General features: G+C 37.6%; 11 protein-coding genes across 16 annotated transcripts; 5 read left to right on the forward strand and 6 right to left on the reverse strand.

The window, feature by feature from the left end:
- The first annotated feature begins 1,173 nt into the window (after nt 1-1,173).
- On the forward strand, nt 1,174-16,033 carry LOC137950424 (protein arginine N-methyltransferase PRMT10-like). Of its 2 annotated transcripts, XR_011111942.1 has the most exons (8): nt 1,174-1,391; nt 9,454-9,646; nt 9,759-9,864; nt 12,427-12,616; nt 12,794-12,979; nt 13,073-13,156; nt 14,635-15,021; nt 15,838-16,033. XR_011111942.1 is itself a non-coding variant. In XM_068796878.1 (7 exons), the coding sequence occupies exons 1-7, from the start codon at nt 1,230-1,232 to the stop codon at nt 14,809-14,811; spliced, it is 1,098 nt and encodes a 365-aa protein (XP_068652979.1). In that variant the 5' UTR covers nt 1,174-1,229; the 3' UTR covers nt 14,812-15,367. The 2 variants fall into 2 exon arrangements, 1 of the variants encoding a protein (XP_068652979.1); XM_068796878.1 differs by lacking the exon at nt 15,838-16,033 and having other exon boundaries at nt 14,635-15,367.
- Nucleotides 16,034-18,378: 2,345 nt separating this feature from the next.
- On the reverse strand, nt 18,379-20,044 carry LOC137949369 (ammonium transporter 2 member 5-like). Its single transcript, XM_068795441.1, has 3 exons — nt 19,457-20,044; nt 19,035-19,320; nt 18,379-18,932 (listed from the first exon to the last, which is right to left on the reverse strand). The coding sequence occupies exons 1-3, from the start codon at nt 20,042-20,044 to the stop codon at nt 18,379-18,381; spliced, it is 1,428 nt and encodes a 475-aa protein (XP_068651542.1).
- A 4,922-nt stretch (nt 20,045-24,966) lies between these two features.
- On the forward strand, nt 24,967-26,367 carry LOC137949370 (uncharacterized). The gene is made up of 2 exons (XM_068795443.1): nt 24,967-25,204; nt 26,273-26,367. The coding sequence occupies exons 1-2, from the start codon at nt 24,967-24,969 to the stop codon at nt 26,365-26,367; spliced, it is 333 nt and encodes a 110-aa protein (XP_068651544.1).
- A 762-nt stretch (nt 26,368-27,129) lies between these two features.
- Nucleotides 27,130-35,302, forward strand: LOC137950090 ((6-4)DNA photolyase). Of its 4 annotated transcripts, none has more exons than XM_068796461.1 (14): nt 27,130-27,544; nt 28,623-28,694; nt 30,820-30,900; nt 31,060-31,230; nt 31,313-31,384; nt 31,668-31,754; nt 31,862-31,960; nt 32,040-32,123; nt 32,854-32,940; nt 33,056-33,127; nt 34,119-34,232; nt 34,352-34,439; nt 34,509-34,611; nt 34,693-35,302. In XM_068796461.1, exons 1-11 carry the CDS (start codon nt 27,164-27,166, stop codon nt 34,197-34,199), a joined length of 1,287 nt encoding a protein of 428 aa, XP_068652562.1. In that variant the 5' UTR covers nt 27,130-27,163; the 3' UTR covers nt 34,200-34,232; nt 34,352-34,439; nt 34,509-34,611; nt 34,693-35,302. The 4 variants fall into 4 exon arrangements, with proteins under 4 accessions (XP_068652562.1, XP_068652560.1, XP_068652563.1 ...); XM_068796459.1 differs by having other exon boundaries at nt 34,516-34,611; XM_068796462.1 differs by having other exon boundaries at nt 34,119-34,191; nt 34,516-34,611.
- A 243-nt stretch (nt 35,303-35,545) lies between these two features.
- LOC137949371 (uncharacterized) lies at nt 35,546-43,200 on the forward strand. The gene is made up of 6 exons (XM_068795444.1): nt 35,546-35,788; nt 37,334-37,758; nt 37,985-38,239; nt 40,303-40,440; nt 41,308-41,550; nt 41,632-43,200. The coding sequence occupies exons 2-6, from the start codon at nt 37,369-37,371 to the stop codon at nt 42,175-42,177; spliced, it is 1,572 nt and encodes a 523-aa protein (XP_068651545.1). The 5' UTR covers nt 35,546-35,788; nt 37,334-37,368; the 3' UTR covers nt 42,178-43,200.
- Nucleotides 43,201-59,850: 16,650 nt separating this feature from the next.
- Nucleotides 59,851-60,171, forward strand: LOC137949372 (probable CCR4-associated factor 1 homolog 11). Its single transcript, XM_068795445.1, has one exon. It carries the CDS (start codon nt 59,851-59,853, stop codon nt 60,169-60,171), a length of 321 nt encoding a protein of 106 aa, XP_068651546.1.
- Nucleotides 60,172-73,271: 13,100 nt separating this feature from the next.
- On the reverse strand, nt 73,272-76,637 carry LOC137950697 (cytochrome P450 734A1-like). The gene is made up of 5 exons (XM_068797297.1): nt 76,347-76,637; nt 75,233-75,456; nt 74,734-74,975; nt 74,173-74,575; nt 73,272-73,933 (listed from the first exon to the last, which is right to left on the reverse strand). Exons 1-5 carry the CDS (start codon nt 76,624-76,626, stop codon nt 73,478-73,480), a joined length of 1,605 nt encoding a protein of 534 aa, XP_068653398.1. The 5' UTR covers nt 76,627-76,637; the 3' UTR covers nt 73,272-73,477.
- Nucleotides 76,638-110,530: 33,893 nt separating this feature from the next.
- Nucleotides 110,531-113,674, reverse strand: LOC137950016 (GTP-binding nuclear protein Ran1A). Of its 2 annotated transcripts, XM_068796351.1 has the most exons (9): nt 113,576-113,674; nt 113,228-113,297; nt 112,785-112,841; nt 112,581-112,698; nt 111,259-111,348; nt 110,999-111,178; nt 110,824-110,901; nt 110,671-110,745; nt 110,531-110,568 (listed from the first exon to the last, which is right to left on the reverse strand). In XM_068796351.1, exons 1-8 carry the CDS (start codon nt 113,576-113,578, stop codon nt 110,676-110,678), a joined length of 666 nt encoding a protein of 221 aa, XP_068652452.1. In that variant the 5' UTR covers nt 113,579-113,674; the 3' UTR covers nt 110,531-110,568; nt 110,671-110,675. The 2 variants fall into 2 exon arrangements, with proteins under 2 accessions (XP_068652452.1, XP_068652451.1); XM_068796350.1 differs by having other exon boundaries at nt 110,531-110,745.
- A 1,167-nt stretch (nt 113,675-114,841) lies between these two features.
- Nucleotides 114,842-117,684, reverse strand: LOC137950087 (BIIDXI-like protein At5g11420). Its single transcript, XM_068796456.1, has 3 exons — nt 117,529-117,684; nt 115,760-116,257; nt 114,842-115,677 (listed from the first exon to the last, which is right to left on the reverse strand). The coding sequence occupies exons 1-3, from the start codon at nt 117,608-117,610 to the stop codon at nt 115,151-115,153; spliced, it is 1,107 nt and encodes a 368-aa protein (XP_068652557.1). The 5' UTR covers nt 117,611-117,684; the 3' UTR covers nt 114,842-115,150.
- A 14,158-nt stretch (nt 117,685-131,842) lies between these two features.
- On the reverse strand, nt 131,843-132,229 carry LOC137949373 (uncharacterized). Its single transcript, XM_068795446.1, has one exon. The coding sequence runs from the start codon at nt 132,227-132,229 to the stop codon at nt 131,843-131,845; it is 387 nt and encodes a 128-aa protein (XP_068651547.1).
- A 583-nt stretch (nt 132,230-132,812) lies between these two features.
- LOC137950916 (ferric reduction oxidase 2-like) lies at nt 132,813-136,170 on the reverse strand. The gene is made up of 9 exons (XM_068797579.1): nt 136,159-136,170; nt 135,691-135,853; nt 135,397-135,496; nt 135,053-135,247; nt 134,718-134,952; nt 134,307-134,634; nt 133,976-134,219; nt 133,151-133,863; nt 132,813-133,060 (listed from the first exon to the last, which is right to left on the reverse strand). The coding sequence occupies exons 1-9, from the start codon at nt 136,168-136,170 to the stop codon at nt 132,921-132,923; spliced, it is 2,130 nt and encodes a 709-aa protein (XP_068653680.1). The 3' UTR covers nt 132,813-132,920.
- Between the last annotated feature and the right edge of the window lie 6,781 nt (nt 136,171-142,951).

The raw sequence follows: 142,951 nt of genomic DNA on the forward strand, positions 1-142,951 counted from the left end.
TTTTCTTAATTTTACTAGACCATATTAAAATAAAAGTACAAATTGTTTTAAAATAGTAAAAAATTATTTGAATTTTAAAATATAATAAACTAATAAAAGTGAGAAATATTTATTTAAAAATGATTTAAAATAATTATCAAATAATTTTATCTACAATGGCTAATTTACGATATGAAATAAGTTTAAATAATATAAGGAAGTATTTTTTTATTTTTTTTATTAATATTTTGTTTATCTAATTTTTTTCTGACAACTAGATCTCTGTGCTTTCTCTACTTGGTGCATACTCATTCTTCATAAATCAATTTATTTGTTCGGTAATTAAGTATATTTTTTCCTCGTATATTCTATTGACACATTCTTGACCTTTTTTTTTATATTTAGATTAGTCTTTAGTGTTTTTAATTAGTCATTTATGTTGATATTAATTAATTAATGGTCTTAATTTACTTATTGATTTAACTGAACAAATTTAAATATCTCATAAATATAAAATTTACTATTAATAAAAAAAATGATTACAAATATTTATCAATTTTTTTTTGTCTATTGTTTCTAATTTAGGATAAGTGCTTTATCGGTATCTAACTATATTTAATATAGTTACACCTTTATTTTTATTTATATTCAACTTTATTTTTTTATTATTCTCAAATTAAAATGAGTAAAAACATGTTTATTTTAGTTACACCTTTATTTTTATTTATATTCACACCTTTATTTTTATTTATATTCAATTTTTTTTTAACTTTGATGACTTTTTAATATAGTTAGTTTATATTTTAATTGTAATAAAAATAATTATTTCTTAACTTTTTCGTTTCTAGTCTTAAAATAAATAATAAAATAAATATTTTAAAAATAAATAAATTAAATTTGTAAATAAATTAAAATAACCCAAATATATCTATGCAAAACTAAAATTAATTAAAAGAATGTTTATTTTAGGTATAACTTAAATATTTATTTTAATAGTAATAAGTACTATCCAACCTGGAAATCTACAGTGGTTATAGTATTAAGTTTGTGTTTATTTTTAATCTGTTTGGAAACTATTCGAATCAGTTTTTTTAAATTTCTTGTACGGGAGGAGAGAACGGTCATGCGCCCGGTATATGGAGCCCTAAATTCGGAGTCCATCACGGTTTACGACTAACAAATTTCGACTTTGACTTTACTGCCCAACACTTCGCGGCCCTTTGCTTCACAGAGGAAGCTCTGAGAAAGAGATGGCGTCTGGTGGAGGTACTGTCGACGGGGGCGTGGACTTCGCCAACTATTTTTGCACTTACGCCTTTGTCTACCACCAAAAGGAAATGTTGTCGGACCGCGTTCGCATGGATGCTTACTGTAATGCCATATTCAATAACCAGGATCATTTCCGTGGGAAGGTCTGTATGCTTTGCTAGTGTTCATTGTTCTCTTGTGAGTATTGTTCGAATTCTCTTCCACATTTTGTTCGGCTCTTGTTATTTGGTGAGATAGATAGCCGTTTACTGTTGCTTCAGGAAGTTTTCCCAGGTCTAGTTTCTCCATTTTTGTCTCTGGTCTGGTTTGTCATAGGGCGAAGGTCGATTTCTCTACCCATTCTCTGTATTTTTACCTTCAAGCGAGTGTTTTCTGAATCACTGAAAACTGGTTTAGATCTTGAAGTTCTTTGAAAGAGTCAGTTTACTGGATGAGAGATTTAGGACTTGAAGTTCTTTGAAAGAGCCAGTTTCTGTCAAAATGACTACGTTTATTGGATAAGAGTACATCCTAATTTTCGTTGCTTTCATGATATAAAATCTCTCTTAAATAAAGTATGGGCGAACGACATTGCCTTCTCTGAATAGTGCTTTTAGAGAGACATCTTTTCATGGGCCTTTTCAACAATACCTCTTGGAAGTTACGGTGATGTACATCTCAAAAAGGCATCGCATGAAGGTTAAAATTAAGAATTAATGTTTCTCGGTGTTCATGTATAATTGACCAAGATCTTTCATCTGCATCAAGAGTAACAATGTGCTAGTTATGTATACTGTTAACGTGGACAACTTCAATACTTTTTTTTTTTTTTGCTTATCTACAAAATTTTGCAATGTTTTTTTGTTTTCCTTTCTTTAGTGTAAGGTCTTGCGTTCAAGTCTTACTAGTGTATGACGTTCAACATTCAAAAAAGACAAATAGGGAAAGAAACCAAGTCTTGTCACAGTAAGATTCTTTCCTTTTTTAGAAGACTTTTGCACATAAATAGTGTTCGTGCACCCACGACTCACCTGGTCGACTTGGTTTGGGAAAGAGTTGGGTAGAATTTGGGGCTGGACTCATCCTTCCTATTCTGGGCAAGTTCCCCCCACCACCCCGTGTCAGGTTTCGGTTTCGAGTTGTAGTGGTAGAATAACATAAGATGATGGTGACTGAATGAATGATGTTTTAATCCTTGCTGACATTTGTAAGTTTAACATGGGAGCTGTTATATCTGTCAAACAATTTTTAAAAGAAAAAAATCTTTTTTTATTTTTATGTATGATGTATATATTAACAAAGAAAAGCAAAAATACAAATTCAGGTGAGCAAACCCTTAACAACAAGGGATTGGAGGGTTGCTCCCTGCTTGGCAAGCACATTAGCTGCCAAATTGGATCTCGGAATGTGAGACCAAATACTAGAAAAGTGTGAGGTAATATCTAAAATCTCCAGGAAGATGTCACACCAGCTAATAACCACCTTGGAATCTCTTTCAATGTGAAGAGGGCCCCCACAATTATTCCTAAAAGTACGGAGCCCGTTGAGGAGGCCATGCAGCTTAACCGACGTTGAATCCGAAATACCTAAAGGGCCCGCATAGGATAAACACTGATTGCCCAAGGAGTCAGAGATAACTCCCCCGAAGCTTGCAATCCCTGTATTACCGAGGGAGGAACCATCGAAATTTAACTTGAGAAATATGGGCTTCGGCGATCCATGCCTTCATGATTGGGGCCTTGGTGCAAATCCGCATTCAAGCCTAGCTATTCTAGTGGCCACGGATAAAGGAGCCCACAATAGCAAAAAAAAACCTTCTTGGTAAGAAGCTAGGAGGAAATATGACCCGAGATACTGTCAACAACTCTCTCTGTAGAGTTATTTTTGGCATCGAAACGTCTGCGGTTACGCTCATTCCAAAGGCCCCACGAAATGAAAGTAGTACAGGCAGAGAGCATTAGCTTTCCCAGGCTGGGAAGGGAAATACCAATGAGCATTTTACTGAAGGCGACCAAGTCTGTCGGCATACAAAATTGCAGCCCTACCTTACACAGAATGGAGGTCCACACTATCCACGAGAAGGAGCATTGAAGGAGGATATGGCCGGTTGATTCTTCTTCCTTATTGCAAAAATAGGTAGAGGGGGGGGGGGGGGGGGGGGGGGGGGGGGTCAATAGAGGGATGGTCTCTCCGTCTAAGCGCATCTGCCATGAGGATTTTGTTAAGGCATGCACTCCATATGAAGAGTTTCACTTTGGGAGGGGCGCAAAGGCGCCACGAGAAATTCACCTCATGCTCCACTTGATTTAAGTGCCAACCTTTGATGTAACTTTAAGCGGAGGTAGCAGAAAAGATCCCGCTCTTATCGGGCCACCAGATGAGCTTATCCGACGAGGTCGATCTCAAACGAACAGATTGAATAAATTCCATCAACCGACATGCCTCCAAGGCCTCTGAATTTGACAAACCCTTCGGGGATGCATGCTCCATCACCTGCCCTCGAAAGCCTCAGCCACCGAAAAGTCACGCTGCGAAGAGAGAAGAAAAAGATTTCTGAATGAGTTCTGGAAAGGCTCCTTCCCCACCCACCAGTCTCCCCAAAATTTTATAGATCTTCCATTACCCGCATAGAATCTGATGGTTGAGGCAAAATTTGGCAAAAGCAAGTAGAGGTATCTCCAAATTGGAGATAGACATCTTCCATTACCTCCTGAAATCCACCAGGTAGAGGAACATCCAAGCTTGGCGATGACCATTTCCTTCCAAAGATTGAAAGAAATGGTATTGAACTTCCAAATCTACTTCAAAAGCAAAGCCTGGTTCATGTCCTTTGATTTCCGGAAACCCAACCCCCCCAAGTATTTTGGAAGCCAAACAGCCTCCCAGCTGACCAAGTTGTATTTGAAAGCATCACTTGAACTCCTCCACAAGAACCTTCTTTTGATTTTATCCATGGCTACATACAAATGTGGGGCAAGGTAGAAATGATAGGGCATAGTTTGGTATGCCGACAATATAAGATTTTAGGAGAGTAAACCTACCTACCTTGCTGAGAAATCGGCCCTTCCAAGTGGCAAGATGGGTTTTGAGTTTTTTGATCACCGAGGTCCAAAGGCTTTGGTTGATACGACCATTAAAAAGGGGAAGCCCAAGGTAAGTGGTCGGGATGCTTGAAGTAGTGCAGCCAAAGAGACTCGCCATATAAGAGAGCAACTCAGGGTTAACATTGAAACCCATGAGAGAGGTTTTCCCCCAGTTAACTTTCTGTTCTGGTGCTAATTCGAAAAGACCCAGAACTGCTTTTTCCATACTGCCAATCCTGAATATGATAATATCGTTCTCATATTGGAGGATAGGAACATTAAATGCCTGTAGGTGGCTAGTAGGGGGCAGCCAACCAAGCTCAATGGCCGAGTAGCACATGGAGGAGAGGAATTCCGCCACAATGTTGAAGAGGAGCGGGGAGAGCGGGTCACCCTGTCAAAGCCCTTTGGTTCATTGGAAGTATCCGCAAACCGAACCGTTGAGGATGAGAGAGTAGGTGGCCGAGCCCTCGCAACTCCGGATCCAAAATCTCCATTTCTTACCGAAGCCTATATGATTTATTAACTCGTCCAAAAATGACCGGTTTACTCGGTTAAAAGCTTTTTCCAAACCCAACTTGAGGGCAATTCTTGGATCCTTGATGCGGCTAAAATGGTTAATGAGTTCATGCGCTGCCATAGTGGAGTTGAGGATATTCCTCCCCTTGAGGAAAGCACCTTGCCTGCGGTGGGAGATGGTTGGGAGGAAAACCTTTAACTGATGGGCCAGAATTCTAACAATTATTTTGTAAGCACTTGTCATGAGGCTGATAGGCTAACAGTCTTTTGGTTTGGCCTTCTTTGGATCCAAAATGATGAAAGAAGCCCCAATGCTATGGAAGGTGGTGCCATCCTTATGGAAACCATGGATTATGGCTGCAATATCCACCTTGATTCTTGGCCAGAACTTTTTTGAAAAAATCCCCGCTTTAGCCATCTAGGCCCGGGCCCCTATCACTTTCCATCCCTAATACTGCCCGCTCGATTTCGCAGCAGAGAAAGAGGATTCCAAGAGGGAGGCAACAACTGAGATAGGCGGGAGAAAGTGAGGTGCTGAATTTTTGGCCAGTTGAAGCATTCCTTCGAATATGAGTTTGTGAAAAATTGAGTCAATACATTAGTGATTGAGGTTCGACATGACGTTACCTCATTATTGATACATAATGAGGTAATTTGATTGGATCTCCTCCTTGCCGAAGCGAGGACATGGAAAAACTTAGTATTTGCATCTCCGTCTTTCAGCCATTTAAACCAGACTCTTTGCTTACACCGGACACGTTCTTGATGCAAAATCACACTGAGCTCAGTAGTGAGAGAAATGCGAAATGAACACTCAGTAAGGGATAAATACATTTGTTCCTCCAACGAGTCCAAGTCAGCGATCCGCTACAGAAGAGAGGCTTTCTTAGCGCCCAATGAAGCCCATTCCTTAATTTTCCTTTTTAGGAAGTAGAGTTTCAAAGGAAAAACCCATTCCCATTTGCCATAGTTTGTACCCTCAGACCACCAATTGTTAATAAGAGAGTCAAAATTTTTCTCTAACAACCATAAATTTTCAAAACGAAAAGGGGAAGGCCCCCATCTCTCGAAGGAAGTGGAAAGCATAATCGGCCAGTGATCGGATCCCACCTTATTCAACACCCCCCTATTGACGTTTCCAAAAAGTTGTAGCCACGTTTGATAGGCAAGAAAGTGGTCCAGTTTAGACAGAATTGGTTGCTTTGGCCGTTAGAGCAAGTATAGCTTTTTTTCAGACATAGTGATATCATCCAGACACAGTTGCCGATGAAGTCCGCAAAACCTCGCATAGAGGAGGAGATACAGGGAGTTGGAGGCTTCTTCTCATTACAAAATTGAATAACATTGAAATCACCCGTGTAGAGCCAGGGCATATTCCAAATTTAGCTCAGCTCTGTGAGCTCGTCCCAAAAAAGTTACCTTGCTCAATATCTCGTCAACCCGTTGACTCCAGCCAAACACCAATAACTACCAATAGTGAGATCTTGAAGGTGGACCCCCAATGAAAATCGCCCCTCCCTGATATTGAGAGCATCAAAATTTGCGGAGTCCCAGGCGACGAGGATTCCACCAGATTGTACGATGGCTTTAACAACCACCCACTTGATAGAGGGACATATTCGTAGCTCACTGACAATGGCATCCATCATTTCCTGACATTTTGTCTCTTGAAACACCACAATTGAGGGTTTAGATTGAGAGAGGAAACGAGAGATCACTGCGTGCTTCTGGGTAGAACCAATCCCTCTTGCCTTCCATGATGTTAAAATCATGTGTTAACTCTTTTTTGGACTCCTGTAGTGTTGTCCCTTGTCAGCTGACCACCGCAAATAGCTCCCATAAGACGTGCCAAATTCATCATTTGTTGCCATGTCTCGTCATTGTATCTGTGATGCTTAGCTTGAAGCTCCTCCACAAGGCTGAACACCCTTTTGTTTGGAAGAGTGTTTGAAATATTCTTGAGGCTTGCCTCGGGTGGTTGAGGGGCGGATGTAATGGTGTTGCCGTTCAAAATGGTGCTATTTTGGCGGCGCCTTCTTCTTTGATAAGTAGCTAGAACAGGAGGTGAGGCAGAATGAGAGGAAGGCGCGACATATGTTGTGGACTCCGAATCAGAATGAGTAGGTTCATCTACCTCCGTTGGTGAGTGAGGTGGGGAGATAGGTGGAGTAGCCATTTCTTTCCTTAGAGGGTATGTATCAACTAGGCGGTCAATAGGTTTAGAAGGAGTGGTTTGGGTGTTAGAGGTGGTGTAGGTTTTTTTGAGTGGGTGGGCTTGCCATGAATTGAAGGAGGCGGAGCTTGAAAAATGGGGGAGGTGAGGGTCCTTCTTGGTTTCAGGAATCTCAAGTCTGGGTAGACGAGGGGGCTCAGTAGTTGAGTCCTGTGGGGGGGGAAAGCCTGTCGTGTGGCATTGGGGAATGGGCTAGGCAGGCTTACCTCGGTGGCTGGTCCAATAGCTGGAAAAGCGTCTCCAGAATTTGAATTCAATTGCATTGGGAGCCGTGTTGGGTCCCCTCGGGAAAAGACTACATGGTCTTGGGAGACAGTCTGGCAGATAGGGCAATCTCGAAATTTGGTCCGTTATCTGGAAGGTTCTTTGTCAAGAGAGGAAGAGATCTTTTCCCCTCTCGGGGACCGCGCCTTGTGCAAGGGCTAGCTTGGCTCCGAATCGGCAGTAGGTAGCATCGGGACCTGCACAGAGGTTTATTGAGATGAGGAAGGGTAGGTGTAGGTGTTGCGTGGGGATATGGGTTGGAAAAGCTGGTTTGACAGCAAGTTGGTAATGGGTCTGCCTGCATTTTCTGACAAGGTTTGGGAATCGAAGTTCGCTCTAGTAGAGGGAACGTCCTCAGTGACCGGGAAAGTTGTAGTGAAGGTAGACCTTGCAGAACTTGTCAAAAAATTCAAATTTGAATCCAAGTTAGGGAAGGAGGTTGACTCGTTTGAGGCAATACCAAGAGTACTGAGTTGGCCGAGCTGGCTTGGCAGCCGAATGACTTGGTCCTAGTACTCGCCAGTAGACTCGGAGGATGAGCATCTTTTCCAGCGACGAGAACTCTCCAACGAGCTCAACGTACACAACTCACCGAAAGAGACTTCGATCCAAACGAAAGCCTGTCCAAAGACAATCTTCAAGAAGCAAGGCTCGTTCCATCGTGAGGATGGGGAGATGAAAACTATCGCTACATCCATCCTTCTTCTCTCTTCTGTGTCTTGGGCCCATTGGACTGGTGTTCCGAAAGAGTGCACGATCCTATTTAGGACCTCGTCTAACCATTGCTCCGCCGACAAACCCCTTATCGAAATCCATTGCCCAAGGGGGCAGTAGAGTGGGGTCTCCGGCCATTTCGAGATTGAGAGGGTCTGGTCCTGTTGTAGAGTCTTGTTTGCGAGAGCAGTCTCCCTCTCTACCTCCTACTTGAGAGGTATTAGTCTGGAGTCTATCATGGAAATACGATGCCACATCCTCTCCCGTCCATCTTTCAGTTTGAGTCTCCACAACTAATGTTGAACACAGTGAAATTTTGCTGGGGAGAGGGATTTTTGCCAGAGGAGGGGGGAAATATTTAGGTTTGGGTTGATGTCGGAAGGAGGGGAGGGGGGGAATGCTCCTCGCAGTTTCCAAGGGGGGGTGATTCTTTGCCGGCTACAGAGAATTGCAACATTCTTGTGTGAGCGCGAGGACTCTTTCCCACAACACATCCCAGTTGAAGGAGGTAACAGAGATCTCCGGGAGATAGATTCGTGCCATGATGAGACTTTCTTTGCTCTACACGATCTTGCACTCCCGGATCCCCTTCTTTCGGAACACCGAGAGGGAGATCTCCCTGACTTGTAACTCTCGTAGTCTCGGTGTAGTCGCATTTGCAACGTGATTGAGGCATCACAAAATCTGGGATCGCCGCCTTTGGGACCAAGACAAAAGACCTCTTTGTCCCGTTTCTAATCTTGATTCTCATCACAGTTCCGACCTTTTTTGTTTTCAGCTCCAGTGAGAACTCGGTGCTTTTGAAGTTTCATGTGGTCATCGAAGGCCTTCTATTTTCCTTCCTTTTCACCTTCCAATTTCTAGCCATTGTTCATTGGACATTCTCCTTTGTCGCCGATGAAGCTCCTATGTCGTCGTGCCCCAACTGCGTCGCTGCGGTAGCTGTCTCCGCACCCACGGAAGTGTTCTTCTAGGGGTGGTTGGAACAGAGGGTGGCGAGCACCTCTCTGCAGTCGAGGACTGCTGGGGAGCTCCCCCCATATTTCGTACCCTTGTGGCGAGAGACCCCACGGGGGATCCTTTCCTAAAGTCGCCCGCTCATGACCCACAAGCCTTCCTCACGTTGCTACTTCAACATTAGTGCCTAGGCATTCTTTCCTGCTCTGATACCATATTAAAGAAAAAAAAAATTAAAGAAAAAAAATCTAGCTGCTGCTATGCTTTAGTGGTATATTTTTCATTTATTTGGAAATCTTATGCTGGCCGAGGTTAAGATTTTGTTGATTTCAAGGTTCCGTGTTCATGAAGAGGAACTAATGTTGGAACATCTGTGCTATATTTTTCTTGTGATTATTTTGATAATTTCCAGACTGCAGTTCTGACTTGATATATTTGAATTGTGGATGGGAAAAGACTGTGTTGGATGTTGGAACTGGAAGTGGCATTCTTGCAATCTGGTCTGCTCAAGCAGGTGCTAGAAGAGTCTATGCTGTTGAAGCAACAAAGATGTCTGAACATGCTCGAAAACTTGTTAAGGCAAATGGTGTAGAAGACATAGTTGAAGTGATTGAGGGCTCCATGGAGGATGTCATTTTGCCAGAAAAAGGTTCTTGTATTCATACCATGTGTTCGTTGCTGACTATACCTGATATCTATTGATTGATTTTTATAAATAATTCACAACACAACTGTTTTGACGTGCCTTTTTTTGTGGGCAGTTGATGTGATTATCTCAGAATGGATGGGATATTTTCTTCTAAGGGAATCTATGTTTGACTCAGTAATTTGTGCACGTGATAGGTGGCTGAAACAAACTGGAGTAATGTAAGCTCTCAAAAGTGACATGCCTTGAAAAAATGATACGACTAATGGAAATGCTTTTATGCTTATATACATATGTGATTTGCTCCTTCCTTTCTCACATTATGTGATACATTTTTCTGCATGAAATTCATAAAGAATAGTGATCCTGGCAGAAGTATGATTACTCACCAGAAGTAGATTTCTCTACAGTCTTAAAACTCAATTCTGTGTTCACCTTCTGATGCAACCTGGTTATGAAAATTGGTTACATTGGTAGGGCATTAGTTCAACCAACAATGATGTTTTAAAAAGTTGATGAAAAAGAAAACAAGTAAATAATAATAATTACTGAGTTATTCAGGCTTTTAAGATTGTGACTTGTCAATGGCCGCTTTGAAGGTCTTTTAATATTTTTTACTTTTACTATTTACCTTAGTGAGGTTGGTGTTTAGACACCTACAAACAGTGGTGAAGATTACCAAACCATTCACCTCTAGACAGTGGTTGTGGCCGTTTAGCTAAAAGCCAGAAAAAAACACAACCACCTTGTTAAGATAATTGATATACGTAATCCAAGATTGGAGAATCTTTATGGAGCCAATGATTTAAAATGGACATTAGTTTTTTTTTTTTAAAACCAGAATAGTTGTAAATTACAAAAAAACGCCAGAATAATAGTAATATCGCCAACTTACAGAAATAAAGTTAAAGAACAAGACTGGAATATGAGTAACCTAGCTGCAACTGTTTCAATTCTTAGAATTGCTGATTTTCAACCACGAAGGGAAGAAATTGAATCAGCTAGTGCTGTCTTGTAGCTAGCAGTAGCTAGCACATCAAAAGAAACTTCTGAGGACTTATTCTAAGCACAAGAAGAGAAAAAATGGTGGTCCGGCTATAAAAAAAATTTAATCTTTAAAGCTGATTAAAAGTTACAGCATATCTTTCTATTTATATACTCTAAAGTCAGTATGACCTTACCAAAATAAGCTACATCACCGTAGAAGAATTTTCTTAGGATTAAACCTTCCAATTACTGTTGAATTGTGAGTTACTAAATTGAAAACCATTAACTAGGACAGAATTCCACGACTGACTTAGATAGAAAGTACGAATAATGGATTTGCTATTTTTAAGACTTTACTAAATTGACTACTAAATAAAAGAAGCTTACAAACAAAAGATTTTCCTAGGAAACTATCAAAAGAAAAACTTACTGGACTTTCCAAAAAAGTAAGCTGCTGTCTTTCAGTCTTCCTTTCCTTTTTCTGTTTCATTCTTTCATAATCCTTCAAAGGTTTAGGATGACTTAGTCTGTCCTCTTAGTTTTCAGTAATTTCTTCAACATTAGAGCTATGTACAACATCAAGTATGCACTAGGTTCATTCCAAAAAAAAAAAAGTATGCACTAGGTTGCTTGTTGTATTACTTGGGAGAAAAGACTAAACAGAAATGATTACATGAAAAACTCATAAACTTGTCCATCTCAGACAATCATGCCAATTTACCTACCGTTTTTTCTGGGTTCCACTAACTGGATGATGTTGTTAAGTTTATATGTGAAACTTTGGGTCCTATAGGCTGTACTGGGAGAGATTTTGGGTCCTATCTGGTGTCTCCCATTTCCTTGAGATTTTCTTGACTTTGATTTCACCTGAATATTCTCTGGGCTTTTAAGAGTATGAATCTAGTATATTCTTCAGTGTTTGCTCTATGCACTTTCTATGCTCTTGAACATGATTTCTACATACTTTCCCTGCCATCAGTGGCATACGGTGCTGGATTTCTCCTTCATTTTGTTAAATAATAGTCTTACATCTTTTTTTTTGTACTTTCATACAGTCGTATTTTCATTATTTCTTCCAGTCAAAAACATATGTAATTGTGAACTGAAATGGTATTTTCTGTTTTCTGAAACTTGCATGTCAAGCAATGTATTTGAACTCTATATAAGCATCATATTTTTTAACTTTATCTTTTCTCCTGATAGCTAGTTGAGCTAAAGCTGTGCTTTATGCCTTCCTAGTAGATACAATGGATGGAGCATATGTCATTTGTGCTTCTTCCTACTGTTTTGAACTACCTAGTATAATGATCTTATATTGGATTATACTCCCTGAGGATTTTTTTTCATTTTCTTTTTTTTTTTTGCTGATTTCCCAATAATAATTTTCTTATTGTAGAATAATCCTAGGTATTAAGATGAGTTAGTTCCCTCCTTTCTAAACAGTAGACCTAGGGGTACCTGGGTCCGGTTCAACCGGCAGGCTAGTCCAGGTTTTAGAGATAGGGAGTAAAAGATGGTTTTTTATTGTAAATCATTTTGGTGAAAGTGATGTCTTGGGTTCGCCAAAGCAGTGATGATTTATCTTCAGTAGTCAACTGGATATTATTAGCAGTCTTACTCATTATTTATGGTGGAAATGTTATTTACTTCAGGAATGAGAATGTTTGTACTCTCATTTTGGAGTTTATAGAAGTAAAAGCTTGTGTAGTGAAAGTAACATTTATTTATTTGCTATCACTAACAATAACATACACTGTGGGTACTCAGGAGACTTCTAAAATCTTTCAGTTTGGCAGGTATCCTAGTCACGCACGCATGTGGATAGCACCTGTCAGATCTGGTTTAGGAGATAAAAAGACAGTGGATTATGAATCATCAATTGATGATTGGCATAACTTTGTAAATGACACAAAAAAATATTATGGTGTTGATATGAATGTCTTGACAAAACCTTTCTGTGACGAACAGAAAAAATATTATCTACAGGTAAGTGGTAAATGCAAGTGTTGTTGAAGAATTGATATTTGTACTATATTGCACTTTGTAGTTTTGATTATGGTGTATTCTTCTCCTGGCAGACAGAATTTGCTGACCTTACAAGTTGCTATTTTCGTCTTTCTGTTCTGATCTAGCTATTTATTACTTTTCCCCTCTCTTCTGCAGACATCTCAGTGGTGCAACCTTCATCCTGATCAGGTTATAGGGACTCCTGCTATGATAAAGGAAATTGATTGTCTAACCACATCAGTTGGTGATATTCTTAAAATTAGGGCTCAGTTTTCATCATCAATTACTCTGGAGAGTGCAAGGTTGTCTGGATTTGGGGGCTGGTTTGATGTTCACTTTAGAGTATGTATGAACTCTATGATTAAATTTACTTGCAAAAATTCTTAACAATGTGTTCTCACAAAGAGTATTTATTTCTGTGTCTGGATTCAACAGGGAAGCAAGGATGATCCTGCAAGGCATGTGATTGAATTGACAACTGCTCCTAGTACTGATGACCCAACACATTGGGGTCAACAGGTATGTCTCAAGTTACTGACACACAATAGTGTCATGCAGTAGTGTTCTCCAAAGTTCAGTCTCTATGGCTTGCTGATAACATCAAGGATTGAACCTTTAGCTCAATGGCTACAGCGTCTTCTTAATATGAGGTCTTAGGTTCAACTTTTGCGAAGGTGTACATAGTCTCTTAGGTGTGTGGATCTGTAACCAACATTTGAAAGAAAAAAAAATCAGTCAGTGTGTCATCGGAGCTCAGATTAGTTTCTAAAGTTTCCTTGGGTGAAGTAATTCAATTCATCACTGCTATTTCTTTTTTCTACTCATTACCATTTATTTTATTCTAAATTTTGGTCCATCTTTGTTTATGAATAATTTAATTATACGAAAGTATTTGTGCATGATAAAGCAATCCAAGTAACTCTAATTGCCCTTGCCTTTTGCAAGGCATTACACAATACAAGGAACAGGAATAGCTGACGCTGACAATTGGGAACAAGTTTATGTATGTGAAAATATTCTGAGATTACAAGGAACAGTAATAGCTGATGCTGACAACTGAGAACAAGTTTCTGTATGTGAAAATATTCTGAGGTTCTTTTGTCAACCACCACTCCTATTTTCACTCAGGCATCTCCATTAGGTGCCTAAACAATCTGAAATTGTAATTACAATTTATGGTGTTTTGATTTGATATTTTTATCCTAAACCAACCTAACGTTGAAGCATAACCGTAACTCTGGCAAAGACATGAAATTTGCTTAATGTGCCAAGTAATAAGTGTTGATGATCTTGTATTTTGATGTTAATGAAATTTCCATTTAAGAAAAAAAAATGTTAGTGAAATTTGGTCTTAACTGGTGCAGCTCAACCTGGCAAACATCTGCCTGTGTTGGACGAACATTAAGTAGAATGGAGGCAAGACATGGTTGAGCTCCAGATAAAATTTTAAAACTTAATAAGGAAATCCTTATGTCTGACTATGACCTTTAACTTCTAAACTCTAATGCTTTGATTCTCATCGAGTATAACCAAAAGGTGGTACTTCTTTACATGTGCCTGAGGGGACACTATCCTCTAATGAGCTTGCTTTGCTTCCTTTAATTGTGTTTAGCAGTGGATTCTTCTTCTTGTAAGGGTAAAATGAAATAGCTAAATAATTTTTAGCTGTTACACAAATCTGCAGAAATTTGTCCTTTTTTTTTTTTTTTTTTTTGAAAAGCCTGCCGACATTTACCTACTATCTTCTTTTACATGTTAATTTTAGAACATACCTTCTTTTTGCCTCTTTTTTCCCTTGAAAATGTTCTGTCCCATTTAAGTTTGGAACTCTAATGTGGATTGGACCTTTGGTTCATTGGATTTTCAAAGGTTTTATTGGGTGAGGTCATAGACTCAAGTCTCACCATGGGTATAGGGTGTGGTGTGCTTGTCTAATCAGCATCCAAAAATTTTCTTTAAAGTTCTGCCTTTTGCTCTTTTCTTGTGATCTTGGACAGGTCTTCCTCTTGCAGTGCGCACCTCGAGTTAGCCAAGGGGATCTTGTGAGCACCTCCTTCTCAATGGAGCGATCTAAAATGAATCATCGACTAATGGAAGTTGAGTTTGCATATGAGATAACACACCTATCTGGGAAGGTGTGCTCACCTGTCACTTCCAAGTGGTATATAGAATGAAGCTCAAACGATTTCGAACATATACAAATGCCTGGTGTATTAATTGCTGGTTGAAGCTTAACAGTCATGAAGAAACTAACCTGTTTCAGAGGGATTCAAAGACAAACGTTGTCTCTTCAGTTTTTAGCATGAAATCTGAGCTTACCATAAGAATTCTATGTGCAAATGTGTTTTGGAAGTTGCAGTATCCACTCTCAAGTGCATGTGAAGGTAAGAGGTCATGTTAGCTGGAATTGATTCACTTGTTTATGGAGTCCATGAGCAAAGAATAGGAACCCATAATCTGTAAGTTCAGAGGGTTACTCGCCATGAAGCTTTTGTGTGACAAGCTTTTTCTTTCATATCATGTAAGAAAGTGCATTTTTGCAGTTGTGCTTTACTATCTTAGGGGTCCTTGTATTTTTAGTTTGTGGCTAAGGATTTGCTTGGTATTTTATTGTTGCTTGGAAATGGTCAAGGACCCGAATATTTGGAATTGGGACTTTCAACTTACTAGAAATGCTACTCTCTCCCTCTCTCTCTAAAAAAAAACAAGAACTTGCTACAAATGCAATTGAATGGGTTTAACCTATTGTCAACCTGTTCCATTGATCAAACCATTGGTATTTCAAGAGAGATTTATCTCAGCAGATTGATACACCTCAAGAGAAATTAGTTTTGATAAAAAATATGTTTAAGGGTATTTTGGTTATTTTATCTTTTAGGGGTATTTTGATCATTTTATTACTTTAGTGGTTAATTTTTTTATATAATCTTATTTTGCATGTTAATTATATCAATGGTTAAATTTTTGTGTACATAAGATGTGTAGATAGGGAGATAGAAGGAGATTAAAATTTATTAAATGTATATGAGTATTTTTGTAATTTGTTACTTAAAACACTTATTCAAGTAGTTTGGGAATTCGTGCATAGTTCCCAACAAAGCTTTTTCAGGCTCTTTAGAAAATTTTATTTCTTCTTTCTTATTTTCTCTCAATTTTCTTTTTTTCCTTCACCTAAATATTGATATTTTACATGGTATCAGTGTAGTGGACCGTTGTCGGGATCATCCTATTGGATATTCTTGCCCCTTTTGAAGAGGACGGCCTATTGAAAGGAGAACAATTACAGGTTTTCGATGTTGGTTCATTATAGTTAAGTTTTTTTTTTTCCTTTTTTTCTCTGCCATAACCTTATGGTTATTTTTTTTATGAATTACTGAAGGGTTCTATACACTTTCATTGCCCAAATTGTTTTTTTTTTTGAATTCTGTGTCACCCAATCCAGTGTTGGATTCTTGCATCATCACCCAAGTGATGATGTTAGCCCTAATTGTTACTATATTTGTATGATATTTGTTGAAATAATTGTGAATTACTAGTTATTAGATTATTGAAGTGCTCATATCCTATTTTTTGTGCCTATGTAAGAATGTATCTTAAGGGTGGAAATAAGTTGACGTTTATTCGATATGATCCTCCAGTGACTTTGAATGATGATTGGGAGGTAGATGATAGTCAGGTTATGACCTTGATTGTCAATAATATTGATTCTATCTTTAGAAATCAGGTGATGAAGTGTGAGACGACAAAACTGTGGTTGTCTTTAGAATCTTTATATGCATAAGAGATTAATCTCTCTAGAGTTTATGAGTTATATACAAATATTTTTGGGTTAAAAAGAGGAAATCGAATCTTTACAGAATATTACAATGCATTCCTTGGCATATTGTAAGAGATCAATATATATGATCCATTTACTACGGATGCGAATAAGTTGAGAAAATAACAAAATTAGTTGTTTGTAGCAAATTTTTTGGATGATTTAGGCACTGAAAATGATGCTATGAAAACCTAGGTGCTAGCTTCAAATAAAATTCTTACTTTCTTTTTCACTTTTAATTGTATAATGAGGGCTGAAAAAACTATTATACTTGGAACAGGTATAAGATGTAAGATAATGGAAACTATTGTTCTTAATGTTTCCAATACTATATCAGCTCCTATAGATTCCTCTAAAGGTGGAAGTAGATGACGTGGTGATGGTAATTCAGAAAGGAAATGTGTTCATTGTGACATAAATAATCATTATCCTGACAGAAGTAGTATACTCTACAATGAAGAATTCTATATGTCGATGTATTTTTTATGTGACCAAAATATTCAAGAAAGGAGGAGCACAAAAGTTGAAGTTTTTGCATATATGAAAAATTGTATTTGTGAAGATTTTTTTTTTCACATGTTATGTATATAGTACAAATCCAGCCAAGCAGAAGTCATCTCCTTGTTCTATTAAGTGCATTTTTCTTGGGTATTCTTGTGTATTGAGGGATTGTAGGTGATATGACCCAAAGACACGCACCCCGGAGGAGATAACTCTTCCCTTGGATGCCACAAACGAGACATTCCAAATTGATTAACATCTAATGACTCTAATTGAAATTAGTAATAAATTAATTAAGGTGTTAATGTGATTAAATAATTAAATAATGTAAATAAACTATTAATGAACTCATTAATTAAATACTTAACTAATTAAGTATTTTATTTTTAATTTTAAACTACTTGATATCATGCTTAGTTGATTAATTATCAATTAGTCAATTAAAAATAAATTTATTAATTAGTAATTTAAGTAACTTAATTATATTTTGGATTTTAATGTTTATTATTAATATTATATCTATCCATATTCTTTACAATTGACAAGTTACTGAAATGAATAGAGATAAAAACAATTTAATCAAACATATATAAAATGCACATAATGTTCTCAAATTATTTAAAATTTCATTTTATATCATTTATTTAAAACACTTTTATTTTAGTAATATTAAATATAAAAAAAGTCTCTACTCTCTTAAATTAGATTAAATAATTACATATTTAGTTTTAGTATTATATATAATAAAATTAATACTTTTTAGGTTTTAAGAAACAACTATTAAAGAAAGAAGCAAAAATATTTCCAATATAAGTAACTTACTTTTATATATGGAATTCAAATGTCACCTATAAATGTGTACCCCTGTGGTGTCGGGAAAATAATTTCATACCGAAATGAAAATTCCCCCCAAAATATTTTCTTTTTTCGTTGATAATGATTTCCATCAATGCTTACTTTGTTAATGATCAAATCCTTATTTTTACTGACTATTTTTTGGAATAATAATGGTCAAATTTTTTTTATTTTTATTTTCCATGAGGTTCCAAAGAGAACCTTACTCAAGTCACATATGTTGCACCAAATCCCAAACTCTTAGGGGAGTAACCATGAGCTTCTATTTTAGATTAGCCCTTTTGAGGTTGCTAATTATCTTTGGTTAGTTCGTGATCATATGGAATCATTTAGGCATTTGTGTCTTATGCATTTATAAATTGAATTATGAGCTTATTTGACAAGAAAAACTGAAACTCCATTAACCTGTCAGATGTTCTTCAGATCGGAAGCTCTTATTTCTTCTGCTGCCTCGAACACGGTTCGATTACATTAATTTCTGAACAAAAGAAACGAAAACCCATTAAAAGTAGTAAGTTTCTTCAATGTCTTTTACTGTTTCGAGAGCTTGAGAATCAGCGTGGAGGGTTCATGTCATTTCAAGCTGCCCGCCACTACTAGTCGCCGCCTTCCTAGGGTCTTCAACATCGTAAACCGAAGTTCCATATCTCGAATTCTCCATCTTCTCCCCATCACCCCATATGGCATAAGCCACTTCTCCGTGAGCAGCTTCGTCTCCGATCTCCATGTCCTCATCCGACATCCTTAAAGGGATGAACAACTGGATCACCAGGCATATAATGCTGGTTGTGATTATGTTCAGGAGGGCAATGAAGAGAATGCCTCCAATTTGTAGACCCAGTTGACGGAATCCCGTCCGTGCCTCACCCATGTCAATGCCGTAGAAGAGACCCATGTACTCGCCCTGGATACTGTAGAAGAGGCGGTTTAGCTTCGGCTCTGCGAAGACTCCCGTCAGCAGTCCTCCGAGAGTACCGGCGATGGCGTGGGTATGCAGCACCGCCATGGTATCGTCCACCTTCTGAAGAAGTACTGACCTCTTGTGGACCACCATCATGGTGAACCACGGGATAGAGCCGGAGAGGATTCCCATTATGATGGCTGCCCATCCCTGCACCACGCCTGCAACAGTATATGGAAGATCACGGCGGGGTCGATGTTACGACTAATGAAGGCCATGAGAGAGGGGATTTTACAGCCTAGATATGAAGCTACTTAATTTACCAGCTGCAGGAGTGATACAAACAAGACCGGTTATCATTCCCTGGACTGCACCGATCACCGAGGGTTTTCCGAAGAAGGCAATGTCGAGGAAGACCCACACGAGGAGACTGGTGGCTGCGCAAGTGTGGGTGTTTATAACAGCCAAGGAAGCATCTACACTAGCAACGTAAGGATCTCCTCCATTGAAACCTGTCCAGCCCATCCATAGAAGTCCCGCTCCGGCTAGCATTAACAAGACATTGTTCGGAGGGAACCGCTCCCTATCCTTGGTTAGACGAGGCCCGACCTGAATAGCAAAGAAAACCATCGAAAGCACAGTGTGAGAATGAAATCCCAAACAGCAAGTAAGTAGACAACAGTTTATAAACCAGTTCCAAGAGCATTCATGGCTTCTCTGGTAGCAAATTAAGGACGTCAATTACCCAGTAAGCTAGAGTAAAGCCCGCGACTCCGGACGAGAGATGAATCACGTATCCTCCAGAGTAATCTATCACTCCTGCTTTAGAGAGGAACCCTTTAGGTGACCACAAGCTAAATGCGCCAATCGTGTAGGAAAACGTTAGCCACAAGGGCACAAACAGCATCCAGGCGTAGAAGTTCATCCGTCCCAGCACTGCTCCCGCGATCAGGATCACAGTGATCGCGGCGAAAACGAACTGGAAAAACGCCATGGTTGCGGTGGGAAAGGAACCTAGGAAGGCCATATCGAGAAGGTATTTCTGGTCAAGGGCGAAATTGGGGACACCCCAGAACGGCAACATCTTGTCGCCGAAGGACAATCTATACCCCCAAATCATCCAACAGACCAATACGCTGGCGAAGGCGTACAGTGACATGAAGGCCGAATTAATGGCCCATTTTTTCTTAACGGCACCTCCATACAGCAGGATGAGGCCGGGGACGCTTTGTAGGCCGACAAGTGTCGCCGCCGTTAGCTGCCATGCATTGTCAGCCTTGTTCAGCCACTCCGGACTGGCCTCCGTGGGGACTAGGTTGGACGGAAGAGCCATCGATCGTTTCTTCCTTCACACTACCAGGCGGAGATGTCCCGTCAAGTTGGATTGAGTTACAGGTTTACTTGGAAAGTACTGACCATGAATATATAGTTCAAGGTGGATTCATGGTTGATTCTCACGATTAGCTGTCATATGATGGGAAAGAATTAGCCCTTCTTTGTTTGTCTCCATCAAACTCGTCACTCTATTCTCTTCTTTTTATATTTGGCGTGAATTTCTACGGCTTCCAACGGTAGCTCCTAGGCCATGTATTGGCCAAGCTTGGCTTTCGCTGCTGCCTCTAATCTCCAGTTCCGGTTCTTTTATGACAGAAAATGACTACCAACATGTTTCTTCCAGTTTCTCAGTCTCTCACTTCTGGGTTATGATTCACTGGTTCAAACATGGCGGAGAGCCATCTTCCAGGATCGATCTTAACTAAATTCTGCTGAATGACTCAAATTAACCATTTATTTATTATTAGCCTTCAAAAACTGAAGTGGGCAAATCTCTATTCGCATTTCGATAAGAAGAGGTGGTTAAACAGCCTCGGAGGAGCTGATTCTCCGACCTCGGCGGCTTTGGAATATCTTATTAGTTGTTTTCTTCGACAAAATGAATACACAAGAAGTAATGTAAAATCCATCTTGGTACGTATTATTTTATTTGTCATTGTTGAAACGATTCGACAGCAAGGATCATTGAAGTCTACAACGAGAGAAAATTGTTTGTTTGCAGGGAACCAGCTGCAAAGCTGGTAGTGGAAGATGATCTTGCTCAAGCACACCAAATCAAATATGACTTGCAAGAAGAGGAGAAAATGGCACTAACATGCCCTAAACATATGAAGTAAAATGCAACAAATTCAACAATAACAAACAAACAAAGAAGATATCAAAGTTGACGTCTCTGGTACATGAGAAACTTCCAAGGATTAAAAGAAAACTTCTAATAACAAAGACAACTTAATTAGATAAGGAAAATGTCAAAAGGTTATAAAACTATTCAAAAGTTGACGTCTCTAAAGTTGTTTTGCACGGGAATTACTGTTTTCAAACTATTCTTCCTCGACCTTCCTCTATTGGGTCACGTTGGTTTGCATTGGAAACTAAGTAAACCTAAGGTTTTATTATTCACCTTGAGTTGACGAATACTATCTCAGCTGTCTACGAAACTGTTATCTCAGTCGTCCGATCATTTGGTGTGAAAGATGTAAAACACTATCTCAACCGTCCAATCATGATCAACGACTATCTCAACTGTTTCACATCAAATGACTTTTGTTATATATATATATATATATATATATATATATATATAAATAAAATAAAAAGGTGACCCTATTGTACCTGATCCAACCAAATGTTGAATATGGTGTAATCTAATTGGACCAAAACGAGTGATCTTATTGTTTTGATGGCCAAGTTGATTTTAATAACATTGGCTTCAAGTGTTTATTGTCTCTTTTCTTGTATGCTTTATTCACCACTTCAATCTTTTGGTTGTGTTTAGCATGATTTTTTTGGAGCTTAGAAACAACTCTTTCAATCAAGGAGGTATCTATAGGGTTTGGTAATTTGTTTTCTTTTTGAAATGGTTTATCTTCCTAAGGGAGATAAGTACCTCTTTGATAAAAGTTACAATAAAGCTAGAATTTTTTTATTTTTAGAAATAGGAAAATAATTTTTTTAACTAATGTAATTTTACAATATTTCATACATATACCTATTATAAATAGCTGAAATATTAAAGTCCTCACTTTAAGTTAGACTCATATATTTTATATGTGACCCAACCTATCAAATCGTACTACTATAGGTCTACACATGTGACATGAAACCCACTCATCCTTCAATTTAGTAACCTAACATATTTATTTTATTATATTAAATTTTAATATTTAATATTTAAAATATACCCTAATCTATTATATTTATTTGTACATAATATGTATAGAAAAAAGAACTATATTTTAGTAATTTAGTTTAAAAAAATATTTTTAAGAATTATACATATTAGAGAAGTTATCATATATTTTTTTTTATGTCTTGCACTTCTTCAAAAGCAGTTTTTTTTACTGGAACTCGGGACCTGACTTGGATACATGAAAATTTGAGTCCAATCAATTTAGTCAGATCGAGACTTGATGGTCTAGTGATTGGACTTGAGGCGAGTAAGAAGGGATTTGACCAGAATAAAAGAGGGAGTCCCTCCATATGACTTGACTCGTTCTGTCTAAAATTTGATCCAACTAATCCATGTCCTTAGTAAACTCAATAAATCAAAAAACCATGTTCAAAACAGATGTAGCTAAACAAAATTTTTTCCTTAAAAAAGAAGTATTTTTGTATCAAATGATAACGTGGCGGTCCAGATCACTTTCCATATTTTTCCCACTGTCCCATCCGACTTGGATCAAACTCTCTAGTACCCTTAGGGGCCTGGCTCCATTTGGGGGTGTTAAACACCTAGCCAATATTACCTAAAAGATCGGCATGTTAAGAGCGAAAGACATAGATACTTAACCCTGGACCATAACATCACACCCACCTTCACGAGCCGATGACCACGGTGGACACACTCTAGCGGCGGCCACACTCTAGCGACAACCCACTCTAACGACGGCCCACTCTAGTTTCTACTAGGTCGCCCCCTTCGCTCAGGACTCTCGCTGCGGAGATTCGAACTCATGACGTAATGCCTGCTCTGATACCAAATGTTAAACACCTAGCCAATACTATCCAAAAGACCGGCCTGTTAGGAGTAGAAGACATAAGTACTTAACCCATGACCATAACAGGGGACTCGTCTCTAGTCGTTTGCCCCTGTTCCATAAAATACGAAATGTTTAACTTTGACTAAGCTTATCTAAAAACACACAAAGAAATGGAAAGTTATGGTGTTCTATAATGGATGGGGACCATGGTTAGAAGGGGTGAGCATTGGGTCGGGTTTAACAGGGTATCCAACCTAAAACCCCAACTTTGGGTTCACCTTGCGGGTTGAGGACGGGGTGGAAAAAAAATCCATTGGAATTCTAGTTAGGGATGAATTTCCCCAAATCAGACTCTAGGGGACGAGGCAGATATGTAAAATGAGGTAGGGGCGGGCGTGGATGGGTTTGGTTTACGAAGATGGGATGGGATGGTGATGGTCAGGTTTAAATCAGGTTTTATCGGGATGGGACAAGGTGGGTTGGGTTTACAAGGATTGGGTAGGACGAGGTTGGGGGAATGGTGATCAGGTCAGGGTCGGGTTTATGGTTTTTGGTTTCAGGTTTTTTTGGGTTTGAGTTTCAAACCGACCTTGACTAGACCCATGCCCGCCCCTAATGGCTAGGCGTGGGCATCGGGTCGGGTTTCACAGGGAACCCGACTAGACCCAACCAGGCTAGACCCAAAAACCAGAGGATGAGTCTTATATTTCAACTAGTAGGTTTGGAAAAAAACTCTGTCAGGTTTTAGATTGGTGACTAGTTTCCCCGAACCCAACCTATAGGGCTTTATAATTGTAATGCCCTCTAGAAAATGTATGAATTGCATATATTTTACTGATACAATAATGTAATTTTATATGTTTTTATTGGTATTTAAGGAACTAATAAAAATATATTGATCTAATAATATAATATATTGTAATTTAGGATATAATATTAATTTAGTTTAATATATTATCAGTACTATTTTATATTATATTATGATCTTTAATATTTCATGATCTTATGGAGAATTTCCTCAAAAACATACTCTTAAATATCTAGCAAACATATTGAGGTCATTATCCTTTAATCACAAAAAGTCATACAAAATTAATTATTTAAATTTGGAGTAAATTTTTTCATAATTGCTTAATATTTTTTACATACTAGTAACATATAATTTTATTCCAAATTACCTTATTTTTAATTATTTTAAAGACATTTCATGATTAAAATTACACTTTATTGTAATTAAAAATATATAAAAATGATATATTACATATTTTACTTTTTTATTGATTTTAAAAATATGAAATTACAAATTCATAAAATGATTATAACTTAAATATTATATAATAACAATTTAATATAAAATATTGCACCATGTAATGTTAAGCTAATGACCTAATACAATATTTTATACCTAGCATTATACATTGATTTATTATTAGTTACTTTAATTATTCATTAATTATGCACAAAAATATGGTATTAATATATCATATTTATTGTGATATTATTTTAATATGATGATTATATTAATTAATATTATATGTAATAATAATTATGAAAGAAAATAATATTTAATTGGTTTATGTTATTTATAAATTTAAATAATAGTCTTGTTATCGGTTACTTAATTAAATAATTAATCAATGGTGATTACTAAATATTAACTTAGAAGTATCAATTTTAAATATAATACCTTAATAATGTAAGTATAATATCAACTCCTTATTTAATTACCCGACCGGATCCTGAGTAACCCGATCAATTAAACTTATTTTACTTTGTTTATATGTTATTGTGTATCCGACCGGGTCCGAGATTCTGATAAATCGGTCAATCCGGTCACAAGACGGAGGGGTGAAAAGCTAATTCACTCCTTCGTGTTTTTTCCGTGTTTTGGGCAGAAAAGCTAATTCACTCCTTCCGTGTTTCAGAAGAAATAATTCCCCGCGTGTTTTTCGTAAAACTCGCGAAACTGGAAAATACCACCAGGAAGAACGCCGGTTTGGCGAGCGGAAGAAGGGGAGCAGTCAAAGATAACCTCAAAGCCCTGCAAGTCCAAGACACGTACTCTGATTCTTTTTCAGACGCAGGCTAGAGAGGATCTCTCTCTCTTTTGGCTTTAAATCCCGTTTCTCTACCGTCTTGGATTCAAATCTTCAATCGATTCATCAAACGTTCGATCCAGATAGCCTCTTTTCCCTTTTCATTACTGTCTTATCTCGTCGAGATGCACAGATCGGCGAGTACCAGTCGCGCTTCCGATGAATTCTTCCTGAACGTGTCCCCGCAGATAAAGGCCTCTCCGGGCCTGAAACCTGCGGAGATTGATCAGCTTCCCACGTATGTTCCTCTCTCTGATGTTTCAAAGGAGTCATCGAGACTGAGGGCCTCCGAGAACGCTGTCCATGTGATTCCGCTGGTGTTGATTCTATGTGCCATCATTCTTTGGTTCTTCTCTTCTCCAGGTAATTAACAACGCAGCAAGATCATGATTGCTGTTCCTTTCATTCTGTTTTTTTTTTTTTTTTTGGCTCTTTAAGCTATGGTTTTCTTGTGAGAGGTGAATATGTATCTTCTTCTGGTTTCTGTTATTAAGATATTCAAGTTGAGGACAGGAAGTTTTTTCTCTTTTTTTCAAGACATCTTATTGTATTCCATCTCTTGTTGTAAAATAAAAAGCCTCTGTGAACTCTAAACATTCCCTTGGATTAAAGAAGTGGACGTTTCAGAAGCAATAAATAATCAAATATGAATTAATGAATATCATTTTGAGTTGTTTCATCTAGTAGTAGAGATTGTCAAGACCTTTCTATCACCTTTTACTCTCTTCTTTTATTTTACATATTTCGTGGAAACAGCGATAGATAAATAGCAGATTGAGGTTATATTTCCTTATCAATCCATTTCGAGCCCTTAAACTAGAAAATGTCTCCTACTTCGGATGTGTTGAAGAATAGCCCTCTGCAACTGTTATCTTCCTTCTTAATTCCTAATCTGTAGTTCTCAAAGGATATTTGGACAACAGAAATGAAATCCCTGCCACCTTGAGGCGTCTGAGTAACAAAATATCAGACATAATATTTTTCTGTAAATGGTCTCTTCATGTCAAGCCTCCTTATCGATAATCTGTATCCCACTATGTTATAGAGGTTTGATTGTTTGTGGCAACATTAATGTTTTGTGAGAAATAGAGGACTATTCTCATGTTTTTCTCTGTTTCTTATCTATATCCTTGATTATTAAAACTGTAATTTATGCCCTCAATTTGTCAAATAAGGATGATCCAATTGTTGCCAGAATCAAGGGGCTTAAGCCTGCCACTTATACTAACGTCACTGCATTGAGAATATCCGAAGAAGACAGGGGTTTGGATATAAAGATGCTGTGAGGAGTTCAAATAGTTAAACATCCTTGAGGATCTGTCTTTCTTTTCTGAATTTATGAGCAGAAACTGGAACTGGTTTATTCGTTACAGGAATGGCCTCCTTAGATGAATTCAGATGAAGTCTACAGACTTATAACCATTTTTCTAGGTCAAGGTCAAGGAGAAGCAAGTTTTCAAGAGGAAGCTGCCGATCTCAGATATTCTTATCTTGTTCATGAGGGAAGGCTTTTGTTTCCTGTTTAAGGTGACTTAACGGAGTTGCTGATGCTTCTTTGAAAACCAGTGTCATATGATCAGTTGAAGAGCAAGAGAATGTTGGGTTATTTCTACAATAAAATTCAGATATTTCGTTGATACTAAAGCTGCTTATCTGTCTCTTGAGTAATGGAGAAGGTTGAGGATACTGAGTCGTCTTTCTTCCTGTATAATCTGAAATGAATTTTGTGATTAAATTTTCATGACTTTGATCTCTTGAATGATGAGTCTTTCTTCTGGAGTGAAGTCCTCTAATCCATATTGTAAACTGAAATGAATTTTGCTACAGAATTCCGTATCAAACCAAAGTTTTGTTCTTTGGGTCTCCTTTTCATGTTTTTTTCCTGTTCTCAACTCTTGGTTCCCACAGTTAAATTGCGATGTTCTTGAATGACCGTAGCTGATCCAATACAGAAAATTATTTGGTGCAAAACGGGATCGAATGGCTAACTTCATTCATCATGATCAGACTAATGAGATAGCCGTTTCTCATGTTTTATACGTAGATAAGTATTCTGTTTTTAAGAAAATAAAAGCTATCTTCCAAGCAAAACGTCAATAGGGTTTAATTAACTTAAAACTTGTAAAGCGCGAAAGGAGTAGACGGTCTTCTCCCACGTCGGAGACCTCCTTTTTCTCGTCTCCCTTTGGACCCTTTCGCTTACGTGGTCTCAGCCCGACCTTTTGTCTTCCTCAACTGACAATGATAACTGTAACGGGCGGGAGATGAAGCTACATCAAAATGGGTGAGCAGCTGTGAAACTAGCTCCTTGCTTGCTCTTTCATGCCAAGTCTCCTCTTCCTCCGACGCCCTCACCTATATCTTTCTCCGTCTCGGTTCTCTCAGTTATCCACAAGCACTACTGCCATGGGATCAAACTCGTTAATATGGTTCCGTAAAGGACTTCGGATTCACGACAATCCCGCCCTCCTCTATGCTGCCGAGCATTCAGCCCATCTCTACCCTGTCTTTGTCATCGATCCCCATTTCATGGCGCCTGATCCCGCGGCCTTCTCTCCGGGCTCCTCCAAATCTGGTCTCAACAGAATTCAGTTTCTGCTGGAAAGCCTTGCGGACCTCGATTCCAGTCTTAGGAATCTCGGCTCCAGATTGCTCGTGTTTGAAGGAGTTCCCGCCGAGGTCATCATTCGGCTCTTAAAGGAAGTAAGCATGGATATTGAAGAAATTTTGTTTGACTTTTCCCGCTTCTGGTGTTATTAGGTCTTTGCGCTAAATGAGTTCTTCTATAAGAACTGTTGGTAGTTGCAAGTCAGTAGTTAGCGGTCGAGTTACTTGTCTTTCCCACTGATGAGAGATAATTAGTCGACTGATGAGTTCTATTAGTCCACATTGGAGAATTACTTGGGCATTTGTTATTTTAAGGTTGAGCAACAGCGTCTTGAAGTGGTTTAGTTATTTTAGGATGAAACCCGCTCAAACTTATCATCTTATCCTATCTAATTTTTGGGCCAAACCCGTCATTCTGAGCCCCATCCTTGTCAGTCCGGGATCCGTCTAGCTGCAAGGTTGCTTTGTGTTGATTTTTTTTTTCTATAACATTTAGTTTCTGCGACTTTATAGCACATTAGCTGCATCGACCTAACAGGTAACTTAGAGATCTATGTGGCAGAAAGGACCTTTAAATAAAATGTGAGCATGATGCATTCGTGTGTCATTGTATTCTGCGTACCAAATTACCTGCCCTTTTCTGCTCCAAGAAGGAGCTCCTGCTTTTCATTGGTGGAAACCAGGCTGTTACTTGTTTATTTGCTTAAGTAGGGTTGGAAAAATTTTCAGCTTTTAATGTTTTGTTTCCAGATTTTCAATTTTTCAATAAATGATCTTCACATATTTGCTCTGTATCTCTCTTTGTTCTTGACTTTCTTCAGTCATTGTTTCGATTTGTCACATGTCATGTTTATTTTTTTTTCAATTTCAGTTGGTTTTGGTGCTGCTTGAAGTGCTATCTGTAAAATACTTTTGAGAAATAGATTTATTTCTACATTTTGTATGAACACTGTTAGTGAAACAGTATTCTTTTAGTTCATTATAGTTCCAGTCTGACAGTAATTCTGGTTTCTTCTTCACAGTGTCACTCAGTTGGTACACACTTTGAAAGAATAATATTGTATAAAATCACGATATATACTCTGGATGTTTAACTACAAGCCTATTCCCTTTGTCACATGAGACATACCTATATATGCCATTAATATTGTGCACTTTCACTTGCTTCTTGTAGTGGAACATCAAGAAACTCTGCTTTGAATGTGACACTGAGCCATATTCTCAACTTAGAGACAACAGTGTTAAGGTCCGGACTTGTCATTTTTTATTAATATTTTTCTTCAGAATATTTTGAGAATTGTTCAATTATTATTCTTTATTCTTCATGGGATTCAGTAATAAACATTACTAAGAGTTGTGGACAGCAGAGGCCCTGTAGACCAAGGTGATAAAAAATGCAAACTTCTTGTGCTTACTTGTACTCACGGTATCAATTCTATGAAAGATACATAACCTTTATTTTCATAAGATTTAGAGAAAGGCACTTTATTTATGTGAGTTTTGTTGGTAATTGTAGAAGCAAACTTGAATTGCCAGTTTAACTGCAGTAAGCTAATGTGCTGGACTTTCTTCAACTTATGAACTGGTTTAACAAAATCATTCTCTAATATGGTTCTTTTTAATTAAAAAAATTATTTGCATCATATACTACCTTATTTTAGACTCCTTTGAACTGTGAACCAGAGCCCTTCTCAAAATTAAACATCTAAAAAATATCATTAATGAGAGTAAAGCCTTTTAAAAGAAAAATAGTTCACATTTTTTTTCTCATCACTTATTATTAAAATGTCTCGTAGTCCATTCCAAACTTATTTATGAAAGCTAAATATCCTTCTTTAGCTCATTATTCATCATTATTGAACTTTATATCTAGTGATAAATCTCTGGGTCAATAATTCTGTTATATATGAATGAAATGATTAACCTAATCAAAATAACTACTGTAGCACATATGACTTTTGACAAACTACCCTCCAGGAGCCAGTTTTATTTGAAGGTTGTTTTCTGTAACTTGTTATTTTTTACTAAAAAAGAGAAATGGATTATTCTTTTTAGTTGCTAGATCAACTTCTTGTTAGGAATTAGACGCTCTAATTCCAAACTAACGAGAACAATAATAATAATCGCGGAAGAAGGAAAAACAAGCAACGAAAATATCAACAAGATTTATACAGGTTCGCCTTAAGGTGAGACTATGTCCTATCTTCCACCGCTGCAGTAATCCACTATGAAAATGAAATAGTTTACAAGAGAAATCAGACACACTTATAGGTGGTTTTTCTCTAACTTCTCTCGGCCGGAACTAATGATCTTACTTTGGGTGATCACCCTAAACGCCCCCAAATATAAAGAGAAAATTAGAGCTACCCCCAGGGAGGGGTGCTTCCCACCCCTCTTCCAACCGCCACAACTACCTTACCGCAAAGGTCGATCTGTGTAAGGCGTTAATTAGGCTCCACAACTTAACACTTCTTGTTCTTAATAATGGTGTTTTGTCTTCCCATATAGGTGTATTTTTTCTCATTTCTTCTCAAGCAAAAGTCACAGTTTCTTTCTATTACATCTATTTAATGCAATAATAATAAAGATCTCTATTACTAGGGATAACTCTGGGTATGATTAAATTTAATAATTTTCTTTATCACCACATTTTTTTAATAAAATATGTGTATCTTTTGTGTCTAATAAAGTGTAAAATAGACTATGATCAAACTTAAGAAACTTTATTTTGTCCTCTAGAATGTTATCTGAAGTCCATCTTTTTTCATCTTTGAAACACCCAGAGGGAACATTTGTCAGTGACTTTTTTAACTGCCTTGTCTAAATCACCAACCGTTTGTAAACATAACATGGAACTAACCATCAGTTATTCCAGTTCTTTACTTGAAAGCATATGATTGGTGCTTACTAGGGACAAAATATCCGAAGTTGTTGCAGACAAAATATCCAAAAAATTCAAAGTTGTTGGTGATTTCCTTTACAGCCTTGTCCAAATCACCAGCCATTTGAAAACATAACGTGGAACTAACCATCAGTTATTCCAGTTCTTTACTTGAAAGCATATGATTTGCGCATACTAGGGACAAAATATCCTAAGTTGTTGGAGACACAATCTGCCAGAAAATATTCTTAGTATTTGCATATGAGAAAAACACTCTGAGCAGATGTAGAAAATATTCTAATCTTCAGAAGGCATTGTCTAATGTTCTTCATAGCTTTTTTAATTCAGAATCACTAGTTATCAAAGTTTTCTGTTGAAGATGCAGGTCTTAGACTATGCATAATTGCAATCTTTGTAAGAGTTTAGAAACCACTATTGTTACTTCTCAACATTTCTTTGTAGCATATGTAATATTACTGTCTTTTTACAGGAGTTTGCTTCTGTATCTGGAATAGAGGTTTTCTCTCCTGTGAGCCATACTCTCTTTGATCCTGTAGATGTGATTCAAAAGGTAAACTGAATGATACTTCCTTTGGTATTGTCACAGTGCCTATTTTATCAAAAACTCAAAATAAAAAAAAATACAAGAATAATATGCTTCAATGCCTACTAAAGGGTTCAAATGTTTCCATGTTTTCTTGATCAATGCCTAAACATAAATACTAAAAAGAATGGAGGCAAGCCACCATTGAGTTACCAACAATTTATGAAGCTTGTTGGACAACCCCCAATGCCACTTGAACAACAACTTACAAGCCTACCTTCAATTGGGACTCTTGGAGATTGTGGAGTGTTAAGTGTTCCAAAAATCGATGAACTTGGCTATTGTGGCATCACACAGGTTAGAAAATTTCCATTTTGGTGTAGACATTTATTGCCATTTTTATTTGAACTCTTCACAAAAAAAATCTGTTTTATTACAGGAAGAATTTTCTCCTTTTCGTGGTGGTGAAACTGAAGCACTAAACAGGCTGAAGAAATCACTTGATGATACGGTCCGTATTTTGTTTCTCTCATACATATGTCTCTATAACGAATATCACCAGTGTAACCTTAATATAATACTCTTTCTGACATCTGGAATATTAAGGTAATACTGATTCCTCTATATATAGTAGTTGTCACATGTTTTGTAAGTTGCTTTCTTGGAACTTCTTCCAACTACTATTCTGAAACTATCATATGCCTTTATAAAATAGTATTCTTATGTTTTCTGATATTGGTTTCATTTGAAAATATCTGTTGCTTGGAGTTCTCACTTCACTTCGAAACTTGTAGGAGTGGGTATCCAATTTTGAGAAACCAAAGGGTGATCCATCTGCTTTCCTAAAACCAGCCACAACTGTCTTATCACCCTATTTGAAAGTGAGCTTTCACAAAGGAGTTTAAAGCCTCCTTCACCTCCCCTTTTTCTCTGTCAACAACTGTTTTCTGCTTGTTTTAAGTTCATCTGTTATGCATGTGTGTTTCAGTTTGGCTGTCTTTCATCAAGGCATTTCTATTGGTGTCTTCAAGATGTTTATAGGAAGGTCAAAAAGCATACGAGTCCACCAGTTTCACTTGTAGGACAGGTCAGTTCACTATTATGAATCAGCAACGCCAACTGCTGACTGAAACAAGCTGACATCAAGAATTTCAAAATTCTTACAGCTCTTATGGCGTGAATTTTTCTACACTGTGGCGTTTGGCACTTCCAACTTTGATCGAATGGAAGGAAATAGAATTTGCAAGCAGGTGATAATTACGAGTCACTTTCTTTGAACTTTCTATTCTTTCCACTTAAATTATTTAAATATGGAATGACCTGATATTTTGATATTTTACCATTTCTCATTTAAAACATGTCTTAGAGCTTGCTCACAATTTCTTGATGATGACATCACAAACAGATATTAGTCCTGCAAGATCTACTCAAAGGTTATAATATGTAATGTTTCATGGTTCGCTATAGGAAATGATTTCTATTGCATTTCATGGTGGCAAATGTTTTCCTTGATTATTAGAGACGAGGGAAATGGTGTTTTAAGCTTGCGTTTTTTCCCAAGGCCAACAAGAAACTCTTCTTCTAACTGTATTTCCACATTAATATTGTAATGATTTCTTGACATCGGAATTTCTAACTCAATAAAAAGATTCGGTGCAGCCACCAGCTAGCTGGACCCTGGCTGTTGAGCTCGGGAAACTGAAAGCACTTAAAAATATTTTAAAATTTTCTCTTCATAACCTATAAGTTACCTGGAAGATACAGAGATACTGAGGCTTTGAAGAAAAACTTATTTAGAAGGACTTGTTTAGCTAGATGCTTTGCTGTATTGTGGAGTCAGAAGACTTCTTTATATATATATAATAAAACTATTATTGCTAAAAAAAGAATGATTTCAGTAAAATATATATAGAATTGCATCGTTGCCACAACACTTCTCATGATCTTTCTGAGTATTTTTTTTCTTTGTCGTCATGGTAGGTACCTTGGAAAGATAATGAGGAACTGCTTGTGGCTTGGAGAGAGGCTCGAACTGGATTTCCTTGGATTGATGCTATCATGGTTCAGGTCCTTTTTAAGTTTTTTTTTTTTTTGTTCATTGAAATTTACTTATTTTTTAAATGCTCCCTTCTTGGATTAATATGAATATTCTTCTGAATTTACTATACCTTTTCTATCCTAGTTACATAGTTGGGGATGGATGCATCATCTTGCACGGCATTCAGTTGCATGTTTCCTAACTCGTGGGGATCTGGTATGTCGCCTGCAATGCTATATACTGTGATCTTCTTTTCCAATATGTGGTGTCTGTCACATTTGTGTGACTATATGATCTATTGGCGCTTCCACCTGTACTATTCTAATGATTGTCTATCTGTGCCATTCATAAATTTTCTGATGGGTTTGAATTTGCTCTGATACTATCACAAACTTATGAGCGGAAGTAAAAAAGAATACGAAAGGTTTAATGTGCCTAAAGAGAAAAAAGAGAAGAGAGCTTTATATTTTATTATGATTTTCATGGTCATCTTTTGCATTTATACCGGCAAGTGAAAAGATCTTAGATCCACAATCAGATGATCCTTGAATTATCCAAGTGATGGACCCAGTTCTTCTAAAACACAGTCAATTTGGTGAGGCAAGCTTGCTCTTTTGTTGGTGCTTTGTAGAAAAAGAAAATTGGGAATTTATTTTTTGGCTTTTTTTGGCAAGACTCGCCATAATAGATCTAAGTAAATGTTAGAACAAAAGAAGCATTTAGGTTGGCTTCAATTAAATTCCCACTACTAACAATAGGAAAACAGAGCAGTAAACAAATTCTTCTTTTTGGAAAACTTGAATTTGCCACAGAGAGGTGGGGCTTCCATCAACCAACAAAACCTTATAGTACTACATTGTTATTATAGACTCCATTGGACAGAGACCAAAGAACAATGAAGAAATTATCCATTCATGAGATTGTCATTGACATTTTTAATAGTATTTTAATTCCTTTCTTCAGGTACGATCAGATACTAATTTGGAGCTGTTCCTCACCTGAAGCGGGATTTTGTTATAGGTCACAATGAATGTCAAGCTATCAGCATGATTATTAAACATATTTAGTACACTTAATATTTTTTAGTTTATGTGAAACTGGAAAGGAGCATACAATATATTTTGTATAATCATGGAGATTCAACAGAATAATTTGTGTTTGCTTGTTTGATGAATACCAATCTATTTGTTTGTTTTGTGAATAATAGTTTGTTCACTGGGAGAAGGGAAGGGATGTGTTTGAAAGACTGCTAATAGATTCTGATTGGGCTATAAACAACGGTAATTGACTGTGGCTCTCTTGTTCATCCTTCTTCTACCAGGTCCATATCTCTCATGTTATACTAATCAATTAGGACAAAGGATTTTTTTCTTTTCCATATTCTTTATTAGGAAGACACCTAATACTTGTTTCTGTTTCTTCTCATTGTAAAATTAACAGTATAATCGTATCTACTCTCCAATCTCCTTTGGTAAGAAGTACGATCCCAATGGGAATTTTATTCGCCATTTTCTTCCCGCCTTGAAAGGTAACTGGGTTCCAATTCTTATTTAAGATTACTTTTGGCAATTCTGATACGCTTAACAATTATTTGAAGATTGCAGAGATGCCTAAGGAGTATATTTACGAGCCATGGACTGCACCTCTAAGTGTCCAAACCAAAGCAAAATGCATAATCGGGAAAGATTATCCAAAACCAGGTGAGCCCTATTTTACAACGTCATAGCTCTTCTTCCTGCTGCAAAACTCATAGAAGAATGTTTCCTGTTTGATGTTCACAGTGGTCGCTCATGATTCCGCGAGCAAAGAATGCAGAAGGAAAATGGGGGAGGCTTACGCACTGAACCGTTCAAAAGATGGCTGCGTAAGCAAAGAAAGTTCAAACAGTTCACGTAGAAAATTAGAGGAGGAAGACGGAGGCGATGCTTCCAATAGCAGAAGTCACAAGAAAAGGTGACGAGAGTTTGAGATTCAAAATACAATATGAATCCATTTATAGCCGACAGCCATAAACCTCGATTTGGCTTGTTTTGGTTGGATGAATCTGTAACTGCCGAGGAGGAATTTGAAAGATTAAAGAATTTTATGTGGCCACACCTAACCAATCTCTCTCCGGGGTGGCTACGGAGACAGCGTAGGAACCAACCATTGTGTGGGATATATTGTCATGTCGCGATGAGCTTTTTCCATCCTTCCCATCTTTAAATAGGAATATGCATCACATCAATGCACTTTTATCTCCACCTTTTTTGGTCTGAATGACTTCAGGGAGAGCCCCAAATCCCATGAGAAGCGTAGAAGAAGGTAAGGGAAATGTGTTTAGATGATGAATTCTCTCAATTTCGCTCATGTATAAATTGTCTTCAACAAAATATAAGTTTAAGGAGCACAAACCGAACAATCTCCCTCTCTTTCCTTTTTTACCCCTAATTATCTCCAACTCGACTTCCACATCAAGAAACGGTTACGATTACGGGATTTATTATTATTATTTTAAAAAAATCCGAAATCTTTATTGGATTGGAAGCTGTTAGTGACCTGTCCCCCCGGTACGAAATAACTTCCTCGGCGCATTTTAACCTAACGAAACTAAAAGGCTAAAAGCCTAAAAGCCTAAAAGCCTAAAAGCCTGAAACCCACCCACCAAGCAATTCTTATGCAGAGAGAAAGCCAGAATATGCCTAGTTAAATAGCGCGGACTTGAAAACCACGTCTAAAATCCTATTTAATAACGACTGACCTCTTCATATACGTTTTCATATTCTATTTTCTATTAATCGATTTTCAGGTTTTCTCTCATCTACCTTCTTCCTCAAGCAGAGACGCAGCGGGTTCACGGTTCCTGTCGCCGTAATCGGAAGACGGAATTCTTCCAAGGTTTGTGAATCTTTTCTTTGATTTTTTGTTTTCGTTTTATTTTTATGATCTCGACTTTCTTAATTGTTCTGATCCTGTCTCTCCTGGTTTCAGTCTATTGGTTCATCCGATGCGATGTGATGATGATTGATTTTTTTTTCTGTATTACTAATATTTTCTGATTTATGATGTGCATGTGAAGGATTTCAACTCGTTTCTAGTGATAACTCGAATCGGTAATGCTTATAGCTGGCGTTCAATTTTTTCTAGCGTTTTTTCCTTTTCTTTTTTTCTTTTTTTTTTTTCTGATGTCTCTCTCTCTGGTTTATAGTGATGGTTTAATCATAACCTATTTTCTATTTCTTGTAGTGATGACATCAAATTTTATATGCTATGAAATGCTTTACGTTTTTAGTTTGTTTTTTTCTTCCTTTTTTGGTATTTTGTTAGTTCTGGAAGTCTGATTTTTTACGAAATTTTTTTAATTTTGTATTATCAATTAATTTGTTGAGTGCGTTTTTTATTTTTTATTTATTTTTTATGGAGAAGTGGAGAATTTTATTGAAACTTTGTTTGTAACTTCCAAAAATTATTGTCTCCCTCCCTATGTATATAGGACAAAGGGAGGACCTATCCACATAAGCTGCTTTTTTTTATTTCTTTTTTTTAATATCCTTTTATTTCTAAGTTAGCCATCAGATTTAGATCTAATGTATTCGATTTCATTTCTGATTTTCTATATTTATTTATTTTTCTCTATGTTCATGATTGATATCTGCATGAGTTTTTTTTTTTTTTTTTTTTTCCTTCAGTTTTTTCATATTTGAATCCTCGACTTTTCTCATAACCTATTTTCTATTTCTTGTTAGTGAAGACAACAAATTTTATATGCTACAAATTGTTTTAGATAGTCAGTTTTTTTTTCTTCCTTCTTTCTTATTTTGTTATTTCTTGCAGTCTCATTTTTTCGACGAGTTTTGTATAAACTCAATTAATTTAGTCAGTGCGTTGTTTTTTTCACGGAGAACTGGAGAATTTTCTTGAAACTTTGTTTGTAAGTTCCTAAAATTATTGTCATCCTCTCCATGTATATAGGAAAAAGGGAGGACTTGTCCACATAAACTATGTTTTTTAATTTTTTTTTAAATTGCCATTTATTTCTAAGTTGGCCACAGATTTAGATCGAATGTATTCGATTTCATTTCTGATTTTTTATATTTATTTATTTTTCTCTATGTTTATGGTTGATATCTGCTTGGGTGTCTTTTTTTGTTACTTTTCTCATATTTGAATGGTACATTAAAATTATGCTATATATATATTATATATATTGTAGTAAGTGGTAATCTTGTAAACTTCATGGATATAGATAGTGGAAAAATGGGTCCAGGCCTCCTCATGTAATAATTTTGCCCAGAGTTTGTTTCAGATTATCAAAAATGCATTTTCTGATTGTTTTTTTTTTTCAAAACAACGTTCAACTAGTTGTTGATATTCATATTGGTTGTTCCTTATTATCTAATTTATCTTCGACTGGTTCTAAAATCTGCTTGTCTTGTTTGCCAGGTTTCAGAGATAGCTTTTTGTGTTGTTCAGCTACCATGAGATTTAGGAAGGGAAGTAAAGTTGAAGTGTTGAAGATGACTGAGGTTCCTTCAGGCTCTTGGTGGTGTGCTGAAATTCTCTCTGGAAATGGTCACAATTACCATGTAAGGTACCAGACTTTTCCTGATGTTGCAACTGTAGAAAGAGTTTCTCGGAAGGCCATTAGGCCTTTGCCTCCTCCTTCAGGAGGTATAGAGAATTGGGTCCCAGGCGATATCATTGAGGTGTTTGACAATAACTCATGGAAGATTGCAGAAGTGTCAAAAGTGATGTGTGGAAACTACTTTGTTAGACTCCTTGGATCCTTCCAAGAGTTCCGGGTGCACAAATTGAACCTGCGGGTTCGGCAGTCATGGCAGGATAATCAGTGGGTTGTGATTGGAAAGGTAATTTCAATTCTTGCTGCTGTCTCTATGATTTAGAGGTTAGCTGTAGTAGAAGTACCTATTCTAGGCTAGCAGCTCATTACGAATGCATCATTCTTTGACTTTCTCATTGACTCATCTTCCTCTTTTACATGCTACTGGATAAGTACAAAAATATTCTTTTTTATGTTTGAAATATTTTAAGTTTGACACTTTGACTCTTTTTTTTTTTTTTTGTTTTCATCAGAAGTCAAACTGTGAGCTATCTGGCATGAACATGAAGGCTGAGATTGGACAACATTTTCTAGAACATGATGCTGGCTTCCAGGAGGACAAGGTGCAGAATTTGGCTCCCTCTGGAAGAAGTCTCAAGAGAGGTCGGGAAATTTCCTCCTCTCATTGTGGAGAAAATGCAGGACCAGATCAGAAACTTAGAGCAATCAGAAAAGAGGGTAGGCTCCAGCAACGTGTGAAAGAACCCCAATCTCATCTGCTGGACAAGGTAGATGCTGTTGCTTCCCCACGAATTGTGTTGGGTGAAAAATACATGCATGCTTCCTTTAACAACAGAACCACTCATTTTTCTGATGTAGACACAGAGGAGAGCAGAAATTTTATTGCTGAAGTTGGATGTTTTATTCCAAGAAGCTTAGAACCTATTGATGATGATGAGGGTAGTACATGTTCAGCCGCTAGTTGTAGTAGCACCACCCGTGACAATCCTTACAAACTACCATGTCTTTATATCACAGGTCCTAATCAGGATAATTATTCTGATGATGCTGAAACTTCTAGTAGTGGTGGGTGGGTAGATGGGAGAGACTTCTCTCCTCCTGAAAATGAGCAAGTGGGAGCAGAAATTCATAAATTAGAGTTGCATGCTTATCGGTCTACCATGGAGGCATTATATGCTTCGGGTCCTTTAAGTTGGGAACAAGAGGAAATGATGACTAATCTTCGCCTTTCACTCAACATTTCAAATGATGAACACTTGTTGGAGTTAAGGCACTTAGTTTCTGCAGAGAGCTAAAATCATTTCCCCCTAATTAATCCAAAAGCAACTCCCAGGGTTATATAGGAATTTCTTTTCTTCATAGTTTAGTTCTTTCCTGAAATGTAAATGTTCTCATAATTGGAATGAGTGGATGGAATTGTTAAGATTTGTATTATCTCATTTTGGGTATTCAATTTGTAAGAGATTTAGAAAGTGACTGTATGAGATATTTGTATCATAAACTTTTCAAAAGAAAGGCAGTGGAAAGTTCTTCGCCATGAGTATAATGGGATCTGTCTTATGTTAATCCTTCCCTCTATCCTTTTCTTTGGAAATTGTAATGTTTTATTCATTGTGAACACTTTGCTATATATGTGAAGGTATGCTCCTTTAATGTCTGATGTACCACATTCCTTTCATGGCCGAAGGAAGTTTTTATCATGGAAAATACATATATATATATGGCACTGCTGCCTTAGAAAATTATACTTGTAATTTAGGCGCTTCTGAAATGCTCTTCAGTATGATTGTCAAATGCCAGTATCTTTTGCACACAGACTTTAGTGGTTCATCCACTTTTTTAAACTTTATTTCTTGGCAGGTTAGACTTGATCTTGCAAAGATTATGTGGTTTGTATTAGAACAAATGGGAAGCATTGAGATGTAAGAGTTGGTTAATTATGAGGTGTTAAATTGGTATGTGTTGTCTAGATGCATTTATTGAGCCAATACACCATTAGGTCATGTTCTTCGTCTTGTAGTTTCATGATAGGGGTCAGAATTTAGTATTAATTTTCCTAACATGGAGAGATGAGCAGCTTTTATGTGCTCTATGGTCTCAATAACTATGATATGCCGGATCGATTTTCAAATAAATTGATTTCCTCCATACAATTTGGCAGTGCCTGGAGTTTTTATTTTGAGGAGACTATCGATGTTTCATTGCATGTTCCAGGACTGAAGTTGGAGGTTTGTACATCTTGGTTCCAAAGGAGGAGCATGAAACAGAAGAGAAGTTAAAAAAACATATGAGGAGCTTCAAGAGGCCCCGGGAATACAAGGTGGAGATGAAACAAGCTGCTCACAGAAAATCAGTGAGGAGCGGCATCTTCTCTAGCAAACAATTCCCCATTGATAGCTTATTTTGACGCAGATGGAGAGCTGTCTTGAGATTTCACTAATTTCCAGCTGAAATGTGATCACTAGTGTGAAGCTTAGGGTTCATGAGGGCTCCATGATACTAAATGATTGTACACATTGGATATAGCAGGAATAAGAGGCTAATTGAAGTTAAATTTTCCTGAAAAATAACGGTCGTCAGTTTCTTGAAATTTAATTGATTACTATCCTCTATTCTCAAAAAAAAAAAAAAAAAAAAAAAGGAGATTTTTGTCTTTCTTAACTATCAGATTAAGTCTGTTAATGGTAATGGTTTTACCATTTTTCCTTTTTTCATATGTGAATCCAGTAGTGGGAGGCTAGGAATTATTGCAGCAAGTTGCAATGATATTAAACAACTGGTTTAAGATTCTGTTGTTTTTCCTCTTCTGAACATTCATTTTTCTGTTCAGCTTGTTTTATGTGAATGTGCTATACAGTTTCGAGGCCGAAGAAGGTTGACTTCATCTCACTCGCTGGAATCAGTTGTTCTTTTGAAATGGGTGGCTGTAAACAGCTCAAATAGTTCAAACCAGTCAGATCAATTGAACTGATTGATAAGGTAAAGAAATTAGCAAACGAATGATTCCTGTTTATCATGTGATTTGTTTTTGGTATAATGGAACTATTCTCAGTATTTCTTATATTTTAATATTTTGACTGTTTATATAGTTTTTATGAATTTATACAGCCCTTGATGTGCCATCTGTTCTATTGGTTGGCTTGCAAAAGTTTTTTTTTTTTTTTTTTTTGGGTACAATTTTGTGCTGTACTTTTTTAATTTGTTTTTCTTGGTGGACAAGGTAGCAATCTTCAAGCTGTTTCATGTCAGTCATGAGTGAGTGACCCATATAGTTATATTTTTTCTGTTATCGTATATATAAAATAGCTGAAGTGAGGACGGGCATTATTATAATTTTTTGATGGTTATCACTTATGGGACTATATGAGAGAAAGGGGAAGAAATCGAGATCTCCAACCTCTCTATCTCTGGGTGTAATATTTTCTGGAAATATATTGACATGGTATTAGAGCTTGGTTCGTAGGTTTGGTTTTTTTTTCAGAGCTTGGTTCGCCGCCATCTGAGTTGCGTTTGGAGATCATCGACGAGTACTCCTTCGAAATTTTTGGTGCTATCAGAGGTGGGTTATCTTTCCCCTCTATCTCCGTTTGTCAGTTCTCGGTTCATCTTGCAATATCTGCCTGTGGTCAACATCCCTGTTCGTTCTATCGGCGAGCGGGAAGAGACTTCGATTGCTTTTCGTATGCTGTGACGGCCTGAATGTGGAGGGAGTAGCGTGGAAACACAAGTCGATTAGTATTTTGGTTGGGTCTAAGTTTTATTTTTCCAGCGTGAAAACCTAGAAGAGGTTTTGGTGTCATCGGCATGAGTTCTGTGTGGATTATTGTGGATTTAGATTTGGATTATTGTGGATTATTGCTGTCCAGAGAGGTTTCAGTGTCATTTGGATTTTATCATGTCATCTGATAGGTTAGACTTGTTCTCAATTCGTTTCACGGGTAAAAATTACACTTCTTGGGAATTTCAGTTTAGTTTATTTGTTATGGGAAAAGAGTTATGGGATGGTCATATAGATGGGAGTGATCCCATACCTCGAGAGGTTGAGGCTTTGTCCAAGTGCAAAGTCAAGGATGCTAGGGTCATGACCTGGATCCTTGGCTCCGTTGAGCCTCACTTTGTTCTCAATCTGAGGCCTTATAAAAATGCCGCTGACATGTAGAATTACCTCAACAAGGTTTACTATCAAGACAACATGGCTCGACGTTTTCAATTGGAGTATGAAATGGCTAATTTCACACAGGGAAGTCTCTCCAATGAGGAATATTTTTTTGGTTTTCAAAATCTTTGGGTTGACTATTTAGACATTGTTTATGCTAATGTTTTCGTTGCCACTCTCTCTGTTGTTCAAGCAGTGCACGAAACAAGCAAGAGAGATCAATTCTTGATGAAGCTCCATTCCGATTTTGAAATTGCACGTTCTAATATGATGAATAGTCATCCTGTACCATCTCTAGATGCTTGTTTCAATGAACTTCTTCGTGTGGAGCAGAATATAGTAACTCAGGCTGGCATGGAACATCGGACTAATGTTAGTGCCCCTGTTACTGTGGTTTTTGCTGCACAAGGGAGGAATAAGGGTCGAGACATGCGTGCTGTCCAGTGCTTTAGTTGTAAAGCTTTTGGTCATATTGCTCGGAATTGCCCTAAGAAGTTTTGTAATTACTACAAGAAACAAGGTCATATCATCTCTGCTTGTCCCATTTGACCTGAAAGAAAGCAGGTTATTGCTTATCATGCCTCTTCTGGTGTCTCTAGTTCTGCTACATTGCCTGTTGCCTCGCCGGTTGTTCCTATTCCTTCCCTACAGTCTTAGCAAACCCGAACATACTCACTCCTTAAATGGTACAACAGATGATCTTCTCTGTTTTTTCTTCTTTTGGGCTCTTAGGTAATCATGCAATTTCTTCTTAGCTATGGTATTTTGACTTCAGAGCATCTAACCCTATGACCAATACTATTGTTTCTCTTTCCAATGTCAGAAATTATGATGGAAATATGAAAATTAACACCGCTGATGACATTTTTCTGCCTATCAGGGCTGTTGGTGATCTTTCCTCTTCCTTAACTGATGTTTTTGTGTCTTTTGACCTCTCCACAAATCTTATTTTTGTTCGTCAATTGGTTGATAATAATTGTAATGTCCATTTCTCTTGTTCTGGTTGTGTCGTGCATGATCAAGCGTCAAGGAAGATGATCGCAAAAGGGCCTAAAGTGGGATGACTCTTTCCTCTTCATATTTTTCTTTCCACCTTTATTCCTAGTTTTCCTTTACTTTCCTTTGCATGCAATGTTGTTGGTTCTGGAACTAAGATGTGGCCTAGACGTCTAGGCCACCCAAACTCTGATGTACTCCGTAAGTTGTTTAATTCTGGTTTATTGGGACATAAAACATGTTCTTCTCTTGATCTTTCTTTTGAATGTCCATCATGCAAACTTGGCAAAAGTAAAGTTTTATCTTTTCCTCATTATACATCTCATACCTTACAATGTTTTAATATTATTCATAGTAATGTTTGGGGGATTGCACCTGTTGTTTCTCATGCGTATTACAAGTACTTTGCTACTTTTATTGATGATTTTAGTCATTTTACTAGGGTTTACTTCTTACGGGCTAAAATCGAAGTTTTTTTTAGTATTTAAGCGTTTTTTTGCGCTTCTTGAGACTCAATTCTCTGTCAGCATCAAGGTCTTGTGCTCTGATTCTAGCGGCGAATACTTGTCTAACGAGTTTCAGGACTTTCTTCAAAGCAAAAGGATCATCTCTCAACGTTTTTGTCCTTTGACACCGCAACAAAACGGTGTTGCTGAGAGGAAAAATTGCAACTTCTTGATGTGGTAAGAACTCTTTTACTTGAATCATTTTTTCCTCTTCGTTTTTGGTGTGAAACGTTTTTTACTTCGGTTCATTTGATCAATCGCTTACCCTCTCCTACGTTACATCATTTTTTTTTTTTTTAAGTTGTTTTGGCCATTCTCCTTCATATTCTGATTTTCGGACTTTTGGTTGTGTTTATTTTGTGCATCTCCCTACTCATGAACGACATAAACTTATAGCTCAATCTGTTAAGTGTGTTTTTCTTGGTTGTGCTATACCTCAAAAGGGTTATGTTTGTTATGATTCACATTTTCGTTGTACACGTGTTTCTAGGAATGTAGTTTTCTTTGAAATTCAATATTTCTTTCCATCTCATGTTGATTTGCCATCTACATCTTTATCTCTTTTGCCGAGTTTTTCTGATTCCCCAACAATTGTGGAAGACGTGGTCTGGTCCTACTCTTGCTCCTGCTTCCACCACTCTTTGCCGGTCTACTCGCCCTTCTTGGCCCCCTAATTGTTATGGTTTCTCCTCCTCTGTCTCTCCTATGACTACTTTACCCTCTATTTCCATTCCCTCTTGCTACAAACAAGCTATGGAACGTGAGCGTTGGCAAAATGTAATGCAAATAGAACTTCGAGCACTTGAGGAAAATCACACTTGGGATATTGTTACTTGCCCCCCTACAATCAAGCCTCTTGGGAGTAAATGGGTTTTCTCTGTAAAACTTCGCTCTAATGGCTCTTTGGATCGGTACAAAGCTCGACTAGTAGCTCTGGGCAACAAACAAGAATATGAGATTGATTATGAGGATACATTTGCTCTTGTTGCCAAAATGACCACGGTTCGAACCATATTAGCTATTGCTGCTTCCCAGTCGTGGCAATTGCATCAGATGAATGTGAAGAACGCCTTTCTACACGATGATCTTCAAGAAGAGATCTACGTGAAACTTCTCTCTGGTATGAGTAATTCTTTTCATCATGATGTTTGTAAGCTACAACGTTCTCTGTATGGACTCAAACAAGCTCCCCGGGCTTGGTTTGAGAAGTTTCGCAGTACGCTTCTTTCCTTCAGGTTTATACAAAGTCAGTATAATTCTTCTCTCTTCTTATACAAGTCTGCATCGGGTATAGTCCTTCTCTTGGTTTATGTGGATGATATTATTATTACTGACACTGACTATGGTTTGATTACTAAGGTTAGTAGTTGTTGGATGTTATCATATATATAAAATAGCTTAAGTGGGGAGGGGCATTATTGTAATTTTCCAAGGATTATCATTTACGGGACTATATGAGAGAAAGGGGAAGAAATCGGGATCTCCAACCTCTCTATCTATTGACATTTTTCTCTGTAAATGTGCATTTTTCAATGAGGTTACATAGGAAGACAAACATCTTACCTCTTTTGCTGTTTACCTTTATTCCTTTTTTAATTTGATTATGGTTTGTGCATCAGCAGTTGATGTGATGTCGACCTTTTGTTGTTACTTTTTTTTTTTTTTTTTGACTTCTATATTATTGCTTCATTCTCATTCCCTCCATTGTTGTGTTGAAGTACTCTATGCGAGTAATATTCTTGATTTCCAAATCTGTGTTGTTGGTTTGGTGTTTCTTATGAACCATTTCATTGTCTTATCATTGGAATCAATGTGGGTAATCAAAGAAGGATCTTGTCCACTTTTACCCAGAGCAAGTTATCATTGGCATTGTATACTATCTTTATTTCAAGTAAGAGCTTTCATATACAAGTTTGGCGTGCTGTGATTGTAGCCAGTGCCCTTACGATGGGGTGTTAAGTCATAAGCAATGCCTCAGTTGCTATTATCTGTTGTTATTACCATTTGTTCTATATCATGTCCATAAGATGCTGAGATATCACTTTTACCTTTTTGACATGATTGCATTGACAGGTCCTGACAGTCCAGATCTTCCTGTTCTAGCAGTGGCATCACTAGAAGGAAATGCTGGAACTCCAGAGTAAGGTCAACCTGAACTTCATTGTATCTGTTTCACTAAGAGAAACCTCCTGGTGGACAGATGTTTACTCCTTTCATACCTTGTGGTGAGAAACTTACCTTTTTGTCTGCCTGTTGGTTCATCTTTTGTCATTCTTCAAGGAAATAATATATTTTATAGATGAAACAAGGTGATTAGCTTCTTGTTGGAACCTTAAATGACCCTGTAGCATCATCTTTAGCACAAATGAGTTTGACATTTTTGGCAATAATTGGAGTCATTTGTCTTGTGTCCTAAGACTAGTATGAATGATCTGTGACATCTTCTCATTGTATATTTTGGAATTTCAGACCGGATGGCAAGGTTCTGTGTTATAGACCAGAAGCACAATCACTTTGGATTCATCATAGACTTCAGAGTGGGAAGTTTGCAGCCATGTCAACTAGAAATTTAAACCGACCATTGTTATGAGATTGGTCTGGTGTAGACATGGGTGGTTGCAATTATAAGAGGTTTTAGTTCCTTCTTTGCTTTTTACCCACTTCAAAGATGTGTATTTGACCTCTTCTTCTGCAAATTGTTGCTGACGTTCTGCTTGTGACATTGTATTGTGCTTGCTTTTTACCTGGTTTAAAATTACTTTTAAGCATTTCATGCCTTTGATGTATCATCTCTCTAGTTAATTGCTTTTCAATCGGGCAAATGTCCGGCAATTTCTATACTTCACTCGGCCATTTGACAATCTTAAATATGCGTTTTCTCCAAGCAAGTCTTTCACATTTTTTGATGTATCTTAAAAAAGTGTCATTCTTCTCAACTTTAATCAACGGACTGTGCCTTAATTTCCTAAATCTTTTATTCGGAAAAATTTGAGCCAGTTCTTGGTTGGGTGACAGCCAAAAACACTTACACTTGGCAGAATTATTGGTAGTTGATAGTTGAAGCACAAGTACGTAAACGATCGAATGTCAAACCTAAAAGCCCTGGAAAGAATTCAATCAACCCCATCGTAGGGTCCATTACGTGAAATCAACTCCATCTGTACGAAAGATTTTTTTTTTTTAAGTTCAGGAAAATAAGCTGTCACGTTTATTACAGAAAATAATGTTTAGGGCACCTTGATGTTGTAACTATTAACTTATACATATTTTAGTATAAAATTTACCATTTTTCTTTAATTTTGTTGTATAAGAAAAAAGAGGAAAAAGAGACTGGACGCAAAATCCAAACAACCTCGCTGCACAAAAAGGTTACTCCAATTACAGCAACGTCATTATCTTTATTTTATTATTAAAAATTGATTCAGATAAGAACTAATCTCAAATGAGCATCAACACTTGTGCATGAGATAATAAATAAATATAAAATTAAAAATAATTTTTAAATGAGTCAATTCAAATTTCAAGCTTAAAATAAAATTTGAGATACATATTATTTGAAGTCAAGGAGTTCTATTTGCCTTCTAGGAGTTCTAGGTATAATTAATGGTCTAGGGGTTTCAAAAACTCTAATATAATTATTTAAAGACAGAGTAAAACAAACAAAACTAAAGATTATTAAATTGCAGAAAACTATAGCAAGTGCTATATTAACAAAGATCATATAATTTTTCTATAAGTTTAATTATTATGCAAAGAAATATATATATATCTGATTCTAATAGTTCAACTATCTGTTCAGGAAAGAAAACAAAATATTCAAAAAGCCTTAGTGCTAATACGCCTAAAAACAAAATATGACTTAAAGACCCTATTTTAATAAAACAGAGAGTTTTTTCTTAAACACCTATATAACAAACCGAGATATAAGTAATAACAAGGTAAATACCTAAGGACAAGCCGAGCTATATGATGTAATACAAAAAAGACAAGCCAAATATACATGTAAGAGTACGGCGGCGTTGCAGCAACCGGGAGCGACGCTTAGTCCCTTGGAACAGTGGTTCTGCAGAAGCAGAGGCGGCTGTCAGGGCGTAACCCTCACCCAGTGGTATTCCAGCCTAATATACCCAAACTTAATAAGAAGACCTAACAAACAAGCAAACTAACAGACAATAAACGCAGTGAGAATAAGAGCAACCAGAATGATTCCAAAGGTAACATACAGAATAATCATAGAACAAAGAAGGGAACAGGCAAAAGCGTGTAAAGATTATAGCAAACTTCCGTAAGGTAGCTCCTAAATGTCTTATTGTTTAACTCCTTCTCTGATCTCCAACAGGTCTCAGACACCCAAGACAAGCAGAGGTGTGTGCTTCCCTAGCTCTTAGCTTTGGTCACGGGCTCCTTCAACATTCCGAAATAACAAGCTCTTCTGTCACGCATGGACAATCGTGGGCAACAAACGGAACTCAGGACCGTGAAACCTCAGAGGGTTACACAATGCTTTTACCACATGCTTGGATGAATCCAACCTTAGAGGAAATCTTTACAGAGTTAAACAAAAAGAATTTAGGAGGTCCCTTAAGGAAGACCCCGAACTACCGGAATAAAGAAAAGGAGAATGAAAACTTACAATGGAAGATAGGAATGATCAGGATTAGTAAGTGTTCAGAACGAAACAGGCAGAAGTCATGGAAGCAAGTGATGGGCAAAAGGATTCTCTCATTCATAATTTCTGAACATTACATAAGGCTATATATAGCCGAAACCTTGCTGACACAAGGAGGCAAAAGGAATCACCCGGGTGCTCATTGGGCCCCATCGTCGGTGATAAGTCCTAGCTTTGCTTTCCAGGTGTTTGGTTTGGTATCAAAAGAAAAAATAAAAAGTACAATAATGGAAACCTTTACAAAAGTGTACAGGAAAAAGTACAATAGAAGCACACGTTGTTATCCGAATCTTGAAAGAAGTCGTGTCAACTTTGTCTTTGTTTGTCTGTCTTTGTCTTGAAAACACGAATCTTGAAATCTGTCAACTTTTTCTTTGTCTGTATGTCCTTGTCTTGAAACCACGAATCTTGAAAGCTGTGGGCAAAGAAAACCAGGGATTGTTCATTTTTTTTTTTTTTGTCTTTTCTAGCCAGTCTCTTTTCTATCTTATCTCTTTTCTATATTATCTTTACTTTAATCTTTTCTAGCCAGTCTCTTTTCTAAGGAGAATCTTATCTTATTTTCCATCCAAAGTGATAAGGTTCTGGATGGCTTCAGAGTCGTAATCATAATCTTCATCCTCATCTTGTGAGTAGCACTGTAGAGTTTGAGTGCCAGTGGATCCTGTCTTGCTAGATGTGTCTGAGTCCTTTTTTCTCGTATCCTTGATCTTTAAGGTATTCTTTGAAGTAGTCATCCATCATCTTTTTAATTTCATCTTTATCTGGAGCAGTCTCAATCTTCTTTTCTTTATTCTTTTCTTGTGGCATTTTTGGCAAATGCCCAGCCATCAACGGACTTGATGTGTCTTTACCGGCAGCCGTTTGAGCCGGACTAACTAGTGAAAACCCTTTACTAGTAGGGATCTGGGTACAGAAAGTACCTGTTGCCTTTGCTTTGAGAAATCTATTTTCTTCCTCCAATGTTTTTATGTATTCTTTCTGAAACAAATTCTTCTCCTCTAAAAGTCTTCTCTTCTTGTTCAGTTTCTGAATAGTCTTTGTAAGAGTGTCACAATGATCACAAAAGATAATTCTTTTAGTATCTTTGGCTATTCCATAAGATACTTGGTCTTCTCTCATATGTCTTAAGGACGGTGCAATATAGTAATTCGTACCTATAGTTAATTTGGCTGCTTCTAGGGCTTCTTGAAGGTTATTAAAGCCTTTGTAAATGGGTCTTTGGTAATTTTGGATGCTTTCTACAACTTCTATCCAGGAATGGAAAACTTCTGGAGTATGACCTTGGAAAATGACATAGAAATTGAAACTTTTCTTTTTCTGAGTAAAATACTCCGAGAGACCTCTCTCTCTCTCTCTCTCCCTTTCTCCATACTTGATGCTTGTGTGTTCGCCAATTGTCTAAAACAACTTTAAATTCTATTGAGTTTTTGGTCTTGGTTTGATAAAAAATCTGCTTTTGCGATGACCACTCCTCTTTTGTTATTTTTTCCATAGCTTTTGCAAGGCAAATGTATATTCTTTGTCTTTTGACTTTTCTTACTATTCTCATTGCAGTAAGGTCCAGTAACATCATTCTAGTTTGTTGATCCATACTAAACAGAAAATTGAGACAATCGTATCATTATAGGTATTCCATCATTTTACATAAATAATTATTTCTTTTTAATTTTATTTTTTACATCTTTAATAATTGCATCCTGATAATCTCCAATATGGGCATTATCTTCTTCAGATTGAGATTCTGGGACAAAATTGATTTATTCATCATAATTTTCATTATCTCATTCTTGGTCACTACCTTCTTTGGAAGTAGCATAAGCAGATACATACATATTATCTTTGCGGTCTTCTTTGATTCCTTTATTAAATTCGGTTAAGAATGACTTCTTGATTGAGTAATGTTTTAATTAATATTTCATCAATAGAAATTTCTAAAAAAATTGATATGATTTGTGCCGTTATAATTACAAAGGCTGAAATTTTTATTTTCTCCACTAATTTGAGAGTTTGATTCTCAAATTGTAGAATAGCTGACTTGATTTCTACAATTTTGATTTCAATGTTGGAGAAGTTATTCCGCCATCTGACATGAAAAGTGTGCAACAAGATTGGCAACCATAAATCATTAAATACAAATTTATAATCCCATTTTTATGAAGGAAAAATTCTAAAAAGAAAAGGAATACATGAGATCCATTTACAATGGATTTTACCTCTCGAATACTGGGATGAATGACCCATCATTGACCATAAAGTTGAAGTAGACTAGGAAGAATTGAAAATGAGCCCAAATTTAGCCACCACATGTACACCTATAAAAGAATGGGTATCTTTTCTTGTCTATGCTGCTTTGTTTCAGTATTAAGGATGATAAACTAAGAAAGTCAATGCAAGGGATTTTGATATTAGAACATATTGGACCAAACACAGACATAATCCTAATAATTATACTTTTTTTTTGTCATTGGGCACATATTCTTGATTAGAAAAATTATGTTTTCCCCATACTAGTGGAGATAAATTTTTTATTAATAGTGAATAGTAGTGGATTGAGTACGAGCCTCACGGGTAAGAAAATGAGGTAGGGAAGGCAATTCCCTATCAAATTAAGATTGATAACTCAACAAAAAATTAAAGTTGTTTTAGACAATTGGATAACACTTATCACAAAAGACAAAACAAAAAATCAAGAATAGTCGTATCATCACAAAATCTTATTTTGTAATTGAAGTCAAGACATATAATAATGATGTCGAAAGAAATTACTGTTAATGCTCAATTATTAGAGCACATGTAGAAATCTTATTGGTGGATCTTAAATAATTTGAAATCCATCTAATATCTTTTCTTAATGTGTAAGGTTCCTCTCTCTATGAATATGGAACCATTTGTATTGTTGACATCTCATGGATTAGAGGTTAATTTTCTCCAAGGTTGCCATAGTCCTATATACTTGTAAGTTCTCTTTTCTTTTGTAATTGTTTCTTTTTCATTTCCTTTGCTTGAGTACTTGTAAAAGTGTTTTTTTTTCATATAATAAATGATCCAACTTTTTATGGTATCAGAGCCATGATGGCTTAAGGCTAAAAAAGAATGTTTCTATAAACAAACTATTGTTTATTATATGAAAAGAAACAATCATATCAGTATAGGTATTCCATCATTTTACAGAAATAATTATTTCTTTTTAATTTTATTTTTTACATGTTTAATGATTGCATCCTGATAATCTCCAATAAAGGCATTATCTTCTTCAGGCTGAGAATCTGAGACAAAATTGATTTCTTCATCATGATCTTCATTATACCTTCTTTGGAAGTGGCATAAGCAGATACAAACATATTATCTTTGCAGTCTTCTTCGATTCATTTATTAAATTCAGTTAAGAATGTCTTCTTGATTGACTCTAGCATTTTAATCAATAATTCATCAATAGAAATTTCTAGAAATTTTGATCTAATTTGTGTTTAAATTTTTGTTTTTTTCCACTAATTTGGGAGTTTGATTTTCAAATTGAAGAATAACTAACTTGATTTCTACAATTTTGATTTCAATGTTGGGGAACTTATTCTGCCATCTGACATGAAAAGTGCATTGCAAAATTGGCAATTATAAATCATTAAATACAAATTTACAATCCCATTTTTATGAAGAAAAAGTTCTAAAAAGAAAAGGAATGCATGAGATCCTTTTACAATGTATTTTACCTCTCGAATACTGGGATGAATGACCCACCATTGACCATAAAGTTCGTGAAGTGGACTAGGAATAATTGAAATTGGAGCCCAAATTTAGCCACCGCTTGTAAACCTATAAAAGAATGAGTATCTTTTCTTGTCTATGCTTCTTTATTTCAGCATTAAGGATGATAAACTAAGAAAGTTAATGCAAGGGGTTCTGATAATAGAACATATTAGACCAAACACGAACATAATCCTAATAATTATACTTTTTCTTGTCATTGGGCACATATTCTTCATTAGAAAGATTATGTTTTCTTGTCATTGGGCACATAGTGGTGATGAAATTTTTTTAATAGTAAATAGTAGTGGATTGAGTATGAGCCCTAATTACTTCATAGTCAAACCAACACCTTTTATTAGTGACCGGGAAAAAATGAATCCTTCAGCCACTTGGACATAATTTTCCATGTATCAGTTGTTACGAGCATAATAATCATACTTTCTTTTGTAATTCGAAGAGCGGTAAAATTAGGTTCAGATAGTAATACTTCTTTCATTAAAGCAGAAGTCAAAGGTTTTGCCTCTTCCTTGAGTTGAAAAGGGATTTCTCCTTCCTGGAAAGTGAAACCTTGTTTAACTCTATAGAAATTCACGAGTAAGAAAATGAGGTAGGGAACGCAATTGCCTATCACACTAAAATTGACAACTCAACAAAAAATTAAAGTTGATTTAGAGAATTGGCTAACACTTGTCACAAAAGACAAAACAAAAAATCAAGAATGGTCGTATCATCACAAAATCTTATTTTGTAATTGAATTCAAAATATATAATAATGATGTCAAAAGAAATTATTGTTAGTGCTCAATTATTGAGGCACATATAGGAATCTTATTGGTGGATCTTAAATAATTTGAAATCCATCTAATATGTTTTCTTAGTGTGTAAGGTTCCTCTCTCTCTATGAATATAGAACCATTTTTATTGTTGGCATCTCATGGATTAGAGGTTAATTTTCTCCAAGGTTGCCATAGTCCTATATACTTGTAAGTTTTCTTTTCTTTTGTAATTGTTTCTTTTTCATTTCTTTTGCTTGACTATTTGTAAAAGTGTTTTTTTTCATATAATAAATGATCCAACTTTTTATGGTATCAGAGCCATGATGGCTTAAGGCTAAAGAAGAATATTTCTATAAGCTAACTATCATTTGTTATATGAAAAGAAACACTCTTACAAGTAATCAAGCAAAGAAAATGAAAAAGAAATAATTATAAAAGAAAAAAAAACTTGCGAGCATATATGAATATGGGAACCTTGGAGACAACCACAATCTAATCCAAGTGATGCTCAACAATACTAATGGTTTTATATTTATAAAGAGAGAAACCTGACACTAAGAAAAGATATTTGATGGATTTCAAATTATTTGAGATCCACCAATAAAATTTCTACATGTGGCCCAATAATTTAACATTAACAATAATTTCTTTTGATATCATTATTATATGTCTTGACTTCAATTTCAAGATAATATTTCATGATGATGTAACCATACTTGATGCTTGTTTTGTCTTTTATGACAAGTATTGGCCAATTGTCTAAAACAACTTTAATTTGTTGAGTTGTCAATCTTGGTTTGATAGGGAATAAGCTTTTGCGATGACGACTTTCTTTTTTTATTTTTTCCATTGCTTTTGCAAGCCAATTGTATATTCTTGATGCCTTTTGACTTTTCTTACTATTCTCACTACAATAGGGTCTGGCAACATCGTTCTAGTTTGTTGATCCAGATTGAGCAGGAAATTGAGACATTTGATTGAGTGTAGGTATTCCATCATTTTGTAGAAACAATTATTATTTTTAGTTTATTTTCTATTTGTTCGACGATTGCATCCTTATAATATCCAATAAAGGCATTATATTATTGAGATTGAGAATCTGGGATGAAACTGATTTCTTCATTGTGATCTTCATTATCACCTTCTTGGTCTCAACCTTCTTTGGAAGAAGCACAAGTAGATATAGACATATTATCATTGTGGTATTCATTGATTCCTTTTTTAAAATCACTTAAGAATAACTCCTTGATTGAGTCTAGGGTTTTAATTAATAATTCATTAATAGAAATTTCTGTAAATTTTGATTTGATTTGTGCCTTGATAATTTCAAAGGCTGAGAGTTCTGTTTTCTCCACTAATTTGGGAGTTTGATTTTCAATACAATTTTGATTTCCATGCTGGGGAACTTTTTCCGCCGTTTGAAATGAAAAGTGCGTTGCAAGATTGGCAATTGTAAATCATTAAATACAATTTTACAATCCCATTTTCATATCCATGGAAGGGAAAAATTCAAAAAGAAAAGGAATGTATCAGATTAGTCACTAACTGGGAGATTGTTAAGTTGTGAAGTTTAATTAATACTTTACGCAAAGTCAACACGCAGATCGACCTTATATTGCTGTTGTTTCATTAAGGGTAGTTTGAGGATTTCACACTTGCATTTCGATTGCCTTAGTTTTCTCCTAGCATTTGGGGGCGCCATTATTAGGATGATTGATCATCATGAGTTGTGTGGCAGAGAGATTAGAGAAAAACACACAGAGTTTGAGCGTGTGATTCTCTTGTAAATTTTTTCTTCATCATAGTGAATTATTGCAGCGATAGAAGAACATGACATAGCTTCACCTTAAGGTGAACTTGTATAAATATTGTGTGTTCGTGCTTGATTATTTCTTCTTCTGCGATTATTATTGCTATCGATAGTATTGAATTAGGGTATCCAATTTCTAACATTTTGCAAGAGATTAATGCTTTTCATCCTTTTACTACTGATGTTACTGAGATTTGAAGAGAGAAAAAACAAATTTTAAGTTACCACAAATGTATTTTTATAGTAGGGTATTGTGTAGAAACACTCTAATTGGATAATGGTGAATTAGACATGCTCACCAATATAAATTTTACATTTTATTAATACTATTTGATGGTTGTAACTAAGATAGCTAGATTAGGGGCATGCTCGTTATATTTTACTACAATAAATCTTAAGTTATCAATAAAGAGGTTAGGGATCGTGCAGATCCTCCAACCAGACTCATTCTATCAACATGAGGCCTCCCATTTTCCCTCTTCTTGTATCTTGTTTTCCTTCACTTTCTTTTTCCAAAATTATTTTTCTTTTTATTTTACACACTACATGAAACAACCTTCAACTATATTCATTTTTAACAAATTATATAGATAGATGAATAAATCCTTACATGGAAAAGGATATCTATTTATAAATTATACATGTAATTAAAACTATAAAATAGGCAATTAGCCAAAATTGCCAACCTTAAGCATTATATTATATGAACTCACTTATTGGAGCTACCACCAGATTTTCCATGAGACTGCAAAAGTGGATCCTACATAAAAAATTAAAACATGTAATATATGAAAAAAATAAATGATAAAATTACACCTAGCCTATAGTAATTGTATGCAATTATTGAAATATAGTTATTAAATATATCTAGAATAATAAAAACAATCAAATTATCCTTTTCCAACACAAGAGTGATGGCGTTCGACCTGGAGCAATCTAACATTGGTGCCGCTATTTATGTCCACTCTCGTAGTAATCATTCCATAGTCTCACTCGCAATGCCGGCCAATGAGAAGAAGCCGGTCATCTTGATCCGACGGGTGTGGGTGTTGGCGTGAGATCAGGAGGATTTCTTCCAGATCCGTAAAAACAGAGAAGGAAGTCCTCTGTAACACAACTTCGGAGATCCGAGAGACCAGAATTAAATAACTGTAATCTTTGTATATAAATTTGATGTACTTGTATGAAATAATTGAAATAAGAAAGATAAATTTTACAAAAAAAATTTACATGGTATCAAAGTGGGTTAATAACCCAGAGATTTGATCAAAGATCTTTTGATATTTCGGGGACGACGCAGGGAGAAATTTTCTCCTTGTGTCGTGCTTCTTACTAGCTTGCAGCTACAACGGTGGACTCCGTTACGCTCTTTTGCACGGGGGAGGGGGGCTATCCTAGTTTGTCTGTGTCTTAGGATCATAGTAGAAGGGGAAGCTAGAGGTGACGACAGAGGAGTCCGGTGACTGCCAGAAGGTGAAGGACTTCATCGCGTCCGACATTGGCATGACTTACTTCGATGGGGATGGATTGACTCCACTGATGCATGCTACATCAAACAACCACGCTAGAGTAGTCAAAGCACTTATCGAAGCCAACGTGCCCTGGAATTAGGGGTGGCTTCGAACCGAACCGGTTCGCGAGCCGGTTCGGTTTGGCTCGGTATCGGCTCGGTTCGATTCGTCATTTATCGAGCTCGAGCACCGAAATTGGCTCGTTTACCTTAACGACCCGAGTTCGACTGAACCTAGGTTCGGTTCGTCGGCTCGCGAGTCGGCTTGAAATGAGTCGGATCGGTAGGAATCGGTAACGCGATCGCGAGCGAGGGGGGGGGAATTTTTTTCCTCCCCCCTTGTCACCGCCGACCCCTCCCATCGGTTGTTGTCGCCGCCTCTATCGCCGTCATAGCTATTCACCGGCGTCTATACCGCCGACGCAGCTGCTCGCCGGCCGCCGATGTGGCCGTCCGTTCGTTTCTTCCTCTCCTCGTCGTCGCCGCTTCCATCACCGCCGCTTCCGTCGCCGCCGACTCTGTCGTGGCCGTCATCCACAACGATAGGTCCTCCCCGGAGCCGTAAACCCCTTCCCTCCGCATCGTCTCAGCGGAAAACCAGAACAGGGGAGAAATAATCTCCCGCTTCCCTCGCGAGAAGATGATCTCGCACGTGCGAGATCATAAAATAAAAAAAAAAAAAACTTTTTCCTCTGGAAAAAATTAAAAATAAATTTTATAGAAATAATTTTCTATAAAATATTAGTGTCTCATTTTTTTTAAAATATTTTTCTAATTGAAATTTTTTTATTAAAAATCATATAATTTTCTAAGTAAGATTTTTTGTACCAAGATGGGGTAGAAAACTGTATAGACAATTTTTGAATAAGTATTTAACAGTTGATGCTGTAATACTTTTAGCATGAAGCAATTTTCATTGCAATTTTGTGTTTGATATTTTATTTAATTAAAAATTTATTGATAAGTATAATAATATATTAGATTGATTATTAATTTTTATTTATTTCCCTAGAAGAGGCAATAAAAGGTCCATTTAACTTTCCTAAGCAAATTTTAAAATATTTCCTGTAATTTTCTAATAAGTCACTAATAGTAATAAGATTTTATTTAAAGGTTTTTTTGGGAATATGTATCATAGGAAAAATATTTTTAGTTTTTCCTAGAATATAAATTTTTATCTAGGGGCACTAAGGAGGCCATAATAAATTATGGCCAGATTAAAAAATTACAAAACAAGCTAGACAACAGTTGGAGTAAAAAATATTAATATTGGTGCATTTTAATCCATTATTGAAATTCAATCCTGAACCTCCCCTATCATTATATTTTTTAAAAATATTTGCATAATTTTATATATAATTTATTCAAACCCACCCCTACGTGCGAGATCATAAACAAGGAAAAAAAAACTCTTTGTTCCTTCCTCATGGCTCTTAAATAAATTGAAAAAAATATTTTAGTAGAAATACGTTTCTAGAGACTATTAGTGGTTTTTTCAATAAATGTTGAAAAGACATTTTTAATAGAAATATAGGGACCATTAGTGCCTCATATTTTTTTAAAATATTTTTCTAATTATAAATTCTTTTTAAAAATCATATAATTTTCCAAGTAAGATTTTCTTGCCAAGATGGGTTAGAAAACCATATAGAAAAAAATTGAATAAGTATTTGACAGTTGATGATATAATACTTTGAGCATGAGGCAATTTTCATAGCAATTTTGTGTTTGACATTTTATGTGATTAAAAATTTATCGATAAGTATAATAATATATTAGATTAATTATTAATTTTTATTTATTTCCTTAGAAAAGGCAATAAGAGGTCCATTTACCTTTCCTAAGAAAAATTTAAAATATTTCTTGTAATTTTCTAGTAAGTCTGTAATAGTAATAGGATTTTATTTAAAGGATTTATAGTTTTTATTTGGGTGATTGAAAATTGATAGTGATTTTTTATTTAATTTTGTTGTGTTTGATTATTGTATGGAGTTTATTTATAATGTTATGCAGTGTATGGAGTGTTTAGATTATTTTATGGAGTGTATAAACAATTTCATGAAGTGTTTATGGAATGTATAGACAATTTTATGGAGTGTTTATGGAGTGTTTATGCATGTATTATGTATATTGATTATGCCCAATTTTAAGTAGAGGTCATGCCGAATTTTATACAAGTATTATATATATAGATTATATTCAATTTTAAGTAGAGGTTATGCCCAATCTTATACACACACACACACACACACACATATATATATATATATATATATATATATATATATATATATAAGTTATGCCCAATTTTATGTAGAGGTCATGCCCAATTTTATATAAAATGTATGCATAATTTTATATACATTTTATTCGATATATATTTTTTGAAAAGTTTTAAATGTATGTTGAGGCTCGAGTTCGGCTCGAACTCGTTGGGCTCGAACTCAATAACAATTTTAGGCTCAACGCTCGACTCGAAAATAAGCAGGTTTGGGCTCGGCTCGGCTCGATGTCACCCCTACCTGGAATGCTATATAGCGTCCTCCGATGGCCGCTGAGTGTGACTCTGATTGTGCCCTTGGCGGACGGAACCTTCCCGTTCACTCCTGTTGGTCGTGCCATTTAGGCCTTCTCTGACGAACGGAACTTTCCACTGTCGACGGCTCTCGTGGGGATGATGAATTGCGCAACGAAGGATATCTCGCCTCGCGTGGCTCAAAGACAGCATTGCGGGGACGGTGAGGGTTTGAAATTAAACCCGCCCAAAGTTAGGGGGCAGATTTAATTTCAAACCCCAGTGACCGAGACCGGACCAAATCTGGATTCAGACCTAACTCAGATCGGACCAGATTCTGGACTCAAACCAGACTCAACTCGGATCAGACCAGATCAGATCTGACTCGACCCAAATCGGACCGTATCTGGATTCATACCAGATTTCGGACTCAGACCAGACAAGATTCGACTTAGACCAGACTCAATCCGGATTCGACTCGGACTAGACCAGACCAGACAAGATTCGACCCAGACAAGACTAGATCAGACCAAATTCAGACCCGAACTTGGGTCAGACCTATCCTAGGTTGTCAAGATGTATATCTCAGGCAAAGATAAGTTGGGGTATTTGGAAGACAATCTTTTTCGATCTCCTTTCTCATGGTTGAGATGACCACGAGAATGACTTAAGCTTTGAATAAATTTTCAGTCGCAACCCGACTCAAGTTGGACTAGACTCGGACCTATCCAGGTTGTCGAGATGTATATCTCAGGCAAAGACAAGCTGGCGTATTTGGAAGGCGATCTCCTTCGATCTCCTTTGTTCGTGGTCGAGGTGACCATGAGAATGACTAGAGCTTTGAACAAAGCTTCAGTCGTAACCCAGACCATCGACATTACTACTACGTATGTTGATGGCATTGACACCTCCCAGATGTATGATTTCTAGTAAAGTGTGACATCGGTGATAATCTTGAAATATTCTAGAATAATCTCGAGGGCCTCTGACATGAAATAGACTTCCGTTGACAGTACCTGATTAAACGCTCAAGAATAACAAATATATTGTATATTTTGTCCCATACCAAGAGCAGTATGCGGTAAAAACTTCTACAACTCACTTGTCAAGTTGGGCATCAGAGATTTATATGCACCACCTTGAGTGAGACAGTTGGCGTGAGATCAGGAGGACTTCCAGGTCCGTAAAAACAGAGGAGGAAGTCCTCCGTAACACAACTTCGAACATCAGAGAGACCAAAATTAAATAACTGTAATATTTGGATATAAATTCAATGGACAGTTGGATATAAAATAATTAAAATAAAAAAGATAGATTTTAAAGTTTAACAGTGGGCTCAAAATGTTGTCTCTGAATTTGAGGTGATCAAGTCTTTGCTTCCTCGGTTCCACTACGTCTCCATGGACACCGAGTTCCCTGGGTGTGTTTTTCGGTCGCCTTCCATCCGTTAAAGAAACCAGCCACAAGTCCGTTACCAGGTGCTCAAGTTGAATGTAGACGCTTTGAAGCTCATTCAGCTCGGACTCACTCTTTGTGATGCCGACGGAAACCTCCCTCTTCCGGGTACCAACTGCCGTTACGCCTGGGAGTTCAACTTCTCCGACTTTGACGCCTCCCGCAGTCTCCATGCTGAAAGAGAATGGCATCGATTTTGTGCTTAACAAGAGGGAGGGGATGTCTTCCCTCTGAGTTGATGCTCACCTCCGGGCTTGTTGGTAACGGCGGCGTGCATTGGGTCAGTTTCCACGGATCCTACGACTTTGGCTATCTCGTCAAGATTTTGACGCAGGGCAGGTTACCTGAACTCTTGACCGAATTCATGGAATTGTTGACTGCTCTCTTTGGGTCGTCCCTGTTCGACGTGAAGTATATTAGTTCCAAGAGGAAGCTCTACGGCGGGCTAGAGCGGCTGGCGAAGCTGCTACAGGTGGAGCGCGCAGCGGACAATGCCCACCAGGCTGGCTCAGACAGTTCTCACTTGTCAGACTTTTCTCAAGATGTCACAGAAGTTTGAGCTGGAGGCTAACAACTTCACTGGAATTGTCTATGGGTTGAATGAGAAGTGTGTTTCTTGAGATTTATTTTTCATGTATCAAATTAGCTAGCTTTGAATTCGTTTTTTGTTCCTTTTGTACAACGAATCAACTCTTTCGTTACATCATTCATTCTATCAAAATACTTGGTTTCTCTGTAAAGAAAGATGTCTATTCTATCACAGATTTGAGTTTTTTTTTGTACAAAGATTGAGGTCTGGGCAGAAGAAGAGACTATGACAGTGGAGAATCTGAACTTAGTTATCCTGACCCAGATTCTAATTTTGAGTCGTCTATTATTAGCTCCAGATGCTAGTTTGAAGTTAGATCTGACTAGAGTCTCATGAGGAACTAATTTCTTATGCACTAATAGTATGTAAGTTGCGTAGGTGAAGCAAATCATGAGTCTAAACCAGTTTCTTTTTGGGGCTCAATTTTCAATCCTTAAAACTCTGAAGGTGGATATCTATTGAAATCACACTCATAGATCTATGCAATGTCCAATCTGAAGCTTCTAAGACCATTTTTTTTAGTGAACCCTATCATTCTCTTTGAGATATCAACTCTTGTTTCTTGGCCACACTCTCTTGTGTGTCTCTTTTATGTTTTTTTATTAGTGTTTCCATTTTGCAGAAGACTGATTCCTTTCTTGTGGTGATTGTTATTTGGTGATTGAGGGTAGTTTGGGGATTTTATAATTATATTTCGGTTACCCTAGTTTTCTCCTAGCTATTGGGAGTGTCGTTATTAGGGTTATTCGACAATCATGAGAGAGTGAGAGAAGTTAGAGAAAAACACAATGAGAATGGTGTGTGCAATTTTCTCTTGTAAACTTTTTCTTCATCATAGTGAATAATTGTAGCGACGAAAGGACATGACATAGTTTTATCTTGAGGCGAACTTGTATAAATATTGTGTGTTCTTGTTTGATTGTTTCTTGTTTTGCGTTCATTATTGCTCTCAATAGTATTGAATTAGGGTGTCCAATTCTTAACAGAGATAGTTATTGATCAGATGGCTGAGATAGTCGTTGATCGAATGACTGAGATAGCCGTTGATCATGGTCGAACAATTGAGAATGTTTCGTACCGAAAAACTTTCGTACCTCCCCCCCTCTCTCTCTCTCTCTCTCTCTCTTTATATATATATATATCTAGAGAGAGAGAGAGGTATAAACCCAACAAGAAGGTGATATTGTGGGTTACTTAACTCCTTGTTTTGGGACAAAACAACTCTTGAACTACCGATGAATATTTTTTAGAGAGGATTTTATTGTTATTGTGATTTCTTTGATTGGGTGGACACATGTGGATTTGTTATTAGGAAAAATCAACAACAACGATGGATCGAATTGTTGTAAAACCAACCAGGATCTTGAATTCAACATAATTTTGTATGTCAATTTTTTTAGATGATATATATTATAACCGACATAATTGAATAATCGGCAATGGCAGCCATAAAATTTGATTTGTTTTCAACTTTGCCTTCTTCCTTATCGTGGATGTCTAGGTTTGTCACAATTGTGGAATGTTGTAGGGTTGATTTCATTCTAAAATTCAAAACTAGTTTGTACTCTATAATACATGGAGAGTACACCACTTGTCAAGTCATTATGTGTACCTCTCAAGCTAAGAAATGTGTTACACGTCAATCTAACCTAAGAAAGGTGAGAATCACTTATGTGACTCTTTCATTTATTTCTTATTTTGAGCTTGTAAGAAAACTAAGTTTTGCTTTTAAGGATTTTTTTTTATATTTGCTAAAAAACAATTGAGAACCATGCACAACCAAAATAAATTTTAGGATTTTTCTATTTTAAAAATTTTAAAAATTCAGATTTTTTTGAACTCTTTATAATTTTGTGCACTTGTGCTTGTAAGATAATAGTGGTTGCTTGCAAGAAAAATATTTTAGGTTTGCTCATGAAAATTGTGATTTATGCATTAAAAAATTTAGAAATTTACTATCTTGGTCAACATCCAGTCATTACATTGCATTAAGATAATAACATCGTATGCCATTTCAATAAGTGTATAATGAGTCTTATGCCAGTTATATAGTTCCTTGATTTGATCTAATCCCCTATAGTATTTGGCTAATTTTTGTAACCCTAATTGATTCATAGAGGGCCATTGAACCCAACTGTAGTCTTAGGAACCTACCCATTCGTCAAAATTCCTCCATTGCATGAAATGGAATTGAGATTTCTCTAGAATTAGTAGGTTGTCCTCAATATGTTCTTACATAGAGAATCCAACAAGGATTCTTCTATCTCAATTTCCCACTTAAATCAACTAGCAATGCCCATCAAAACTTGGCTTAGTTCCAATGAAGTTCATATCAAAATTTTAAGTTTCATAAAATATTTTTAAACTATTTATATTATATAAATATATTAATGAGAATTAAACTATTAATAGTTTAATAGTTGTAAATATAATTAATAATTTTTATAATTTACATATTAATTTATTTTAAACACCTACCATAAGTTTTTTCTGGGAATAAAACCTCCAGCTCTCCAAGAAGTATGATTGTTTCCAAAATTTTCATTTTTTAAGCACATCAATGTTATTGTGCTTTACGACATGAAATATTTTAAAACCATATTTTAACCGAATACATGTAAATGTTTTACAATGGCAAAACTCTTAGAATAGTCCATATTATGCCTATATGTCAAAATAGTACACTAGCATATGGCATGATCGATCATGCCACATGCATAATTGATTATCCAAAATACAATCTGACATAACTTATAAAACATGATCGATCATTGGCTTATACATGATCGATCATACAGAATGCTGCCAGAAGGATGCTATAAAGCATAATGAATCACCCCTTGTTTCATTATCGATCATACATAATTCTACATAATTAGTTCTAAAGCATGATCGATCAATTGAATTGGGTTGATCAATCAATGAATTCTTTGAAAGGTTGAAAACTCGTTGATTGATGCCTTGATCAATCAATAGGCTTAAGGAACTTAAAAATATAACCATTTTTCATGGTTGATCAATCATATACCTTTTTTTTAATCGATCAATACTTTTTTCAGTTTTTTTTCTAATGAGCAAATAAAAGATGAGTTTGGCTAAAAAACTTATAAATAGGTCCCTAATCCCGTAGAGGGATCAAGAGTCGAGTATATATTGGCCTACCTAACCTTTGAAAGATTATTTTTTAGCTTCAAATGCCTAACCCTTTAGAAGATAAACACCTCAAAATTAACCAAATCTTCCATTTCTCTCCACTCTCTTAGCATTTAATTTTTCCATCAAGCTCCTACTCTTATTTTGTAAAGTTTTGGAGGTTTGGATCTAATTTAGAGAAGGGCTATCCTTCCATAAGGAAGATTGTAAGTTTGATTTTCTCTTGTATTTTTATACTTTCTTTTTAGAGGTTCTCTAGTACCTTATAGCAATATCTATTGGCATTCTAGAGTCTAGAATCTAGAAAGGGAGTGACTTTTAGAGCTGGAATCTAGTTGTACTGAATCTTTTGAGAAGATATTAATTGTGTAATTGGGGATTGCACTAGGCTTAAAGAGAGCTTGAAATTTCTTTGTATTTTCAGTTAATAAAGCATATTAGTGAATTTTCATGAGGATGGTGTGTGTGTGTGTGTGTGAGGATTAACCTAGTGTAAGTGTAAGTGAAAGTGAATCACTTGTTGGTGTTAGTGTGGTAGATGCAAAGTGCACTGAAAAACACTTTCCTATGTTAGTGCCCAAAATGAAAAATGTAATGTAAACAAGAGAATGAGTTTTTTTTTATGAAATAGATAATTAACCTAAACAAGCATGGTTACTATCTTAATAAGTAATTTATTGTAGTATTAAAATATATTAATATAGTAATTAATTAAATAATATCACTCTTAAATCACTAATTTAATAAAGTAATAAAAATTAATATAATAAATAAACAAATATATAATTTTATTAATAACATAAGATAGATTTTTACGTAGTATAAATTAATAATATATTTCAAAAAAATAAAAAATCATTACTTTAATTAATTATAAAAATAGTATAATTAAACAAAAATACTTGATCAAATGCTTACTTTAATAATATTTTAATTATAACTCTTAAATAAATAATTTAATATAGTAATAAAAAATAATATAATAAATAAATAAATATAGTATTTTATTAATAACATTGGATATATTTTTACGTAGTATAAATTAATAATATATTTCCACAAAAATTTAAAAATATTAGTTTAACTAATTATAAAAAAATAGAATAATTAAAAAAATAGTTGATCAAATGCTTAGTTTAAGAATATTTTAATTACCACTCTTAAATCCTTAATTTAATAGAATAATAAAAATAAATAATAAATAAATAAATAAATAATTTTATTAATAACATAAGATAGATTTTTACATAGTAATATTAATAATAGATTTCCAAAAAATATAAAATAATTAGTTTAATTAATTATAGAAAAATAAAATAATTAAACAAAAAATACTTGATCAAATGTTTTCTTTAATAATATTTTAATTATCACTCTTAAATCACTAATTTAATATAGTAATAAAAATAATTAATATAATATAAATAAATATAGTATTTTATTAATAACATAATATAGATTTTTACATAGTATAGGGAGGCCGAGAGTGAGAGGGCAAAAGGGAGCATCGATGCGAGGGAAAGTGGATGAAGCAACATTTCTGTGGGAATCCTAATTCACTTACTTTACTCAGTAGCGAGTTCAAGTGAATAAACGGGTTCATTCACCCACTTTACTTAGGAACTTGCCTCTGGTGCATGCACTAATGCGTTCGGGTCAAGTGACAATGTAATCACTTACACTTTCACTTGACCCGTGCATGCAGTAACACTCCCCTGAGTAAAAGTTTTTAGGCGGTGACTACAAATAGGGAAACATCAAGAAAAAATATTCTCCAGCAGTTGTGTACATGTGCTTTAACTTTGCTAATCATTTATTTTGATTGCTCCTTGTATGAACGTTAGAGTTGTAATCTTAAATATCAATTTACACCCTCTTGAAAAACCACTGGGGCCAACATCATTTTCATACCTTAGTTATTTCTATGATCACAATAAACAAGGATGCATTGTGGAGTCAAATAAATGCGAGTATATAATATTTATTAAAAAATAATTAAAATAAAAATTGTTATGAATAGGACCACGTAACAAAAATATGTTCTAAATCAGATGCAAATGTTGGCTATTTACAGTAATTTAAACGCTATAAGCAGGGGGAGAGAAGGGGGAGTTGTTGAGCACGGTGGATTCTGGTCCACGCGTATGAGCAGGACATGGAGGGTATTTTGGCATTTCTTTATGTTGGGTTTGGCATTTCATTAAGTCTTCTGGCTGATTTTATGCGGGCTCGTTTTCGGGACTTACAAAGAGCAAAAAAAAATTGAGAGGGCTTCAACAGTGTCGTTGAAAAACAGAGGAACGCGAGCTCGACCTGTCCCCGCTGTTGGAAGATACTAGCTCGGGGTTCCATTGTTGCCGCTGGTGGAAGATACTAGATTGGGGTTCCATTCTCGCCACTGCTGGAAGATACTAGCTCGGGGTTCCATTCTCGTCGCTGCCGGAAGAGAGCAGCTTGGGGTTTCGTTCTTGCCGTTCCCGGAAGAGAGGCTGCTGTGCCTCGTCATTGACGAAAGAGAAAACTGAGAAAGGTAACTCTGTTTTAAACAGAGAAGGGCGACGTTGTGTCTTGCTGTGAGAAGACACAGAGAGAGACTCGCTCGGGACGCTGTATTTGCGTCATTCTGATTTCTTTGTGAAATCAGGACTATTGTATTGTGCTCCTCAATTTGAAGAAATAAAATCCTCTGCAGCTCCGTGGACATAGGCAATTTGGCGAACCATGTAAAATATTTGTGCTGTGTGTTTACCTATTTATCTTGTTACTTTATTATCATCGGTTTTTTCATAACAACTGCTATCAGAGCAGACGTTTGGCTGAGGGAAAAAATGATGGCTGGAGACGAAGTGAAGGTATCGGGGGTCGAAAAGTTTGATGGCAAGGACTATGGATTATGGAGGATGCAAATAGAGGACTACCTCCGTGGGAGGAAACTCCATCTTCCACTGTTGGGGAAGAAACCGGAAAAAATGGAGGAAGACGATTGGAATAAGTTGGATCGACAGGTTCTGGGGATTATTTGTCTAACCTTGTCGAGATCCGTTGCATACAACGTCAGTAAGGTGAAGACGACTATGGGTATCTTAGAGGTTTTGTCAGGTATGTACGAAAAGCCTTCAGCGAATAACAAAATTTATTTGATGAAAAATTTATTCAATTTAAAGATGGTAGATGGTACATCTGTTGCACAACATCTGAATGCTTTTAATACTATCACAAATCAATTGTCATCTGTTGAAATTGAATTTGATGATGAGATACGTGCACTGATACTATTGGTTTCATTGCCAAATAGTTGGGAAGCCATGAGAATGGCTGTGAGTAATTCTGTTGGTAAATCAAAGTTAAAATATGATGATATTCGTGATTTGATTTTGGCTGAGGAGGTATGCAGGAGGGATTCAGGTGAGACTTTGGGTTCGAGTTCCGCATTGAATGTTGATTCTCGGGGGAGATCACATGACAGGAACTCAAACAGAAACAGATCAAAGTCAAAGTATAGGAGCAAGAGTAAGTCAAGGCCTGGTCAGCAGACAACTTGTTGGAACTGTGGCAAAGCTGGCCACTTAAAGAGAAACTGTAAAAGCCCTAAGAAAATAAAAAATGATAGTGCAAATACAGTAACTGAAGAAGTACAAGATGCACTATTGCTTCCAGTTCATAGTCCAGTTGATTACTGGATACTGGATTCAGGGGCCTCATTCCATACATCCTACCATCAGATGCAAAACTATGTTGCAGGTGACTTTGGGAAGGTATATCTGGCTGATGGAGAATCCTTGAACGTGGTGGGGATGGGAGACATTGACATTACACTCCCTAACAAGAACAAATGGACTTTGCAAAAGGTGAGGCACATTCTTGAATTGAAGAAGAACCTCATTTCTGTTGGGCAACTTGATGACTGTGGCCATTCAGTGGTGTTCTCAGATAAAACCTGGAGAGCCACCAAAGGAGCATTGGTACTGGCTCGGGGTAAGAAAACCGGTACACTCTATTCAACTACTGGTTTGATTAATACTATTGCTACTACAGTTGCAGAAAGCACAACAGATTTATGGCATTGCAGGCTTGGCCGTACGAGTCAGAGGGGCATGACAGAACTGTTGTCCAGAGGCAAGCTACCAGAACTGAAATCAGTTGATCTCAGTATGTGTGAGAGTTGCATTATGGGGAAACAGAAGAAGGTTAGTTTTTTGAAGGGTGGCAGATCTCTGAAGAAAGAAAAACTGGACCTTGTGAACACATATGTGTGGGGACCTTCCCCAGTGGCATCCCTTGGAGGTTCTTGTTACTATATCACGTTCATTGATGATCATAGTAGGAAGGTATGGGTTTATTTTTTGAAGCATAAATCTGAGGTATTCAATGTGTTCAAAATTTGGAAGGCCATGGTTGAAACAGAGACATGCTTGAAACTGAAATGTTTGAGGTCTGATAATGGCAGTGAGTATATTGATGGCGGGTTCAAAGAATATTGTGCAGCTCAAGGTATCAAAGTGGAGAAGACCATTCCTGGGACACCACAGCAAAACGGAGTTGCTGAACGTATGAATAGAACCATCAACGAGCGTGCTAGAAGCATGAGGTTGCATGCTGGATTACCACCTACTTTCTGGACAGATGCAGTTAGTACTGCAGTTTACTTGATCAACAGAGGACCATCAGTTCCGTTGGATTGTGGATTGCCAGAGGACGCCTGGAGCTGGAAAGAGGTCAAATTTTCTCATCTTAAACTTTTTGGTTGTTTTTCTTATGTTCTTGTTGATTCTGATGTTTGTAGTAAACTTGAGGCCAAGTCAAAGAAATGTTATTTTATTGGCTATGGAGACGAGGCATTTGGCTATCGTTTCTGGGATGATCAAAGTCGGAAGATTATAAGCAGGAATGTGATTTTCAATGAGAGGATTGTATACAAGGACAAGTCTAGTACAATTGTTGAAGCAACTTCTCAGGAGTCCGAGTTCGTGAGATTGGATGACCTACCAGAGGCCACAGTGCAGTGCAGAGATGCAAGTGACAGGGAGAGTGGGTCCAGTGCACCCACTCCTATTATTCCTCAGTCAGACCCAGAGCCGTCCACTCCTGTAACTGCAGTTCGCAGGTCAATTAGGACTATTTGGCCTCCACAGCATTTCTCACCTATTTTGAATTATATTCTGCTGACAGATGGTGGAGAACCGCAAAGTTATGAAGAAACCTTGCAAGATGAAAATTCTAGCAAGTGGGAGTTGGCAATGAAGGAAGAGATGGATTCTTTGTTAGAAAATCAGACATGGGAGTTGACTGAACTTCCACCAGGGAAGAAGGCATTACACAACAATTGGGTGTACCGGATGAAAACTGAGCATGATGGCAGTAAGAGGTACAAGGCTAAACTTATTGTAAATGGCTTTCAGCAGAAGCAGGGTATTGATTACTCTGAGATTTTCTCTCCTGTGGTGAAGATCACAACCATCATGTTAGTACTGTCCATGGTTGCTACTGAAGATTTATTTCTTGAGCAGTTAGATGTGAAAACAACTTTTCTTCATGGAGACCTTGAAGAAAACATCTACATGCACCAACCTGAGGAGTTTGCAGTACAAGGAAAGAAAGGTTCAGTTTGCAGACTGAAGAAGAGTTTGTATGGCCTGAAGCAAACTCCTAGACAGTGGTACAAGAAATTTAACAACTTTATGTCCAGTGCAGGTTACATCAGATGTCAGGTAGATCACTGTTGCTATGTCAGGTATTTTGACAATTCTTACATCATTCTGTTACTGTATGTGGATGACATGCTTATTGCAGGGGCTAGTATTGATGAGATCAATAATCTGAAGAAGCAGATGTCAGACCATTTTGCAATAAAGGATTTGGGAGCTGTGAAGCAAATCCTTGGTATGAGAATTGTCAGGGACAGAGTCAAAGGCACTTTGAGACTCTCACAGGCTGAGTATGTGAAAAAGGTACTCAACAGGTTCAATATGGAGAAGGCCAAACCAGTTTGCACACCCTTGGGCAGTCACTTCAGACTCAGTAAGGATCAATCACCTAAGTCAGAGGAGGAACTAGATTACATGAGTAAGGTTCCTTATGCCTCAGCCATTAGTTCACTTATGTATGCTATGGTTTGCACTAGACCGGATATTGCCCATGCAGTGGGAGTTGTGAGTAGATACATGAGTAACCCAGGAAAACAACATTGGGAAGCTGTGAAGTGGATTCTGAGGTACTTAAAAGGCTCCTCAGATACGTGCTTGTGTTTCTCAGGAAAGAGCTTAGAGGTGAGGGGCTATGTTGATGCTGATCTAGCTGAAGATATTGATAGCAGAAAAAGTACAATAGGGTTTGTTTACACTCTGGGTGGTATTGCAGTTTCATGGGGTTCAAATCTACAGAAAACAGTTTCTTTGTCTACCACAGAAGCTGCAAAGGAGATGATCTGGTTACAGGGCTTGTTGGAGGAATTGGGCAAGAAAAATCAGAAGGGCACTCTCTACAGCGATAGGCAGAGTGCCATATTCCTTGCCAAGAACCCAACACTTCATTCCAAGACAAAACACATTCAGATCAGGTATCATTTTATACGATCATTGTTAGATGATGGACAATTGGTACTTGAGAAAATTTGTGGAAGTAAGAACCCTGTTGATATGTTGACAAAGGGTGTTACACTTGAGCATAAAGACAAGAGCAGTGAGTTGTAGAGGTAGTGGATATCATGTTTGAGGAAGAGGTCGATACAGTGGGTGTACCAGTCTCCAAGCGGGAGAATTGTTGAGCACGGTGCATTCTGGTCCACGCGTATGAGCAGGACATGGAGGGTATTTTGGCATTTCTTTATGTTGGGTTTGGCATTTCATTAAGTCTTCTGGCTGATTTTATGCGGGCTCATTTTCGGGACTTACAGAGAGCAAAAAAAGAATTGAGAGGGCTTCGGCAGTGTCACTGAAAAATAGAGGAACGCGAGCTCGACCTGTCGCCGCTGTAGGAAGATACTAGCTCGGGGTTCCATTGTCGCCGCTGCTGGAAGATACTAGCTCGGGGTTCCATTCTCGCCGCTGTCGGAAGAGAGCAGCTTGGGGTTTCGTTCTTGCCATTGCCAGAAGAGAGGTTGTTGTGCCTCGTCATTGACAGAAGAGAAAGCTGAGAAAGGTAACTCTGTTTTAAACAGAAAAGGGCGACGTTGTGTCTTGCTGTGAGAAGACACGGAGAGAGACTCGCTCGGGACGTTGTATTTGCGTCATTCTGATTTCTTTGTGAAATCAGGACTATTGTATTGTGCTCCTCAATTTGAAGAAATAAAATCCTCTGCAGCTCCATGGACGTAGGCAATTTGGCGAACCACGTAAAATATTTGTGCCGTATGATTACCTATTTATCTTGTTACTTTATTGTCATCGGTCTTTTCATAACAGGAGCAAGTTAGGAAGCATTTTCTTTTCTTTTATGGATTATTGAATAATAAGTCGGCAAAGAATGAAAATGCAGGGGTGATCAACCCTATAAACTATATACCATAAACGGGGCCTCCACCGTCTACCATGAAAACAGTTGGTGGCATTTATGAGATGGTCCTTGGTTCCTTTTTTTTAAGGTTTTGGTCTCCTCTACTCTGAATTATATGCATTTCAATCGTCCAAAATCCGATCGGTGCGACTGAAATTTTGATAACGGTAATGTCTAAAAGATTGAAAAGCTTCTGAAGTCTCCAACCAAATCTATTTTTTGCTACTCCGACATATCATCCAGCTTTGTCTCATTAGGATCATGCGACATTCACATGCATGCCCAGAGGCACTGAGATACAGAAGAAGAAGAAGAATAAGATCTATAAGTTTTAAATACTACCCAGAAGAAAGAGAAGGGGGAAGAGGATGCAGTTGGAGGAGGCGGGTGAGGGTTGGCTGTTGAGCGCCGGGACAGGTGAGAAAGCAGAGGCTTTTAATATGGAATTTCTTGATCATTGAAAACATATTCCTGGCTCGTAGTGTAATAGAACAATTCTGATTATCGAAACAATTCAAGAAAACAAAGATGAAGCCAAGGTTGAGGAGAAAGATAGCAGACAATCTTCCTGAAATGTGCAGCATACAAGGAAAAAAAAACGGGGCCCGAGGTGATCGCTTCAAAGTTGAAAACAACATCGAGCAGTGTCTGTAGATTGGAACCAAGCAATGGTAAGCTGAGAACAACTAGCTCTGCGCTGGGCCTGCTGCAGATAATATCATTTGATATAAGGAAAAGGGCTGTTCGATCACGGATCAATCAATTGATCAGAAGGTTAGATGGTCTATTGCTCCTTCGAAGACTCCCCGACAGATTGGCATGAATCAAGGGCAGACAAGGCGCAGCAAGGAATTGGCTTTGGTAAGTGGGCAAAAATGACAAGGGGAGACAATGGGAGTTTTTAATTAAAACGGTACCTGATTTGCCACAACTCAGCTTGAACCATGGATCTAAGGAATTACTAGGGATGAGTGGAGGAGCAGAGGCCTATTTGAAGGTTTTTAAGAGGGTTAAATGAGCTGGCCATTTCATGGGAAATAGTTTCTAGGCATTTCTATAATGCCCACACGCTAATCCAAAGAAGGAATCCTTCATTTCAGCCTAGATATTCAGACATGCAGGAGACATTCCATAAAATCAAGAAAAATACCATCTGGTTTAGTAATTTGTTTCTTCCCATATTTATACATTCTTTCTCTGCATTGCAGCCTGTAAGCTTAGATTATGCTTAATTCTCTTGATCATATGACATCCTAAGGAGACATAAAAACAATTATTTTTGAGGATGTGAAAGGGATAAACACGAAGCAAAACATGTCACCATTATTAAAAGCTGAGAGTGGGATTAGGGTTAGTCCTAGGGAGGGGAAACTGATGCTATATATTCTGATAAAAAAAAGAAAAGAAAAGAGTGTCCTTTAGGGAAAAAGACAAAACAGGGTGTCTCTTAGCAAAACTTCTTTACTGGTTCTCTATGACTCCTCTTTCAGGTAGATTCTCCACTTCTCTACCACCTCCCTCATGCTGCTTAGATTATTGTATCAATCTGGTTTAATTATCAGACCAACACTAGCATATAATAATGTAGCAGTAAAGAACCCTACATGTCTTCTAGTTTTTTCATTCCCCTATTACTCCATTGGGCCATGGGGATAGCCATGCAGTAGAGGGGAATCTTTGATGATCATACGAAAAGTGGAAGAGTTTAAAAAAACTAATGGTTGCATGCTCAAGTAACCTGCCAAAATTCTTGCTGCACATCTTTCAATATCATCACTGTAATGGGAGGGAAGAGTATAAGCAAGGTTGTTCTTGGCATTAATGGAGCCAAGTCTGTCGGCAGAGGTGGGAGACAGGCAATGTCAATGGCCCGAGTGGTGATTAAGCCATAAAAAAAAAAATGGTGTTGGAGGGTAATTATGAGAAGAGATGGTGCACATGCATGGAAGCATGCTTGCATTTTTTTTACTGTAGAAAATCCCTGACTGAGAAAGGAAAGGATCCCTCAAACACATGCTTCGTGGAGACCGTCAGAATCTCCATAGCAGCTCATGTAAGCAAATCCCTCAAAGCTATTGACTACAGTGCCTTTTTGGTTCAACTTGCAGAGAGAGCTTCAAGATTCGTATATGAAGAAGCCCCAAATCCCATGAAAAGGGAGAGAACACACAGGCCTGGTTCTTGCTTTTCTTTAAAAGTAGAGAAATTTAGAGAAAAAAAAACTCCCAAAAGAAACTACTTTCCTGGGGCCATGCAACTGGTCTCTCTTCCACATGCGCCTGCGTGAGGGACTTTAATCTCCGTCGTCCCAATCAATCGATCAACTCAAAGAAAAATATCCGCATTTCGTAAAAGCTTAAGCTTACATAACTGTGTACAGAGAGAGCAGTAACAGAGAAATATATTACAGAATACGGATAGAAGAAAGGAGAAGGCAGAGGAGCTCTGTTAACATACACGTCAGGGGTATTTACGAAAAACCCATACACGTCAGAGGTAAAAAAGTCAACTACAAGATGTTAGTGGGGCCTATTAAGTCAAATCTACACGTAGCAGACCCACCAGCCGATTTCTAACTTCTAATTTCTTTAAAAAAAATTAAATAAAATAATGCGAAGAAGGGCTTGTGGGGTCACAAGTCGGTCCCACATTCTGTGGGCCCAGGCAACTTCCGAAATACGACGGGGGCGCCATGTTGCGGATAGAGGAGCATCAGCACGGTGGGGGCGTGGCGGTATTTGGGCGCCAGACTGAAGGAGAATCGCTGTAGCATGATGGCTAACACCAGCTTGGCTTGGAGGAGAGCCAGGTTCTGGCCGATGCAAGTGCGAGCCCCTAGCCCGAAGGGTATGAAGGCCATGGGATGCCGGGCCGCCCGGGCCACCCCGTCACTGAACCGAGCCGGGTTGAATTCTGCCGCGTCTTTGCCCCATAGAGCAGGGTCATGATGGACGGCTAGAATCGGGATGAGAAGCTCGGTCCCTTTCGGTATTTTGTGGGGCCCTAGTTCCACGTCGGCCTTTGCCCGCCTTATTGTAGCCACCGCTGGCGGATACAATCTCAGTGATTCGTTCAAGATCATTCCCAGCTGGCAAAAGAAAAAAAGAGCACATTTACAAAACTACCCATAGCTCTTTCATTTAATAACGTGTTTGTTCCAAGTCAAGTATGATTGCTCCCGCTGCCTTTTGTCTTGTTCAAAAATCAAAATTGAAATAGCAGGGGGGGGCCCACATCAGCACAAGACAAAAGGGTGACGGGGTGTTTTTGACATTTAGTAATTTTTTTAAAAAAAATTGGTTTTTAATAGTGAAAATGCTTGCATACCGTCTTAAGCTTCGGGATGTGGTCGCGGGTGGGTATGTCACGTGATCCGCACACCTGGAGGACCTCCTCACGTGCCCGGTCCTGCCAATCCGTATGCATGGCGAGGAGCACCGTCGTCCACGTCAGCATATTCGAAGTTGTCTGCTTCCCGGCAAAGAAGAAAGTCTTACACTCCTCGACGATGTCTTGGACGGTGATGATCGTCGCGTTTTTGGCGGCTTCCGTCGATCTCTTCGTCGACGTCGGACAGGTGCCTATCATCAACCCCAGTAAATCCTTGGAGGAAGAGCCCCCGCCGCCGCAAGGGTTCTCCTTCCGCCTTCGGCCGATCAATTTGACGAGGGAGCTTTTGATTTCTTTGTCCAGTTTCCAGGAACTCATGTTCTGTCTGGTAGGCAAGAATCTAGGAAAAGCAACAGAGCATCGAAACAAAAATTCAGCGACAAATGTGCTTAGGTTCGAGCACAACCCAAAGTGAGAAGAAGAAAAACTAGTCGATATAAAAATTACGGAAGCAAGAGCTTGCACAAAATATTGTTGATTTATATTTAATTTATCAACCTGAAGCCGGGGATGAAGACCTTTCGAAAAGCTTCCGCAGCTAAAACCATTTGTTTGGCTTGCAGGCCGAAAACTGCTTTTCCGTCTTCGTAGCTGCTTCCGAAGGCCGTTCTTGTTATCACATCTTCGGTTAGAGTTTGGAACCAGTCTGAAACTTCGACTTCGACTTCTCCGTCATTCGACATTGCAGACCATTTCTCCGTCAGCTCCACGACCTTCTTACCCATCACTGGTATCAGTAACTGATTCAAACATGTCCTGATGGAGATTAGGATTACTGAACAGAGATGACTTCAATTATTGCCACAAATAAGGAAAATGACAGCTTTTAATCAAAGCAAAGATTACACGATGATGATAGTAGTATTAAAGGACAAGAACATGGGAAAGAGAATAAACAAGCACCAGAGTATTTGTTTCATCTTCTGAGAAGAAAATGAGCACTTTCATTTTTCTTTTTCTTTTTTTCGGATTCAAAGGCAAAACATGTATCGCTTACTTTGAGATTTTCCATGTGGAAGGTTGGGCTGATGATTTTTCTGTGGTATGCCCATTTTTCTCCCTTGAGGCTGAGCAGGCCGTCCCCTTCAAGTTGTCGAACCAGTGGATGAGATTCATTTTTCTCATAAAACTCTGATTTTGATCCGAAGATCTCTCTGATGAGGTTTGGATCAGCAACAGTAAGCCTGGCCGTGGGGCCGAACCAGACCAGGAAAGTCCCACCTGAAACATATTGCCACCTCATTGAATCATCTAGCTCGATTCTGATGATTTAAACAGGATTAACGCAACAAAAATCAGAGAAAAAAAAAATCGATGGAAAGAGAAGAGAGTGTACAAAGAGTACGCTATATATGCATGGGAATTGGGAAAGCGCCGCTTATGAGGAGAATTAAAGAGAAAAGATAAAGAGGCAACACAGAGCAACCTACTGCCGCCACCATAAACTTCGCATGGCTATCGTTGAGGTCGCAGAAAAAGTGACAAGAGTTAAGGATAGACAAACTACTACTGAATCTTGAACTAGAATGGAATTCTGAGAGCGTTGCAGCTAGTGTACTTGCAGAATTCGAAACAATTTTTTGAAATTAGAGGGAAGGAGCATAATTCCATTGCCCATAACTATGGTTCCAGGGGGAGCTACGAGCTAGCGTGGAAACGGAGAAACTCCTTTTTCTTTCGAAAGTAGAAGAGAGAAAGATTCATAAAACTGGAAGGGACTATGAACTCTCAATCAACCACAGTGACAAGCCACATTCAAAAAGGTTCTCATGATTTGAAAGACACAAGAAACCTCCAGATAACTCAGCTTCAACAACCCAAAAGGACACTTCCTAGAGTGAGTGGCTGCCCGAGCATAATTCTGAAATTAGAACTCATGGACACATATATGAGACGGAGAAAGTTCAAACAGTAAATAAAAACCCTTTAAAGACTGAACCTCTTGAAAATTTCCGATATCCGCTGATCACCTCCGAAAGCAAGACATACTCGATCAAAGAAACACAGAGGGTACACAAAAGCAACCATAGAAACCATCGAAGCTCCCTAAGAAAATGAAAAAAGAGAAAAAAAATGGAATTCTGGACGGGGAGAGTGGGAGATATATTTACCATAAATTTTCTTCCAGTGGTGATAGAAGGAGAGGACTCTGGGGAGAATGTTATGAGACAGAGGCATGGGTTGAGAAGAGGCCTTCAGCATAAGGCCAACGATTTCTTTCACATTTCCAATGAAGAAGCGATACGGGGGACCTCTTATTCCTTGTTTAGCGAAGTGTTCTTCGATTCTTCTTGGCCTCCACCAGAGAAAGATCGTGGCTTTCAAAACCAGCATAGCTGCGAAGAGCAATGCTGGGACGAAGTAAAACCAGTTGTAGAGGAGCTCTTCCATGCTTGCAGAACTCTTCCAGTGTCTCTGCTTTATCTCTTGCGGTCTTCTTTGTTCTCTACTGCCAGGGCGTAGGATATATAAGAGGTAGAAAGAGAGAGAGAAGGAGAAAGAGAGAGACAGAGAGAGGGAGGGGAGGAGTGGATTTTATAGAGGGCCCTGCGCCGTTGGGACCGCCATTGGAGTCACACAAGGGTGGAGAACTGGAGATTTTAGTTTTTTTTTTTCTCTCTAAAGGAAAAACCCAGAGTGGACCTCATAATTGACCAAATGACATTCTGGTTTCGACTCTTGCAGTTGTGATCATTCTCATATTTTGACAAAATTAATCGAGAACAATTACATTTACTTACATCTTATCGATTAGTTTGTTTGCAATTAAATATTTTATCCAGATAACGCCCCTGTATGCTCTGGTTTACCTGTTTGTCTTCCTGACAGGGGAGATTACTCTATGCTTGGCTAGATCCCACTTTCCTTCCACTGTTTGGCTTGTCCATTTTCTTTACATCTACCCACATTCCCCAAATCATCATTTCTGCAGACCGTTTTCAATTTGAACACGAGAATTCCCAAACTGAGGATGTGGGTTTTAGCTGGGTTCCATCTGACAGAATTCAACTCTTGTCCCTCGTCTGTACCTAGCGAGTTTTAGGTTTTTTGATGGCGCAAATAATAGAAGAGGAAGGGCGGCAGCAGCAGAAAAGAGAAAACGAAAAGAAAGAGAGGCGAAAAAAAGAAAATCCATTCATTGGTTATGTCACTCTATGTCATATGTTCCCCTTTTCCAAGCTTTGAATTGAATGTGAAACAAGACGGCCATTTTTTAAAAGCTTGCTCTCGTTTAAGTTTCTTGCAGATGACAAATGGGCACGAAACCTCCCAGAAAGAGATCTTGTTACGGCATTTGGGAGACAAAAGGGGCTGTGCTAGGTTGGTAAAGAGAAGGATAATTCTACAATCTTCTAACCCACCTAACAGCTTGCACCAGGGACTCGGATTTGGTCAACTCCCGGATCTCTTCTCAATTCTCGTTCAATCCTAGCTTGTTTTCAAAGCTTTGTAATATCTCCATTTGCTGCAAGCAGCCTTCAGTTCAATGCCTTAATTCAAAACCAGATAATATAGAAGCTGCAGAGACTGAGAAAGAATCACAAGGAGATTCATCTGAGAAGGAACTGGGGTGAAGATCGATGTCAGTGACAGAAGTGAAACTCCCAAATATGGTTAGGAGAGAGGAAGCATTTAAGTGGTAGACAGGTCGCAGGGAGGGGAGTGGGAAGGTGGGTCATGAGTGCATACACGGAAGGAGAGAGTATGGCGATTGAATGGGATGGAACTTGGAAGGGAGAAAGAGGTGGTTTGGGATTTTGGAAGATTGCTCTTAAATTTGTGCACATGGGAACAAGGCTGTCTAAGGGAGAGGCACTTTTCAGGGTTCCTGGCGGGCTTATGGGGTGTACATGTCAGGCACAGTGCCATCCCCTACCCAACAAAAGGTGACCCACGCGAGGGGCACCTACCCTGATCGTGTCTCAATACGCACAAGACAGGTGGGCCCATGTGCTTCCTCCCTTCTCACCCGGCCCCACCTCCCACCCCCTTCAAAAGCTGCTCCTCTCCTCCCTGTTTTGTTGAGAATGAGATAAGTTAGGGTTTGGATCTCCTGCCATGATCACTTTCTTGAAGGGGCCGCTTCTCTTTCTCTCATTAACAAATCTCTCTGCTTTGCCCTTTAAAAAACTCGATTCATTCTTTATTCCCAAACTGAATGTGCATTTCCCAGTTTCCCTTATTTATTTCTCTGTGGCAGAAAATTCTGAGTTTTGGAACTGTGGAGACTGGACAAGAGCTCGTGAAATTAAATTATGCCTGGTGGTTGAATACTTGTGTATGACCACTGCTTAGCTGTTTTTAAGATGGGAAGTTTAACATTCTGCGCCCTGGTTTTGATATAGACAGCCAGTTGTCTTTCCAGTAACCTGACAACACATTCTTGATTCACCTTAGCCACTTCTGCCATGATAACAGCTTCGGCAGAAGAAAGGGTACAGAATAACAGATGACAAGTCTTTGGTGTTTGATGGTGGCGGTGAGCTTTTCAGTTTCAAGCCACCTCAACTTCTGAAACCCCATCAGAAAAAAACGAAAATTTAACTTTATTTTTGTGTTCTGAATGACTGTCCCAAGTCCAGAGTCCAGAGTTCCATTTCAGTTGATGAGGGTAGTTTTCGAATTTCATTACTGGAAAGCTTGTCCATTCTCGACTTGTCTGTATCTAATTGTGTTGCTATCTGCTTCAACCAAAGCACGCAAGGAAGTGGGGAAACCAAGCGAAATGTGGATGTGTATCCTTTTATTCATTTCTTCCCAAGGAAACAGACTGCAGAAACAGAAAAACCAGATTCATACATCAGGTTTCACGCTTCAAGGAAGATTCCTCTTCGTCCTGGTGTGCAAGTTCCCGACTACCTTTAGCTCAGAAAAGATGTAAACGAAAAAAAAGAAAAAACGACACTGGAAATTCTTTTCCATATGCAACTGACAAACTAGAAGATGCAATCACATAAGAAAGCCAGTGGACTTTTCGAAAATGACCAAAATTCCAACTAAGAAAAAGAAACTGGGAAAGAGATTTTTTCTTTCTTTTTTTCCTGTGTATTTCTTATTTATCTTTCTCTCTTTCCTTTTTCGTTAACTGGTCTCATAAAAGCTGCCCACTTTGCAGTTCTGGATGGAGGAAGCTCACTTTGTTGTTTTCCAGAAAATGGGGACTTGAGCATTTAATCAAGTACTTAGTCCTGGAGGTTCAGTTCCTTGTGTTCTTTCTCTTCCCTTCTTCTTTCATCACTTCTCCCCCCTTTTTTCTTTGATTAAGCATTAGAAAGCTCCGACTTTCATGTAACCTTCAACAGAATTTCAAACAAAATATGGGTATTGTCCCAAACCTCTGTAATATACGAGTAAAAAATATTTAATTTATAATCCTTCCATGGTTATAAACAAGTAACTTTTAGCTATAAGCCACATCTCAGTCCGGAGGTCGGTCCCAACTTATCTGCAGGCAAAGAAAACGAAAAGCACTGTGAGTGGATCCAAGGCTCTGCAGTTTCCACCACAAAAAGATTGAAAATCTCTTGACTCTTCCCAATCTCCCAAGTTCACAGAATCAGTAACAGATGAGAAGAAATCTTTGAAAAACAATAATAAAAAAAAAAGTCTTGCAAAATTATCGGCGAAGATGATCAGTGACAGAATGCTACCGAAGCAATTTGAGAAGAAGAGGATGCTTTAAAAGGATTCAAAAGATTCAGTTCATATATTGCGGCAGACATGCAAAGGCAATGGAAGTCTGCATCTTTTTTTCAGATTTCTTGCCACTCTACCAACAAGAACAATTCCATTCTTTATGCAGCAAAGTCAAATGATCCGAGTAGATTGTGCTACCCCATGATAGTGTTCTAGTAATGGCGAATTCATTAATGTCTGCAGAGATTGTACAGAGATAATTTAGCGATTGAGCCCCCTGGTGTAGAACTTTCAATCACATTAATTGTTCTTGTCTGGAATAGAAATGACAATTTTTATTAATGAACAGGCTGGTTTTTACAGTGTGTTACATATGCAAGAAATTGTCCTCATTCTTTTCAGCTTTTAACAACCCTGTATTCAGTTTCCAAGAATGGCAGAGAATTGCTTCTGCGTAAGTTGACATCTGCTGCAGAGCATGTTAAAGGGGCTCAGTGAATCAAGTTACCCCTATCTTGTTTCCTGAGCTTTTGATTCCTAATGGCAGCAGAAACTGAACACTGGAGATCGATATCGAGATACGACAGCGATGAAGCAGCTTTATCTATTTAGTTTTACAATCATTCATGGCGATCACAACGGACTTCCACTATTAGCACCCAGTAGCCACTCTCCCACAAGTCACTGACTTCCAGTACAAAGGTGAATCTGAATTCTCACTTACGTTACTGTCCCAACTCTTCATAACAGCTTGACGAGGCTTAACGTTTCCCGTCTCTGTGTCTATGGTGTTGCTTCTTGGAATTTTCCTGGTTGATTTCAATTCACAAGCAAAAACATTGAACACGAGCTCCTTGCGGAATACGGAAAATTCCAGGAGAGTCCAGTTGAGAAGTAACATCATGTTCTACGAAATGGTAACTGACAAGGGAACAATTTAATTTACTGTTCAAGAATCGTGAAAACGGAAAAATCCGATTGAGTTTCAGGCAAATTCCTTATTGTTCAAATAAAACGAATTTCTTTCTTTTTCCATTTAAGACATAAGAGCAACAGTAACACTAGTTCTACACCGTGAGTCTGTGAGATCAATAAAAAGAATCCATCCGAGTTATCGTCCACGCAATCTCAGAGGCTGAGACGAATTCCAAATGTGTTTCTTGCGTCAGCTTTGTCAAATCACAGATGCGATTGGCATCCAATCATTTACGCTTCCTCTCTTCCCTCCACAAGAAAATAAGAAAATAACGAAAAAAGCACTGCAAGGCAACACTCTCTCTCAGTCCGGCTTCGATCCTAAATCTGCTTTCCTTTTGAGTCAAAAGGTTTGAGACCTTCTTGGGTTGATGGAAATTAAGGAGTTGTAGCTCTCTGCGGTACCCGCAACATGAGTTGAAAGTTGCAGGGCAAACGTTTGCAGAAATGCCTAGCTGAGTAGTGGTGATTTCAATGCCCTAGAGCGAGTGGAGTTTTGGAGATGATGATTAAGTAAAAAGAAGGGGAGCTTGATTGAGAAGAAGGAAGTTTTGTCTGGGGAGGTCTGAAAATTGCAAAGGCATGGAGATCCAGGTGGTGCCCACGCCTGGGTTCGCAAAAGCAGTTAGGAAGAAAGAAGGAGACACTCTTGACGCTCGACGTCAACGTTGAAAATAACGCTGATGACAAAATGGCCGACACTGACCCATCAAAAATCGACCAAACACCGGCCATCAGAGTGGGACGAAAAAGGTGGAGTGGTCCCTCGTCAAATCGATCCTTTTTTACAGTAACGGTGGTAAAGGCCATCATCATTCATCATTCATCATTCATCATTCATCTGTAGTGCTCAGCTGCCGGAAAAGAAAGGGACCCTGCATCCGGATTTTGTCTGAGGAAGCTAGAAAGCTCGCTAATCTGGATTGATGGAGAAGAGCTGAAGCGCGTCCGTCCCGTCAGTCACAACCACAGCGAGAGCTATTTAGATTAGAGACTGATAGGCTCTCAGAAGATAGATTATAGATTATAGAAAGAAGGCGGCTATAAGCAGCGTGGTGGGGTTGTCCAGAAACGAAAAAGCAGGGAAAAGAAAGCACTGTAAAAGAAACGAAAAAAAAACGGAGGAAACCAGTTAGCCAGTTAGTTTAGTTTATCGGTACAGAGATAACAAACTCTGAGCAGAGCAGGGTGAGTACAGGGTTGATAAGCCATTCGTACTCCCTCCCAAAAACACAGCTCGTGAATCGAGAGGCGTCTCCTTTTCACTATATAGTTTTTATAGTGAAAGTGTCTTTTGTATATATTTTTTTATCAGAGTAATCTGCGGGGGAGAGTTTCACCCACCTGTGCCCAAACCTCCCCAGGTGAAATTAACATGAGGGGAAGAAGATTGGTAGACAGGGGGAAAGAGAAACAAGTAACATGTCATCGGCTCCTGTTTTGTCCCTTTGAAACCGGCCTTGTCTGGTTTTCTGATGGAATGTAGCACTTCCTTAATCTCACTTTTTTCTCCTCTCACTCTCATAATTCATAAATCCATCCATCCATCCTATTTCATTTCACTCAACTCCATCGCCACCATCTTGTCTGTAATAAATGTTTATCTAAAGGGTGCAAAGAGGGGAGGTTGCTTCAGTACGTCCATGGCGCTTTATCTCCTCTTCTTCTTGGCCCTGGTTTATTAAATCAAATAAGCCACTAATGGGGGGTTAGAGTTATTCTTGCATTATTTAGTTAATTAAATTAAGGAGTTAGTGGATATGGAATTTGGATTCAGCCCTATTTTACAAATCAAACACTTGAAGCGTGGGACTTGCGTTGTCCCCCCCCCCCCCCCCCCCCCCCGGTCGGCCTTCCTCCCTCTCGACCTCCGTCGCAGAGCACGGGAGGCTAAACCTCTTGGCCTCCAGACTTCTATATATTAAATTAGTGATTTAATAGTCATAATTAAAATATTATTAAAATAAAAATTTGATAAATTATTTTGGTTTAATTATCCCATTGCTATAATTAATTAAACCAATGATTTTAAATTTTGTGACAATATATTATTAATTAATAATACATAAAAGTATATATTATGTTATTGATATATATATATATATATTATATTAATTTTTATTATTGTATTAAATTAGTGGTTTTTAATGTTAAAACATATTTTATGTTATTAAAAAATAATTTATTTATTTATTATATTCGCTTATGTTATTATTTATTTTAAATAACTTATTATAGTCACACGTAATTATTTTATTAATTTATAATAAACTATAATCATTAAGTAATATAATATAATTTTTCATTAATTAGGATATTAATATATTCTAATACTACACGGTAAATCACTTATAAATGTAGTAACTATGTTTATTTTGGTTAATTATCCGTTTAGATATATGTTCTATTTAAGTATATTATAAAAAGTTACTCATTCTCTTGTTTATATCATACTTTTCATTTGGGGGCACTAACACTAGAATTTGTTTTCTAGTGCACTCGCCTACACTAACATTCAAGGATGAGTTGAAGTTAAATCAATTCATTTAAGATGAATTCATAAATGAATTAATTCAACTTCAACCAAAGTAATCTGATTGTCAATGGAAGGGCTCAACAATGAACATCTGGGGAACCAGAAATTGGTTTCTGCTGTGTGCCTTTCGTTCCCTTCTTCTTCTTTCTCCGTCTTCTGAGTCTCATCCAAAGTCCAAACCCCGATACTGAAGATTGATGGTGAATCCAAATAATGCTGAGATTTCCGATAATAAATTTGAGAAGAATGATGACAAAAATATAAGAAAGAGGTGATAAAGGTCGAGCCAAAATTATTTGAAGTGACTGCTTCTCAATCACGGTCATGGAGACAAGTAAGTGGCTTTGGGCTCTCGACCACCCACCGACATTGAATGTAGCTTTTCTATTCACCTCTAACCAGGAGGGCCCCCATCTTCTGTCCCTATCTTGGAAACCTGAGGAGGCCCACCTGGCCCAAACTTGTTTTTTTCGGGTAAAGCACCATCACCTCAGGTTCAGACCACGACTTAGACAAGGCAGGGCCCATCATGTTCATTCACTGCCAGTCGCTGTTGGATTGATGTGGATGTTATGTATGGGTACTCAAAGTCTTCCTGTTCAACACTATTTGGACACAGTGGGAGGGTGGGCCCATGGATTTAACGAACAGAGACATGAGGACCAGCCCATCTATATGGCCATATTTAATGAACAGTTTGGAGGACATGTGCAAATGGTAGCCCCACGGCCCCCTTGTTCGCAGGGGAAAAAGCCTTGAAATTCGGTGTAGGACGCTAGGGGTGTCTACCCTCTACCCTCTACTTCTCTGGGCTGTCTTCAGATAAGATCGTCCTAGGTCTCTCTGACCTCTACAAACGTCTACCGGATCTGATCCAATCCTTTCTTACAGTCTCTTCTTACTTGGAATCATTGTGGGACAAGACGGGTCAATCATTCAATATAGACAACAATGAAGTCTAGTTTGGGCCGGAGCCAAGAACGATCCAGTCTGATTATGGTCTGAGGAGCCAACCTGTTTCCAGTTGCAACCTACTGCCATCGTTTAACGGATCATGTTCGATTTCACTTTATCAAGACACAAACAGTAGCTGCGAGACATGACATGAGGTTGCTAGCGAATGACTCTTGCCGACGACGACGACGACGACGACTGGAGAATCAGAAATTTGGTTTTTCTAGTCCCTCTTCAAATTTCAGTTCTCGATCGTTTACACGAACCAGTTTTGTTTTTCGGTACGACGTACTTGGATTATTTGAAAGAAGTTGATCAACTTCAGAGAACTAGTTTTCATGGTTTTTAGTACTGACAAAATAAGACTCTCTAGTTCTTATCCATTACAAATTGCAACGCTATCTTTAACATTAAGAATAGAGATTGATAGGGAAAAACTATCTTTGACATTAAGAATAGGGATTGATAGGGATAAAGGATAACGGATGAACTCAAATCAAATTGTATCCAACTACAGTACGTAGCTGAAGAGTTGTAAATGCTACGGCACTTGTTGTAATCCTATAAATACATGTCTCCTTATCAATAAAAATATGTCAAATTATTTTCTTCTTCCTTCTGTTTGTTCCATATGGTATTAGAGCAGGCTTCGACCGTTTTCTCGCTCTGATCGATCCCTCTGAAGACTCACCAACCTCTGCTTTTGTTCACCGTGTGGGACGTCGAGGAAGAATCGTGTTTGCCTTGCTAGAACTCCTTAGGAGGTGAACCATGAAATTGACCAAAAGCTGAGCTTCGACATAGCCTCAGGAATCGCTGACAACCGCAACTCAGCCATCGAAAAGAGCGTTCATCGTCCCGCATCTGCAACTCGGCTCTTCACCGTCCCTCCCAACTCCGGAGAAGCCTCTGAAAGGTGATGCTGCCAGAGCCGCACCACTGAGGGCTGTTGCCGTTGCACCTACCACAGCTAGTGCCTGGTATTTGTCGCCCATCTTCCTCTTCCTGTTTTCATCCTGTAGACCTTCGGTTTAATCCAAATTCCTGATTAAAGAGGAGGTTGGGAAGAAGAAGGCTGATGCACGTGTAACACACATGTGCAACAGTAAAAAAAAAGTGTGATTCTTGAATGTGAGAAAGAAAAAATAAAGGAGGCACCTTGCCGTCAACTCTATTTCGACGGTCTACCAACTCGTCAGCAAGAACTTATTCTTTCCTTGTCATCCAAATTTGTGCTCATAGCTTGAGGGGGAGAAGTAGAAGAAGATGTATAAGAAAGAGGTATTTTATTCCATATGTCGTGGTAATTTTTATTTGATCAAAATATTCAAGAAAATGGGAGCACAAAAGATAGTTTTTGTATCTATGAAGAATAGTATTTATGACGATTTTTTTTTCAATAAAAGAAAATTGAAGACCAAAAATCCTTTTCATTGCAAACTGAAGTTATAAACTCCATCTTAAGGGGGAGTGTTGAAGAGCAAATATGAAAGAGTTTTACATGATTCTTGCAATAAGAAGTTTTACAGAGCCAAACTTATTATCGAAGCAGGTCTCACAGAAGATTTTCAGTTTAAAGGTGTTTTAGTTATGTTATTATTTTATTATGTTGATTTATTTAATTATGCTAGAACTTATCTTTAAGTGTTATGAGTTTGGGTGTAATTGGGGCAATGGTAGTTTAATTGTAATCGGACTCTACTACTTTCATCTATTATAAATAGGGGTTAATGTCTCATATTACATCAAGTTAATGATTTTTTTCTCTTTTCCATAAATTCAACACACAGTGTCCTGTTTTTCGTCAGATGTATCCACAATTGCAACCACACCCTTCGACACAATGGCAAACATGATCATATCTTACAAACACCACACCTTCTACCGATTTTTCTTGGCTCCTAGATAGTGGCACATCACATCATGTTACATCCAACTTGCGTAATATCTCTTATCACACTCCTTATGACATCACTGACGACATTGTGATTAGTGATGGCACGGGTCTCCCTATTACACATACCAGTTCCAAATCTCTCTCTACATCCTCTTGTACTTTTTTGTTTAATAATATTCTTTGTGTTTCTACCATGCAAAAGAATCTTATTTCTATTTCTCAGTTATGTCAATCCAATCATACTTCCATTGAATTTTTACCTACTTCTTTTCATGTGAAGGATCTTTGCACGGGGGCAACACTTTTGTTGTCGTCCTCAGCCTAGTCTTCACAGTTAGTAGCCTTTTCCGCGTCAAAACTACTTTGTCTGTATGTCATCATCGCTTAAGTCATCTGTCCTTTCCAATTCTAAGGCACACTGTCTCTACTTTTCAGTTAGATTTATCGCCTCCACTGAATTTTACTTTCAATTGCACTTTTTGTCAATATAATAAGAGTCACAAATTACCATTCTCCCACTCTTCTCTTGTCACTTCTTCCCCTCTTGACATTATTTTCTCGGATGTCTGGATCTCTCCTATTTATTCTATAGATGATTTCAAATATTATGTTATTTTTGTCGATCACTTTACAAAGTATAACTTGTCAAACAAAAATCACATGTGCTTGATACATTTGTCCGGTTCAAATCTCTTGTTGAAAACTTCTTTGGTAAACGGATTAAAATACTTTATTCTAATAATGGAGGAGAATATAATGCAATATCCTCTTTTTGGCTACCAATGGCATTTCTCACCTCACGTCTCCTCTACATATACCTGAATACAATGGGTATTTCGAATGATGACATTATCATATTGTCGAAACAGGTCTATATCTTATTTCTTATGCCTCTATACCTCTATCTTACTGGTCATATGTTTTATCCACTGTTGTCTATCTCACCAACCGTCCATCTACTCCCACGCTTAATCTTCTTTCACCATATGCCAAACTTTTTGGCACTCCTCTAAACTTCAAAGTTTTGGTTGTCTCTGTTATCCGTGGCTCAGGCCATACTCTATCCACAAACTCACTCCTCGTTCCTCTCCTTGTGTCTTTCTTGGGTACTGTACCACTCAAAGTGTTTATCTATGTATTGAACCTACTACCACTCGTCTTTATGCACCACATCATGTTAAATTCATTGAGTCTATCTTTCCCTTCACTACATTTTAGTCTCACCTTGACCGTCATTCATCAGACACATTCTCCCACTGGTGTTCCTCTGTGTCCTTCCTTCTGGCTACTGACACATTGTTGGAAGATGGGCCCGAGCTCACACGACCAACGAAGGCCCACATGTCCAAGGAGAAGGTCCACACAGTGGCAGCATGATGGTAAATAAAGTCTTGTAATATTTGTATTTTTTTATATCTATAAATAAAACTTAAGGGGGAGGGTTTAGACAAGTCTATTACCCTAAGCTTCCTCATTTTTCTCCAAATTCGTCACTCTTCTACTTCTCCACCTAAAACCTTCTCTCCACAACTCTTATTCTTCTTCTCACTCTTAATCCTCTTCTACTATGATTATACATGATGGAATCCGAAGTTTCAACATGGTATCAGAGCAAACAATGATTTGAGATGTAAAAGGAGAATAAATGGATGAAGAAGAAGAAAAAGAAAAAACAGGAGTTTCTTGTTTTTCCTTAAGTCTTATTTATGAATTTCTTTATTTCATTGGATATTTCACTCTCTTGCCATATTTTTCATATAGTAAATTACATACCGTTGGAAAGATATTTCAGTCTAGTTTCCAACTAAAAAAATCATTGAAATCATATTTTTATAGAAAGAGAAATCGACATCTAAAGCACCAAAGGTAAGGCAGCTGCAAAAAGCTTCAACTTTCGAGCTATTTTATGCCATCAAGAACGAGAATTTATATGGAGAATTATATATAAAAAGAAAGATATATTATCTTATGTGTCCTTATTGCTCTTAAGGTCTTTTACTACCTATTGGTTATCCACTGCTATATAACTGCCTATTTGGTACGTGTTATTTGGGCCTAGGCCCATTTCATCTGATGCTATTATGTCTCTTAGATTGAGACATTATTATTGAAGAAACACTTCTCAGTTGCTACTTGTTGTTAATATTGGTTATTCTGATGAAGAAGAAAGCATAAGGTGGCCCCAAAATATTATCTTTCGGTGATTACCATGTACCCCCTTATTTGACATTTTTACTCCTACCATTTGAGAGTCGGTGCCCTGTGGAGGGACACCTTGGCAGAGGAGTTTACTACTACACTTCTAACCAATGATTATAGACCCAACACCTATAGAGGATAGGAGTGTGCCTAACATCCAACGTGAGTCAAATCTATTATTCACCCAAGAGGTGTTTTTTCGAGCAACCCTGAGAAAGTAGGTAGAATCTGTGCTCCACAGTAGGGTTACATTTTCTCCTGTGAAATTGAGCAAAACATATTTTTGACTATGACCATTTGACTAGAGTATAGAGCGATGTCTCACGGTTAGGAGTGATTTTACTCTCTTATAGTATGCTAACTGGGTCTCTTGGCAAAAAGAGACCACCAACTTGAGGGAGAGTGTTGGAAGATATTGTGGACTGCCATTTTATACAGGAAGATTTTATACACCATTTGTAGCAAGCTGGGCGTTCATGATATTTTCTCACCCCCACCTTGAGGGGGAGTGTTGGAAGATGGGCCTGTCCACTCGACCAAGGAAAGCCCACACATCTAAATGTGTGAAAGATGGGTTCAAGCCCACAGACTATGGAGAAGGCTCACATAGTGGTGGTATTATGGTAAATAAAGAGTCATCTCATAAAGATCGCACTGATGTAATTAGTTTATGATTTATGTATCTTATTCACTCTTACTGGGGTGAGGTGTATTCTTATAATAGTTGTACTTTTGATATCTATAAATACAACAAGGGGGAGGGTTTGGACAAGTCTATTACCCTAATCTTCCTCCTCTTTTCTCCAAATTCGTCACCCTTCCTCTTCTTCTCCAAAAACCTTCTCTCCACCACTCTTTTTCTTCTTTTCACCCTTTAATCCTTTTCTCACCATAACCACTGCTTCGATCCATGCGCTCTTTGCAAGCTCCATTCAAGACCTCGCACCTAACCCCACTCAAACAACTCCCTCATTGACGACCCGCACCCATCATCTCTACCTACTTCCTCCTGTCCCCGTGTTATTTTCACCAAATCCAAGAACAACATTTACAAGTCCATCCAAAAATTAAACCTCACAACCCAACTTCCTACATTTGCCAACCATGAACCAACTACTATGACTCAAGCTCTCCATGATCCCAAATGGCATCAGGTTATGTCTGATGAGTATGATGTTCTTATTCAGAATGGAACATGAGAACTTGTTCTCTCAGATCCCTCGCAAAATCTGGTTGATTGTCAATAAAATTTTCATACTAAATATCTCTCTGATGGCTCTATTGATAGGTACAAGGCTGACTTAGTTGCCAAAGGATTTCACTAGTGCCCTGGGGTTGATTGTCATGAAACCTTTAGTTCCGTTGTCAAGTCTACCACTATTCATGTTGTTCTTAGCCTTGTAGTAAGTCGTGGATGGTCGATTCGATAACTTGATATCAGTAATGTGTTTCTCTAAGGTACCTTGTCTGAGAATATTTTTATGGCACCATCACCGGGCTTCATTGATCATGATCATCCTCATCCTCATCTTGTCTACAAACTTGCAAGGTTATCTACAGTCTCAAGTGTAGAATTAAGGATCCCATGATAAAAACTTCAACTAAAGTACGAAGAAGAAAGATAAGAGAAAGAGGAGAGCTCGATTACCAAAGAGGGAGAGAGCTTGGACGAATTTGAGAAGAGAGAAGAGAACTTGATGCTCTACCTCTTAGCCAAGGGCCTCTATTTATAGATTTTACAATGCCCCTAGGGCTACAACATTACAAGAGAAAAGACATAAATAGACAAGTGATTACAACTTCATGCCATCTTTAAGAGAAGTCTTTTTATTTACCAATATGTCACCTCTTGGATGTGTGGGCTTTCTTCCTTGGACGTGTGGGCTTGAGCCCATATTCTAACACTCCTCACAAGTTGGGAGAGAAAAAAATATCATAAATACCCAACTTGCCACATATAAAAGATAAGATCTTAGACGTAATCGGTTTAGTAAGAATATCCGTTGTTTGCTCTTGTGATGAAACATGTTTGAGAGAGATTATTCTCGTTTAAAATTTCTCCCTTATGAATTGGCAATCCACCTTTAATGTGTTTGGTCCTTTCATGGAAGATTGGATTCGTAGTGATATGAATAGCTGCTTGGTTATCACATTATAGACCCATAGAAACTCCTTTATAATATCCTAATTCGATAAGAAGGGACCTGATCCATAGGAGTGTTGCCTGTGAGAGCCATAGCCATATATTCTGCTTTTGCACTGGATCTTGCAACCACATTTTGCTTCTTGTTTCTCCATGTAACAGGTTCCCTCCAACAAGTGTGAAATATCCAGAAGTGGACTTCTTGTCATCAACTGATCCATTTTAATCTGCGTGTAAGAAACCTTCTATGTTGAAGTGGCAACTTTTCTTATAGAGCAACCCTCTTCCTAGGGCTCCTTTTAAGTATCGTACTATCTTTTCCAAGGCCTACCAACGGGTAAGTTATGGTTTATGCATGTACTGACTTACCACACTTGCGGCATATGATATGTTTGGTCTAGTTATCGTGAAGTGGATAAGTTTGCCCATAATTCTTTGATATTTGCCAATATCAATATCTTCTCCAGAACTTGCACATAATTTAATATTCGCATCCATAGGTGTATCAGTTTGGTGGCACCCCATCATTCCTGTTTCTTCGAGGAGGTCCAAGACATACTTCCTTTGAGATAATATTATCTCATACTTGAACTGAAGAACTTCTTTGCCTAGAAAATAATTTAGAAGTCCAAAATCTTTAGTTTTAAATTCATGACATATCATGTTTTTTGCTTCTTGTACGCTATGGACATCATTGCCGGTTAAAACAATATCATCAACATACACAACCAATACTATCTTTCCTTTTGAGGTATCTTTAATAAACACCAAATGATCTACTGAGCACAGACGAAATCCAAACCATAGTAGTGTTTGGCTAACTTTATCAAACCAGGCCTTAGGGGACTGTTTAAGCCCATATAAGAACTTATTTACGCGGCATACAAACTCCCCTCAACCACATAACCAAGTGGTTGAATCATATAAATTTTCTCGCATATATCATCATTTAAGAAAGCATTTTTGACGTTGAGTTGACAGACGGGCCATTTAGATTTAGTGGCAAGCGATAATAGGATACATACTGAATTTAACTTGGCAACAGAAGAGAAGTTCTCCTCATAATCCACTCTATAACATTGAGTGTACCCTTTATCGATGAGACGGGCCTTAAGACGAGCAATGGACCCATCTAGATTATGTTTCACAGTAAAAACCCATTTACAACCGATCTGTTTCTTACCTGTCGGAAGTGGTGCTAAGTTCCATGTCTGGTTTTCATATAAGGCTTGTATTTTCTCATCTATAGCCGCCTTCCATCCTGGATGTTTCAGGGTCTCCTGATAGGATTGCGGAATAGAGATGGAAGAAAGAGATGCAAGGAATTGATAACAAACTGAAGACAACCGATGGTGAGACATAAAGTTGGATATAGAATGAGAAGTGGTACAAGTACGAGGTTTTTTTCTTAGAGCAATGGGTCGAGTATCAAACTGTGGACCAAATGGAATAGGGGAAGAAGAACTTATCTTGGTAGGATATGAGAACTCCACAGGTGTGGTATCGGCCGATGCTTCGGGGGCAGAGTGACATTGGCAATAAAGGGCACAAATGGACGAGGAGTGGTAGGAGGAAATGACAAACCTGGAGGAGCATCATTTGAGGAATAGAATGAGGCCTAGACACAAGTAACTGCTGAAGGGTAGGATTGTAACATGCATAACCTTTTTGGGTGCGAGAGTAACCCAAGAAAATATAGTTCATAGAGAGAGAAACAAGTTTACTTTTCTAAGGAGATGTGATATGGACAAAACAAGCACATCCAAAGACCTTTATGGGAAGAGAAAATGGGTCTTCACTAGAAAATAATACAGAATTTGGAGTCTTATGACCAAGTACAAATGAAGGTAACTTATTGATAAGGAAATAGGCTATAAGTATGGCATGAGGCCAATAAAAGTAGGGTACCTTCATGGAGTAGAGGAAGCCTTGGGCAACCTCAAGGATATGACAAATCTTTCTTTCGGCAACACCATTCTATTGAGGTGTGTAGGCACAAGATGTTTGATGGATAAAGCCATTACCTTCACAGAAGAATTGAAACTCACTAGACAAGTACTCTTTAGCACTATCAGACTTAGTACTTGATTTTTCTTGCCAAACTGGGTTAATACCATAGCATGAAAGGCCTTAAAGATAGTAAATATGTTAGATCTTTCTTTAAATAGATATAACCAAGTAACCCGGGTAAAATCATAACAAAAGTAACAAAATATTTAACTTGAGAAATATTGGAGACACTCAAGGGTCCTCATACATCAGAATATACTAGAGAAAAGGGAGCAACACTTTTATTGGGAGGGCGAGGAGAATATGTACTCTGGTGTTTGCTTAACCAACAAACCTCACAATTTAAAGTAGACAAAGACTTTAAAGAAGGAAATAAATGCCGAAGAGAAGCTGTAGACGGATGGTCAAGTTGGTTGTGCCAAAGTTGCGCTTAGGATGGAGAGGATGAAAGTGCAACTAACGGAGGTAGGTCGAAGTAATACAAACCCTCCTTTTCATGACCTCTACCAATCACCCGCTTCATTGTTAGATTCTAAAATATAAAAGAAGAGGGGGAGAAGGAGATAGACAAGTTTAGATGTTTTGTGAGATGACTTATCGAGGGTAAGTTTAAAGGGAATTGAGGAACAAATAGGACATCTTGAAGTAGAATAGAAGGTGTAATAGAAGATGATCCCTTTCCAAGTACTTTGGTTTGGGTACCATTAGCTATAGTAACAAACTTATCGGGAATACATGAAGATAAAAATTTTAGCATATGTTTGTTACTTGAGAGATGTTCGGAGGCCCTTAAGTTTATTATCCAAGATGAAGAGGAGGAAGTGGAAGAAAGCACACCATCTGTAGGTAAAGATGTAAGGGAAGACCCCATAAATGACTTCATTTTCTGAAATGTTTCATAGTCTTCATGAGTGAGAGTCATCTTCCCAGTTTGTGATTCAGCATTGTCTTCCCGTTTTTCAACGGTAACGGAGGTTGGAGTAGTCGTGGCCCATTCTAGTTTTCCATGAAGTTATTAACAATTTTCCACAAGGTGGTTTTGATTACCACAATAAGTGCATATGCGAGGCTTTGTGCGAGAGTAGCTAGGACCGATTCTACCACCTCTTGTTTGGCCTCCTCTAGAATTTCTATCACGGTCTTGGTTGGAGGATGATGCACCTCTATTACCTGAATACATAGCAGATGGAGCATCATTATTTGAGTTAAGAGATGGATTAGGGATTCAGAACAATGTGTCACTTATTTCATCAAATGATGGTAGTGCAGAGGAGCTAAGATGTTGAGTCTTAGCAACTTCAAGGTATGGCTTGATATTTGTCAAACAAATTGTTGCCGCTAAAGCTTCCCTTTGCCTCTTTTGAACATAAATATCGGTGGATTATGGTTGAGTGATCTTCCACTCTTGAAGTAGACCCCGAAACTGAGCCAAAAATTCTTGAATATTGACTCCTTGCTTAGTATTGAGCATGTTTTGCAATACATTAAATAATTTTTTTAAAGAAGTCGTACTAGAATATAACTTAGTACAAGTGTCCCAAATCTATTTAGATGATTCTAAGTGGGCAACATTGTTGGCTACATGCTCTTCCATACTATTAATAAGCCAACTAATTACGAAATTTTCATCCTTAATCCACTAGAGATAGGATTGACTTTCTTCATCAATCGACGGAGAAGGCTTGGTTAAGTGACCGAGAAGGTCTTGAGTAATAAGAACCCTTTTTACCGATTTAGACCAACTAAGATAATTTGATAGTCCCTTAAGGGAATAGTAGTAATTATTTGAGTATGCCACTCTTGCTAGTATTTTCTTCATCCATCTTGAATCAAACAAATGTTTAACAAAGCACAAATAAGAAGAGGATATGGTACTAAAGCACACTAAAGATCCAATTATACAATTTCCAAAATTAAGAGTGAGTAAAACAAAGGTGGGAAGTCACTTAAAGTCATGCATAGGCTGCCAAAGAGGTCAATCCAAATTTTCCAAATAGGGGAAGATACCATTTCCCATGCATTCCAAATTTGAATATCAATTCGAATGTTTAAATTAAAATTTGGAATTTCAATCAACTAAGATCCACTTTCAAAATACTTCAAGATTTCAAACTTGAAAAAGATATCTTGCCCAAAAATAAGGAGATAATCTTGTACCAAATCAACTCAAAAAATTATCCACTAATTCAAACTTGAAGAATCCTTGTACCAAATTTGTCCACTTTCAAATTGAGATATAGTATCTTATCCACAAAATAATGCACTAAATCATCCAAAAATTTGTGCCTATGTCAAGTAAAATCACATCCAGTAATGAATCAAATCCTCTTATACCCTTAAAGAAAAAACTTCAAGAGGATACAGTGAAAACTCGTGCCTTAAACCCAAAATTCCAAAAACTTGGCTAATCACTTAAGAACCACAATTTTTGGACTTTCTTTGATATCCTTTTTAGCAAATAAGGTCTCTTATAAATCTCATCTCATAGGGGGAAAGCCCAACTTTCAAATAATGTATTATCAATAACTTTAACATGTAAAAATTCAAAGAGAGAACTTAGGAAATCTCATCTCATAGGGGGAACCCCAACTCTCATGCTTTGTAGACTAATCCGAATATAAAAAACTTAGGAAATCGAGCTAAGTTTCATGTAAGGATCTTGAACATTAGGAAATCGAGCCAAGTTTCATGTAAGTTACTGAAGCTCAAATCATTTCTATCACATAAACATCCTCTTCTTAAATAATCAATTTTGATAACAAAAACTTGTAACAACTGATCTTGAACAAACTTGTAATTTAGCCACAAGAAGACCAAGATTATAACATCTTCTTAACACATAGAATTAACCATCACATCTTCTCATATGAAGGCCATCTTTTCTTGATGTAATCTAGAGATCAAAGGCTTGACATATATCAAAGAAAATGTGTAAATAATAACCAAAAATAACTTATCTCTTCATGGTTGGATTCCTTCCCTCATGAGTAACTAGTATGAGATCTTCATAATTTTTTTTAGTATACCTTAACATGGGGGATCCTCAAATCTAAGCTCTAATATCATGTAGAATTTAGGATCCCATTATAAGAACTTCAACCAAAGTAAGAAGAAGAAGGAGAAGAGAGAGAGAGAGAGGAAAGCTCGACTACGAAAGAGCGAGAGAGCTTGGACGAATTTGAGAAGAGGAGAGAACTTGATGCTCTACATCTTAGCCAAGGACCTCTATTTTTAATTTTTACGATGCCCTTAGGGCTACAACATTACAAGAGAAAGAGACATAAATAGACAAGTAATTACAACTTCATGCCATCTTTATGAGAAGTCTTCTTATTTACCAATATGCCACCTCTTGGATGTGTGGCCTACCTTCCTTGGATGTGTGGGCTTGAACCCATCTTCTAACATTAAGCAAGCTCTACGTGTTTGGTATCATGAGTTGCGCCAGTTTCTCATCACCTCTGGCTTCACCAACTCTCATGCAGACTCCTCTCTATTTATCTCTCACACAGGTACTGATGTGTTGTATATTATGGTCTATTTGGATGATATTATTATTACAGGAGACAATGATCAAACTATGACAATGTTCATCCAACTTCTTGCTCAAATATTTTCACTCAAGGATCTTTGCTCCTTGAGTGGTGAATAAGTTGGCTTCTTTCTCGGAATTGAAGTTATTCCTCATTCTCAAGGATTATTTCTGTCTCAACTATGGTATATTTTTTATCTCATTGATCGCACATACATGAAAAATACAAATCCCGTAGCTATGCCTCTTGCCACAACATCTCCACTGGCAATTGAGTTTGGGACGACATTCTTTGATCCATCTAAATATCAAAATATTTTTTGTAGTCTCCAATATTTGTATCTTACCTGGCCTAACATTGCTTATTTAGTGAATAAGTTGTTTATGCATTGCCCTACTACTGACCATTGGGATGTTGTCAAACGATTGTTGCGCTATCTTTGTGGGACTCCGGATCATGGTATTGTACTTCATCAACAATATTTTTTCTCTCCATGAATCCTCTGATGTTGACTAGGTAGGAAACAAGGATGATTTTACTTCCACAGGTGGCTATCTTGTTTACCTAGGTTACAATCATACATCTTGGAGTTCTAAGAAGCAACGAACGGTTGCTCGATTCTTTTCTGAGGCGGAATATCAATTTGTTGCAACCACTATAGCAGAGATCCATTGGATCTGCTCTCTTCTCACTGAACTTGGTGTTTTCCTTCCACAACAACCGGTGCTGACAATATCAGTGCTATCAATTTGTGCTCTAATCCAGTATTTTACTCTCGCATGAAACAACTCTCACATGAAACATGTATCTTTGGATTACCACTTCATTCGAGAACAAGTTCAAAGTGGGGCTCTTCGGGTTACTCATGTCTCCTCTGCTGATCAGTTAGCAAATGCGCTCACCAAACCGCTTCCACGAACACGTTTCATTGAAGACCAAGATTGGACTCTCCTCTCAGAGCTCCATCTTTGCGAGGGCAAGATAGAGACATAGGATAACTGATGAACTCAAATCAAATTATATCCAACTATGGCACATAGAATAGTTGTGCCATATCTGAAGAGTTGTAAACACTACAACACTTGTTGTAATCGTATAGGGGTACTGGATTTCTCAACAAGAACATTAATGGGTGAGACAATACATCCCTAGATAAAGAAAGAAAGGGGGAGGACGTTTCAGCCTAGACGTCTCATAATGTAAGCAAGCCTGAGACTTAACCCTACATGATAACATTGTGCAACCTTTGTTGCGTTCATTTTGCACAAATGATTCACTTGTCTCATTTGTTCTCATTTGATTATGTCTAAAAATACCCATGCATCAACATGACGTGGTAGTCATATTCTCACACAAAGGCCTTGCAATACTTTTTGTTGAGTTCAGATTTGCTAGATCGTATTCTAGGAGCAGGGAGCACATGGAAAGGATTGATAGGAGCTACATGAAAAGATGAGTCTTATTTATCATACACATATGATTGGAAGGGACCAGCTCCTTTGCTAGAATATAGTCTAGCATATTTGACCCCCTCCTTTCGTTGGATACATATGAGGAAGTGGATGATGATCCTACATTAATGGTGTCTACCACTAAAAGCATGTTGCTAATACGTGGTGATACCAAGATGTATGCAAAATTCTATTGAGAGCATTAATATTATTATGATCATGAAGGTATAAGATGATGACAAACATATAGGACCTTAGACCTTTTCCAAAGTCTTTCTCTATGGAGTAGGGTGCATGTTTGAACTGCATATATTTTTGTTTTTGTCTATTCGTGCTTAATTTCTTTCTCGTTTGTACTAGTCATTACATGGTATCAAATAGTTTGGATTGAATTTGTTGGTTAAAGATCTAAGAGTTGAGAGTATTTTAAAGATTAAAAGTCAATGATGATTTCATTTTAAAAATGGGACAAAGACATAATTAATACTTAGTTTTTCATTCTTTCTATTGAATTTAGGACCCCTTTACTGATATCTCGAGCAAGGTGAGAGAGGGAGAAAGAAAAAGAAAGAGAGAGAGAGCTCTCGGGTAGAGAAGAGAGAAGAGAAAAAAGGGAAAAGAGTTTAGACTAGAGAGTAAAGCTTCACGAGAAGAAGTGGAAAACTACTTCTTTCTTATTCATAATTCGAGTACAAACACCTCTATTTATAGTAGAGGAAAGTAGTAGAGTCCAAGTACAATTGTACTATCATTCTCCTAATTACATTCAAATTATAGCTCTTAAAGATAAGTCTATCATAATATAATAACTCAACATAATTAGAAGACTAGCATAACTCAAACTCAACCTCTTCTATGAGGAAGTGACCATAAGATAGAGATGCAAGCTCGTGGTTATCATTATGGGTCCCACATGATCTTCTATCTCATGTGATAAAGATACCTGTTTGTGGTATCTTTGTGGATCCCACTTGATCTTCAAATATTTTAACTCATGCCTGCTCGTGTGATGACTCATCATGTCATCTCTCATTCTTATGGTGGGTCCCACCAACTCGTGCAACCATGGTGGGTCCGACTTTGTAACACTCACCCTCAAGTTGGGGGTGAGAAAACATCGCAAACGATCAGCTTGCTACAGATGGTGGACAAGATCTTATGAGTAACTGGTTTGGTGAGAATGTCTGCAACTTTGCTCTATGAAGATATATGTTTGAGAGATAATATGCCGGTTTGAAAATTTTCTCGTATAAAGTGGCAGTGTACTTCAATGTGCTTTGTTCTCTCATGGAAGACCAGATTTGATGTGATATGTATTGTCATCTGATTATCACAATATAGATCCACAAGAGCTTCTTTATAAAATTCCAATTCAGTGAGAAGGGAACTGATCCATTGAAGCTCACAAATTGTGTGTGCCATGGCTCTGTACTCTGTTTCTACACTAGACTGTGCAACTACATTTTGCTTCTTGCTTATCCATGTAACCAAGTTCCCTCCAATCATTGTACAATACCCCGATGTAGATTTTTTGTCATTCAGGGATCTGGCCCAATCTGCATCTGAGTATCCTTCTATGATGAAGTGACCATGGTTCTTATAGTGAAGCCCTCTTACTAGTGCTCATTTCAAATATCGCAATATTCTTTCTAGGACTTGTCAGTGACTAAGTTGTAGTTTGTACATATATTGATTTACCACACTTACTGCATATGATATATCTGGCCTTGTCACACAAAGATAAATAATTTTTTCCACAAGTCTTTGATATTTTCCAATATCCACATCTTCTCCAATACCCACACATAATTTTGTATTTGAGTCCATAGGGTTTTTTACTAGTCTACACCCCATCATTACTTTCTCCTCCAGAAGATCAAGGACATACTTCCTTTAAGATAGTACAATCCCATGTCTAGGCTGTAATACTTCAATACCCAAAAAATATTTAATTAGTCCAAGATCTTTTGTCTTGAATTCTGCACATATTTTTTCCTTAGTTTCCCGGATGCCCTCAGGATCACTACTGGTTAAAACAATATCATCAACATATACTACGAAAATCACCTTGCCTTTAGGTGTGTCTTTAATAAATACGGAGTGATCTACCAAACATCTGTGAAATCTAGCCCGTATGAGGGTTTGCCTAAAATTTTCTAACCATACTCAAGGAGAATGTTTCAGACCATACATAGATTTCTTCAATTGACATATCGACTCCCCCTCAACCACATAACTAGGTGGTTGATGCATATAAATTTCTTCCTTGATATCCCCATTAAGAAAAAAAATTTCACATCAAGATGATACTTGGTAAGAAGAATTAGATGCCAGAGATAATAAAATACGTACTGAGTTCCTTTGGGCCACCGGAGAGAATGTTTCCTCATAATCAATTCCATAACACTGTGTATAGCCTTTAGCAACGAGGCGAGCAACAAACCCATCCGGATTGTGTTTCACTGTAAAATCCCATTTGCAACCAACAAGTTTCTATCTGATGGAAGAGGAACTAGAGCCCAGTCTGGTTTTCATATAGTGTCTGCATTTCTTCGTCATTGCCACCTTCCACCCTGGATGTTTGAGAGCCTCCTAATAGGACTATGGGACTGATTGGAGGAGATAAATGAAAGAAATTGACAACATAAAGGGGATCAACGATGGTGAGACACAAAATTGGATATGGGGTGAGAAGTAGAGGGCATAGTACAAGTTCTGGGTTCTTTTCGCAAGGCAATGCGATGAGTATCATATTGTGGGCTAAAAATAATAGGAGAAGATGGACATACCTCGGTGGGATACGTAAGCTCAACAGGTGTGGTGTTAGCTAGTGTGTCTTGGGGTTGAGTAGTTTTCGTAGCATGGAGCACAACCGGTCGAGGAGTATTTGGTACCGAAGATAGACCTGGAGGAACATTGTCAGAATAGTATGAAGAGTTTTCAAGAAAAGTGACATCCCTGGACACAAGTAAACGTTGGAGAGTGGGATTGTAGTAAACATAACCCTTTTGTGTGTGAGAGTATCCTAAAAAGATAAACTTGATAGAATTGGGTTTACTGTGTTGTAGTGAGGTAATATGAACAAAACATTAACACCCGAAGACTTTCAAGGGAAGTAAAAAATGATCATCATGTGGCAACAATAACGAGTATGGGGATTTATTACCTAGAACGGAAGAGGATAACCTATTTATAAGAAAACATGCAGTAAGGATGACATGCGACCAATAAAAGTATGGAACTTTCATGATATATAGTAAATTGTGACCTACCTCAGGAAGATGTCGGTTCCTCCATTCTGCTACACCATTTTGTTGAGGGGTATAGGCACAAGATGCTATTCTCTTAACAAAATGAGTCAAGGTCTTTGGAAGTATATTCTTTGGCATTATTAGACAAGATGTTTGATGGATAATGTCATTCTCTTTGACCAGAGTGAGTGAGTACCATAGCATGAAAGGATTTAAATATAGATGGTACTTCAGAACGTTCTTTAAAGAGAAATAACCAAGTGGTAAGAGTAAAATCATCGATAAATGAAAAAAGAGTAATACTTTTAAGAGGCAATAAAGAGTCACAAAAATTATGGTCAAGGAAGATAACTATTGAAACGATTCAGAAGTGCTGATAGTTGATTGTCCAAGAAAAGAAAGGTTCTCAATCGATTTAGTGTGAATCATTTATAGGGCAAAATCAACCCTTCCATCTATTGACTAGGATGTGTTAGATAAAAAGCTTCACTTCAATCAATCTAAAGATAATTTCAATTAATTGAAGCTCATTCTTGAATCGATTCACTACTCGATTTTTGCTATATTTTAGGATTTTGTGTGTGTTTTTAGTTCTATTGCCTACTTTTGAAGCATCGAAGTATCAAATTTATTGATTTTATACCAATTAAGCTAGACAATAACTATCCTATCGTTTGATACATCTCATAAAGTTTTATATAGTTGGCTATGATGCATTTGGCCACGGGTATTGTTGAGGCAGGAATTACATATATAGTAAGTGACGTCAAAGAGGAAATAATTGCACAAACACCTAATTATCAGAAGTGGTATATAAACGATTTTAGTTAGTTAGGTAGGTAAAAGTTGCACTTTCATTGGCATCCTTCTACATGTCGCTAATACTAAAAATGCTTTTAAGCTATAGGAAACATTACAAAACTCATTTATGGTGCAAAACAGTGTCAGGGCCTATTGGTTACGTTAGAACTACATGCAACGAAAATTTACATTCGTATTTTATAATTACATAAAGAGCTTATGTAGCCACTTTTATGCTATCAGTGAATTAGTCCCATCCCAAGATATAATAGTGTATCCGTTGAGGGGATTTAAGAACATTAGGTGTTAGTTCAATCATAGTTTACTTTGCCCTTGTCATTGATTAAAACACTGCTTCGTGCACTCCTACAATAAAATAAAAATTTCATAGATGATTGAGGACGACATAGTAGAGATAATCGACATAGTATGATGCTTTGATTGGGTATGGGTTTTGTGGTAAACTTGATAATACGACCAAAGAAAGTTCTTGCTACAAAAGTTGTAGTAACGGGATGACCAACACCACGGTTTTAGCAGCAAATTTACATAGCTGATAAATCAATGAAGTACTTGACCGTGCCTAGGTGTAGCCAACATATTACCAATGGTTGTCGTGAACTCTTTGACTTGCCTCCTTACATCGGTCATGGTTTTGTAATCTAAAAGTTCATTTGATTATTAAATTATGTCATTACAACTAATTCACTTTATACCATCTCAAGAAAGATCAATTAGTTTGTTCCATGAGTAATCAAATTTGTAACCCTACTCTACCCACCCAAACTTTAAGGCAAACTACAAATCCGTGTGTACAAAAGTTGAGAAGAGGGAAGACATAAAGATCGATTTTCTGCGATTAGTTGAATCACAAAAACTGGTCAGGATGATTCCTTTTTCCTTACCACGAATTTTTGTACAATCAAATTTGGATAGGTGCTTAGGTCCAAATAAGGCTAGTTCAAGTTGCTAGTTTGTTCTAATTTGGGTTTAATAATACTAATAATTAAAGCTTATTGTTGTCTATTCAAGTTTTAAGAAAAATAAGTTCTGACTATGAATTACTAAAGAATATTGTTGCTACATAACTTGTTGGTAGGCAAGTTTTATTCCTTGTTTTCTAATGGTATCTAGAGAGCCAATCTCTCATCGAGGGGACATTGTCAATAAATCTGTATATACCATGTGATTGTTTCTTTGTTACAATTTCATATATACACATGCCACGCTTACTAATACATACGCACATCACACTCATCGCTTCTAGTTAAACTATGTACCTTCATGAAAAGATATCTTCCTAGAGCATTTAAAAATAAATACGATATTCGCATAATAATTTGCACATCGAAGGAGCTTTTTAAAATTTTACATTTTCAAGTGTATGTTGGTGAGTTTCACCAAAATTATGAAATTATCAATATAGTGTTGTAAAATATATTCCTAGCAAAAACTCAAATGTAATTTAAATTAGAAGGAGCAATATTTGTATTTTGATGCAAGGAGGTATTTTGGCATAGTCAAAATTAAATGTTTTATGTATATAGGCCATCCAATTTGCTCTTGGCATGGAAAAATGTTAAGAAATTAAATGTGAAAAAACCCTTTTTTATGTAAAATTTGTGGATGAGGGTATTTTTATCTTTTTTATGACAGAGGGAAAGTCCTCTATAAATACAAGCCCACGAGTCAATTGAAGTTTTGAATAACCCAAACTCAAGAAATGTAACAACAAGCCCATCTTGGCCCAACATTAACTCAACTTGGTTCCAAAGTCAAACCAAATTAAATCACTCCAAACTAAACTAAATTACTCCAAAATGAACCAAAGGAAGCCATGCCTTTTTTGTAATTAATGAAATTTGAATGTTGTAATTCTTATGATTGATTTCCCATGTTCTTCCTCCATAATGAGCTAGGGAAAACACCCAAAAAATGGACCACTAAAAGGGATCGCATGTGGCACATCTTGCCCCACTGAGAATAGTTGTGACTCCTACTTCCTAGACAAAGTTGGCTACCTGAGCTATAGAAAGCAATTGGTTTTGGGTCCAAGAAGACAATTCATATGTTGGGAACACTCAAAAGCACTTAGTCAAGAAATACAAGGCTAACTCATGGAACATTCATTAAGGTTTCACAAACTTACAAATATGGTCTTGTGAAAGGAAGAAAATCACATTTTCTATATCAGTCATTAACTTGACTTGGGGCTATATGATCACGTAGATTTTGAGGGTGCTCACATAGTGACCATGGTGTTAAACTCACCAAGCCGACCCTCGACCTGGTCTTGTCGATTTGAATTTGAATATGAGGAAGAGGAGGGGGATTTAGGGGTCACAGTGAGTCTACCTAAATTGTAATTCGACTTGCACAATCAACTCAAAATTTTAGGGACCCATGGCAACTCCCAATTCCGAGTGGTAATGACATTATAATGATAGCAAAGAGTAGGGCCAAGTAAGAGTTGTATTTTGGAAAATATTCAGACCACCTTGTCCCCTAACCCCATCCTTGCTTCCTAGCCATGTTCTTCTCTTGTCTGCATACCCCATCTCACACCTAAAAATTTGTAAATAATGCATGAAAAATACATATTAAAATAAATGTAAATATATATATATATATATATATATATATATATAATAAATTTATTCAAAATCTATTCAAATAAGACATTTGAATAATATATATTATTAAAATTTTATAAATTTAAAGTTATAATGAAATTTAATAGAGTGCAAAGTAGGGAGAGTACTGGCTTTTGATGTTGGGCAAGAAGGTAAAGTAGGCATAAGAGGTTATCTACACAAGAAGATGATGTCAATAGGCAAGGATAAGCCATTGATGGGGCTTGGATGTTGCTCATTGAAATTGAATGTGCTTTTTCTTTTCTTGCCAAGAAGGAAAATGATACCAATCATTTTATGAAGATGACTTCGTTAGCAAATCGAGCATCTCCTTCCCGTTAGGCACCGCCCAACGCAGTACAAATTTTTGTATTGCTCAATCGTGAATGGTTTATTATATGTATTGAAGAAGTCATATCAAGGATTCTAAGACGAATCTTATGCAAAACATATCTCACATTCTTGGAATCTAAGGTGAGTCTCATGCAAAGAAGATCTCATACTTCAAGAAAAATAAATGATGAAATGAAGAGAAGCGGATTCCATATCATACACATGTAGGAGAATCAAAGGAAGATATTTTCCTTATTTTCTTAGGTGTAGTTTCCTTATTATAGATTGAAGATTACTAGAGTTAGTGAGATATTATTGGGTGTAATTGGAAACTTTGAAAAAGTTTCTTTGTAGCATGATATTATTGTAACCTATTATAAAATTATCATGTAAGAGAGAAATGATATAACCTTCTCTCATATTTTCCTTATACATTATTACACATGCTTTCTTTTTTGTCCCTCTCTTCTGACGTCTCTTTCCACATTTTCCCTTTTTTCTCCATCTATTCCAATCTTCTTTAAAACTTAACATGGTATTAGAGCATGCATGATTTGACATGGAAAAGAGAAATAAAACAAGTTGGAGGAGGTAAAGAAAAAGAAAAGACAAGAAAAAGCAAGGTTTGCTCATCCTTTCCCATTAGTCTTTTGTCTTTTCTAACACCTATTTTTGTCTTTGAAGTTTGCAATATCATACCACAATTTTCATACTTTAAAATATATAATTCAAAAAATATATTTGAGTTTAGTTTCAACACAAAAGGAATTTTGTCAATTGGAGTTTTCTACAAAGAGAAATCATCATCTAAAACAGCAAAGGTTAGGTAACAAGAAAGATTCAAGGAGCAACAAAAAACTTTGTTCTTCATTGTGCCATAAGAGAACTTATAGAAAGAATTATTTCTCAAAGGAAATCTTAGTGCTTCTAATCGCTAACCCAACAAACCATTTCTCAATCTGATGTTTCTAGAGAGAGATTTCAACATAAAAAAAAAAAAAAGCAAAGGTCATGCTAGTAGCCCGTTGCATGCAAAATCCGAATTTTAAGCAGATTTTTTATTCACTGTTGTTCAAGTCTTTACGAAGTTGAGTATCTTTACTTCATTAAGAGTTTTTTTCCTTTGATCTCACATTACATGAGTTTACTTAAGACAAGTCTTTCCCTTAATGTGTTTAGTTTCCTTTTTAGACAAGTCTGAATTTCTAGATTGGAAAGTCTTGTTTCGTCATTCTAAATTGTAAATATATTTTTCAGAAATCATCCTTCTTTCAAATTTTCTTTATTAAAAAATTTCTTTCCATATTGGTCAAGTTGTATTAAAACACCATTCTATTCCATGAGAATTTTGTTTTTAAAAAGATTTAATATTACGTACCAAGTAAAAAACTTTTCTTAATACAATTTTTTAAAGTTTGCTCAATAATACATGTTTATAGAGAAATTATGTTTTACCTCTTTTTTGAGTCAAACCTGGTTACTTATGTCTTTTTCATATTTGGAAGTGTTAGAAGATAAGAAGAGGAATGACATACTTGTATTTTATCATATATTTTTAGTTTTTATTTCCAACCCATATGTTAGAGGGAATTTATGTAATGTTTAATCTTCAAGTCATTATATAAAGGTTTAGGGGGGAGATTAGGCTTCACTTTGAAGTCCTAATCTCTCCAACCTTAACTTCACCACTTGAGTTCTCCTCTTCTTCTCTTTTTCAACTCTCAACTACTTCACCCCTTAACTCACTCTCTCCTCCTCCTTTCTTCACCTAGGCTTCACATAAAGTTTCCCAAGACCTCACTAATAGAATCCTAACATTTAACATGGTATCGGAGTAAAGATCTTAGTACTCTAGAGCTTTTATTTGCTCATGTTACATAAAGATTGCATTGAAAAATATTTGTTAAGTTGGGTCCCATGCCCGTTCCAAAATGACTAGCCAACTTAGGAAGTCTATTTACCAATTAATAAACTCAAGATCTTTGTACTCACTAATCCATGTGAGACTATTCCTCAATACTCACCCTCACGTGTAGCCCCTCTTTTGTAGCTCTACAAGTGGATAATTTGGGTGTAAGCCATCTTTTGTGGCTCTACAAGTGGATAATTTAGGTGTAAGCCTAAGATGTGGAGCAGACATTTCAAGTTCATCATTAGACCACAAAGGTTGGTCAGGATCATACAAATTAGTTTCAACGACAACAAAATTGGAATATAATCCCTTCAATTCTAGACCATCGCTACCCACTATAGATTTGCCACTTTTACTTGACAAAGCTTTATTGTCAATAGATATTGATGAAGCATTGACTAAGTGTAGTGGTCCAAGTCCAACTTGCACTCCCATCATCCCTGTGCTTGGAAGTGAAACAGGAAGATTGAACTGGGAGAGGCTTTGCACATCCTCAACAACTATTCAATTAATCCCATGCTCCATTGGGCACAATTCCCCACTTAGACAAAAGTTACACTCCTAAAAGTCTCTACAATGTTGACAAGGCACCCTCATATTAAAAGGGGGATTCATCAGCGGCCGACGTGTCCCTTGTAAACCAAGTGGATGAAATGTCTAGACACAATTCATCCACTTGGTTTACAGGGGTCATTTCAATCGTCGATGAATCCCCTTTTTAATATGGGGGTGCCTCGTCAGAGTTGTAGAGACTTTGAGGAGCGTGGCTTTTGTCTAAGTGGGGAATTGTGCCCAATGGAGCATGGGGTTAATTGAATTGTTGTCGAGGATGTGCAGGGCCTCTCCTAGTTCAATCTTCCTGTTTCACTTCCAAGCACACGGATGATGGGAATGCAAGCTGGACCTGGACCACTTACAAACAATAAAGCTTTGTTAAGTAAAAGTGGCAAATCTGTAGTGGGTGACAATGGTCTAGATTGATGGGATGTCCAGTTTTGTTGCAATTGAAATTGATTTGTATGATCTTGACCCTCTTTGTTGTCTAATGATAAACCTTAAATGTCTGGCCCACGTATTAGGCTTCTCTCTCCCAAGATTAATGAACCTGATACTCAATGGGAGACAAAACTAGCGTAACCCGATACTCATATGTGAGCCTACACCTAAATTATCCACTTGTAGAGCAACAAAAGATAGCATACACCTAAATTATCCACTTATAGAGCCAAAAAAGAGCAATTACACCTAATTTATCCACTTACAGAACCATAAAGGAGGGCCTACACCCAAATTATCCACTTATATAGCCATAAAAGAGAGTCCACACCTAAATTATCCAATTGTAGAACCACAAAAAAGGGCCTAGACATGAGGGAAAGTGTTAAAGAATAGTCAATAGTCCCACATAGATTAAGATTAGTGGGTATAAAGATCTTAAATTTATTAGTTGGAAAATAGATTTCCTAGGAAATAGAAAAGAAACATAAGAAATGAAAATAGGACGAAGAGATAAAAGTATTCAAACTGAGAAGCACGAGATGTTGTAAAAGTTTTTAGGTAACAGTAGTGTAGCAAGTTCAATTGCTTGAATGCAAGGATAGATCAGGATGTCTAACACAATTTTAACCTGCTTGATACAGCTCCAAAGGCAACATTATCATTTTTCACAACTAGAAAGAAATAACTGAAAAGCAAAATGGGTGAGTAAATACTCCTAGTTAATGCTCCATGTTGATGACAAATGAAAAAAAAAAAAGAATCTAAGGACATCATACACCAACATCGTAAAACCCTTGGTAGCAGTTGATCCTAAAAAGCTCACTGTTTGACAAAAATCAATGCACAATTTGGTAATATGATTCATCTAAGGGAACTTTTTACCCGTCTTCATAAAGTAAGAGTTTTTGTCAAAATTTCTCTAATTCCCTTGTAATAGAAGGTATTTTTTATGGTCATATTATTGTTCAGCTCTAGTAAGATCCCTCCATGGATATTTCTTCACTTCTATGATGAAATTGTGGATTATTGTGCATAAGCACAGGTTCGATAGGCATACATTGCATAGCGCAAATTCAATGGCTCACTCTTTGGCAAAACGTGGAGTTAACTTAAGAGAATAATAGGCTCATAACAGTTCTTTTCTCGATTAAACTAGAGAGTCACAGAAAGATATTGAAACAATACAGAGAGCACATGGGCTCAAGAAACTAGGAATGAAAGGTCACATGTAACTCAAATGATTATTGTGTTGCATGGATAGAGAACTCAATACACTATTAAGAAAAAAACAAGAAACTATGATATTCTAGCTTGACGGTTTTCACATGCACATATTGTCAAACAAGTGGTCAACACTATAACAGATACATATATCGTGATGCAATCAATAAAGATTGTTCGTTTATTTGAGAAAAAATCAAAGTGTGAATCATAACTTACAAAAATAACAGAGCCTAATAAATAAATAAAAAAGAACAAAAAATCTGAGAGAATAAAATGGAATTGGAACGAAGTTTGTTGCTTGAAAATCAAAGTAATGGAGAAGGTTGTAGCACGAGGGCAAAGAAGAGATCAGAAAAATGAAGGTCGGTCAGTGATCCTTTCTCGAGGTGGAAAAACAAAAACAAAAGTGAGGCAACGGATCTCCAAACAACCGTAAAAGCAGGGAGAGTAGTTGAGAGAAGAAGCGTCCATCACTTCAGGTTCATTTTGGAGGACTTGTGGAAGATGGAAGATGGAAGATTTTGTAATTGGATTTTGAAATCAGAGAAAGCAATCGCAAAGGAAGAGAGACGGGTTGGACGAAAGAGATGAACCTGAATACCAGTAGATAAAGAATGCAAAAAATGATTAGCTTACTACCTTTGTTTCGTAGCTTGAAAAATCACTTACCTCTGTTCCGTTGCTTGAAAAATTGATTACCTCATTTCTGTCACTTTAAAAAGCTATTACAAAAATCAATTAACTAACTCACTTTAAAAACTAAGATATCATTTACGCTCAGTTACAAAAATCAATTGAGATAAAGATCGACAAGGAAGAACACCGATCTAAAGATTGTTGAGCCCCGAATCACCGAACTCCAAAGGTTGCCACTGTCGAATCCCCTGAATCCCTGATTCCCCGAATCCCCAAGGCGTCGTTAAATAACAAGTCGGCTCGCAGGCTTCTGAACCGAACCATGGTTCACTTGAGCTCGACTCGTTAACTTAAACAAGCTTAATCTCGATTTTGAATTCGATTCGAGATCGAGATAAATCGAATTGAACCGACCCAAACTCGAGTTACTCGTGAACTGGCTCAATTCAATGTCACCCTTGTTAAAAGATGAGTTCAAGGTCACAGGACCAAGTGTGTTAGAAGATTGACACAAACCCACAAGACTAAGAAAGATGCACATATAAAAAAGATATGTACGATAAGCTCAAGGCCCACAAATCAAGGAAAAATTCTACATAATGATAGCAAAATGGTAAATAAAGAATTATTTTCCACTTTTTATTTCTTGAAAATGTTCATAACCTACTGTTGTTGGTTAAAAAGCACTTACCGACTATTTTGTATACAGCTTTTTTCATTGCTTTACAAATCAGTTGCCCGAGTTTTTCCTCGTTAATACAAATCAGCAGAAATCAGTCATATCTATGAAAATTGGCTGAGTCTTCATGGATCTTATATTCTATCAAATTGGCCCAAACGGAATGCTGCAGTTTTAAGAACAGATGAAAAATACCTGTTACCTCGTGTACACGGACGCTTGCAGATTCCCGATTTTTTGACTCAAGGAAGTTTTCCTCGTACCGCGTACGACTTCACAGGCACTGGCCATTTTGCAGTGTTATGCACTAAAAGGCCCAAGTTTTAAACGTACCATTTTAATTAGATACACGGATGACACTTTTGTCTTCCAGTTCATTGCAGAAGCAAAAACAACCAAAAGCGTCCCGAGTAAAAATTCAACAAGGTTTACAAAACATTCAGAAAATATTCATTCGTCCACGTCATTAAGAGCGTCTCTCGCAAAGCCAAATTGGGTGATGATGCCACGCTGCACTACAAACTCTTTCACTATAGTGACAGAAAATTTGGTAAATACCATCAAGAGAGTTTTAAAGAAAAAAGGAAAAAAAAAAAAAAAAAATGAGCTCGCCAATAGAGGTCCACACTAACTTTTTTTACTCAATCACATCATCATCATCATCCGGAAGTGGCTGAGCAGCCGCTTGAGCCAGTTCTGCCTCATGCCTGCCACAAAACAAACAAAACTCTATCACTAAGAGACCAAATCTAAGCGTTCAACATCCACAAAGTAGAGGTACTCACTGTGCCTGCACAGCCATGTCAATGTGCACTTCAGGAGGTGCAAGAGCCGGTGACTCCACAAAGTGAAGGTTTGGATCCCTACAATTATAAAAAAGAAAAAAAAAAATCATTTCTCAATAACCTACACGGGTACACACAATAAGAGTGATAAGAAATAAATTTATAACTATCATACCCTGCAAGCTTTCTGGCAAGATAAAGAAAAGGCTTCTCAAAATTGTAGTTGCTCTTGGCAGAGATCTCATAGTACTGGAGATTCTTCTTCCTGTGGAAAGTAACCTGCTTGGCTTTCACTTGTCTGTTCTTTACATCAACCTTGTTTCCACATAGAACGATAGGAATGTTCTCGCACACTCTGACATCAATAACAAATAAGTAAAGACATTTTCACAATAACTTAAAAAATACATTTCTAGGTTACTCTTCTATACATACCTGCAAAGATCCCGATGCCATGTTGGAACATTTTTGTATGTCAAACGAGCAGTGACATCAAACATTATAATGGCACATTGCCCATGAATACTGCAAAACAATAATAATAAGAAGATTACATAACAAATTTGTGGATGCAAACAAAGAAATAGCCACATACAATCCAGAAAAAAAAAAAAAAAAGTTTAAATCATTGACTTCTTCCCACTCACACAGGGATAATAAACAAGCAAAGCCAAAACATAATAAGCTGAAGGCAATATGAAAAATACAACTTCAAGATTTTTGGCAATCGACCTAAATTTGGAATAAAAAAAACACAGTATAACGAAAATTTACAAGAAATGCACAGATCTCTTCATACTGGGAAGAGATAAGACATATAACCAACCAACAAAATGAAATACTCTAATATGAACTTAAAACTGCAATGTTTAACCACCTATACATCTTACCTCTCACTCAGATCCAAAATCCCCTAACAATGCTCACATAGAACACATGCACAAACAAGGAATATATGCTGGAGATGGCCACAAGCCCCACTATGCCCACTAGAAGGCCATTACGCAGAGCACTCTCCTTTTCCATCAGCATTTTTCTCTTATTCCACAATTGTTTGTCAGTTTTCTCAAATTTGTTCTTTAGCATCAGTAGATCAAAGTTTAAATGTAGCTTTGGCAAGAAATCTATCTACTCTTTCTTACAGAGAACTAAAAAATTATCAATTGAGTTTAAAATCAAAAGAGAACCATAACTATCAGTTTGTAGAATAAAGAGAGACATCAAAAGCACCTACTGGCAGAGCTTAATGCAGAACGTACATCACTAAAGGCAAATAAATCAGTGATAAAAAAATAAAAAGTTGAATCTCCAAAAGCATAAAGATAACAAGGTTAACAAATATAAGATTTCTATTCTATGTCCAAAATTCTCACAACTGACTTCAAAACAACGTTTTTTTCAGGAATCTGGATTTCACACACAGCACTCCTCTTTCCCCTCGTGAATCTTGAATCAAAGACCTCAACCGTGAGTAACCACTGAAGGGAAGGCCCAAGTCACAAACAAATAACTTTTTTGGATTCTGATTACACATACAGAAACCACCATTCTAACTCCAGAGAAACTTGAACCTACGAGGCTACAGCCTCAGTAGAAACCCGTGTCACCATTGTAAGCCAAAAGACAAAACAAACATACTGCAGCCAAAAATAAAAAATAAAGAAAACAAAAGGAAAAAAGCACAATATTTCAACCAAATAGTTCACTGAAACAGAAGCCCAATTTTAATGAAGCTGCCCAAAATGATAATCACTTACTAGTATCCATCTCTGAGCCCACCGAACTTCTCCTGTCCAGCTGTATCCCAGCAATAAAACCTGATCTTACCACAATTCGTGAAAAAGTCCAGAGGATGAACCTCTACGCCAATGGTAGCTACACAATATTTGCCAAAACAATGTCACTGATCCGCACAAAGAAAAACTTAAAGGACCGACAGACAGCAAGATCATAAAACTTACGTTCATACTTCTTCTCAAATTCTCCAGTGAGATGCCTCTTCACAAAGGTAGTTTTTCCTACATTAGAAGACCTGACTAGGGTAAGTATAGAAAAACTCAAATACTCATTTTGGAAGAAGATGGAAAAAGTGTCATTAACAGGGCATAAATGAACAGAAATACAGATGACAAAATACGAATATAAAATTCAGACGACTCCCAGGGCCAATGAATCAAAATGCTGAAAGACAGTTTTTGCAAGATTTCAGCGATGAACATAAATATTGTGGAGATCGACAAAGAGTTTCTTGTTTCTTAGTCTTTGATCTACTGAGGATAGTAATAAGAGAATCTTCAAAAATAAATAAAATGCTCCAAATAAAGACACGAAACCTAAGTTTAAGAGAAAAAAAAAATATCTTCATTAAAGAAACGGATGGAGAACAGAAATAGATCAAAGTTACCTGTTCCTCCGTCACCAACGATCACGAGCTTGAAGCTCGGGTAATCAACCTGTTGTTGGTTCGGCAATGCCTACGAGACCAAAATAAATAAATTAAATATTAAAAATTAAACAAAAAACTAAGTAATCAATGCTTTTCGGAATTTACAATAAGAATGAAAAAAAATATTAGAAGAATATCAACGTAATCAAGCCATAAAAAAAAGGATGACGAGAACTAGATCAGATAAGAGACATATTCTACCCTTGCTAGCGTACCCTAAGGCTCTATAATGCAACAAACACAATTAGAGAGAGAGGAAGATAGCAGAAGCAAAAAGGAAAAATGAGAAGAAGAAAAGAAGCTTACCATCTATCGAAAATCCGTCGAAGCAGGGGTAGAGATCCTTCTTTATCTTTGCTGTGTGGGAGGAGTTAGGTTTTAGATGAAGGGGGTTTAGGTTTTTATAACTAGACAGAAAGAGGGTAAATGGCCCTAAGGTCTCAGCGGTAGCTTTAAACGGACGCGACTCTGTGAGCCGTCAGATGGGAACAGAAGTTGCGTTGTGGGTTGCAAAGCGTCGGATGGATGGAGGTCTTCCGATCCATCGGCTGGGGCTGAAAATCGAGTAGTGAAAGTACTGATATACCCTGAGATACCAATGGGCTAGAGGAAGGGAGAGAGAGAGTAAACCAAATCCTAGACCCACAGGATTTCGGCAACCAACTAAAAAGTAAAATTTTTATTAAGTATTTGGATATTATTAAATTCAGCATTTGTTTAATCATTTTGTTTTTATATATTTAATCAAATAAAACAAATAAATTTTATTTTTGAAATTATTTATTAACTTAAAATAAGTTAAAATATATTTTAGTTTATTTAAATATAAATATATTATTAAAATAATTTTGTATAATAAAATTCCCTCTTTTTATTTACATAAATTTATGGTTTTTAATATTATATTTAATTAATTTTTTAAGAGTGATAATTTAGATTTTAAAAAGTTACAATTTGATTAAGCATTTGGATATTATCTAAATAAAATTTATTTTAAGTATTTTATTTTTAAATATTAAAATAAATAAATAAAATTATTTAATTATTTTCTTATTTATTAATTCTAACAAGTTAAAATCTATCTCAGCTTATTAATAAAAAAATTTAATAAAAATTATCTTATAATAGTTAAATCCGTTAAGAGTATTTTATTAATAAATTCCTTATATACTTTCTATTATATTTTCTATTATACACATTAATACAAAAAAATAATTCACTTTAAATTTCAAAGTGCACTAACTTGACCGATATAAGACTTAGCAATGGTCAACTAGGCTCTTAGGTTTAGACCTACAAGGCTTATAAGGCTCTCAGGTTTAGACCTACAAGGGCTTATAAGTAGCCAGCCAGACCTGAAACTCTTAACCAATTTTTGTCACTGGCTTGCATTCTCTTCGTCGTCCCTGAAAATATTCTTCATTTTAAGCCATCTAATCCTTAATTTAGCAAGAAGAAGAATACATAAAAACACTGTGCAGCAGTTGACGCGAGTGTTAAAGGAGTTGCAGTGATTCAGAGGCAAGTTTCAAGTGAATTAGGCCTCAGAAAGTGAAGAGTTTGCTAGGAAGGTGGAGAAGTATGAGAAGTTTTCATTCGTTGAACCCAATTTCTCATGGGATAAACCATACAGCCACATCTGTAAGACGTTTCTTCTACCCAGAGTTGCAGAAGCAGAGTTGCAGAAGCTGAGTATGAATTACACTACTGTTGCCTTTTACATCAACTCATCATATGGTGGTCGTAGAGGTTTTATATATACCAGAAGAAGATGCTGAAACCTCAAACCCCGGCTTCCTCTTTACTTGCCCTAACCATTACACCATCAATACATATATATAGATATACCTTTTCGGTATCCTTGGAGGCAATTCCACCCTTCTACGGCTTACGAACGCTCAGCAGCTTCACATCGTCGATGACAGGTCCACACAGTGAACTGAAATCATCACTCCTGGTGTGGTAGAAGGTGCTGAAGAAGACGATCCTGGTGCGGGTGGTGGTCGCGACGAAGGTAAGGATTGCCCTTTTGAACCCCCCTTTGCCCTTGGACTCGTACGGCACCTTGAGGGTGTCCTTCCCTGCGAAAGCCTCCACCACCATGGACCCCTCGCAGGAGTTGCTGGCATCTCCCACCGCGAATGTCAGCCGGTATGTCTTGCCAGGGATGGTGCGAGCCACCTGGGCAATCGCGCTCTCCCTGCCGGCTACCAGTTCCACGGCCCGGTTCTCTTGCGGCACGGAGAAATGTACGGAGTCGATGTACTTGACGGCTTTGAGAGATTCTACAGTCCAGGCCGGCAGCGGGGAATTATCATCCTCGATGTTGGGTGGGATCAGCACCCCCCAAGATGTGTTGGGAAACACGTACGGTCCTTCCTCGAAGCCGCCGTTCTTCAAGACGTTCACTGTCCATTACGGACAACCCATGATTAGCCATTTTCCAGTGTTGATTTGCGAAATAAAAGAGGGAAATTCATCGAGTCTTACACTTGGAGGGCCTCGGCGGGTAGAGCACTTTCAAGGCGATGGAGTCGATCAGAGGTCCACAGGCGGGATCCTCCTCCTCTCCCGGATTATGAACGACGATTTCCATCACAGGGACGGTGGCCTTGACGGCAAAGCCGTAGGAGTCCCATCCGCTGCTGCTGTACGTGGTTTGAATGGGAATGATGCCGGAATCGAAGGAGGCGGTGACGTTGAGCCGCTCCTCCTGCGCACAGGTGCGGGCTGCGCTGAATGTGATACAGTACGTTAAACCCTGGGTGACGTTGATCTTCTGCTTGATGGAGGCCTCGTTGCCCAGCCTCATGGCATGATAGCCCTCCGGCACCACCAGCAACATGTCCCCTTGCTTCTGACCCGACGCGATGTACTCGACGAAGCCGGACAGCTCCCAGTTCGGGACCGCGTGGGGATCAAGCACCACCGTCCCATTCATCTGAGATTTCTTCGGCCCGTATTCGAAGTTCCCATTTGGCAATAAACCTGCAATTTTTCCAGAAAAAAAAAAAAAAAGACAATTAACCCCATTTTTCCATTTCTTAATCGATAATCTATATATCCCCTGTCATGAGAAAACAATCAAAGCCTCTCAAGTTTGCAGGTGCCTTATTAAATTCAAATTTAGATCTCACAACAGCTTTTTCTTTTGTTTGGCTAAGAGGAGACAACAGAATCGCCGACAACCAAGACTTTACAGGTAAGCAAGATGGACACAGTGCCTGATAGCGACAAACCCAAGGGTAACTTACTGGATTTTAGATAAACCCAAGGATTGATCAAATGGAGTTTGCCTGTCACTCAGATCAAACTAAGACGATTATTGGGGACACAACTGTTAAAAGAAGAAAAACGCCATTGAAAGAATTAACTCAAGCTCTAGAGACCTACTGGTCCACTACAGGGTTGCAAGTTTTTCATCGGACTACCAATTAAATTATTCAAATTGCCGCTCAACCGGACATTTGAGCGCCAAATAGCAAATTTATTGTAAGGATGCCATTGGGTTTCGTGCTGTTACGCTCAGAAAATTAAATCCGACTCCCCCAAGATCGAATTGGGGAAGAGAGGTACAAGGCGACAGGCCCTGCAGGACCACTGGGGCACCGCATTTAAACTACTCTGGTTCGCTGAGCCGGGCCCCGGCGGGTACAAAAAGTCGAAAAGAAACGGTCCTTTTTTCCGACGAAGCAAGGTGGCAAAGCAAGCAGAAGAGGTGCTGAGCTGGGAAACTATGACAGATCCCGCTAGCACCAAATCCTTTCATCTATGCCTCGGAGGTAAGAGATGCAATAACGCTTTCATTACTGATTTAAAGCGAGATCCGTGCGAACCATCGATGCTCGACCATCCGAGCATACACTCTCGAGGTGTCGAGCGGTAGCACGATTTCCACGGCAACATTTCTGTAGCAGGGTGCAGAGGAGGAAAGCAGCATAATTAGGCCCCCGCTTCGGGCCATTCATTCCGACCTTAGCTGCAACTGAATGTGGTAAAATTTAAGGCGCTCAAAGGTCGATCTCTTCCCCTAAAGATTTTTCCGAGTTCTTATCTCGGTTTTGGCTAGACTGGAACTCCAGCTCCTCAAAGAAATCGAGTGCTCGTAGTGAACTCCGTGATCTGTACCAGGTTTGGCAGTCTACAGTAGACTCAGACCAGAGAAGCAGGGAACCGAAACCACTTTAAACGCAACTATGAAAAAAAGCTGTTCAAGAGACTATGAAGTATGTATGATGCCAGAAAAACATCAAGCTTACCGTCCATGAAGGCAAAGGCAACGTCTCCGACGGCACATAACAGCAGCGCCACCGCAACACAAGCAAACATCGTCTTTGCCATGGTGACTTCAGGGAGAGTACCTAGAAGAGAGAAAAAAACAGGAAGGAAAAACTGGCAAAGGTATACGAGTATTGAGTAGGTCGGAATGGGTTTATATGCAACTCCCGCTATCAAACAACTCTTTTAGTTCTACATAATCACAAGATTGCCCTTCACTTCCATGCGTCACCCACGTGACCCTGCGAGACAAAAAACGAAAGACCAGAGTTTTACCCGCCGTGAAAGTGAAAATGAGAAACAATTACCACTTTACTCTAGTGAAAATGGAGAAAGAACAGTTTCGTCTTTCGATCTCTATCCCCACCAAAGCTGCCAAATATCACATGATTTTCAGCCGGAAGCGGTTTCAAAGCTCCCGGCTTCTCCGGCAGGAAAGCATGGACCCCCCCGGATACGACAGGGATGAAGAGCGTTCTCGTCAATATACTTCAAAGTTCCGATCAACCAGCGACCGCCCTAACTCTAAAGATTCTTGGAAAAAGGACCAGAAATATGATTTGTTTAAGCCATTAGTGAACTTAAAAGAGGATGTATTAAATGACCAGATCATGGGCGGTTGTCAGAGAATCATCAAGCATATAAGATGGCATTAGAATTGAAAACTGCGTTCGTTGAGATTTATCCAAGCAAACCATGTGCGTCTTGATATGTCTCACGTTGCACAGATACCGCATAATCTCTACAAGTCACGCGTCGACGTCCTCTCTTCCACAAAATGCAATCGCCTCCGTTGGAGCTGTAATCTGTAAACAGTAAACCTCAAGTTCCAGTTCGATTAACTTTGGTGCTTATTTCATCATAATGGGTTAATCATGAAATCGCGAAGCCTGGGTCTTTGTAAATGAGGACTGAAGAAGATGAAAACGTCACTTGTTGGGTAAGGGAGGCATTAAAAAACCTAGTATTTAAGAAGAAACGAGAAAACACCCGAGGGAGGCGTTACCAGGAAAACGGGACACGCCACGAGGGAAGTGTCTTCCGAGGAATATTGCCTGTTTAACTAACGGTTTACGCGATCTAATATACTCTGAGGACAGTGAGCAGTAAGGAATATTGCCTTTATTCCAAGCTGCAGAAGTGGTTTTCTTACGGAGGAAGGGAAGTAATTGCAGGAAGACGAAACAGGTGAGGAAGGATAACTCGTCACCGACTCGCTAATGACTAATGTTGCCGGAGAGAGGAGAGACAGCCCACGACGAGGTGGGGTGGGGCGTGGAGGCTTGTGAAAATCCAACCAACCTAATTGACACTTGTGTGTTTGGAAGCATCTGGGGAGGAGAAGAAGAGGTCCCACGCCTTCATCTCCATGTGCCCTACTGAATACCAGCCGGAAATCATGGCCTTGGCTATTTCCCATCTCTTTCCAGTTTCGTCTCCTCCTCCCTCTTTTACGCCACCGCCCCTCGCCTTCATTGTTACCCCTTTTCTTAGAACGACAAATTTTCTTTTTTAGGACAAAAAACGATTTTTTTGCTAATCTCTATACTTATACATAAAATATTTCCAAAACATCTTGGACATTTGAAATGTTTTTGTTTTTTAATATAACAAATTCCGATGGAAAAGGGTGTCAACGTAATTTGAGACGATCAAATCATGCTTGTATCCTCTTGTGGCTGATGTCAAGCGTCAGAGCATCTTCTTCGGCAGCGGTAGATGTACAGTCCCTGGGGCCCCTCATCTGCACGCGCAGAGCCTTCCACATCGTCTCGCCTCAACGCCCGCCGACACAGCTTCGCCCTATCTTAAAAATCTAAGAAGTGGTGGAGATCGTCCGATCCGGCGTCAACCTCCTTCCAGTACAAGCGGTCTTCTGTTCTCACAGCAAAAAATTCGCGTTTAGCTACAGACCGAGTGAGGTTACTTTCGGTGTCTGTGGATCGCATTGGAAGCTCATAATGTTGCCAAAACTGAACTACGTATAGGGAGATGGTAAAAAGGCGACGTTTGAATTGATTCAGATTTCTCGTTTCAGGTTGATTCAGATTTCTCATTTCAGGTTGGCCCTTCAGTCTTCACCACTCGGTCTGCTACAAAGTAGAAAATAGAAAGTAAACGACCGGACATTGACCAAATAGTGACGATCGATGATCAAATGGGACGAGTCGTCGACATCGGTTCGTCGTTCAACTTCAATCTGCGTGCCTTCTTCTGTAAACCAAATCCGAGTGAAGGGTCAGTGCCTGAGGTCACAGTCCATCATCGATGAAAGATTAACTGAGCGTCAGTCTCACTCCCATCAAATCCTTTCTGATTGAAATAGAGCACTCTTAACTGATTAAGATTTTTGATGGTTGAAAGTTGAAAGTTGAAACGGGGTGGATCGAGTGGAGTCCTACCATTGTACCGTTTCATCCTCTCTCCTTCAACAGTGGAGGGTTCGTAATGACTGAAATTTCGGTTACCTGAGGATAACAAATTCGACGAACACTACAAGAAACCAGTCGACTGGCGACCCCTTTTGTCTTTCTACGCGGAAATCTCTTGGCCATCAGTCGGTAGTTCTTATCTCATAATTGATTGATAATAGCTGATAAGTTTGGGAACTGAAGGAGCGAGCCACACCTGGGTCACTGCTGCCCCTTTCAATGCACGGACTCGTGTGTTCACATGGAATGTCCGTTGGCACATAAACCATTACACCCTGCAATTCAATTCGCTAAGAATTGACAAGCACCGATTTACATATCACATGGGAGGTTGCAGACTAATTGTCTTTCTTCTCTGCCCTCTATGATAGAGCTCTGTGAACGTTAATTTACAGAGCAGTCACAGTAAAGAAGAAATGGCTCGAGAATCGTGCTCTCTCAGAAGAAAAATGAGACACTGATGTCTGGTACTCTTCAAGGAAAGGGGTTTACTGGAACAGTGGCAACCAGGACATATTCAAACGGAACAAGGTTTGACCATGGCGAAGCAGGTTTTACTGATACAGGTGAAAAGGGTAAGAGATCTGAATCAATTATAATGAGAGAGAAGAGACTGACTTATCTGATGGGAATCTACTCTTCGCTTTCCAGTTCGCTAGAGGTCTGACAGAGCTTCTTTATGTGAGCAAATGCACACCGTGAAAATAAAGTGGTACGGCGGGATAAATTGGATCAAAGTTGAAAGAGCCTGCTTTTCAGATTCTCTGTTCAGGGATCAAATGAAGCTTACATCAAGAGAGTCTGGATATGGTGGCTCGCTCGACAAGCTCTTCAATATCCAGATATCTTGATTTGACCAGCCCATGTGTTTCGTCGAAGTAACTCTTGTTTGACTTCTATACCCCAGCTATCATTGTTTTGGAAAAAGAGGAAAAGCAACAAAATTTTGACTCAATAAAACCATTTAACCTATGAAAGTATTTACATGTATACCATTAATTAAATGGTAACAAAGTTGCCTTTACCCATTTCATTCACTACTCTACCCTTATCAATTTTAACCTAATTTAATAGAAAAAAATAAAAATATTAATATGTTTAGGAAGGCATGTTGAGATTTTTGGCTCCAAAATACAAATAAAATTCATGCCTAAGACCAATGAAATAGACCACCCAAATCATTGGTGCTTGACCTTCTTCTTATTCTACAAAGATTTATTGTCAAGAGGTCAAACATATGAAATGCTAATTTGGGATAAACAATTTTTGGATATAATGGATTTTGAAGATGTCTCAAGGTTTAGGCTGAAAATCCACTTTGCTTAGTTAAAGTCTCAGAATCTTTTGCCACAATACTAGGTGTCTTGGCTTGTCACACATTATTGAGTGAGACACTTATTTTTTTTAAATAATAAAAATCATAAAATTTAGAACATTTTATTTGTAACTTGTCCGACCAAAATTCGTGAAAACTCAAACCAAAATTGGAAAATTTTCAAATACGCCATTTTTAGCAAAACAACTAATAAAGTGTCGGTTTGTCTTCAGGAAAAAACTTGAAATTCATGTGTTAGACAATCAAAATAGTGTATAGCAATACAAATACAAATAAAAATAAGTGCATTGGAATGTATAAAACATTTTTTTATAAAAAATAACACATGTGTAGAAGAGATATATCCTATATAATTTTATAAACTATTTGAATATAACCAAAATCCAATTATGATACATCTTAATAACCTACAACATTTATCTAAATCTCAAATATCAAGTAAATGAGAATTAAGATGGAGACAAGCATTTATTTTGTAGCTATGTGTACAATACATATTCATGCACTAACCCACTTTTTAGGAGGATATCAGCATAGTACGAGTTACCCCTTGAAGCATGGTTTGAAAAAAATGGATGTCCTTTGTATGAAAGGTGGGTAATTTACAAAATTGGAGGTATTCTTTTTGTCCCCAGTACCTTACTTGCCTCATAATACAACTGATTTCTATCTTAAATAAAATTGTTAAATGGTTATAGGCTTCTACACTAGTTTTTTTGTTATTTCAATGATTTAATAAATATTATCATGGTCATTTTAAGTAGTACATAATTTATATTTTTTTTGTTATTTCAATGATTAATACATAATTTATATTTAATAATATTATCATTTAATTAATTTTATTTACATATTTATTAGTTTAAATCATTATAATTTTAATAATTAATACAACTAAAAATATGCTATTAAACAATTAACATTTAATTAGGTAAGTACAATGTTACATAAAGTACATAACACATGCTATAAGAAAATGACCTTTTTGCCATGTTGCTTATTTTGTTGCCAAAAGTTGTGAATGATCATCTCCTAAAAATTCCAATTCCACCGCCTTTTCATGCCAAAACTTTGTTATAGAGAGAGAAAAAAATGTTAAGTTGTGGAGCCTAATTAATGCCTTACACTGAGTCGGTACGGGAATCAACCTTCGCAGCAAGGTAGTCGTGAGGGTTGGAAGGGGGCCAAGAAGCCCCCTCCTGGGGGTGTGGAGGCGGAGCCCCCACCAAATCCATGATATATTAACTATTATTTTATTAAAGGTAGTTTAGAAATTTCACTTTTGTAAAGCGGTTACCCTAATTTTCTCTTTATAATTAGAGGGGGGGCCAGGACTGTGCTGGTTCGCGAGCTGCTCAGCTCGATAAAACCCAAACTCAAACCGAATTCGAGGTCAGGTTTGGGCTCGTTTAAGTAAACGAGCTGAGCTCAAGCCAATAGTGGTTCAGCTCAGTGCCTCGCGAGCCATCTAGTTACTTAACAATCAATTTCGATTTTCAGGGAATCGAATAAGGCTCTCTGTCTTCGGCGATTTTGCCTCTTCCTCTTTGGGCTTGATTTTGACTTTCGACTTTCTGTCTTCATTTTTTATTTTGTGGCAGAAAAATCAGAAGGAAATGGGAAGTAAATAAGTGTCCCGAATCTTCCCCAAGTCTAAACAGAGAAAGAAGAGGTATACAATCTGCCCCTTTAGGTTAGTTTTCGTTTTTTATTCGATTTCTGCCTCTATTTCTACAATTTATTCCTCAATCTCTTCATGCTTCGTCTTCAATCGATTTTTTGTAACCAAGGATTACAGAGGAATGATCTCTTCGTTATTTGTGTTCTACAATTTCTTCCTCAAATCTCTTCATTTTTCATCTTCTCAGTGAGGAACAAATTGCAGAGGTGAACAGAGCATGTTGAAAAGTTATGGTTCAGCCAGCAAAAAGCTATTCTGGGCAGGCGCATCCCACAGGTCAGATCAGCCCACCCCTTATTTTTTCTATGAATTATTGCCAGTTTTTTTAGTTTTAGTGGTTCTTTTAGAGTTCTATTTATGTTTTTTTAGAGATTGCTGACTGTTTATAATCTATTGAAATGGCCATTTGCAATAGATCTCAACTACAAGAGAATTGATTTCTGGCTGGATTCATTTGTGAAAGAAGAGTAAGTGAAAAACATATCTAGTTTTGAACCACTGATAAAAAAGAGAGGATAAATGCTTGGGGAGTAAAATAGGCCTTTATTGGGAATAGAGGGACTTGAACCCTCACGATTTCATATTATATTTTTCCTCATCGAAGATAGATTTTGTCCTTTAAATGGTAAAAATCAAGAGTGCCCTTGATAAAATGATGAACACCATAATGTAAATGGTGTAAGCCTTCGAATCTTTTTAAGAGGAGAAACATAAGAAAATCTTTTAATAATCAAGAGTAGCTTTCAAGGATAAATAAGATAGAGTAAAAGTGAGTTAATTACAACTCCTTTTTGAAATTGTTTCCACCATGCATTTTATCTCTACGATTACTGTTACTGCGGTTGAGACTTTGGTAAAGTTTGGCGTCCCTATGTTAAGCACCTAACCAATACTACCCAAAAGACCGGCCTGTTAGGAGCGAAAGACATAGGTACTTAACCCTAGGACCATAACAGTACACCCCACCTTCACGAACTGACGTCCACGACGGCTTAACACTCAACGACGGGTGCCGGGTCAAGATCCCATAATCCCTTACGACGACCACGTCTGGGGCTTGCGACACCCGCACCGGGATTTAAACACCTAGCCAATACTACCCAAAAATCCAGCCTGTTAGGAGTGGAAGACATAGGTACTTAACCCAGGACCATAACACCCAACTTCCCATTACCGAAGGAAATCAATAAAGCAGACCATCCATGCGAATAGAAATAGAAAAGTCTTGCTCCAACGGACTAGAAGACTGGTTTAAAGGTTTACTAGTTACTTGATTTTTCATCTTTTTTCTCATCATGGTAATTTTAATATTTTTTCACTACTTTAAGTAACTAGTAGTGCATGAGTATTTTTTTATTTGACAATAATAAGTTTTATTTTTTTGTTTTTGTCATAGGTGGAGATTTTGCTCATGCAGGGACTTAGTATATTGTTTTCTGGCATGAAGAGAAAAAACTATAGTTGATAAATTTATACTAGATTTATAGTTTTTATTTGGGTGATTGTAAATTGATATTGATATTTCATTTAATTTTTTTGTTTGATTATCATATAAAGTTTATTCATAATATTATGCAGTCTTTATGAATAATTTTATGTAGAGTGTAGAGACAATTTTATGCAGGTATTATATACATTGGTTATGCCCAATTTTAAGTAGAGGTCATGTCCAATTTTATGTAAAATGTATGCATAATTTTATATACAATTTATTGACATGTATTTTTTGAAAAGTTTTAAATGTATGTTGGAGCTCGAACTCAGGTAAAATTGTTGCGCTCGAGCTTGATTACAATTTTAGGCTTGAGGTTGGGTTCGGCTCGAGCTCGAGTTTGAAAATTTTAATTCAAGCCTGGCTCGAACAAGGACAGGTTCGGGCCCATCTCAGTTTGATGCCACCCCTAGGGGGCGCCACTATTAGGATTTTATTATTCATCTAAGGAGCATCAATAGTTGTGGTCGAGAGAGGTTAAAAAAACACCTGTAAGGTTATGTGATTTCTCTTGTAAACTATTTCATCTTCATAGTGGATTACTGCAACGGTGGAAGACATGACATAGTCTCGCATTGAGGCAAACCTGTATAAATCTTGTTGTTTGTTCTTGTGCTTGCTTTTCCTTTTTTTTCATGATTATTATTAATGCTCTCATTAGTTTGGAATTAGGGCGTCTAATTCATAACAAGTGGTTTCAGAGTTTTGGTTCATGATTAAGAGCATTGGCTGGTGGAGAAGGATCGTCACTAGGAATTAACAAATTCGATGGTATGGATTTTGCGTTCTAGAGGATGTAGATCGAAAAATTATCTATACAGTAAAAAGCTACACTCACCACTTCTGGATATGAAACTAGAAAATTATGAAAGATGATGAGTGGAATCTCCTTGATAGGCAGGTGTTGGGATTGATCGGTTGACACTATCGGAGAATGTTGCTCACAACGTGGCATTAGAGAAAATCACAACGGGGATGATGAAGATTCTATCCGACATGTATGAGAAGCCTTCCACAAATAATAAGGTACATCTCAGGAAAAAACTCTTCAATTTAAAGTTGACAGAAAATACATTAGTTGCATCGCATTTGAATGAGTTTAGCATGATTGTCAATCAATTGACATCCATTCAAATTAAATTTTATGATGAGGTTCGTGCTTTAATTCTTTTGGAGTCTCTGTCAAATTGTTGGGACACTATGAGGGTTGCGGTCAGCAACTCTATAGGCAACGAGAAGTTGATCTTTAATGATGTTCGAGATACCATTTTTACAGAGGAAGTTCGTAGAAAGGACTCTGAAGAATCGTGGACATCTAATTTTGCCCTAAGTGTCGATACTAGGGGCAGGAACTTTAAGAGGAATTCCAACAAGGGCAATGGTAGAGAGAAGTCAATGAATGATAGAAGCAAGTCAAAATTCGGAAAGAATGTGGAATGCTGGAATTGTGGTAAGTTTAGTCATATAAAGAAGAATTGCAGAGCACTGAAGAAGGATGAAAAGAAAGACAATGCTGCAAATGCGATGACTGAAGAGGTATAAGATGTTTTACTCTTGTTGGTTGATAACCCTATTGACTATTGAGTATTAGATTCAAGAGCTTCTTTTTACACCATTGCATATCGTTAGATTATGGATAATTATGTTGTTGGAGATCATGGGAAGGTGTATCTTACTGATGGAGAACCTTTGGATATTGTCGATATTAGTAATGTTAGTTTAAGGATGTCAAATGGGATAATGTGGAAAATTCACAAGGTGAGACATGTACCAAAACTTATGCGTAATCTGATCTCTATAGGGCAACTTGATGATGAAGGTTATAATGTGACTTTTAATGGTGCTACCGGGAAAGCCACTAAGGGATCCATGGTTGTTGCACGAGGAGTTAAAACTGGTACTCTTTACATCACTTCCAGTTGTAGAGACACGGTTGCAGTTGCTGATGCTTCTCCCGCTGTTAAAATGGTTATTGTTTGTTAGCTTTATCAGCCGCCCAGAATTGTTCTCTTCACCAACTTGATGTCAACAATGTTTTTCTTCATAGTGATCTCCATGAAGAAATTTATATGTCTCTACCTCTTGGTCTTTGGCAACAGGTGGAAAATCTAGTGTGCCGTCTTCACAAATCGTTATATGGTTTAAAACAAGCTTCCCGACAATGGTTTGCCAAGTTTTCTACAACTATCCAAGTTGATGGATTTGTATATATGTTGATGAAATTCTTATTATGAGTAATGGTGTCGATGTCTTACTAGCTCTCAAGAAATTTCTGCATAGTCATTTTTGGATTAAAGACGGGTTATTTGAAGTATTTTCTGGGCATCAAAGTTTCTTAATCGAATAAAGGTATTTCCATCTCGTAACAAAAATATACTTTGGAAAATTTAATAGATGGTGGATTTTTGGGTATTAAATTTGTGAACTTTTCCATGGAGCAAAACATAAAGCTTTCAGATTCAGGAGAATTGCTTAATGATCCATCTCAGTATAGGTGACATGTTAGACACTTAATTTATTTGACTATCACCGGTCGAATATTACCTATTTGGTCCATGTGTTAAACAAATTCATGTATACACTACGTAAACTATACATGGAAGTTGCCTTGCATGTGTTGCGTTGTTTAAAAAACAGTGCAGGACAAGGTTTGTTTTTCCTTTCTAATAACGATTTATCCTTGCGAACTTTTTCTGATTTGGATTGGGTTGGTTATCCAATATTTCATAGATCCACTATGGGTTATTGTTTTTTTTTTTTTGGGACCTTCTCTTATTTCCTATAGGCAGAAAACGGTATCTCTCTCCTCAGCAGAAGCCTAATATAGAGTCATGACAGGTACATGTTGTGAATTATCCTGGCTACGGTCATTATTAACAGAGTTGAGAATATTACATCCGAAGACAACACTGTTATATTGTGATAACACAGTTACTTTGGACATAACAGCCAATCCCATTTTTCATGAAAGAACCAAATATATAAAGATGGAATGTCATTTTATTCGTGACAAAATACAAGATGGTTACGTAGTAACCAAATATGTTGCTTCAACAAATCAACTCACGGATGTCTTCACAAGCCATTGGGAAAGGAAGTCTTCTCAACTATGATACACAAATTGGAAGTTCTTGATACTCATTCTCCAACTTGAGGGGGAGTATTGCAACGATAAATTCATGGTTGAAGTTATCAATCATTGTAAAAAGATTGTATAAAATCACGAGATTCACAATTATAGATCATCGTAAAACTCTTGTATAAACTACCTCTCTAGTCAACAGAAATTAAGACACGGAAAAATACACTTCCCTGATTTCACAAGGTGTAAACGAAATATAAATATATATTTGGGGTCGGAGATCCAGAATCACTCCTAACGTTTCCGAAGGCCAATATGATTGATTACACCAACCCTTCCGGTATCAATTCATTTTGGCTGCGGCCGCCGTTGATTGGAAAGTAGTCAAGACGGGAAGTTTGAATTCATGGACCGCTACTCCACTATAAATATTTGAATGGGCCTCTAACAGGCATTTATTAACTTCACGCGGCGAACCTCGTTCTCCTGACGAATCTTTCGATTATCGAAAGCCAGGGCTTAGGCACCGGGTCGGAATTGTTTAGTCGCCATGGCATCGTCTGCTGATCCCTCAAACGGGTAATTCCTATCTTCCTTCATTGTACAATCATTTTGCAGATTCATATGTTGTCGTCTAAATTCCCTCTTGGATTTGCATCGCTTGCTTGTTTTGAAGAGAGATTGCTGTAAGGCCGCGACAAAGAGGGCCGCAATTCAAGTTTCTCGTACCTCTAATATACGCTCCTATTCTTCCACTCAGTATGTTTTTTTTCTTCGTTTTCCTGTTAGTTATTGTAGTTTCTTTATCTTCTTTTCAGCTGGGATTTGTTTGTGGAATCAGCTTGATTTTGTAAAGGAATGTTTCATCTTCTTTCATGATTCTTTAAAACCGTCCTAATGACGCTGTTTAACTTTGACTCTCTTCAGTTCGAATAGGGCTACGCAGGAATCCGGTCTTGAGGGATCGGCTGTTCACGGCTGTCCTGGCAGGCGGTTTTCTTCATGGGTCTTACTTGGTGTATCCTTTTTGGTGTTTGTAGTTCTCCACTTTGTATTCTTTAATTTTCTTCCAATATTTGCTTATTTTCCTGTTCAAATTTTGTCATCTCTTTGTGCAATTTTCTGCTGCTGCTTTTTGCTCTTTCTTTGCGTTAAATTTAGCCGAAGTTTTTGCTTGTGATGACGTTAAAGGTTGTTTATTGCTCCGTTTCTAGTCAAGTAATTATTTGTTCATAGTGATTAAACTTGGTGTGAGGAATTTCCCCATCTCAGAAAACTACGAATCACTATTGGGTGGTAATGATCGTTTGCAACAAAAGTTCTGAAGCCTCACAGCAATAGGAGACTTCCTGCTCTCCAGTACAAGATGAATAGAAAACAAGGCAAAGTATATGGTTTTTCTGTTTCTATGAAATCAATTAAGCTTCAGTTATAGGAAACATTTTAAACTGAAAAAGGCATCTATGATATGCACATTGGTAGAGTGAGTTATGCCAATATATATAACATTTCAGTTGTTTTATCTTTTTTTTTTTTTATTTGTGCGATTTGGACTTTTAAGTTCAGCTAGTCATTATAATTCAGAAAACTTTAGGGATGCATGCCTTCCTTCCAATACACTGAGACCTTAGAAATCCTCATCTAGGGCTGATGTTAGTTTTTAAGGCTTTGGAGAAACTCTGTCTCTATCTTTCTCTCTCTCATTTTTATTTTCTTAATTGTTACTTTTTTTAGTTGGTTGGTGGGTTTGGCCGCAGCCAAGGTTGCAACTTTTTTTTATCACCTTTGCAATTAGACACTTGGAATGAATTTTCATTCCATTATGGTGACTCATTCTTTGATTTTATAATTTATTCTAATTACTTATGAGCTCTTATGGTCTTCATTGCTTCAATGATCTTAAAACTCCATGGAATCTAAAAATTCACATAATGGAAACGAAAAGGTATCTAATTCTGCATTTTTTGAATTCAGATTTTCTGCTACTGGTCAATTTTCTTGAAGATGACATGGTTTGCTTGATTTGTGATGTTCAAGAATCTAAGTTGAATGACAAATTGGAAGAGATTCTCTAATCACCAAAATGAATTAATTTAAGCTGTAATTTAATAAGGCCTTTGTAAGTTATTAATTATTAACAGATTCAAGGTATGTGGAGATGGTAAGAAAACATAAACAAAAATTTTAGCTCTCACATTTCCATATTGATCTTTTTTTTTTTTTTTTTTTGAACACTTTCCATGTTTAATCTTGAGGGTTAGTGTCTAATATTTAGTCTATTCACTTGAGCATAAGCCCATCCATGGTAGTCTGTGGTTTGTGTATCTGCTGGGTTGATAAATGTGAAGCATTTCACTTCTTGCATTAAAATAGAAAAAATCATCCTTTCATTTTTATTTTAAGTAAAATTCACTTAGTCTCCAATCTGTGAACTCCTATGAGAAGGATACTCTACAAATTGAGTTACAGGAATGTTTATATGTTTAAAGACTTTTCTTTTGTCTGCTTTGAGACAACATTCACTTTTGCTTGAAAACCAGACTGTGGAAAGTTAATGAACATCACCTAGCTCTCCATACCCCTAGATGGGCTAATGTCATCGCCAGTGGCCTCGCTACAGAGGGTGCCTCCCTCCTGGGTTTTATTATGTGCACTGGCATGCTGCTTGAAGTATTTCCAGTTGTTGCCCATTAAGTTTTTTATTTGTGTTGCTTAAGCTTGTAACTTTTTTTTTTTATAATTCGCTGCTTGTCCTTTAATGTGGTGACAGCAGCTATTACCTTTCTCTCCCTCAATAAATCTCTCTTTCACCTTGATAAAAAAGTTGGGGTTACAAGATATATTAGATCAGTTTGTAGTCGTTTTTCTGAATTTTCTGTGGCAAATGTTTCTGGATGTCTAGTTTGTTATTGCAGATCACTTGTAAATGGAGTTCCTCAATTTAGATGATTTTGGTTTCTTTATCCGGGAAGGGATTAATCTCTTATATCTTCTTATTTTGGAGCGTGTGATGGGTCAGATTTCATCTTCTTTATAATACCTGTGTTTTTACATTATCTGTCCTAGAAATCAATACGATCATTCTTATTATCAAATTAAAGAGAAAGAAAACAAAAAGAAGAAACTTTTCTAATTTTGCAGTATGACTTTGGAAAGCTGTACTAAGATTCTGTTTAATTTATGGAATTTAGTTATTGCTTACTTGCTGGGTTGGTTTTAGTATTAGCCACAGGTCAATGATTATTATAGTAGATATTTGCATCTTTTAGGTGTGTTTTTACTCTGTACCATGAGCAAAATTAACAGAGAATTCCTGCTTTGTTTTTATGTTCTGTATAATCATAGACTTCAGTGACTTTCTGTGATTTTCATCTCTAATGAATTAAGAATGTTGAAGTTTGTGCCTTAACTTTTACTCAGAACTGACCTCTATGATATAGAGAGCAAGTGAAGCGGATGTTCTTTGGACTGACATTTACTTGGTTATACAGAAGCTGCGGAGTTCAAGTTTCTGCTTTTACATTTTTACTTGAACAATACGATTCTCTTTTATTTCGTCATATTATGTTTTTACATTAACAAGATGATACTTTGATTTCATTAACTCTGCTCCTAATAAAATGCTCAACCCATGGGTATTTTATCAAACACGACACACCTCGAACCAGACCCGTCTGGTTCTAAGACTAATCTGAAACTTTGATCAAGGTTTACAATGAAGATTTGCATGATTTCTTGATCGAGGAAACAACCTGAACTGGAAACGTCAAAGCGGTGTAAGTCTACTCTCTCATGCTTTCCCATGGTTAACAATGACCGGTCTCGCTCTCCTTGTTACTGTTTCCATTTCGCGGAGATGGTGCACGACGCCGGACAAGAGAGGAGTCTTCTCAGGTGAATGAGAAAAAGAAAACTAAACTCTTCAGCTGACTTCAGATTTGTAATCTGTAATGTACAGTGAAGTTGCCAAAGCAGGTAACAATCAATAATTGGTTCTTGGATAGACTTGAGATGCCTGACTTGTTTGTTCAAGTTTTCTCATTCTTCGAACAAGGGAAATTTCCCATTCACTGTAAGAACTAAGAAGTATAATCCAGAGAAAGAGAAGCACGGTTATGCTTAAGAAAAAACCAACAAGTGGAAAAAGGGAACAAATAAAACGCGGTTCCACAGCAAATTCTACAAATTGCAAGGGGTCTAAATCCTCAAAAAACCCACCGGAGGAAGAAAACTTCCGGCGCCGAGATCTGGCAACGCAGAACGCACCGGCTACTAACCATAACGGTCAGACAAATCCGATGCAAGCCGTGACGCGATGGCGGAGTGGTACATTATATCGTGGAACGTCTCAGTCTCCATAGTCTTCAGCCGGAGTTGTTTCGCTTTCTCCTGAGTGAAGCACCCTGGAGCATACCTACGCCGTGGCTGTGTCTCGGCATTCTCCTTATCCGGCATGCTCCGAGCCTTCTCGGCGGCAGCGTCCACCTCGTGGTCGTGAAGGTAGTCGGGATCGGAAGCCCAGCCGAAGAGCGGCGTCAACCAGTTGGAGGAAGAGGCTTTGGGGCGATGCGTGTCGGATCTGTCGGATTTCCACTGAGCTGAGGAGGAAGAGGAGAGGGGGCGGGGGAAGGAGGGAGGTAAAGAGAGTACGGAAGCCATGGCGAGTGTGCTCTGTTTCAGTAGTGAGCAGGGGAAGAATATTAGAAGGGATAAGATCAAGGAGGGAGGAGGAGAGATGGGCAGGGGAATGGGCCGCCTTCTGTGGACTCGTAGTGGAATTGCAGGTGCAGAGGAATGGTTGTGTCAGCGACAGTTTGTTTGCTTATGGACGAAGGCATCTCCCATCTCAGCAGTTGTCCCAAAGACTGAATTACTGGACTTTCCTTCTCTCTTCGCCATTGAAGAAGCCGGCCACTCTCTGTATCTTCCCCAGTAGAGACGACGTTACGTATCCAATTCACCTCGAAACATCTCCCTTATATCTAAGAGTACTCGATCACTACTACCATGATCTACGCATAAGAAATTTGGGTGATTTAAGACGATTTTTTGAGCGATTTTATAATTACTGGCCTTTGTCGTAGTTTTCAATTAGATAACCCAAAGGTTTAGATTTTCAAAAGAACCAACACTTGTTTCTGATGCATAGATATTTTACTAGAATTTGATGATTCTTTCTCTCAAAATTCGATCATTTATTGCACAATATCATACATTATAACAATCAAAATTTACCCATTTTTATTAACAAGCTCTGCGATTCTTGTTTTCCTTGGTATACGAGCTTCTCCATTCTTCCTGCATCATTTTAATGTCTCCTTCTGTGCAAACATCTTCCGTCGTTAAATCTTTACCAACTAAAGCTAATCGACTCGAAATGCAAGTTATCCGCCAAACCAGATGAACAGATCGCCGCTACTCGGTGTCGCATCCCCTTTGGCCCGCTGGCTAATACTCCAACACTTGCTTCATCGTATTCCAATAGTATTTCTGCGTGGGAGAACCGAGCTTCAGTCGTTAGTTAAAGAGAAGAAACAAAAAAAAAACAGAAATATTCTCATTTTTGTCTGTGATGCTTACTTTTCAGATCTGGTCTCTCGCCAAAGTGAACTTTGACGGATTGGCGGAGAGATTGATGTGGCAGACTCTCCAACTCTCTTTCACCATTATAGAACCATGATCCAGGTGATGCTGTTGGGGTTATACCTTCCATGTTCTGAATCTGCTTTGCTTCCATGGCACTTCGCTTCTTATTCCAAAGAACCGCAGCGCTTGCTGTCACAGCTATGGAGGCACATACGAACAACATGTTCAACAACGATCTTGACGAATAAGGGAAGATCTTATTGGTGTTGTGGTCGATTGGATAGATGTAGTAACGAGTTGTAATTATCAGCAATATAAGGAACATCACGAAGGAGCATGAGATGATTGCACCCAGCCAGAGCCACCTGTTGGGACCTAGAACAGCTGAGACAGGCACATCAGATTGATTCGGCTTGAACCACAAGGTTCGCAGGAGCTTTTGGTTTCTGTTCTCAATGTTGGGTTCTTTTTCTCTCGTCACATAGGCATCGATTTGCAGCTGCAATCGGGACATGTCACAGGGATTTCCCGCAAGAGGAAGGAGGAGGTCAATCATGGCGAGGTGTTTTGAAGTTTTGAAGATACAAACGAGTTGCACTTGTGGTGCTTGTTGCTCGTTTGTTGAGCTTTGAAAGATTAATTCTCGAATGATACATATGAAAGGAGTGATACCACTGCCTCCGCTTACCATTACAAGCTTGTCGTACCTGTAGTCAGAAGAATTAACCAGGTTAGGATTTATGCTCCATGGCGTAATCGCTTAAATCCGTTACGGATGGACAGAATTGCATTATGTAGCTCAACATTATAAACAATCACCCGAGGAAGTTGGTTGAAGCAGGTCCATAAGGTCCTTCAACTGAAACATCCAAGTGATCCACCGGAGACGGCGACGAGAGTATCTGAAATAGTTTCTGGGACCAATTCCCTTCGCTCTTGATGACGACACTAAGCTTATCTTGCTCCAAGCTGCCATTGGAGGTCACTGTGAAAGGGTGCCACTGTGTGCGGGAAATGCTCGGCACATTAACAAACATAATGCTCATCGGCGAATAGCTTAACCCTAGGAATAGCCAAAGTTCTCAGACATGAAGCCATTATCATGATACAAAATTTTTAAATAAGAAGTAGAGGGGTCTCTTATCTTTACCTGGACTCTTGGAGAAGCTGAGCTCGAGTGCTTCACAAGGGAGGAGACGGGCGGAAAGTAGTCGAACTCGCTGTCGGGATTGCAGGAATCGCAAGTACCGGTCGACCAAGAAGAGGTATATACCAGGAAGAACAAGCCCAAAGAAGGACATGCCAACATGGAGCACAAAGAAGAAGAAGAAGAGAAAATAGAGATGGTGCGTATAGTAGAAGACCTCAAACATCTTTCGTCTCACCCGAGGAAAGCTTGTAACCCACATGAGCAATCCACAAATCAAAGCTAACTCGCCAGCAACGTACGACACACCGATTTTATCCCACTTCAGCATCTGCGCCATAGTAAAAGAACCATCAGGAAAACTAACTGGCTTGTCAATTTTTGAAAATAAAAGAAGAAATCGATCAACACTACCTGAGAAATCTCGTTTTCTGTAGCCCAATATAGTATGTAACAAAAGCCGTGAGCAGAGAAGAAGGCCATGACGATATGACCGAGCCATATGTGATATCTGACGCTTCCCTCGGAGGTGACTCCCACTAATGGCAACAGAGACGATCCTCGAGTAACAGGGAAGAAGAGAAATGCGAAACAGAAAGCCCCAACAATGCCTAATCGAAGTGCTGCACTCTCTAGCTTCTCTTGCCACCTGATCACATATTGAAACCAATCCTCGATCTGATTTAGATATTTGATAAGGTTGGAGCAGCCAAGGTTAGAATGAATAATAGAATACGAAACTCTCTTACGGTTTGTCGCCAAGCTGGTGAGCAGATTTGGCATTTATCTCGGCAAAGCTGTTTTGTAAAAAGCTTGTCAAAGCCCAGATAAGTAATGCAACAAACATGGCGAAGAAGGTGAGTTCTATTCCAGAAACGATCCCAAGAGGACCCTTCACAAGCACTGGTCGTCTCCAAACAGCAAGACGGTTGGTTTTATCTCCACTGCGACTAAGCAATAATAATTTATATTAGACCTTTCAATTCGACTCCACCAAACAGTAATCTGTTATAGATTTCTTGTCATGCAGTACAGCAACCCACCACGAAGAAGAAACACAATGAAAGGGAAGCTAAAGATCATCATCAAGTACCTCTTCTTCTTGCAGTGTTTATCCTTGCCTAGATGGAGATAAATACAACCCAAAACAGACATGAACAGAACCGGGAAGACGAAAGTCAATAGGTTCGCCCCTGCAACAACAAGTAAAAACTGTTAAAAGAAAAAGAGATACAGAAACGGGAACAAAGAAACGGGGACGCTCCTAATAGACGAACAGAAATATCATCTCTCTGGTTCTTATCTGCTCGTTCATGTATCTATTTGGCTTCTTCGAGTTCATAGGATCTCCAGAAGAAGGAAGAAGAGAGGCAGAGAATCTACATACCTTGGGCTCCAAAATATGTGGAATTGGCTCGAGCTCTGATCTTGGGCTGCCATTTCTGCGTGTAAGTGTTTGTTGGAATCATTACCCATAAAAGCATCCAGCCAAGAAACACCACTCCAATCAAGAATGTAATGGCCGCTTGAGCAACTCTCCTCCCCACACCCTCCATCACACCACTATCTGTGATTGAGAATCAAGATCGATAAAAATATTTATAGATCCAATGCAAAGTAGAAAACGTAAAGGATGAGAAAAACACAAAAAAGGAGCATGAGAAGATGATATTTTTCAGAGCTGTGCTTGGGACAAATAAAAAATAATTTCTTTCTAAATGCCAGAATGAATGTCAACTCCCTCTCTTGTGGTTGTAGACCAGAGGCTGCCCCTGTGAACACGGCAGGGGAATGTTGTTTTGGGGTCGAGCCTTCATGGGGCATGCCACCCTTTTACACTATATTCTTTGTCTACGTTGCTGTTCATGGCAAGATACATGTTGAATCTTTGTTTACACGAGTCAAGGCCTTGAACAGAATCATGGCTTCATTGTTAAATAAGCCAAGGAATGGCACGTAAATGGTTTCTGGATTTGATGTTTATTATATTTGATTGGACCCACGAGGGAATGACACTTAATAATAATGGATTTGTAAGTACAAAGATTTTGAGTTTATTAGTTGGGAAAAACCATTTTTAACTTGGCTAGTCATTTTGAGATCGGCATTGACCCAAGAGGTGGGGGGTGTTAAATGCCCACACGACCGAGGAATACCCACACATTCAAGTGTGTTAGAAGATGGGCATAAGGCCCATAGATCAAGGAGAATGCCCATAGGCCCACATAGTGATGGCATGATGGTAAATAAAGAGTCATCTCATAAGAGATGACATTGATGTAATTAGGTTAAGTTTTAGGGGCATAATTATAATTTCATTAATCTATAAATTGAGCTTCAAGGGAAGGGTTAGGACACAAGTCCATAACTTCTTTCTTCCACTTGCTTTCTCCCAATATGTCGTATCCCTTTTTCTCCATGAGTTAAATCCATGGAGTCCTTAAAATGAACAAAAAGACTATGACCAATTCTTATTTTATTTAATAAATGATAAACAAGTAAACTTACCTGAATCAAATTCTGCATTCGCCTTTATTCAATGAAATAAATAAAGCATAAGTTAAAGGAGTAAAATTGAGACCCTTACTTTCATGTGGGTTTTAGATTTTAACAAAAAGCTAAGTAAGGAACCCAACTCCTAAAAATATAAAGGGAATTTTACTAAATTACCCAATTTTTAAAAAATATTTATGAAAATAACCAAATCACAAACTTAATTTTAAAAATACCTAACTTTGACCAATCAACTACCCATGCGTAAAGTCCAATGTGACACCTCATCATTAACCGCTTACATGGTGCCATGTCATCATGCCACATCACCACTCAAAGAAAATTATGCCACATCACCATCTGCATAGGTTGCCATGTCATTGAGCACCAGTCAGTGACCCACCACATCAACACGACTTTTATCTCCTATTTTTCTTTCATTATTGATTTAAGTTCTTTTTTAATTTTAAAAAATTCATTTTAGGTTTAAAAATATTATTTCTTAGTACATGTTTCATTACCTTTTATTTATTATAATTAAAAATATAATTTTTTATATTAATTATTTTTTTAATGTAATTAACAACTTCCATTATCAATTTAAGATATTTTTTAATTTATTGTTTTTAATAAAAATATTTAAATTTTTAAAAATCTTATTTGTCAGTACACTTTCATTATCTTTGTTTTTCTCATTTGATTAACACCTTTCATTATTGATTTAATAATTTTTCGAATTTAAAAAATATAAATAAATATTTATTTTTAAAAAAAATTCTTTGTCGATACATGTTTTATTACCTTCTTTTTATTTATTTTTAAATAAAATATTATATTAATTAATTAAAAATCATATTTTTATCTATTTAACACCTTTCATTAGTGATTTAAGATATTTTATAATTTAAAATTTATTTAATTAAAAATTCTTTTATTTTAATCGTTTTTGTTGGCAAATGTTTCATCTCCTTCTATTTATTGTAATAAAATATAAAATATATAATAATTAGTAAAAAAAAATATTCTAATTTTATTAACACCTTTTATTATTGATTTAAGAAAGAATTTAATTTAAAAAATAATTAGTACATTTTTTTAGTTTTTAGAAATCTTATATGTCGGTACGCGTTTTATTACATTCTATTTATTGGAAGAAAATATAAAATTTACTTATTATTTAGTAAAAAAATCTTCTAATTGGATTAAAACCTTTCATTATCGATTTAAGATGGGAGCCGAGTGAGCTCAAGGGGAGATGGGGGAGGGGGAAACAATATGAGAAACAACTTGATTGCTATTTGTTAACTGTTAGTCCCAATCTCACAATTTCACTTTAATTCTCTTTCTCACTTTCACACCCAAAAACCTCCAATCGGCACCAAGAAACACTATTAACCTTGAAACAAGTGATCAAGGTGGCAAACCCCAAGATTTCAGCTGGTTGTTTAAGCTTCGATTGGGTCGAACATATGAATTGGAGCTTGCCTACTTGGCATGCAACCGTTGGCTCGTTCTCAAAGGTAAAAATTACTATAGATTTGTGGAAGCAAATGGGTTACAACTGGAATTCTTTGAGAAGCAGCGCCCACACCTTCAGTGTTATATCGATGTTTGCCACTTCTATCAGCAACAGGGGTCACGTTAGTCCTCCCCTTTTTTCTTCCCTTCGAGTTAGGGGATTAGAGGGGGATGGGTGGGGGTTGGGGCGACGACCAAAGGGAGAGATGGGGAGCCAGGAGGCGAAGAGGAAAATAATCCGAGAAACATCAAGATTGCTATTTGTTAACTGTCAATCACAATCTCAATCTTTCACTTTAATTCTCACATTTTCACTTTCCCACCTAGAAACCTTCATCTCCAATCTATAGAAGAAGATAAAAGAATATTTCTCGATGATATTACTTTCATTGATACATGTATTTATACTTACAAAATGATAAAAGGATTTATATGAATGTAGAGTTAGAAGTTGAGACAATCTCAACTTCTCTTATCCTGATCATCTTGATCTCTCTCATGCCCCCGCAAGATGAAACATCGAGAGGAGATTCCAATCTTGGTCTTCAAGAGGAGAAAACGTGTTCGGAGAAGCGGTTTAGTAAGAGCATCTGCTAATTGATCAACAAATGATACATGAGTCACCTGTAGAGCACCACTTTGAACATGTTCTCAAATGAAGTGATAATCCAAAGCTACATGTTTCATTTGCGAGTGAAAAACTAGATTGGAGCATAAATTGATAACACCTATGTTGTCACAATAAAGAACTGGTTGTTGTGGAAGAAAACACCAAGGTTAGTAGAAGAGAGCAAATTCAACGAATCTCAGCTGTAGTGGTTGCAACAGATCGATATTCCACCTCGGTAGAGGATCGAGTCACAGTCCGTTGCTTCTTAGAACTCCAAGAGGTAGGATTGCTGCCGAGGTAAACAATATAGGCATCGGTTGAAGTGAAATCATCTTTGTTACCTGCCCAATCAACATCGTATAAAAGAAGATTGTCGATGTAAGACGATCCCATGATCTAGAGTCCCACAAAGATATCATAATAAATGCTTGACAACATCCCAATGATCAATAGTGGGGAAATGCATAAACTGAGATAACTTATTTACCACATAAGTAATGTTAGGGCGAGTGAGAGACAAATATTGTAGATTTCTAATAATCGTTCGATATTCATATGCATTAGAGAGTGTCGTGCCAGACTAATGTGTGAGTGTAGATGATGTTGCAAGAGGTGTAGTGACAAGATTTGCATTTATCATGTGTGTGCGAGCAAGGAGATCACAGATATACTGGCATTGAGAGAGAAGAAGGCATTGAGAATGAGGAACAACTTCAATACCGAGAAAATAAGCCAAGGGGCCAAGATCCTTGAGTGGGAATCTTTGAGCAAGTAGGTGAATGAATGTCGTCATAACTTGATCATTGTTTCCTGTAATAATAATGTCATCAACATAGACCGGAATATACAACACATTTGAACCTGTGTGTGAGATAAATAAAGATGAGTCTGCATGAGAGTTGGAGAAGCCCGAGATAATGAGAAACTGGCGCAACTCATGATACCAAGCAAGAGGTGCTTGCTTAAAACCGTAGAGAGCCCTGCGAAATTTGCAGACATGATTCAGATTATCACGGTCAATGAAACCTAATGGTTGTGTCATAAATACATCATCAGATAGAGTGCCTTGGAGAAACGCATTATTAACATCAAGTTGGCAAAGCGACCAACCACGACTTACTGCAAGGCTAAGAACAATGCGAATAGTGGTAGGCTTGGCAAAAAGACTAAATGTTTCATGATAATCAACTTTAGGGCGCTGGTGAAACCCTTTGCCAACTAAACGAGCCTTGTACTTGTCAATGGAGCCATCAGAAAGATATTTAGTACAAAAAATCCATTTGCAACTAACCAGATTCTGCGAGGGATTTGATGGAACAAGTTCTCATGTACCATTCCGAACAAGAGCATCATACTCATCAGACATAGCCTGACGCCATTCTGGATTGGTGAGAGCTTGAGTTACAGTTGTGGGTTCACGGTTGATAGATGCTAGAACTTGGGTTGTGAGGTTTAGTTTTTGGATGGGTTTGTAAATGTTGTTCTTGGAACTGGTGACAATAACATGGGGGAAAAGGGGGGGGGGGGGGGGGGGGGGGGGGGGGGGGGGGGGGGGGGGGGTGGTAGTAGATAGGGATGATGGGTCCGGGTCAGCCGAAGTGGGATTGTGGGTTGGAGTGGGGAGTGGTGATGGAGAGGGCTGAGGAGGGGGATTGTGAACAGGGCTGGCCTGGGGCGCAGGGATCGAAGTTGTAGATGATGTGCCAGTAGCTGGGAGGGACACAGAGGAACACCAGTGGGAGAGTGTGACTATAGATTTAAATCAGATGAAGGTATCAAGTACGTGTGATTGTTGTTTGAAAGGATAAAATCATATATACTTTGTAAAATGATCCAAAAAAATGACATAATACTTGAAATTATCAATAGAATAAATTGGAGAGGTGCAGACATCTGAAAATATAATATCAAAAGGGGAAGAAGAGACAAGTGTGGAGTGGGAAAAAAGGTAATTTGTGATTCTTAATGCACTAACAATAATTGCAAGTAAAATTAAAATTTAGATGGTGAGACAAGTCTAACTAAAAAGTGGACACGATATGCCGTAGAATCTGAGACGATGGATGACCTAGATAATGATGCTATGCAAACGAAGTGGTCTTGACACTAGAGATAGAAATTATTGGTGGAGACTGGACTGGGAACGATGGCCATTCGTACACACTATCCTTAGTTCGACCCTGCAAAAGTGTTACCCCTGTAAGAAGATCCTTCACACGAAAAGAAGTGTGTAATAATTCAATGGAAGTATGATTAGTTTGGCAAAATTGAAAAGTAGAAATAAAATTCTTTTGCATGGTGGGAACATAAAGAACATTATTTAATAAAAATGTCCGAGAAGATGTAGAGAGAGATTTGTAACCAGTGTGAGTAATAGGAAGACCCGCGTCATCACCAATTATAATGTTGTCAATACCGTTATAAGGAGTATGAAGAGAGAGATTACTCAAGTCGGTGGTGACATGGTGCGATGCTCCACTATCCAGAAGCCAAGGAGAACCGGTAGAAGCAGTGGTGGTTGCATGATGAGCACGTGGTTGCCATGATGTCGCAGGACGAGGTTGCCAATGAGAGGTGGGGCGAGGAGCCTTGGGAGGTGGTTGAGACTGTTGCATCTGGCGAAAGACAGGACACTATGGAACACTGTGTTATTTTTCATGGCACAACTGGCAACGGCCAATATAAGGTCGAGGTTGAGGTCGACCATCACTAGTGGCGATATTGTGAAAATTGGAGGTAGTACCTGGCTGTGAGCGTGATGAGGGCGCCCCTTGCTGTCGGTGATTATGATTACCGGTCTTATCGGAGTTGGACCGAGCACTGGTAGGATTTGGAGAAGCTGGAAATGAAGAGGAGTGAGCTTGTTGAACACGTAGCAAGACTTCTTTGTTGACAAGTTTTTCATGCAGCTCATTAAAAGAGATTGACGTGTCACGACCATTGATATTATCAATAAGTAGTTTGTACTCATCATCGAGCCCATCCAAAATTGTTTCAGTGAGATTCTCTTGATCCATGGGTTTTCCTAGGTCTGCAAGTTCATCAACTTGCTTTTTAATATACTACATATACTCAGAAATCGATTGAGATCCCTTTGTGGTATGTTTGAGTTGCTCCTTGATCTGTTTGATGTGACCTCACGAGGGCCGAGCATAAGTATTGGCCAAAATAGTCTAGGCTTCATGAGAGGTACTTGAGTAAGTGATAAGTGGAATAATAAATGGCATGAGAGTACCAATAAGAGCACAACAAATAAGCTTATCCTGACAAAGCCACGAAGTGTGTTCGGGATTCGGAATGACATGATTATTGATCATCTTTGTGGCAGACGACAGAGAATAAGAACCATTAACAAACTTGAGAAGATCATAACCAAAAAGAATAACCTTTATCTGAGCTTTTTAGCTAAAATAATTTGTGGAGGTGAGTTTGATCGAGTTGTGGATGTGGAGTACCATCAGTGGTGTGGTTGGGTCATGAGCATTGAGAATAGTAATACAAGAATCTTCAAAAGCCATGAGTAATTTTTTTTTTCTTCGCACGTGTGGAAAATCCCACGAGTGAGATTCACACGTGCGAGTCTTCTCTTCTTCTTCCTGAATTTAATCAGACCTTGGATTAAAACGGCGCGCGGTGACGAGTGGCGAAGGTGTGCGGCTGCGTGCTGATAGATGCCAGATTCTAACATGAGAACTAGGTTAATTATAATATAATAGCCCTTATAATTGTGTTATAGGTGGTTATTTATCGGTTTTCAAATGAAACGTGTATTTATTGAATTTGGCATTAATCACTGTTTATATTGCATATTTTTCTCTCCTGAATTATATTTCATTGCTTTTAGGGTTTATTTCTTCCTAAAATGATTTTTATGGATTCAATTATGGAATTTTAGGAGAATTTTGGTGAAGGAAATATTTACCAAAATGCCATTAGTGAAAGGGAGATAGATTTTTAGGGTAAAATCGTTTTGAAAGGAGAAAGGGGCTCGAGTGGGAAAAAGAGGGAAGGGCCGCCGACCGAAGGA

This window comes from Aristolochia californica, unplaced genomic scaffold (genome assembly GCF_029961685.1).
Source record: "Aristolochia californica isolate CCGP_79_NKW_82.1479 unplaced genomic scaffold, dmAriCali1.0.hap1 SCAF_14, whole genome shotgun sequence".
In the NCBI taxonomy this organism is placed as follows: domain Eukaryota; kingdom Viridiplantae; phylum Streptophyta; class Magnoliopsida; order Piperales; family Aristolochiaceae; genus Aristolochia; species Aristolochia californica.

Coding starts and splice junctions, on each gene's coding strand:
- LOC137950424 (XM_068796878.1), top strand. CDS start 1,230: ATGGCGTCTGGTGGAGGTACTGTCGACGGGGGCGTGGACTTCGCCAAC. Junction 1,392..9,453: donor AGGATCATTTCCGTGGGAAG/GTCTGTATGCTT, acceptor GGATGGGAAAAG/ACTGTGTTGGATGTTGGAAC. Junction 9,865..12,426: donor CTGAAACAAACTGGAGTAAT/GTAAGCTCTCAA, acceptor TCAGTTTGGCAG/GTATCCTAGTCACGCACGCA.
- LOC137949369 (XM_068795441.1), bottom strand. CDS start 20,044: ATGGCTCTTCCGTCCAACCTAGTCCCCACGGAGGCCAGTCCGGAGTGG. Junction 19,321..19,456: donor GCTTTACTCTAGCTTACTGG/GTAATTGACGTC, acceptor TTTGCTATTCAG/GTCGGGCCTCGTCTAACCAA. Junction 18,933..19,034: donor TTGTATCACTCCTGCAGCTG/GTAAATTAAGTA, acceptor ATACTGTTGCAG/GCGTGGTGCAGGGATGGGCA.
- LOC137949370 (XM_068795443.1), top strand. CDS start 24,967: ATGCACAGATCGGCGAGTACCAGTCGCGCTTCCGATGAATTCTTCCTG. Junction 25,205..26,272: donor TTGGTTCTTCTCTTCTCCAG/GTAATTAACAAC, acceptor CCATTTTTCTAG/GTCAAGGTCAAGGAGAAGCA.
- LOC137950090 (XM_068796461.1), top strand. CDS start 27,164: ATGCCAAGTCTCCTCTTCCTCCGACGCCCTCACCTATATCTTTCTCCG. Junction 27,545..28,622: donor TCATTCGGCTCTTAAAGGAA/GTAAGCATGGAT, acceptor TGCTTCTTGTAG/TGGAACATCAAGAAACTCTG. Junction 31,385..31,667: donor AGAAATCACTTGATGATACG/GTCCGTATTTTG, acceptor CGAAACTTGTAG/GAGTGGGTATCCAATTTTGA.
- LOC137949371 (XM_068795444.1), top strand. CDS start 37,369: ATGAGATTTAGGAAGGGAAGTAAAGTTGAAGTGTTGAAGATGACTGAG. Junction 37,759..37,984: donor AGTGGGTTGTGATTGGAAAG/GTAATTTCAATT, acceptor TGTTTTCATCAG/AAGTCAAACTGTGAGCTATC. Junction 41,551..41,631: donor GCAAAGTCAAGGATGCTAGG/GTCATGACCTGG, acceptor GCTGACATGTAG/AATTACCTCAACAAGGTTTA.
- LOC137949372 (XM_068795445.1), top strand. CDS start 59,851: ATGCTCACCTCCGGGCTTGTTGGTAACGGCGGCGTGCATTGGGTCAGT.
- LOC137950697 (XM_068797297.1), bottom strand. CDS start 76,626: ATGGAAGAGCTCCTCTACAACTGGTTTTACTTCGTCCCAGCATTGCTC. Junction 74,976..75,232: donor TCCACATGGAAAATCTCAAA/GTAAGCGATACA, acceptor TGTTTGAATCAG/TTACTGATACCAGTGATGGG. Junction 73,934..74,172: donor ACATCCCGAAGCTTAAGACG/GTATGCAAGCAT, acceptor TTCTTTTGCCAG/CTGGGAATGATCTTGAACGA.
- LOC137950016 (XM_068796351.1), bottom strand. Junction 112,699..112,784: donor ATTTGAGAAGAAGTATGAAC/GTAAGTTTTATG, acceptor AATATTGTGTAG/CTACCATTGGCGTAGAGGTT. Junction 111,179..111,258: donor TGGCATCGGGATCTTTGCAG/GTATGTATAGAA, acceptor TATTGATGTCAG/AGTGTGCGAGAACATTCCTA.
- LOC137950087 (XM_068796456.1), bottom strand. CDS start 117,610: ATGGCAAAGACGATGTTTGCTTGTGTTGCGGTGGCGCTGCTGTTATGT. Junction 116,258..117,528: donor TGCCTTTGCCTTCATGGACG/GTAAGCTTGATG, acceptor GAAAAATTGCAG/GTTTATTGCCAAATGGGAAC. Junction 115,678..115,759: donor CCCGCCGAGGCCCTCCAAGT/GTAAGACTCGAT, acceptor CGTAATGGACAG/TGAACGTCTTGAAGAACGGC.
- LOC137949373 (XM_068795446.1), bottom strand. CDS start 132,229: ATGGCTTCCGTACTCTCTTTACCTCCCTCCTTCCCCCGCCCCCTCTCC.
- LOC137950916 (XM_068797579.1), bottom strand. Junction 134,953..135,052: donor CACCAGCTTGGCGACAAACC/GTAAGAGAGTTT, acceptor ATATGTGATCAG/GTGGCAAGAGAAGCTAGAGA. Junction 134,635..134,717: donor CAGAAAACGAGATTTCTCAG/GTAGTGTTGATC, acceptor ACTATGGCGCAG/ATGCTGAAGTGGGATAAAAT.